Genomic DNA, 144,179 nt, shown 5'->3' on the forward strand with positions numbered 1-144,179 from the left:
CCTAAATCCATAATGTCTGACATCCTTACAATCACAGTAGGGTTAACCTACGATGGAATTCTTAAAAAATATTAATACCAGGTTCACGAATTCGTACCTTTAGCCGGAGCCCTACTTACCAACTCTAAAGCGGAGATCCAAATCAACATCGAAACGCAAGACATGTTCCTTCACCCAATCGAGCGTTATTTCTTAGTAGAAGGAAGACTTCAAAATCACGACGGCACTGCATATGCAGACGTTGATCTCATTCACAATGGTATCATGTTTCTCTTCAAAACTATATGATATCGACTCTCCGGTCAGCAGATTGAACACATTAACGACCCCGGCATCGCCACCACTATGCTGAGAATGTAAACCTTCCTTGAAGACTTCTTCAAAACGCAGGGTCTCAACGGACTGTGGTATAAGGATTCTTCTCCCGTTGCCGAGATTGACAACACTGGATTTACAGCCTGGCATGAATACATTATCACCAATCCCACCAACAAAGGATCGTACTCGTTTGCCATTCCCCTGAAACATATTATGGGATTGTTACTATAAAATAGTGTACGGGTTCAGGCACGAACTTCCACTCTTTCGCTATTCAGATGCCAATGCCATTACGAGGGCGGCCGCCGTCAATAACGTGGCAAAAATAATCCTGTATAAGATTTCTTGGGTCCTCTCTCACAAAGTGTCCATGTCACCCTCAAAGCTGAACGCGACTCAGCCGTCGACTTTAATGCGTGATTTTTACAAAACAAGGTTGCTAGAGTGTTCAAGGAGGCTGTAGACTTCAGAAAGAAATTCTACAACATTGAAAACCTTCTCAGTAACGGTGGTGTCAACCCCTCTGATTTTATTTACCTATAGCCGCTGTTTGTGATCGAGGTAAGTCATTCGCCCGAGTGGACTTCCAGATTCGAGCGAAATTATAGCGTAATGTTCCCAACAACACCGAAGCTTTTTACTTACAATCTCCGAAGGAGTCCTCCAGTTCGAATCGGACGGTCAGAAGATGAACGTCGTTATTTAATGAATACTAGTAAATGGACACCACACTGTTGCAGCAAATCGTCGACCACACAGACTAAAAGCAAGGGTTTTCCATCCTTGTCCCTGGAAACGATAGCCGCATTTTACCTGGTTCACCCCCTACAATTTAAGGAATCGAACACCGTATTGGGATTTAAGCGACAGCTCTACACATTTGATTAGGCAACAAACGGTTACGAAGAGATTGAATACATTGTTAGCATCAGCAGTATCAACAGCATCTTAGTGAACAGTGGCATCATCAATGTAAGCTACGTAAACTCCACCCAACAGTCCAATATCTACAGCTTTTCAATCGCATGCAGACATACCTAACCGACCAAGACGGTGATCCTATCAATCTCCGCAGTAAACATATCACCATCCGCTTTCATCTTCGAGAGGTATGAGAATATAGTCTAACAAAATACGGGTTGAATTTCATAAAAGGTCAAGCTAATAAATTACACGATTACACGGAGCAGCAAAAAAAGGTTGCCCGGTCACCATTCGTTTATCCCACACAAACCTGCATTGTAAACAAACGATGTGCTTACCCCGCAACAGATTGAAAAGCTCACCAAGTTCCTACGAAACGTTTCTAGTGGTACGACTATGGAAATAAGCACTACCCAATTGAAGAAAAACATTCAAAAAGAAAGTTGATTCCTACCCATGTAAGCGGGAAGGGCAATGCAAGTCCTTCCTATGTTGGCGAACACAATTCTGCCAGCATGAGGTATTGAAGCCCCTGGTGGAAATAGACGTCAGCAATGCATTTGGACCTGGAATTTACATCAAAAGGGGTGCTTGAGTGAGCTGTGTGAAGGTGCGTTGTAAAGGTCTGTAAATCTTCCACGTCACCTATGGTGCCTGTTTGTACTTGAAACAAGGTCCTCGATTCTACCAGGGTTATGCTTTGGTCCTAGAAGCAAACAGTCCGTTCAACAGCATTCCCCTTTAAATATAATATTTATATATATAAAATCTATGATTTGGTTGAATTTAATGGACATTGAAAAACTAGGGGGCTCTCCTCATTACCCTGTGCTCTTTGTCGTAAAATTTTGACATTTTTTGACTGAAAAGTGACAATCTTAGCCCTCGTTAGATATTGAAGATGACGTTATTCTCAAAAATCCATCTAACACAACCTTCATATATACAGAGTCAATGATTTGGTTGACTTTTATAGTCATTGAAAGACCAGGGGGTCTCAACCTCATTTAAGCGGTCTCGGGTCGATTTTTGATATAAAATTTCAATATCAAACTGGTACTGTGGGCGAACCGTGAACATAAAAGACAGGACGTGCACCCAAATTCCTTTTAGTCACGTTTGTATCTTCCTATTGACTAAATGTCTGTCAAATATTAGAAAGATTGAGAGATCAGGGGGCTCTCACCATTACCCTGTGCCCTTTGTCCTAAGATTTTGACATTTTTCGACTGAAAAGTGACAATCTTAGCCCTCCGTAGATATAGAAGATGACGTTATTCTGGTAAATCCATCTAATACAACCTTTATATATACAGAGTCAATGATTTGGTTGAATTTTATGTACATTGAAAGACCCGGGGGTCTCAACCTCATTTAAGCGGTCTCGGGTAGGTTTTCGCTATATATTTTGAATATCCAACTGGCACTTTGGGCGCTCCGTAAACACAGAAGACAGGAAATGTACCCAAATTCCTTTTAGTCACGTTTGTATCTACCTATTGACTAAATGTCTGTCAAATATTAGAAAGATTGAGAGATCAGGGGCTCTCACCATTACCATGTGCCCTTTGTCCTAAGATTTTGACATTTTTCGACTGAAAAGTGACAATCTTAGCCCTCCGTAGATATAGAAGATGACGTTATTCTGGTAAATCCATCTAATACAACCTTTATATATACAGAGTCAATGATTTGGTTGAATTTTATGGACATTGAAAGACCCGGGGGGTCTCAACCTCATTTAAGCGGTCTCGGGTAGGTTTTCGCTATATATTTTGAATATCGAACTGGCACTTTGGGCGCTCCGTAAACATAGAAGACAGGAAATGTACCCAAATTCCTTTTAGTCACGTTTGTATCTACCTATTGACTAAATGTCTGTCAAATATTAGAAAGATTGAGAGATCAGGGGGCTCTCACCATTACCCTGTGCCCTTTGTCCTAAGATTTTGACATTTTTCGACTGAAAAGTGACAATCTTAGCCCTACGTAGATATAGAAGATGACGTTATTCTGGTAAATCCATCTAATACAACCTTTATATATACAGAGTCAATGATTTGGTTGAATTTTATGGACATTGAAAGACCAGGGGGGTTTTAACCTCATTTAAGCGGTCTCGGGTAGGTTTTCGCTATATATTTTGAATATCCAACTGGCACTTTGGGCGCTCCGTAAACATAGAAGACAGGAAGTGTACCCAAATTCCATTTAGTCACGTTTGTATCTACCTATTGACTAAATGTCTGTCAAATATTAGAAAGATTGAGAGATCAGGGGGCTCTCACCATTACCCTGTGCCCTTTGTCCTAAGATTTTGACATTTTTCGACTGAAAAGTGACAATCTTAGCCCTCCGTAGATATAGAAGATGACGTTATTCTGGTAAATCCATCTAATACAACCTTTATATATACAGAGTCAATGATTTGGTTGAATTTTATGTACATTGAAAGACCCGGGGGTCTCAACCTCATTTAAGCGGTCTCGGGTAGGTTTTCGCTATATATTTTGAATATCCAACTGGCACTTTGGGCGCTCCGTAAACATAGAAGACAGGAAGTGTACCCAAATTCATTTTAGTCACGTTTGTATCTACCTATTGACTAAATGTCTGTCAAATATTAGAAAGATTGAGAGATCAGGGGGCTCTCACCATTACCATGTGCCCTTTGTCCTAAGATTTTGACATTTTTCGACTGAAAAGTGACAATCTTAGCCCTCCGTAGATATAGAAGATGACGTTATTCTGGTAAATCCATCTAATACAACCTTTATATATACAGAGTCAATGATTTGGTTGAATTTTATGGACATTGAAAGACCCGGGGGGTCTCAACCTCATTTAAGCGGTCTCGGGTAGGTTTTCGCTATATATTTTGAATATCCAACTGGCACTTTGGGCGCTCCGTAAACATAGAAGACAGGAAATGTATCCAAATTCCTTTTAGTCACGTTTGTATCTACCTATTGACTAAATGTCTGTCAAATATTAGAAAGATTGAGAGATCAGGGGGCTCTCACCATTACCCTGTGCCCTTTGTCCTAAGATTTTGACATTTTTCGACTGAAAAGTGACAATCTTAGCCCTCCGTAGATATAGAAGATGACGTTATTCTGGTAAATCCATCTAATACAACCTTTATATATACAGAGTCAATGATTTGGTTGAATTTTATGGACATTGAAAGACCCGGGGGGTCTCAACCTCATTTAAGCGGTCTCGGGTAGGTTTTCGCTATATATTTTGAATATCCAACTGGCACTTTGGGCGCTCCGTAAACATAGAAGACAGGAAGTGTACCCAAATTCCATTTAGTCATGTTTGTATCTACCTATTGACTAAATGTCTGTCAAATATTAGAAAGATTGAGAGATCAGGGGGCTCTCACCATTACCCTGTGCCCTTTGTCCTAAGATTTTGACATTTTTCGACTGAAAAGTGACAATCTTAGCTCTCCGTAGATATAGAAGATGACGTTATTCTGGTAAATCCATCTAATACAACCTTTATATATACAGAGTCAATGATTTGGTTGAATTTTATGTACATTGAAAGACCCGGGGGTCTCAACCTCATTTAAGCGGTCTCGGGTAGGTTTTCGCTATATATTTTGAATATCCAACTGGCACTTTGGGCGCTCCGTAAACATAGAAGACAGGAAGTGTACCCAAATTCATTTTAGTCACGTTTGTATCTACCTATTGACTAAATGTCTGTCAAATATTAGAAAGATTGAGAGATCAGGGGGCTCTCACCATTACCATGTGCCCTTTGTCCTAAGATTTTGACATTTTTCGACTGAAAAGTGACAATCTTAGCCCTCCGTAGATATAGAAGATGACGTTATTCTGGTAAATCCATCTAATACAACCTTTATATATACAGAGTCAATGATTTGGTTGAATTTTATGGACATTGAAAGACCCGGGGGGTCTCAACCTCATTTAAGCGGTCTCGGGTAGGTTTTCGCTATATATTTTGAATATCCAACTGGCACTTTGGGCGCTCCGTAAACATAGAAGACAGGAAATGTATCCAAATTCCTTTTAGTCACGTTTGTATCTACCTATTGACTAAATGTCTGTCAAATATTAGAAAGATTGAGAGATCAGGGGGCTCTCACCATTACCCTGTGCCCTTTGTCCTAAGATTTTGACATTTTTCGACTGAAAAGTGACAATCTTAGCCCTCCGTAGATATAGAAGATGACGTTATTCTGGTAAATCTATCTAATACAACCTTTATATATACAGAGTCAATGATTTGGTTGAATGTTATGGACATTGAAAGACCCGGGGGGTCTCAACCTCATTTAAGCGGTCTCGGGTAGGTTTTCGCTATATATTTTGAATATCCAACTGGCACTTTGGGCGCTCCGTAAACATAGAAGACAGGAAGTGTACCCAAATTCCATTTAGTCACGTTTGTATCTACCTATTGACTAAATGTCTGTCAAATATTAGAAAGATTGAGAGATCAGGGGGCTCTCACCATTACCATGTGCCCTTTGTCCTAAGATTTTGACATTTTTCGACTGAAAAGTGACAATCTTAGCCCTCCGTAGATATAGAAGATGACGTTATTCTGGTAAATCCATCTAATACAACCTTTATATATACAGAGTCAATGATTTGGTTGAATTTTATGGACATTGAAAGACCCGGGGGTCTCAACCTCATTTAAGCGGTCTCGGGTAGGTTTTCGCTATATATTTTGAATATCCAACTGGCACTTTGGGCGCTCCGTAAACATAGAAGACAGGAAATGTATCCAAATTCCTTTTAGTCACGTTTGTATCTACCTATTGACTAAATGTCTGTCAAATATTAGAAAGATTGAGAGGTCAGGGGGCTCTCACCATTACCCTGTGCCCTTTGTCCTAAGATTTTGACATTTTTCGAATGATTTGTTTTGTTTTTTGGCTTTCCATATATATTTTTATTTATAGTTATAAATATTTCTAGAGTAATGGGTTTTCTTTTTGTCTTTAGAAATATTATACACAAAAGTACATCTTTGAAGTCGTTTATTGACAAAACTCTATATTACATAAAGACAAATATGCAACATGGAAAAAGGGTTTATATTCGAGGACAACGAGAAATTACGACGAGAAATTACGACAGCTTGAAAGGGTCATTTAACGATTTCCCACGTATCTTATCAGTTTTTTTAAATATAAAAATCATGCTTTTTATGTTATCAAGTATTTAATTATCTTGTAATTTTTTCACTAAATTTTGAATATCAAACTGGCTGCTAGCAGCCGATTGGATATTGAATATCGAATAACGAATAACGAACCGGCTGCTAACTTCACATACATAAACAATGATGTTTCATTTGCAATCTTATAAAAATATTTCTCCGATGAGTTGGATAACCTCCTATCCACTTCGATATTTGTACATGTAAATTTTAATCAGTAAAAATATAGAAAAATCCGCTATTATATAAAGTAAAGTAATTGGAACTGATTTTTTCTTCTAAATTCTAAAGTGCCCTTTCTACAGTGACGTCATTTATAACTGTTCTTCAGTCCTGACTGATTTGGTCAGTTCTGCTGACAGTTCTGCAGTTAGAACTGATTTGGTCAGTTCTACCCAGAACAGTTTTAGACAGTTCTACCCTAGAACTGATCCTGACAGTTCTACCTAGAACTGATTTAGTCAGTTCTACCTAGAACTGATCCTGACAGTTCTACCTAGAACAGTTAATCAATTTTCTCACATTTATTCTAACAGTTAGATCTACATGTACATATGGCACGCCTGAACCACTTTTATAGATAATCCTAAATTATCTCAGATAAACCAGGATTTTCTCATATAAACTAGGATTATCTCAATTTTTTACATTAAGCTCAGATAAACCGGGATTATCTCGATTTTTTCCAGATAATGCCGGTTTATCTCAGAATTTTCAGATAATCCCGGATTTTCTCAGATAATCCCGGTTTATCTCAGATAAACTAAGATTATCTCAGCTTAATTCAAATTCGAAAAAATCCTAGTTTATCTGAGAAAATATAGAAAATTCATTATCTGGAGAAAATCCCGGTTTATCTGAAAATTCTGAGATAAACCGGCATTATCTGGAAAAAATCGAGATAATCCCGGTTTATCTGAGCTTAATGTAAAAAATTGAGATAATCCTAGTTTATATGAGAAAATCCTGGTTTATCTGAGATAATTTAGGATTATTTATAAAAGTGGTTCAGGCGTGCCATATGTAGATCTAACTGTTAGAATAAACGTCCTTCAAGAATAATATTAACCAAATTATATCTAATGAAGCTTGAACAATTTATTTTTTATGTATCTTCTTGTACACATAATTTTTAATCTTATTATTTAGTTAAACAAGGTTAGTTGATTTAAAAGTAGAACACAAATAACATTGGTCGTACCTGTTAACTCTGTATCGATGTTCCACTGGTCGCCATTTTAGTCAAAGCTTGTGATACTAGAATGCGTTTTAGTATTGCCTTTTATTTAAAAAAAAAATGTATAATACGTGGGACAAGTATATATACTGATTGAATATATATTGTCCCAGATAATACGTACAATAATCCATATATATAACAAGGTTTTCTAAAAATAGAAATTATAGGATTAAATATAATATGTACAATATAAATATTTAAATGCCAAATAAGGACTCTTTAAACTTAACTGCTCATATACGGTAAAGTATGGCTATATTTCTTTTTAGAATAATGCTCTAAATATATTAAATACTATGGCTGCCACTCAATCAATCTTGTGTAATATTTATAAACACGACGTATATGTAACATTGTTAAGATTTGGCTCTATGTATGTGACGATATGCTTCGACTGCAATGTAACAATGATTTTGTATTTCCATGTATACAAATCTTTGGGTGTACAGTGGGGCTACTTAGAAAAAAATCAGTACTATCATTTGACGAGGCTTTCGTCGGGGAAAGTGCAAATGACAGCATTCATTTTTTTCACATTTTCAAACATATGGTAACTAAAAAGATCAGAGATTATATTTATCTGATAATAGTACCAATTTTTGCTGATCCGTACTATTACAATATTTCGTTTTGATGCATGATAAAAATATTGGATTAATTGTCATTTTCATTTATGACTGAATCGTTCGAACTAGTATTTTATGAAGAAGCTTCAATGGTTTTTTTTAATATCGAAGTTTTAATTGTAACACACGTCATTAGATATCACGTGGTACAGGTAGATCAATATAGGGTATCCTATTATTGTTTATTTTACATCGTTACCAAGAGTATTCAGTCTATATTAATATGAATACTCTAATTATTTAAAACTATCAAAAGCATACATTGTATATTTTCAAAGAGATTGCAGAAAAACTTTAAAATTAGCATGAAAGAAATAGTTGTGCAATACCAAAATCGCTGATCCAGGTATTAATATCGTAGCTATTTAAAGACGTAACACAATAAATTCGTATATATTCAGAGAGAAAACATAGAACAGAACAGACCTCTCTATCCTGTACCAAAATGGACAGGTAAAATTATTTAGGAAATTGTATTTGTTCCATCAATAAAAAAAAAGTAAAACAAATATTTCTTGTTTACTTGTATATTGTTTTAAACAAACACAGACCAATACACTGTCACATGAAGTATTTAATGGTTTTATTTAACCAAATATATTTAGAATAACAATTTGATTTGTCAGCAATATTTAATTTATCAGTCACAAAAAATTTAACTTAGAATATTTTTAGAGTTGATTTTAATATCATCGGTCAGTAATTCCAGCATTTTCTAAATAACAGTGCGATTACTGATTATTAAACAGTGGTGGATCCAAGATTTTCAAAAAGGGGGGATGTGCGCACCACAAAATAAAGCTACTGGCAGTCAAAATTCAGTACATTGTTCAGAAAATAATACAATCGGCCGTTAGTCCTGTCACCTAGAATTTAATTTTCTTCTCTCATTTAATTTCATTTTATTTCATAACAAAATTAAATTGAGTTTGTTCTTTTAAGCAAATAACAAACAGCCAAACGCAATACATATCGAACCGGAAACGAATGACGATGCAGCACAAACACAGTCATGAATGTCTCAAGATTAGTGCAATGATACTGCCGAAAGATAGAAATATACAAACAAGATGGAATAAAGTCGAATCTACAAAACTTTCTAGCAATTCTAAATTTTACAATCCTATGTTTTACGTTTCAGCAAAGCTATTCAAAAGGAGCTAAAGGAAAACGGATTCTGCGTAGTTACAGAAGTGGTACCAGAGGACAAGTGTGACGAATATTTGGAAACATTCCAAAAATGGTATGCAAGCGTCAAAGATGATGGACAACGCATGCGTACTTGGAAGTCGATCATTAAGACACATAGGATTGGACACTTTGAAGCAGCATGGAAATGTCGCCTGCATAGCAAACCTGTATTTGAAAAGATATGGGGAACGGAGAAACTACTGACCAGTGTAGATGCCGTAGCACTCACACCACCTGCTGAGAAAGGTAATTAAGATTTGATAAAAGTCAAAATCAAGTAATCCTATGACCTTATATCAAGACCAATTGTAATAGGTGAAGACAGTTGCTATGGGAAACAGAGAGACAAACTACTGAGTAGCTAAGATATAGCACGTAAGCATACTCCACAGAAAGGAAGTTCATGTTTTTTACAAGTAAAAAGGTACTATTAATGACAACCTCTAAAGCAAAACTACGTTGTCGTACAAAATGAATTTAATCCCTCTTCTGTTGCATTTTGAACAAACATAACATACAAAACAAAAATGTAAACCTTTTTTTTAACTCGAAAAGTATGCAACTATATAACTGACTTATTAAAATAACATGATAAAAACATTTTTTTTTTTTTTTAACAAAAGGAGATGGACAGTTCCGAGAACCTGGTGGGTGTTGGTTGCATCTTGACCAAAGCGTAAAAAGATTGGGAAACCATGCTTACCAAGGAGCGGTGTATGTGGAGGAGACAACGAAGAAAGACTACTGTTTTCGTGTCTTGAAAAACTCACATGCTTACCATTCAGAATTCTTCAAAAAGTTCCCAAAAGCTGCTGACAAAACAAGAGATTATGAATTTTTCAAACTGAACAAAACTCACCGCAAATGGTACGAAGACCAAGGATGTCCGTTGACGTATGTTCCTGTTCCGAAAGGAGGCATGGTTCTTTGGGATTCTCGTACGATACATGACACAGATCCATCGGAAGTCGGACGTCCAAATTCAGATAAATGGCGGGGTGTTGTGTTTGTCAGTATGACGCCTGCCTTTTGGGCCGACGAATCTTGTCATGCATTTAAACAAGGCGTTTATAAAAAAATGCAACTAACCACACATTGGTCATCTCAGGGACAGAAAGCATTTATGAATTATAAACCAAAGAAACGCAAAAGTGATGGTGCTTTTATTGACGAACAGTCGATCGAAGAGCTCCCTCCGGTTGCCCAAACAAAGCAAGTTAAATTATTGATGGGCGTTGAAAAGTATGATTTTGATGACGGTAAACCAAATGGACCACCTGCTCCAACTTGGATACCATAGATTATGGACTATATTTTGTGCCATTTCAGCTTGGCTACCATATGTATACTATTTGTCGTGTCATATCCAGCTGAATATTGTTTATAGAATTAATATGTCATTATTAATTCACTTTGTTTAAAACAAGCATAAAATATTTATGTGCTAAAATGATACACTTATTATGTAGTTATGTGTTCACATATATTAATATTTCATCTTTATACTATTCTACATAAATGCAACAAAACAAAACTTGTTTGAGCACTATTTGTTATGTTCATGATGTTACAACATCGCAATTCATTACTAACAAACAAGTATTTTCATCAGCATCAAAGTTCCTAAAATGTAAAAAAAAATCTTTACTTATATAAATTAGTAAAATTATAGAAGCCCATACCCCGATTTTACCACTGTAAAAAAATGTGCAATTGTTTTAGCTCATTTCTTATGCACCGGAATTACATTTTAGTATTTTAGAATATATTAGAAATGTCATGTAACAATTTAGTTATTGATAAATGTATATAACTTTAAATATTATGTTAGACAATCATTGTCTTGGTACTCTGCAAATCATGTATTGAGATTGAGATTATTAAAATTCCTTTATCTGCATTGTGTTTGCATCTTTTATATAAGAAAAACAAGAATGTTTCCATATAGGACAGACACAGTTGATGCCTCGCTAACAAACAACTTTATAAAGAAACATACATGTTTAACCCCTCCACATTATTTATGGATGTGCCTGTCCCAAATCAGGAGCCTGCAATTCAGTGGTTGTTGTTTGTTTATGTGTTAAATATTTGTTTTTCGTTCATTTTTTTTACCTAAATAAGGCCGTTAGTTTTCTCGTTTGAATTGTTTTACATTGTCTTATCGGGGCCTTTTATAAATGACTATGCGGTATTGGCTTTGCTCATTGTTGAAGGTCGTACGGTGAATTATAGTTGTTAATGTCTGTGACATTTTGGTCTTTTGTGGATAGTTGTCTCATTGGCAATCAAAAGATGACGTTTCCGGAAAAAAAGTTTACATTTCCACAAATAAATATCATACTTTTCCGGAAAAAAAGTAACTATTCCGGAAAAAAAATTACTGCTTTTCCGCTAATAATTGAGGAACACCTGTTGGTCGAAAGCAAAGCCATAATATAAAATAAATATTAAATAAGTCAAAGGTCATCATAACATGCAAGTAAAATTCATCATTTAAATCTATAAAACGTACTATGTTCAAAAGTCAGCACTAATCAGAAATATCTTGATATGAGTTAATAAGTCAGTTCAGGCAGAATATTTGTAGCCAACACGCCGTACAAAGTCGACAGTAGTACATTCAACGTTTACAAGTTTTGTATTTTGTTCAAAAAGGAAGTCCATCTTCCTCTTTTCACATTTCCAAACGGGTGCTTTTACAGTTAGAGTTCTCATCTTTATGTAAGATGTTGTTTGAAGTTTCAATATATACAGACCTTCTAAAATTCAAACTGACCACACGCACGATACACGCACGCACGAAACACGCACGGTGAATGCACGATACACACACGGTACACACACGATACACGATACACGCACGATGAGCGATGAGCGTTACACGGAGGATTAACGCAAAATGAATGATGAACGCACGATACACGCACGATGCACGATGAATTAAGAGATAACTGTATTGTATTTGAAGCTTTAAGGACGTCCATCGGTAGTTTTACCAGCATAATAGATAATATGCTATTTCGCCAGCTCAGATTCAAGTAACTAAATTAAAGTCGGCTATTTGATAAGCACCGGAAATATTTCTGAACTTAGACAGAAGCTCCTACCAATCAAAATATAGTGTCTTGATTAAAATTCAGCCTGAGAGTTCAAGTTTATGGCAAACGAAGGCGAGACATTGTGTTCCTCGAAACCCTAAACTAATTTTATTTCATACAGTTAAAAATCTAAATTTTATTTTTCATGCATACAATGTCCGACGCATATATCTATAGACAGTGACTGGTTCTAGAAATTATTTCAACTAGATGTTTGATATAATTGATTGCAATAAATGAATGATCTATGTATTTTTATTTTCATGTTATAAAAGTTTTCACTTTGACGGTTTATATGTATATACTAGTATCTAAAAAAAATAGTAAGCTGTTTTCGTATTCAATTCAAGCATAGCAAAAATTATTTGATTCTTTTATGTTAACATGCACTGCAATTTTTTGTAGTTTTGTACATACATTGTATATACGTATCAACAGGACATATTAGGTTATATCAAGGAAAAACCGACACGTTCTAAATAATGTTCAACTACTCATTTATTGGTGAAATTAACCTAAATATCAATATCTATCTAGATAAGAAATGTGTTTACATTGTACAGCACATCTTTTAGTCCTTAGTACCATATTATAACTCATTAGTGTCCTTAGTCGTGTTTAGACGCACCATTTTATGCTCTTTGGTCGGATTGTTGTCTCTTTGAAACATTCCCCATTTCAATCCTCCATTTTATTCGATTAGTTGTGATTTTCTTTATCTCTCTGTTTGATGTTTTTACAGACAAAAACAATTCGTAGAATTAATCTTAAAAAGTAGACATTAAACTCTTTCTCTAAAAACTTTTTGCACTTAAACCTTATTGCATGACACTGAAATAGTATTTTATTATCAGTCTTATCACATATTATATGACCTTAATAAAAGTTTCCTATATAATGATTTATGACAGAAATTTTCTTACTTTATAATTGAAGAATTCGTTCTTTTTGACACATTTAAAATTGCTGCCGTAAATATTATTTTGCGCGACGTCAAACTGTTAAATATCGGGAAAAGATGCATTTTTTTTTCGAGATTAACCTTAGAAACTCTGCAAAAAAAAAATCAATAAATTGGTATTATGTCCATTCTGTATAAAAATGCTCAAATTAATTGATATTACATTTTATTCTGCTGGACAAGAGATCACCATCGATTTTAAAATTAGAGTATCAATTCTCTGCGTGCCGCCAATTTGACCATCTTTTCCGTTTTTAGCCACGATATGTCTATGAACCACAAAAGACCAAAACAGTAACCTAATGTAGTCGTAATTGCGAGTGGATATCTTGTCAATCGTACGGTCGTATTATGCTACTTACTAATTTGAAAGGGAAAATGTTTTTTTTTTTGTAAGTAACCGAGGTCTGCATGTCGTTGTTTACTGTTTATATGGGAATTGGTTAAAAAGTCATAGTTCAAAGTCATAAATAATCATAAATAAGTGTTCCGTGAAAATTGTTTTCGAAAATCTAATTTGTTCTTAATTCTTTTATGTAATAAACTTATTTTAATAAATTCGGACCTTCCCTTGTCTGATCCGGTGCATTACGTTTGCGCGCATTACCATTACATTTGCGCGCAAAAATCATTACGTTTGCGCGCAGCTTTTGATTACATTTGCGCGCATTTTTTTATAGGTAAACTCAGGTAAAATACAGGTAATAATACTTATTTATATATTAATTTGTTCACTTATTTACAAGTATCAGTATCCCTTCCGTTAGTCTAAGTCTCTCAAGGCACATGTTTTGAAAGAATTCAATCGGTAATTTTTAGGGAAAATACAGGGCATACTACTTATTTATTTATTAATGTGTTCAATTATTTATATGTATCAGTATCCCTTCCGTTAGTATAAGCCTCCATGATAAGCCAGGGGGAAAAGAGATAAAGCCTAATAATTTGTTCCATTTTCAAATACAATTCAACAAGTCAAAGGTGTATTTAAAATTTTAAGACAATCTGTGACATAGCCCATTTATTGTTACTTGACCTTAAGCTATAACGGAGTTTATACTTGATTTTAGAATTCAATATGAACAATATATTATTTGAATTAACAAACTATTTTCAAAATTAATAATTGATGCTCATATCGTTATTAAGATACAAAAAACTATAGTCATGTATAATTTAATATAATTTTAATTTATATTTTTACCTGAGATTACCTGTAAAATAAATGCGCGCAATTGTAATCAAAAGCTGCGCGCAAACGTAAAACATTTTTATCCCCAAATGCGCGCAAACGTAGTGCGCCCGTCTGATCACCTGCATGGCTAAAGGTATTACTCCCAAAGGTATTGTGAGGTGACACGTCCAGGTATTCAAGAGATTTCCTGTCGGGTGTATAATATACATCTCTGTCTTGCATGTCCGATAGTGATATATACTAGTCAATATTACTAAAAATCATACGCTTGTTTATAAATAACATAACTAATTATTAAAGATCAAACGACCTAATCAACATGATAATTGGTTTTCAATAAAATCATCGGTCATGCCTGACATATTTCATAAAAACGGCGCGTGCCGATGAAAAATCAAATAACTTCTGAAATATAAAATTGATTATATCGAAACCAAAACTATGAGATGACGAATTAAATTATCTATCAAATGCATACCTTCACCACCCACTAAAACATAGATTTCATGTCCTGAGTGCACTTTGTATGTGCTGAGTGCACTCAGGAGGTCCTGAGCGGTGTTTAGACGTACCGTTACCCCACGGCCTTCAACAGTGAGTAATGAACATACCACAGTCATTATTTCATAAATTATCTCATACAATATGTTAAACAGACAATTTGTTAAAAAAAAAATACGTAAGGAGTCCGCGGAACCCAGTGTCTCGCCTATTCTTTCTGTTAATCGCAGGCTCGACAAAAATTAGGAAATAAATCAATAAAATATTCCTGTTGATAATATCTTTTCATTGGAAGAAACTTATTACCAGGTGCACTAAGGACTTCTTAGCAATGTTTAAACGTACTGAAAAACCATCCGTCATTCTTAATAATCATAGAAGGTTAACAACTCCATGTAGTCTGTTTCCCGGCCGTTATTGAAATTCTTGACAATACCTTAATATTTGTATATTCCGAAGGCATACTGAATGTTTCACGGAGGGGACCAACCTAGTTAAAAACATACTATTGTGAATTATTTTTTTCGGAAAATAATCTTTTAGACACACATTAAAAACGGTATCATTGATAGGCAACCATGAACACAATGAAAAATGAATCATTGAAAGTGTTCCATGTTTATTCCATTCAAATAAAGACTTGTTATGATAATACCATATTTTAAACTATTTTATAAAAAAAAACAAGATTATATCTTTACTTGTAAATTCAATTTCAAGTTTTAAAAGTTCCTAAATTTAACATCCTTCTTAAGGAATGATGATGATACATGATATATTTGCTTGATCTTTTATTTGTTTAATTAAAAATCAAATAATGCCTTCATTTATGTTTATTTCTATTCAATTTTCCACAAAACATATTTAGCTAAGTTTAAATAAAATTGAGAACAGAGATTTCAAACACTTTTGAAGAGGATATACATATTCGTGTTAATTCACCTCAGTTTAATTTGTTAATTCAAGTTTGACATTTAACATTTTAATCCGCAATCCACATCTACCCGACAATCTTGTATATTGTATTTTCTCAATGGAATAACATTACGTGCATGTGACCATCAGAAACTAAGACAAAATATCAAGTTATAATGGTATTTATAAAATTAAAACTTAAAATATTTGAAAATCTCTTAGTAGCATATGAATTGTCCAAATAAGCGAAGAATTATAATCAAGCATAGTTCAACCAAGGATTTGTATAGTTTCTTTAAATAAAATATTGTTGGTGTTTTGGCGACAAAACCAGCAACATTGCGGTAATTAAATAAAAATATAAAACCTTCGCCATCAATAAATCTTTATTGCAAAATTACACCCATGAGGGTCAAACAATACAATCAAACAATGAAATACAATGTAATGCAATGAAATACAAAATAATACAATACAATATATAGAATAATAGAACATTAGAGTTAATTTATAAATGTATGTAAAAAACACCATCTTATTAACCTGGCCTGACACGGGTCTGACTCCCTCAGTTCTAAAGACTGTTTAATGAAGACTCCAATATGACAAACAAGTTCAGGAATGGGGTCTAGAATGTGTTTAAGTTTATTGAATGCATCAAGATGTTGAAATAATGGTACATAATCTTTTATATAAGCCAAAAGATTAGAACGCAAAGATATGTTAATGTCACAATACAAAAAGAAATGAAATTCATCATCTAGGACTTCACATTTTTTACATAATCTTTGTGCTCTTGGAATATTTCTGTACCTTCCTAATTCATGATAGGTTAAAATGTTCATTAAAATGTATAATATTTGTCTTAAAACTACATATGGGCATTTTAGAATGACATGAAGTTCATCTTCAATAGTAGAGCTACAACACATGTCATCTCGTGGACTTCTTTTCTTTCATACTTTCCAGTTTCTTTTTTTTAGTGGAGCTATCCCGCATCTAAATTTTGCAAAAGCACTTTTGTTTTTAATTGACAGAATATTTTTAAGTCCATTTCGGTCATTGGAATAGAAATTACAATTTCAACTCTTCTGTCGTAGAAATGTCAATATCATGTTATTATTTGTACGTACATGTATCATTATATCAAAATGTGAAGTCCCAGCCAAGATTCACTGAATAACCTCGAAATATTTACAGATGATAAAAAAATTACACAAAAAGTCATGAATCTGTATGAACGTTATGTACGATGATGTTAATAAGTGTTCACAAGAAAGAAAGTATAATTAAATTGAGAATGGAAATGGGGAATGTGTCAAAGAGACACCAACCCGATCAAATAAAAAAACACAACAGCAGAAGGTCACCAACAGGTCTTCAATGTAGCGAGAAATTCCCGCACCCGGAGGCGTCCTTCAGCTGGCCCCTAAACAAATATATACTAGTTCAGTGATAATGAACGCCATACTAATTTCCAAATTGTACACAAGAAACTAAAATTAAAATAATACAAGAAAGTAAGTATGACTGTTAGTTTTATTAAAAGTCGGAACAAATATATATAATTTAACCGTGAGAAAAAATCTAAGCTTTGGTGAGCTCTATTACCGACTATCATATAAAAACCACAATGTATGGACGTTACACAATTAGAGATGAACGTTTGACAAATGCACTTTATCTGATTATACACGATTGACGAACGCACGATACACGGTTAAGAATGAATGATTGACGAACGCACGATACACGCACGATACACGGTTAAGAATGAATTATCATGATTGATGAGCGCACGATACACGATTAAGAATACACGATGCAAGCACGTGCACGTTACACGGAAAATACACGGAACGATGAATGATGAACGCACGATTGATACACGCACGATGCACGCACGCAACACGCACGATACACGATGAACGCACGGAATAATGGTCAGCTTAAATTTTAGAAGGTCTGTAACACATCGATAAAGACATAAATGTTAGGATGGCTAGCGTAAAACTGCTCGTTCAAGTGGACATGAAAAGACTCGGCACTATTCGTGTTTTCGTAACAGCAGTATGCAATACACATTCAAAGTCATTATGAACTACGGAAACCTCGCTGGAGAGTTATTCTTCGGGTACTGCACTCACCAATAAGCCGATCCAACAGTTTCGTGTAACATTCCTCGGATTTAAGTGGAAGTAACGCAAATACAAGACGAATTTAGTTACCATTTTTACATCCATGTATCGAAAAAACTAAGTTGGAAGAAGAATTTCGTACCGTGGATTTAAATGTGCTATCTATGAAAGTATCAGTCATTTCATTACATAGACACACCAATTGGTGAAACATGAAAGTATAACGATTCCCGAATCAAAATCATTGACTATTTAAAAGTTAAAATAAGTTTTAGTTTTGTTAGTGATTGAATCTATGACATCTATTTGTCTTAATGTCTCGTGAATTTCCAATCTATATTTAGGTAATTTTGGAAACTGCTTTCGCCTTTCCCTGTATAAGGACATAGCAACATTTTTCAAGTCAATATCTATTCAAATATTTATAGTTTACCAGGTAAATTTCCGGAAAAGTAATAAATACAAATTGCGGAAACGTATACTTTAAATTTGCGGAAACGTAGCATTGGGACTTTGAAAAGTTAGCGGAAATGCACTACGCCCAGAAAAGTAAAAGTGACACCACCAAAATTTGAATTTGGTCTATGAGTTTTGTGGTAATACGCATTGTGCTTACGTGTCATAACATGTGATTGCGGCAAACTTATTAGTTAAAGAACCCAAACAAAACATTCAGCATTTTTTCCTTTTCTTAAGGGCATACCTCTAGAATGTTAAAAAAAAAGAAATGTTACTAAAATCTAAACTTGATCTTTGTTTTGTATTAATAAGCATTATGTGTAAGTTTCACAATGAGCAACTTATGTCGGAGAACGGAAACCAATTTTTGACAGACGGACAATCGAACGGACGTATAGACGGACATGGCTAAAACTTAAAGCTCCTTCCTCTACGGAAGGGGCATCATAAACGAATAACAACCAAAAGACGGACAACAGTACACCAAAAACGTTTCATTACTTTATGAGATAAAAACTTCCAATCTTTGTGAAGAATGATTACATATATACAATGTATGAGTAGTATGTGAATGAACTAGCCAAGGGAATACAACCTATAACACAGAGTAATGTTTGCCGTTTCAACGAAATTAAATCATCTATCGCCATTTTATTATATCGATTAATCGATATCTCTATAGATATTCGTTCCCCAATATCCCGGCCCATTCATACATTACGATATTCCTTATACAATCATTTCATAGTTTTATTTCTAGATTTGGCGGACCGTTAGAAGTACCGTCTTCAAAATCATATGACTCTAATATTCCCATTAACAATTTTGCCTCTTTTGTTTTGGCTATTTCTGGTAGCTCTGTTATTGTAGTAGTCGTTTGTGATGGTGAACAGGGGAATAGTCCTACACCAACGGATGGCCAATTGGATGTCATTAATAAAGTTTAATAAGATTCATGCTTCTTAGCTATATCTCCTGGTGTTTCCTATGCAGCTGGGGTCATACAAACAAACACGTATCAAACATAAACTAAAAGAACTAGCCAAGGAATTTGTTGTTGTCCCGGCCGATAAAGCTGCTAATAATATTATTATTGTTTGACGTAAGTGTTACATTGAGGTTCTGAAAAAAGAAATTACCAATTCACCAACATTCCAACTGACTCCATTTTCAGAAAACGACATCTGCTACACAAAACCCCTTACAAATATAGATTTATTTCGTCTTCAAGCCATTGTTCAACTACTAAATTGTCTATTCTTCTTACCAGCACACTTGGTACAATTAAAAACCTGATGATAAATTGTTCAAATAAGGCCTTCGAAAAAAGTGGAATAAATTACTTTTGGAGTGTCAAGGACTCGTTGGAAGTACTTGATAAATTGCATGCTTATATTGGTGATTTTGAATCTGTTCAAAGTTTTGATTTTTCTACCCTGTATACCACATAGCCTCACATTCTCATTAAGAAAAAAATCAAACACCTAGTAATTAAATGGGCATTCAAAAAATCAGAATGTGAATATATATATGTTCAAACTCTTTTAGGTCATTTTTTAGTAGCAATAAACAAAAAAACTATGTGATATCTATATCACTAATGAAAAGCTTAATACTAAAATTTATGATAAAAGAGATGATTTTTCATTTCCTATCGTCAATTATCCGTTTTTAGATGGTGACGTTCCCTTGTCACCATCTTACGGTGTTTATATATCTCAACTTGTACGATTGGCTCGTGTTTGTAACAATGTTTTAGATTTTAACGAGAGAAATTTACGTATTACTGAACAATTATTACACCAGGGTTTTCGATATCACAAACTAGTCAAAACATTTACTAAATTTTATCATCGGTATAAGGATATCATTCGTAAATATAACTCAACATGCAAACTTCTTATACGTTTAGGTATTTCACATCCATTTTTTTATGGAAATATTCTTTATAAAGCACAAAAATGTCAGTATTCACCGCAGAAACTAACACAACATTTAAATAGACTCATTAAGAAGGGCTATAGTTACGATACTGTTGTCAGGTCATTAAAGATTGCATATTTTGGTGTTAATATTGATTCACTTATAGGGTCTTTGCATCGGAACTAAACACATTTATTAAAAAAAAACAGTTGTTGGCATGACACGGGTTATGTTCTTCTCATATATGTTATGATGGTATGGTACTCAACCCATAACGGGAAGGATTGTGCCTGATATTCATATGATGAAATCACAATCTTTCAATCAGTTTAATTGAAGTCTGGAGTTGGCATGTCAGTTAACTGCTAGTAGTCTGTTGTTATTTATGTTTAATTGTCATTTGTTTATTTTCTTTGGTTACATCTTCTGATATCAGACTCGGACTTCTCTTGAATTGAATTTTAAATGTACGTATTGTTATGCGTTTACTTTTCTACATTGGCCAGAGGTATAGAGAGAGGGTTGAGATCTCATAAACATGTTTAACCCCGCCGCATTTTTGCGCCTGTCCCAAATCAGGAACCTCTGGTTTTTGTTAGTCTTGTACTATTTGAATTTTAGTTTCTTGTGTACAATTTGGAAATTAGTATGGCGTTCATTATCACTGAACTAGTATATACATGTATTTGTTTAGGGGCCAGCTGAAGGACACCTCCGGGTGCGGTAATTTCTCTTTATATTGAAGACCTGTTGGTGACCTTCCGCTGTTGTTTTTTCTATGGTCGGTTTGTTGTCTCTTTGATGCATTCCCCATTTCCATTCTCAATTTTACGATATGTCGTCACCGGTCATTGTTCGGACATCCAAACTCTGGCTTGGAATTATCATGAACTGTCCGGGAATCCCACAAGATTATCCCTCCTTTGGGCGCGGGAACCTTTGTTGATGTACATCCTCGCTCCTCAATATACCCTTTTATTTCTTTTTCGTCTAATTTGTAAAACTCGAATTCTTTAGTTTCAGGACCTACATGAGGACACTTTTTCATGAAATTTTCATGTTCTTTATGTGATTTTGTCAATACACGAAAACAGTGGTCAGTTTCACAAGCTTCTTCTAAATAAACTGCTCCTTGAAAAGCGTGTAGTCCTATTCTGTGTCCACTTTGGTCAATGTGAAGACAAAATAGGAAAATTTCATGAAGAGTCCTTCAGAAAATGCACTGTTTTAGAGTTACCTCCCCTTAAATTGCAAATTTGAAAATATTAAAAAAGCAACTAACAATAATCTACACTTGTAAAAATATTAATATTTATAAGTTATATTCTTATAAATTGATTCTTTTAAATGAAAGTTTACATTAAAAATTTGCATTCCAACATCAAATTTTGCTAACTTGATTGAAAATATGGACCTTAGATTCTCTGTTTTTTACAATCCAAGATGGCGAAAGACACCCATACCACCTTAAAGTAGACAGAGATGGAAATAACATTATTGTTGAAGACTGTATTTGACCTTAATAAGTCCTAGTAAGTTTTCAAGACAGAACTATCACACTGATGTATACCTTGCATCTCCTTTGATATCCAATATTGTGATAAGTAAATGGGGAAATCCTATCTATGACTAAAACTGAGTTAATCCTTTATATAAACATCAATTATCCAAATAATTGTTAAAATGAAAAATTGTTTCCAAACGATATTATATTATGTGAAGCATCACTGAAGAGACATGCATTGTCGAGGTGCTAGTGTGGTGAAAAAAAATAATCGTACTATATCTTATACTTTTGTCACGATATGACAGAGCCACAGCATCTATATGAGTTGTCTCCCCTCAGTAAACAAGTGGAGTTGACTACATTACCACTTTTTGTTATGTTGCATATCTAGTAAGGAGAACAAGTAATTTAGAATAGTGTTCATGGCCTAATAATCAAGGAGTGCATAACTGGATGTTAAGGTATAACATACTTTTTCAAAGTATATAAGTCTTACCTTTAGAATTATAAAGTTTTATACTAATTGTTTACAGCAGTGCCACATGTTCACCCCTATGCCACAAATTCTGTGGCACACCTTGAAGATTTTTATATATCAATATATTTTCTCACTTAACCAAGTTGAACATCGGAATTCTACCTACTTACCACTTATGTCAAACCTTTAATATCAAGGAACAGTAAATGGGCTATTTGCATACAACCTTGTCTCGTTGAACTACAAATGAAAATGGAAAAAAAAATTAAAGCATTTAGAGCAAGTCTGATGTGAGGTAAAAGTGTTCATTAATTCAAGTTCTATCAGATATGAAATTTCAGAAGAATCTAATGACCCATTGTTTGGTTGTTGCCAGTAAATTGGTAATTTTAAGGTATTTTTACAATATTATTTAGGATAAAGATAAACTGAAAACAACAAAAATGTCCAGCAAAGCAAAATCTACAAATACGTTTATCATGTTTATAGAAAAAAAACCTGTAAACTGACCACTTGAGAAGTTATTACACTTTTTTCCCAAATATTCATCTAGTTTGCCTACTTTAAACAATCTTCTCCTTTGAAACTGCTAAATCAAAAATGACACAAGATCTACAAAAACAATAAATTTTATTAATATCTTAACATTTGAGTTAATATACTGAAATGATAATTTAGATAATTTTTTTTTTTTTTTAGTATTTTGGGCTAAAAATAAAGAAAATGAAAACCTAGTTGAGGTTACCAGTTGAAAAAAAAAGTGTTTGAAAAATCAACTTCATATTCGTATAACCCTGGATTATTATAGCAAATGAGCAAACAGTCAAATTTATATTGAATAATATCAGATTATTATATGGCATTTTTCATATCGCATGTATTATTAGCCCTAGGTTCAATACCAGCCCATGATCCGCATGGCTCGAGGGCTGATATTGACCGAGGGCTGATAATACATGCAATATGAAAAATGACATGTTATGATCTTTTTATCATATGCTTCAACGATGCAGAAAAATCACAGATTCATATATTGATCCTTTTACGTGGTTCCCAAATAGAAGTTCAAAGAGTGAAAAGTTCACGGACGTCGGAGCCCAAATTTAGTACATTCGATATGAAATCTTTCTATCATATGCCTCAACAGAGAAGAAAACATTTAAATTTTGACGAAACGAACAAAAAATAATTCAAAAATATACATAATGAACACTGTTTAGAAAAGTCAACTTTTTTGTGAAGTAACTTTTTTAATTATGTTTGAAACTTTTGAAAAATGCATTTATTGAATAATTTGATTGCGTTTTTTTGTTTTTGTTTTAATCATTATTTTACAAAATATACTTTCCAGTATCCAAATAATTGTTTTGTACACTACTTTGTAATGTTTTTCATCAAAAACGTAGCATTGAGGTGTATTTTCTGGAGTTTGCCTAGTTTCACCGGAATGCCATGCGATAACGTTACGGAAAGGCATGTGATAACACTCGAAGCATGTGATAAACTTTTCATATCAGCCCGCTAAGCACTAATTCGAAAAATATGGAATTTACGTTTAATGCTACTATCATACAGTAAAAATCATATGATATTTAGTCTAAGTATATGATAAGTATCGATATTATGCTCAAATATTGATACCCTATTAAATATATCGTCTCCCCTTAACAGAGTTCAAAGCGGAGACGCATGTCAGCTATTTCCGGTATTGACAGCTTCAACAATTTGTTTATTTGATTAAAAATATTGGCATACAATGTATTCAAATATATGGAACGGATATAGAATTTTTAGTGAATCTCTTCCTTATTGGCTATATAGATATCATTAAAAATTTAAATAGTTGTGGTAGACAACATGAGGCTATGTGTAAAGAAACGAAATCCCTGTGTGTTATGTTAAATAGAACATAATAAGATTAATAACATCAATATTACAATTTTGCAGCAATGGGTAGAATCTTTTTTTCTCTCACTAAGTTCTTATTTAAATTGAGTATGACATTTTGGATTTATCAATTTTAGGTTTATCTCGAACAGAAAAATGATTGGAATGAGCCTATCTGGTCCCCATCCTGGAATACCTTACTCGGAGCTTATGATATTGAATTAGAAGATAAACCACAGCTTAATGTTCAGGAACCAGATTTCGGGACTTTGAATATCATAGACAATACAACAGATATACCAACCATTCTAAATCCATGTCCAAATGTAACTAGAAGAACTGTAAGTTGGTTTTAGTTTAGATTGAAAAAAAATAATAATCAAATCAGTTATACCGGATTTTGATTTTTTTTAAGCTGCATTGAACTGTTCAGTACTAATGAAAATATGATATTTGAAGGTTTTTGTGTGATCAAAAAGTTAATTGAAAGATAAACATTACATAAAAAAGTCTTTTAAGCTTTAGAAATTTTATAAAATGTGATAAATGCTATGTTGCAAAGCACCTGTCCTTCCTGCATGAGAACAGTATATTGACCTTAAAGCATATAAGAACCTCCAAACAAATGTAAATCACATTATATAAACTGCTTGATAAATTGATAAGATATTAACATTTCAATTGGAAGCACAACATATAACCAAAGGATACTAAATAAGGGGGAAATTCCTTGTGATCATTGCTTTGTCATATGATTCCTGGGATTTTCAACCAAAGATGAAGGACTGGATTTTCCTTCATTGTATTGGATACATAAACTCCATTAGTGTCCTTACAAACAAGGTTATATTGCTGGGTCTTTTAATTGCTGCACAAAACCTCTTTCTTAGTTATTAACATCAAATTTATCAGCAGTCAAAGGCGGGCTTAAAAGTTATTGTGAAAACACATTCGGTATGCCTATTTGAACCATCTATGCTCCTGAATCTTTTTTTGCGGACTTCACTTGAGGCTGATTTCATACAGGAACTTCATAGGAAGACTGAAAAAAAGTGAACAGTATCTTTTAGCTTTATTTCCCTTTTAAAGATGATGTTCTCACATTAGATAATTCAAAATTTGGTGACTTACATTGAATGCATCTAGCCCATTGAACAGTCAATATAATAAAGAAGATGTGGTAAGATTACCAATGAGACAACTGTCCACAAGAGGATCTGCTTCATATCAGGACTTGCATCTGGAAAATTAATAATTAGGGTCGGTTGCAAAATTTCGACCAATGTGATGATTTAAGCTACCAATTGTAATCTTTCCATTTCTATGTAGCATCATTATATCAGTGCCTGCATACAAAGTATGTATATCGCAATTGATATGATATTTCGGGGCTTTTCTTTCATATAATGATTTTCGTTATAGAGGGTTGTTGCTCACAAGAAAGCTATTAAACAAGGGTTCCAAGTAGTGAAGTTGAAATCATCCTTTCGTAAGTTTAACGGACCCCATCACAACTTGGTTGACCGTTTTGGAATATCTATTTCACAGATGACAACGGATATGTACAAATAATCGTTACTACTATTCCTTCTACTTCTCCGAATGTGACCGACCGAATTAGACTTAACACTTGGTTTGTACTTACATGACCAACATGTGGAGCAGGATCTGCCTATCTTTCTAGAGCACCTGAGAACACTCTCAAATCATTTTGGTGTTTCAATGTGTTGCTTTAAGTCTTCAGTTCTATGTTTTATTGTCTTTTTTAGCCATGGCTTTGTAGGTTATTTTTAGTATGACCCTGTAACTCAAAGTTTTGGGGCATATTGTTTTACCCCTGTCCGTCTGTCCGTCCTTCCAATTATAGGTAGATAGTTATTCCGCATAGCTCCTCCTACATTTTGATTCCTATAAAGTTTTCACTTTGCTGTCTGTTAGTTAATATATTGAAAGTGTGCATGTGGTCAGGATTTTGATTTTCATAGATATTTGCTCTATTTTGAGAAAGTTATACTTTGTCATTTTTCGCGTAGTTACGTAGGGACAGTCAAACTCATAAATCGAAAATAAACTGATAACGCTATGGCTAAAAATGAAAAGGACAAACAGACAAACGATAGTACACATCCAGATTTGTTTTCTTTTATGTGGTTTACTACACAGAGATTTAAATAAATGCAGGATTTAAAGTTAAGAAGGTTTTCCGAAAAAAATTCAAAATATCTGAAAAATCTGCGTACAAACCTATAGAAAATTTGTCACCTGTACCCACGAAAATTGAATCTAACGAATAATAATGAATCTACTGTATCTGTATTCATATATTTCAATAACTTACCATATTCAAAATCACTGAGTGTTCTGTTGTACCTGGCTCTCTCTATACGGATCTCAAGTCTGTTTGAACAGGGATCCAGTAAAAGGGAGAATTCAATTGACCTCTGAATCAGATCATTCTCTATACAACCTTGAACCCCTGTACACATGGTAGTTATGTGGCCATTAACTTTGTCTGATAAAGTTGGCAATGTAAGGTTAGCAGCTCAATCTGAAAAAATAAAGGAATAGTTTATATTCTAAATAACTATTTTGATATCTCCAGAACTTGAAACAAGATTTTACAACACTTACATATAGCTATTGACTTCATTCAGTAAAAAGTTTTGCTAATTGTCATCAATGGTTTTTCTTAAGACATAGGAACATCTGGAATATTCAGTATAATACCGAATGGTAGATAAGCAATAAGTTGCAGGTGATAATGTGCTCAGCATTACCCCATTTGCAATTCGTAGTATTGAATGGAAGGAAACAATTGCTGTAAAAAAACATTTGCAATATATAGTAATATTTTGGGATTTTTGCCATAACTCATCAATGATAACATTGCTGAACAGTTTTGTTGAAATTTTACATATTCAATAAGAACTCCTACGCAAACAGTGTAATGACAACTAAAGTAAACTAGTATAAATCTGGCCCTGCAAACTGATGTTCATTTAACAGCAAATTAATATTTACAGAAATCGTTTTTGTTGGGTCCAAAATAAATTATTCTTGAAAGTTAAAAATTACCAATCATGTTCATTAATTACTGATTTACACTAATATGAATGAGTAACCATGCAAAGCAGTTATCATCATTTTTTTGTTTGTTTAAATTTATTAATTATTTGTGTTGAACATTTCCTGTTGTCCCTAAAATCACTAGAGTTCTCCCCCTTTCCAATCTCTTTTCATCTGTTTAATCATCAATCAAATCAAACGAGGAATACTCAAGTTATACTCACAAACCTTTAGTTTTTGACACAGGCAGGGAGGACCATATCTAAAAACTTTTCATATCTACATTTGGGATTTTAAGGGTTGGAGGACCTATTAATGCTTCTCTTATGTTGGTATAAGTGTTGTCATTCTAAACCAATATTGTTGGAATGAGTATGAATATGTTTAAATACATTTTTAACTCATTTTAATGTGTTTTTTTAGGTGTTCAGTGTATGTAAGTGAGAATTTCAAAATTCACATCAACACTTCTCATGGGATAAATTCCCAACAAATCTTGCACGTTTGCATGGAGCATAAAATAAAGAATCTTTACGTCTTGCAATGGAAAATTAGGAAAAATATCTTTAGGTAATTTTTCTTCAGCTTTTTTTGACATGCATAATAATTAAAGATGATTTAAATTTGGTGATTTAAACACAAATGACAATTCCAGGAATTAGTATTATTTCATCATCACAAAAATGCTCTTAAAAAATATGCAGTCTCTGTAAATTTGTTTTTTTAAGAAAGCATTTAAAAATCTTAAAACAAGTACAAATTCATCCTTTTTTTAAACGTGATATGAAACTCAATACTTTGTTACTGGTGTAATGAATAGCTAACATATGTTCAAGTGTTAAACATGCAATATCATCATTTTGAAACAGTTTAACAAGAATTCTGAAAGTATAATATTGCTAAACTGCATAGTTCACATCAAAGTTCCAAAAAGCTCAACATGATGTATTTCCAAATGTTTGTGTTTAGTACCTGTCTATTGTTGATTTCAATTCTTGCCAAAGAAGTGGAAAGTGGATCATGCCCAAAACTTGGTAAGTTTCCATGTTTAAATTAAAAAAAATAAAGCTGCATATGTTAACAAATTATTTTGGTTAGTATTCGTTCAATTTCAAGAGAAACTAACTATTTAAACTGTTATGATTGAAACGGAAAGTAGGATAATCAAAGGTGAACACAGCAATCAAATCCAAACTAATAGACATTAATTTCTCGCTACATTGAAGACCTGTTGGTGACCTTCTGCTGTTGTTTTTTTCTCTGGTCGAGGTGTTGTCTCTTTGACACATTCCCCATTTCCATTCTCAATTTTATCAGTAGATAAAATAAACATACAGTCTCAAAAAATAAAAATAAATATCTTTACAATTTTTCAAATTTTAACCCATGCCGAGTCAAGAAGGGCAGAAGGTTCGATTTGGGAATGAGGATTTGTGATGTCTAATTGTGATGACACTGGGCATGTCAGTTAAATCTTCAGTAATTCAGATTTTATCTTATCATGATGCAGGATCAGACACATTAGTGTATTGTAAGTTCAGGATTTGCCATTTAATTCATTGTGAATCCAAAATCAGTCACCATATATTCTACCCCACTATAGTCTCTAAATAATTCAAATTTTAATTTGAACCTTCATTTTCCATGTTTTCAGAAAACAAGATATTTGACAACTTAGTGGATATGATATTTGCCATTAAATCTGGATCTCAAATATCAGGTAAATAGCTAATTCCAATATAATTTAGATTTAGTTATTAGTCAACATTTCTAAGGTTGATGGGGGTGGGTTTGAGGAAAACTAATTAACATACTCGTGGATATTTAATTTCCTGGTTTTGGCAAAGTCTTCATTCATTCCTTTAGAAAATTTGTAATTCGTTGAACATTTGAATTGGTGGTTCTCCTGTACCCACAAAATCCACGAAAATTGGTATCCAACAAATATAATAAATCCACAGTATATATATTATCATGCTGATATTTTTGAAAAATAAAATAAAAAAGTCTCTAAATAGATCAAACTTTAATTTGAACTTTCACTTTCAGAAAACAAGATACTTGACAACTTAGTGGCTATGATGGTTGCCATTAAATCTGGATCACAAATGTCAGGTAAATATTTAATTCAATATAATTTAAGTTTTTTTATTAGTCAACATATCTATGTATACTTAAGGTAGATAGCTAAATTAAAATCCATAGATTTTTTAAATCATTTGTCAAAATATAGTTTATAAAGTATGATTTTTTTTTAAATGTAATAAAAAGTATGGATTACCAAGCTTTTTTTCATGCTATGGAGTGTGCAAAATTGTCAGATTTTGTAAAAGATTATACATGGAAAAGCAATTATGTGGGATAAAAAGAGAAATACACCATAAAATGTAAAGATAAAATGTGAGAAGATAGCACTTAAATTATGCTTTCAGATCAGAAAAAAAAAAATTTTGTCATCAGATTCCTTTACTTGCTTTACAATAAGATGGGGAAATCGAAACCCATTCTATTATTAAAATTACTTTATTTGAGAAATCTGCTCTTATAGTGTTTTTTTTTGCAAAATACAGCAGTAAGTATGACAAAATACATTATTTTCTATATCAACCCGAAAAAGTATTATATTCTACTCATGAAATTTGCACATTTCATTTAAGATTTATACCGATTGTTATTTGCTTTTTTTAAAATCCAAGATGGAAGAAGACTCCCCAGTCATCAAACCGTACAAGGGCTGTATAGCCAGTCAAGGTCGTTAAAAACTTCATTTGTTGTAGCCATCTTAATAAGGCGATCGTGCAAGGACTGTAAAGACAGTCAAGGTCATTTAAAACTTCCATTTGTTGAGATATTTTAAACAAAATACTGTAATGTTCTATAACAAATATAGAAATTGATTCCAGGCTAAATCCACTGATTTAAAATGTTTAAAAAGAGTTCACTAAGTAAGAATTGGTTTGTAAGACCTTCAAAACAACATAATTTTCCTAATTAACAACCGTTTCATTTTTTTAGGGAGAAGAAATGAAAAGGACAGACCAGCTTTTACAGCAACACTGACAGCCACTGCATCTCTTAAAAAAGATAATACAATTAAATTTGACACAGTTATTTTGAACCAAGGAGGAGGATATAGTCCAAAGACAGGAATATTTACAGCAACGCAGACAGGACTATATCTTATTTCTGCAACAGTCATGTCTAATGGTGGTGCTCACTTAGGAGCTTACATCAGTAAAAATGGAGCAAACCTCATGAACCTGTATGGTCCACAGATCCATGGAGGAACTGAAACTGCCAATCCTGTGCTAAACCTTGAGAAAGGAGGTAAAATTTCAGTGAGAAGCAGTGGTTTATTCAGTGTTTATGGTGGCAACTATTCCTATTTCTCAGCTGTTTATTTTGCTTAGTTGGTAAAATGAGAAATGAAATAAATAAAAGTGACAATTCCTGGTTGTTGTTTTAACATTCTATTAGCACTTTCCACTTTTCATGGGAAGACCTTTTATATTTGTTCTTACTATTCATTTATCCTTGTCTGAGATGCGCTTTGTTCAAGACACATTTTAATAAAAAAGATTTTGGGCCTATGACATATGACATTATCAAAATTGATGCCTACCCAAACACTAACTTTTAAAGGATTTATCTCCAAACACTCCTTTTTCTTGTTATCTTTATTCTCTTGTAACCTTCAGAACGAATATAGTTCCCTTTAATTATAGTCTATTTATTCTTTATATTTTGTCATTCCCTTTCTCATACATTTAGCTTTTCTGGGGTAGAAATGAAAGAAGACAGCTAAAAAAACTTTTGGATGTTTTATTTTAACTGACTTATGGAAGGAGTGATTAGGCCAGGTGCAAAAAGGTGATATTTACAGTTTACGGAACATCTTTTGACTTGTCCATAGGGGTTTGGATGTGTATTGGCTGAATTGCTGAGGAGCAATATTTCTGTATTTTGGATATAGTTTTGTACTAGAACTGTACTTTACACACACACAAAATTTGACAAGAAGATTAGGTGCAATTTTCTTAATGAAACAAAACGTTAAAAAGAACTAATAGAGAATTTAATTGTGGTCTGTGACCACTATAAAAAAGGGCTGGTTTGGACAGTGAGCCGGTTTATTCAGGTTTCCGTTTTGACCGGAAGTAAATGATATGTGAAGTCCGATATTGTGCATGCAAAAGTTCTTTCTGATTGTTAATTATATCTGATAAATCAAAATACTTTCACTTCTTTTTTTATTGTTTGCATTTACATTATACTGATCCATAATACTCGCGTTGTTTGGATTGTGAGACGAGTATTATGATTCACTTCCATGATAGTTAATTTGAAACATTGGAATGCCAATTAAAAGCCAGAATATTCTCAAACGTAATTTCATCACTATCGAAGCATTGTCGTACAGTGTACAATACCCATTGATTGCTGTCATACGGGTGCTTCTTTATCAGGTTCATTGGTTTAGGGGTTCACAACAGGGAATGCAGGATTTCGAAATCACGATGTAAATTTCTTACTCCGCGATTTAAATTTGTTTATCCAATTTACAACGTAAGTTCAATCCGAGATATATTCGGTGTGACTTTTCATTTGATTGACACGTTTATAATATTTTGATAAATAATACAGCTCACTACTGTACGATTGTAAGTTAGCAGTTTAACACCTAACTAATTGATTATCCTGAAAAGCCATATTGTATAAACAAGTATGTTTTGATTGCATATTATCGACCATTGAAATTAATTAGACAAACCGGTTTTGACAGGTAATAGTTAATGTAGTTTTAAGAGTATTGGGTCTGTAACATGAGACCAAAATTCGGAATACACAGGGTCAGTTTGCACAGATTTTTTTTTAACAAAGACTTTGATGCGAAAAAATGGGACTTCAATTTTCGGCCGGAATGAACAGGAAACTGGTTTATTCATGGTCCGGTTTACCCAGGTTTGACTGTATATACGGAAACTTAAACTTACCACAGACATAGGTCAGGAAATCCAAATCTATGACAAGCGTGATGCGTTGTGTCCCTTTGGTGTGGCTAGCGATAATGAAGTCAGTGCTGTTAGATAACCTAATCCTCCAATACATTCTGAAATAAAGAAAACGTTGTTAAAAAGTTGGACTGTCAGATAATGGCTCACTAATTATTCAGTAAAATCGAAGTTAATGAGGAAAGGATTTGAAAACAGAACAAGGTATTGCATGGTTTGATCCAAATTTCAGAAAGTGTTGGATTTATAGCTCCTGAGAAAATTGCAACAACATTCCGACAATGCCTTTGTATTAAGAATATTCAGGTCCACCTACTTGGTAAAGAGAAAGCTGATGACTGATGAATTGGAAAATATATAGCATTGTTTTGAAAGCTCAAACGAAGCTCTGTTTGTTTGTTGGTTTACTTTTTACACCAATTTCCGCAAGCTAAGATTTGTAGTTCCAAAGAAAAGTTAACCAAACTATTCTGTGATGAACAGAGAGCTATGTTAAATAAATAATCCTGTATGTAATCTAATCATGTCCAATTGACAGGTCAAAGGTTCTATAATTACATAACTGGCAATAACTGTACTGTCCCATTTCTACTTATCTTGAAATTGGTAAATCGGGCAACTATATGGCTAAGAATAATAAAGGCATCAATCATTTATGGATTTCTATTCAAACTCTTATCAATATTCATGACCGATGTGACATCATTTTGTGACTTGAATATCTGAGCATTTATTTACATTGATAAATCGGTGGAAATGTTCATAGGTAAAATGAATAGAATGTGATGATCAATGCACTATATTTTGAGTATCAAAAAGGTAATGATAAGCCTTGGGAAATTTAGATAAAGTCAGTAACATAAGGTTTTGATTACATTTCACGCAATCTTTACCCAAAAATACATTTTTTATTTATTATGAAACTAAATTGTTCTGACATTAAGCTATCATCAAATTCACACCGTAAAGAAACTGCCGCAATGGTAAATAAAACAAACTTTAGATGGTTTTGTCATAAATTAGATCATTAGTTTTCTCTATAAAATTGATTCACGTTTTCATATCAGGGCCTTTTATAGCTGATTATACAGTATAGGTTTTTCTCATTGCTAAATGCCTACAATTGCTGATAATTCATTTCTTTTGAACTTTGGTTGATAGTTGTCTTATTGACAATTAGTCCACATTTCCTTCTTCTTATAACAATACATTATGATTAATACTGCAATATCCATGTGTCGGTCATTATCAATAAAAGATATATAGTTTTTTTAATCAGATCAGTAATTCATATTAACTTAATCTACAATATTCACTCTAAAAACATCATCTTGTGCCCAACTTAACATTTTTTCGCAGAACTAAAATTGTAAATTACATGATTCAAAGACTTTCTTTAAAATTTGCTTGAAACTCTTCTTTCATATGCATATTCAATGAAGCTAAAGTAACATGAGCAAGTTCTCTAACAAAACAAAATGTATCAGAAAAAGGGTTTTGCTGATGCAAGGTTAAGCTAACAGGAAACTTTACGTGTCGTATGTGACATCTTTCATCAAAAAGTAAAAACACAAAAATACTGAACTCCGAGGAAAATTCAAAAAGGAAAGTCCAAATTCAAAAGGCAAAAATCAAAAGTCCAAACGAATGGATAACAACTGTAATATTCCTGACTTGGTACAGGCATTTTCTAATGTAGAAAATGGTGGATTGAACCTGGTTTGATAGCTAGCTAAACCCTTCACTTGTATGACAGTTGTATCAAATTCCATTACATTGTTAACGATGCATGAACAAAACAAACATACTCAAAGAGTAAAAATGTCAAAAATAGGGGTACAGCAGTCAATTTTGTGTTATCATCTTAATCACTGTAAAAACAACAAATGTAACGAAGAAGCACAAAAAGGCATTCATCAAAATTAACATACTCATTTTGCTTATCTAATACGACTTCTTTTATTTATGTAAAGTCTACCCGTAAAGGATGGAAGGTTTTCAGTACTGGTATAAACTTGCACGTTTGAAATTCGCACAGGTAGACAGAAAATAATTATGTCGTCCAAAGTATGACGGCATACATATATGCAGAGTCACGTAAAGTAGATATAACAAAAATAGACTTAACAGTAAAAGTAATAATAATAAATAAAATAATTGTGTGGTTCAAAGTATGACGGGATACTTAAGTACAGTTTCACGTCAAATGTATATCTTAAAAAACAGACAACAGAAAAAGAAGTATTAACAAATAAAACAGTTTTGTCATTCAAAGTATGTCAAGATCCATAAGTAAAATTAATATTAATAAATGAAATAATTTTGTCGTTCAAAGTATGATGTTTTACATAAACATGCACAGAGTCACGTCAAATGAATATCTCAAAAATCTGACTGAACAGTAAAAGTAATATTAATAAAGACAAATAAAAGAATACTATAACACGTTATTAAGATGATAACCAACGTCAGTACGCAAAATCTATACTTCAAAACCATCTTGTATTATTTGTGAAGTTGATACGGAATACTTATCAACAAGTTCATGGTATCTTCCGATGATTTTTTTTAGAAAAAAGGACGAGACGTTCTTTGACATACCCCTGGTTCATCAACTTTCTGCTCAGACACTGGTGACGTTTTACAAAGTCTGAATAGGAGCTACAAGCTCTTGAATACCTGATAAGTTGGGAAATGTACATTCCATATGCAGGTGAAGTTGGTATATTACTACTAAGGTGGGGAAATTGATAATTTCAAAATTTAAATCGTCTCGTTTGTCATAGATTCTGGTACTGAGATGGCTGTGTATGTCAAATTCGAGGTATAAGTCTAAAAATGAAGTGGAGGAAGCCGTGTTTGTAGTCTATTAATTTCTAGTTCTGGTGGGTATATTAATGGAATCCAATCAGAAAAGTTCGGATTGTTAATGGAAAGAACATTATCAATATTTCTGAAAGTGAAATTAAATAACCTGGCTTCTTTGATCCTCTTATTCTTGACAAGTGTCTGAAGGAACTCCGATTCATATGAAAATAAGAAATTGTCGGCAAGGAGAGGCGCACAGTTCGTTCCCATAGGAATGCCGACGATTTGTTGAAAAAGTCTACCGCCAAATTCAACAAATATGTTGTCAATAAAAAACTCCAGCATACTGATCACTTGTTCCTCTGTGTAGTATGTTTTACCCTTTTGTTCTTTATTAACAAAATGTGCCTTATGGTATCCCAAAGTGATAAATTTATAGCGTATGCTACCATTTTTATGATGAAAAGCATTGTGGATTATTTCTTTTAGACGGTTTTCAATTTCACATGTGGAATGGTTGTATACAAGGTTGAAAGTTTTAATAGAACTAATTTCAGAAAAAGACCGAGATTTATCAAGTTAGTGCCAGTTTAGTCCTGGTATCCATGATGAGTTTATACACATTGTATATATGACGTAGATGTTTAGAAGAACGATGTGTATTAGGCTTTCAATACCCTCCTATGTTGTATGAAAGTAATCGAACTCACTTAAAAGGGTTTGTTGTGCACATTTCTATATAATAAGGGGTAGCTGAGTATACATTCATAAAATATATTGTACCCGTCTTAAAATTTCGTATGCCACACAAGCATTTCGTCTGCATAACGTTAACGTAAAGGCTCACACGTGGCGCTCGATTCAAACAAGATAGATGGTTAAATCGAATACGATGTTGCAGAGCATTAAAAACCAAAAATTCAATTGAGTCAAATCTTGCCACTGTAATTTATTGCCAGGAGTTTCTAGTAGACAAACATTAGTGTTTTGAATAAATTTAACATTTTTTCGTGAAATAACAGAAACTGATATTTCATGATAACGCTGTTAAACAGTAAACATACTGATCATACATTTATTGAACTCAATAGCTGTTTAGTTTTGGTGAAGTTTGTTTTTCCTCAAGTGTCATGATAATTTAGAAATTAACAATATTAACACGTGTGGTGCCTAATCCCTACCTATTATACAATTCCACTGTGCGTATTGTTATGCGTTTACTTTTCTACATTAGCTTGGGGTATAGGGGGAGGGTTGAGATCTCACAAACATGTTAAACCCTGGCAAGATTTTGAGCCTTTCCAAAATCAGGAGTATCTGGCCTTTGACAGTCTTGTATTACTTTTAATTTTAGTTTCTTTTGTATGGTATGGCGTCCATTATTACTGAACTAGTACATGTATATATTTGTTAAGGGGTCAGCTAAGGGACGCCTCCAGATGCGGGAATTTCTCGCTGCATTGAAGACATATTGGTGCACTTTTGCTGTTATCAGTTCTTTACGGAAGCCGATAGGCATGATAAGGGCCATTACAAAAAAAATATGTCATAAAATGTCATTATTACAACATCGCTTTGTCGTAATTTCGACAAAACATGTCGTTATAACAACATCGCTATGTCGTTATTTCGACATGACATGACATGACATGTGGAAAAAGCGATATCGCAATATCATTATAACAACCTTAGCCTCATTAATTTACGGAAGCCGATAAGGGCCATTCAAAAAAATATTTTATGTCGTAATTACGACAAAGCATGTCGTAATTTCGACACAACATGTCGTTATAACAACATCGCTATGTCGTAATTTCGACATAACATGTCGTTATTACGACATCGCTATGTCGTCATTTCGACATAATATAACGACATTGCTATGTCGTAATTTCGACATATCATGTCGTAATAACGACATCACTATGTCGTTACAACGACACGCTATGTCGTAATAACGACATCGCTATATATAAAAGAGTATGTTTTATGATTGCCAAGAGACTAAATGACACAGAAATTAATAACTATACGTCATCATAATGCCCCCCCCCCCCCCAATAATTAGAAAAGCACCCGCATAGTCAGCTATCAAAGAGGGAGGGAAATACCAGAGGGAGAGTCCCCGAAATGCTGTGTTGCAGACAGTGTTATTATTTAATTATTAGCTCCCTTGGCAAAACTCCAAATTTCATATTTAATGCATTTTATTGTTAAATAATTTACATGAAGCTTAAAATAAGTATGTATTTGTTAATTGCATATTAGCTTTTGCTATTTGAATTCATTGGTTAAAGATATTTATTTATATTGTAAAGTTTAATATAAGCATCGTCGCAAAATCTTTGGATACCTTCAGTGAGAAACTTATATATTTTATAAAACAACAATTGAGGTTAGAAAATTAACGTCTGTCGAATGGCTGTACAGATAGAAAATGAAATTATTTGCCAGCTAAGCATCCCATCTCCCTGAAAATTAGCGCATTCTACATGGCTTCTCAAAATAAGGGTGAATTAACGTATCAAACGCTCTAATTTTACTCTCAAACGTTGGGCACGATGTTCCTACAACACGTTACACTTAAAATTCGGCATCGAAAAGGGTCTTTGACTTCGATTAATTTTTGCAAGTTTTATTCGGTTTTTTATATTGTTGGTTGATTCTGGTTCTGTTCTTTTTTTGATGTCATTTTATCAAAAATTACCTCGAGTTGTGGAAATCGATATAATAATGTTTACCCTTTAAGTTATTTCAACTAAAAATGCAGTACTGTCGCAAGTAACGTAGGAAGGAAAGATGGGACGGAAGTACATGTATACGGTTTTCATATTTTTTTTTTATCATAGGATGTTTAACTTTCAAGTTGCATATCATCTGTCATTGTAAAATTTCTATATCTTAATTCATCCCCAATACAAATATATCTGATACTCTGCAAGTAAATCGAACATTTTGACCCTTGGTTAAATTTGAATAGAATTGTATTTTCCCTCGCACATAAGTTGTCGAAATACACCCCTTCAATTACTTGAACCTTGGCTTGAGAATTATTTTCCAAGTCATCTTCAGATATATACATTTTAAAATATAGTAATCTACTCCTGGATCGTCCGCGAAATCGGCAAATAAAAATATAATCCCGTGTTTTTTTTTAATTCGATGAAACAGCTTTCGTCGCGGTTTGGGATTTGTCTTTCAATTACCTCCATTTCATGCACAAGTTTATATTGACGAAAAGTTCCGGCTTCACTAGTACAGGAATTACTTTCATCACGAAATCGCAGAACAAATCGCGAAGTAAAAAATTCCGTAAACTGGTATTAAGTGTTTTGATATTGGTGATTGCACCTAACTGAAGTGACGACTTTAAATGATCTATTTCGGAGTACTTCCGTAACATAAATTTCAATTTATTTTATATAATGGGATTCCCCCCCCCCCCCCCCCCCCCCCCCATTTCCAAATTCTTTTAAATAAATCGTTAAAAGCTATACAATTAATAAAAATTGCAAAATTTAACCTGTGTCGAACCTATTTCCCCGGGCGGAGTCTATAGCAACATGCACTATTCTTTTTTTTCGGCAGCAATCATCAACATCTTTTTCCAAATTTCATAACACGATTTGTTATAATTATTATAAACATTTAATTGAAACTTTAGCACATTTAACGTCGGAAATTAGCGTCTTTATGATTTTAGACGTTTTCAGACGTTTGTAAAAATTGGCTACCGTTTTGTAATGTATGGAAGCATTTTATTCCTTTAAGAACCAAATATATAGTTAATAAGGAAAGAATCTTGGCATTTTTTACTCTTCGTATATCTAACTTTTGTTTTGATCAATTATAAAAAAAATACGTGTTAACTGCTTTGAAAAATGAAATATCAACTTGGAAAAATGGCTACCGTTTGAAAAACGACTGTGTAGAGAAGATTTTATTGAATCAGCAATATTTGAACTCACAAGAGGCAAATATTTGTACTTTTGTTAGATATTATTATTGTTTTACTATTTTTATTCATTTTCTGCTATAATATGCAGTCGAGTCAAATGAAATTTGGTAAAATAACGGCTTTAACGCCACAAAGAACCGACACATGTCGTCGTTCCTGTCAAGAATCAAGAAGATCAGAGAATAAGAACAGGATCACTATACATAAGAGTTAAAACAGTTTTTCATAAATGTAACGTTGGACGGGGACATCCGGTTTTTTTTTCACATCGCTTTCTTATTTTAATCCTCAAATATACTAGATATTACCTAGTATATGATCAAGAGCTTTAAAAACATAATTCAAAACATATATTGAATTTGTCTTAATATTGGTTCGTTTTTTCTAAATCCTAGGGGTTGTAGGAACATCGCGCGTGCCCAACGTTTGAAAGTAGACATAGACCAATTAATACTTCAATACACCCTTATACCAAGAAGCCATGTAGTTTGCGATTATTTAAAGGGAGATGGAAAGCTTGGCTTGACTTGGTTGAACACATTCAGTCCTCTAATACTTCCACATTTCATTCTGCCAACACGAGTGCCTGCATAGCTATTCTATAGCTTTTCTACGACCGGTAACTTGTTAATTGCATAGCTAAATATAGATTCTTACATTGATACCAGTGGATTATCGGATTTATCCAATCTCGATAGTTAAGTTATCAATTTTAAAGTCCGAGCCGCCTCGGCGAGGACTTTAAAATTTATAATTTAACTATCGAGATTGGATAAATCCGATAATCCACGAGTAACTATGTAAGAATCTGTTTCTCTAATGATTAAATAGACATTTTCTTTATTTGTTTACCGAAAATCCCCTTCGAGTGCCTTTCACATTGCACGAAGTTGTCAATTTCATTAACATCTGTTATCATATTTTGATTCATCTAGTTAGCTAAAAAGGTCATGACCCTTAAAATCATCCAATCATCTTTTGAGATCACCATCAACCACACGTTGATTAAATTTTTTTATACAATGGGTTCGGAAAGGGATAAATTTCCATAGAATTAGAGAAACGATATTATCTGGCTGTACAGCCCTAGTACGATGGGTAAAGGTAATCTAAATTGGTTTCTATAACATATATAAGTTTCTTGCTGAAGGTATCCAAGGAAGGTAACCAAAGATTTGGCGACGATGCAAATATTAAACTTTACAATATAAATAAATATCTTTAATCAATGAATTCAAATAGCAAAAGCTATGCAATTAACAAATATATAGTTATTTTAAGCTTCATGTAAATTATTTAACAATATAATACATTAAATATGAAATTTGGAGTTTTACCAAGGGAGCTACTAATTGAATAATAACACTGTCTGCCACACAGCATTTCGGGGACTCTCCCTCTGGTATTTTTCCTCCCTCTTTTATAGCTGACTATGCGGGGCTTTTATAATTATCGGGGACGTTATGATGACGTATAGTTATTAATTTCTGTGTCATTTATATAATTAGTGTCTTGGCAATCATGATACATATTCTTTAAATTATAGCGATGTCGTTATTACGACATAGCTATGTCGTTAAAACGACATAGTGATGTCGTTATTACGACTTGATATGGCGAAATTACGACATAGCGATGTCGTTATAACGACATGTTATGTCAAAATTACGACATAGCGATGTCGTAATAACAACATGTTATGTCGAAATTACGACATGCTATGTTGTAATAACGACATAAAATATTTTTTTTGAATGGCCCTTATCGGCTTCCGTATTTATTTGTAAGCATTGATCAAAAACAATATGGGAGTTTGTTCTATGGTCGGGTTGTTGTCTCTTTGACACATTCCCCATTTCATTCTCAATTCTATTTGTCATATCTATGTAACGTTGTTGTCAATGAATCAATTATTTTAATATTTAGTTTCAATTCCATTTTAAAACAGTTGTAACGAAATAAAAATTGCCATCTATGGAGAATAATCATACCAAATGCGAGATAACTCGAAAGAAACAACTATTTCCAAAATGAATGGAATATGTCTGGAAAATCGTCTAACCTAAATGAATACTCTTGCATGTTACATGTCCATGTAATTCTAGTTATCGTATATATATATATATATTCAAATATTCCAATCACACGACAATTAGATATAGATATAAACCTACACACAAAAACGTCAACTAAAATTGATAGGTTTAAGGATGTATGTCTTGAACCTGAAAATGTAAGGTTTCAATGATATGTTATATTGAACAAGCGTTAGCCTTTCAAAAAGGGCTATAGGTCGACTCTTAGCTGATGAAAATAGAAAGTGCTCTCGCTTTATAGATTAATTCATTTTCTAGAATAGCCACGTCCATCAATTAACAAATTTTACAACACACTTGAGATCACACGTTATGAAGTAGTATATATCGTTTAACGTTGTTGTTTACGAAACTGCAGAAGATTCGACTATTTATAGATAACATGTGTACCAATACCATAAATATTCATGATTAATGACCAGGGAAAATCTTATTGCTAAAATAGAGAGGACAAATCCGATGCTTTTCGGGATTGAAGGATATTTACTAGGTTTGGATTGTCCTAACCAACCAGTAAACTTTGATTATTCACGTCTCGTAATATCTTCCAATCAGGTGGTCCGAGACCACCATTGTCGTAAATATAGTCCCTAGCAGTAGGACAACCGGAAGCGCCTGAGTAAGGATTTCGCCGCTCAGTGATACGGTTCACTAGACGACGTTGTCAACACGTAATGGCGGCCATTATTAGACGTTGGATTTGGCATTCCATGCTGAAAAGTTGCATTAATGACATTCTTGGATGTTTAATCTTTATGCTAAACAACACAAAAGGTAAAGGTTTATTCCAGATATTTCAGTTAATTACTATCAAATAAGTCGGCTCCAAAGAAATGATTTAAACAGCAAAAATAAAATAAAATTATATCAAACATGAAAATTGAAATCCAATATATCATCATTTCCTTATAATGATACTGGTATTGAATCAACTATTTACTGGTGAATTACATTCGGATTTCGGACTAAGGTATCCGCACTTGTCTCCGGAAATATGATACCCACACAAGTTGTCAACATCCGTTTTCAAACTGGTCAAGGTGTTCTTCACGATCTCCATGGAAAATATTCACGCAATCACTTCTTGCTCAGATAATAGAACATTGTAAACCTCTAACTGTAAATACGGACCAAAATGAATAAAATTCGGAAGCACGTATGATCACGTTTCATGCCGATTGTAAGTTCTCTAAAAAGGGGGTGGGGGTAATTTCAAGGCCCCAAATTATAGTCCACTGAGGCTACACGAATTCTGCTGAACGTATCGGGTTCAACTCTAAAAGTCCATGAACTAAATCATTGGAATGTATTTAAAGACACCTACTTTCACTGTTGGCTATTTTATACCTGGTATGATATTTCATTTGGAAAAACCTTTTGTGTCCCTGATTTCATATACACCAAATGTTATATTCATAAAAATTAAATCTTTCATAAACAAAAATTACAAAGGGAAAGGGATCACAGTGACAGATTTCTCTTTCACATACAAATGTATAAAAAAAAAATAAAAAAATAGATAGCCATTCTCTAAATTTATATCTCATATTTTAAAAGAAATTTACTCATTGAAATTAACCACTGAATCACCCACCCATTTGAGAGCTTACACATGCATTAACATGTAACCCCCATGACCAGGAACGGCAGGATATGTTACAAATTTAATATGCCTGTACAATTTCTTGATATCCATCAAGGTATATATTAATCCTATAGGCTATAGTCATATATATATATATATATATACAAACTAATTAGAAATGATAATCCATTGACAATACATTGAAGTAATTACTTTAAAAAAATGTACCCCAATTTCATTAATATCATAATATTATCCAATTAATGGTGTTATGACAGTGGTGGTTCATGAATTTAAATTAAAACTAGGTTGTGAGTGCCCCCAAAATGTATAAAATTTCACCTTGCATTGTACAATGGACATGTTAGACATGTTAGATATTCATGTACACTATTATAATAGAAATGTACATGTATGTTTTAAATTTGCCTGTAACTTTTATGTTTTGAGCAGAATTGCTAGAGGCATAACAATTTCTAATACATAATAAATATATAAAATTGAGAATGGAAATGGATAATATGTCAAAGAACCAGCAACCCAAACAAAGAGCAGACAACAGTCAACGGCCACCAATGGGTCTTCATTGGAGCAAGAAAATATGTTTTTTTTCTTGGTAATTTATTTGACAAATTTGTATTCATGTGTTGATTATAACAACGCAAAGTTTAATTTTGCTTTGAATAATTTAGTATATATTCATCTTATTTAGTAATTGTATGTACATTTGCTTTTTATATAGGATGGAGAAAGATGTTCACTATGAATCAAAAATTCAAAACAGAGGACTTTTATATATATATATATCAACAAAACCACTTGCAGTAAATGCACATGTATGATTGATATACATACAGCTGAGGAAAACAGTAATCAAATAGAGAGTCAACAACGAGTAATGTCGAAAGCAAAATTATTTTGTTAATACAAAACAATATGACTAGAATATATTAAGGGTAAGTAATTCAAATGTGTCTGTTCAGGGTAACAACAGTGGGTTATTTACAATGCGCTATGATTTCAATCCCTCAAATATGAAACAAAAACATGATAGACATTATCATGATTATGTATTAACTATTGATAAGGAAATAGACTGAATATATCTTACATTTAACAGTCAGACAAGATAATTGCCAATGGAATAAATTGGGAATGGAAGTTAAAATTTATAGTTTATATTTATTTATGAAATGCACATTTATACACAGACTTTAAGACCAAATGGTATACTTTTAACATGTTTAATAGTTTAAAGATTTTATACTATTATCTATGCTGTATAATTTCAATATAGTTTCATTTGGATGTAAAACCAAATTTCAAGAATGAAGGGTACTGTAATTTAAAATTAATTTATAAAGATAAAAAAAACAATATAAGGGAATTAACTCTTACTTTATGTGCATCATATCCATGAGAATGAAGTGGTTTAATAAAATTGACCATTTTCTTCAGATAGGAGAATGACTTAAGCAGACCATATTTTGGTCAAAGATGCAAATAACAATAAAATATAATATATTATAATTATCATTCATCATTACTTTTCAATTGAATCAACAAACTTAATTTAACAATTTTTATTTTTTTATTTTCAGTACACAACACATACTGGAGGATGAAAATTTTGATACCTGGAATCAGCAAAATTTATATGAAATTTGTTATGAGAGATATGTTCATGTACAGAATGGTAACCGAGGTGGTTCAAGTGTTTATTAGCAGACATTTTTGTTGAACTTGTGCAGGATTTGAATAAATGAAACTTAACTCAGTCTTAAGCTGACTATGGGCTCAATGTGTAGTAAAAAGAGGATTTTGAAATATGCAAAGACTCATCAACATTCAAATGTGCATAAGTGACAGTGAAATGTCACTATATTTAGTAAAAAAATCAGATTATTGTCTCAGTTGTTTTCATGAAAAAAAAATTTCGAAGGAATATCACTGTTGTATAATTTATAAGATTCCTCATTTTTGTCGAGCCTGTGATTTTGTTGCAGAAAGCTAGACAAAGGGACAGTGAGCCGGCTGATTAGGCGGCGATGTTAGATAGTTACTTAAAAGCTCTATATTTTAGAAGGTTGAAAGACCTGGATGCTTCATTCTTGGTATATAGTGCCTCATGTTAATAAGTTTCTGCAGTCACATGTCCAATGTCCTAGACCTCATTTTCATGGTTCAGTGACTTCTTGAAAAAAAGGTTAAGATGTTTTGTAATATTAAATTTTCTCTCATTATAAGTAATAGGATAACTATATTTGGTATGTCATATGCCCCTCGGGCAGTTTTCAATTGACCTCGACCTCATTTCATGGATCAGTGAACAAGGTTAAGTTTTGGTGGTCAAGTCCATATCTCAAATACTATAAGCAATAGGTCTAGGATATTTAGTGTATGGAAGAACTGTAAGGTGTACATGTCCAACTGGCAGGTGTCATCTGACCTGACCTCATTTTCTTGGTTCAGTGGTTATAGTTAAGAATTGTGTTTTGGTCTGTTTTTCTCTTATTCTGTATGCAACAGGTCTACTGTATATGGTGTATGGAATGATTGTAAGATGAACATGTCTAGCTGGCAGGTGTCATCTAACCTTGACCTCATTTTTATGGTTCAGTAGTCAAAGTTAAGTTTTTGAGTTTTGGTCTTTTTTCTAATACTATATGCAATTGGTCAACTATATTTGGTGTATGGAATTATTTTATGATCAGCCTTCAACATTTATTTTAGCAGAACCAATAACCTATAGAAAGCTACATATACAAGAGACCCCTAAATAACATTACACAAGATGACCTGAAAAGGAATATATTCTGTGTCTTTATGCAAAAGTGAAATGTATTAAAAAATAAAATCATATGATGCAATGGATGCAAATTAATAAATAGTAAATCTATAAAAAAAATCCTATAGATCCCCAATGTTATGGTTTATGCTGTTTAATAAAAAAGTTGGCAACAAACTTTTACATACTTCATTCAAATAATTTACAGTAAACAAAATAACAAAAAAAAATGAACAGGTACATTTGATTGGATATAAAGGTAAAGTACCTAGAACAGACAAGCAATTGCTTGAAAAACTCATTGTTGAAGGCTGTATGGTAACTTATAGTTGTTTATGTTTGTGTCATTTTGGTCTTTTGTGGATAGTTGTCTCATTGGCAATCATACCACATCTTCTTTTTTTTTTATATAAGCACTAATACAAACACACCAGGATTCTCTTCGAATTCCCCCAAAAAAAGCAAATGGCCACCCCCTCCCCCTATGCAAAATATATTACTATATATTTGTAGTACTAATATAGTAATTGTAAATAATCATTGATCTAAGAAACTGCAGATTTGAAATAATTAAAGTCAAGTAGATATTGAACCTTAACAGCAAACCAGAAATTGAGAACCATAAGCCCCTAAAAATCACGCATGCCTTTGATAAAATTAAAAGAGCACCCCACCCCAACCCCCTTTTTGCCGAAAAAAAGGAAACACTGAAAACAAAACACATAACGATAATTGTATTAACGAACGAAAGGAAAATTATGAAAGAAATCGATATGACAAAACAGATAAGTTGTTCATTTTAAAAAATCAGCGACCGGTAACCTGGTAACAACATGCACGAAATGAATCTTGATCAACTACAAGTACGATGTCAACAAGTCAATCTCATGATGATGATGTAGGCCTCAAACTGTTAGTTTACCAAGTAAGGCCTGTTTTGGTATAACGTTGATATGGATTCAACATATTGCATGACTTTCTTGACATTAAGATAAACAAAATTGATACAAAGAAGAAAAGATTCCGGCCAACTTTTTTAAAATGACATTTTACGTTGACATTTTCGGCGCCGGAAATTGACAACGTTGATCTATGTATTGACACAACATCGGATCGGGTCGATTCCGGCATATTCTGTTAAAAAAATCAGTAGAGTTAAAAGATTTGTTGATGTCTTAAAATATATTCATTTTGTTTCAATGATATTTATTTGATAATTAATTTCGAGAGATGAATGGCTATCGTGTACTTTAGAATCAAGGTGAAAGGATGACCACGCCCCCATAGTGGGGACATACAAAATAAAGATGACCGTTCTCCATTTCTACTCGATAGAAGTGCCTAATTTTTTCATAACATCTGCATTATGTACCAAAGATTATAAAATGAAAGTATAAAAAAAATCGAGGCGGAGATTTTTTAGAATCATCTAATAATTATAGCAGACCAATAGACGTAATAGAGGAATAGGCGAAAATGGCGTCTTCTTCAATTTCGAAAAAAATAGATAATTTTACAATTTATTGACACATATTGATATTTTTATAGGGGTTACATATATAAGGATTCAGCTATTCTTGATAGTTGAATGAATATTTACTTTTAAAACAGAATCTTTTCCAATTTCTAATTCTACCGGCCATGCAAAGGAAAACCTTCAAAAAAATTAGACCCCTACTTTAAAATGGGTACAATTTTTTGCCCTACTGTGGACACCCCTTTTCTTTACGGATTTCGAATTGAAAAACTAGCGAAATTACGATGTAAAAAATTTAAGGTAATTGAAGGATAGGCTTTTTTTTGTACCCCTTTTTAATATCGCTATTAAATTCTACAGTTTAGAAAATCGAAATCCGAAATTCGATGTTCAGATGTGAAAAAATAAGATTTTCTTTTATTTTTTTGTTCAAACATGTAAATAATAAGTAAACTCATATATTTTTCTCTTATAAATGATCTTACAATCAACAGCATTTACCGCCGGTATTTTGCTTTAAACGAATGAAATGTTTTTACAAAAGCGCGCCATTTTTCAGCTGACGTCGGCCGACGCAAAATAGTCCAATTTTCGGCGTAGGACTACTGAGCGCCGCCGAATCACATTTTGGCCAAAAAGGCACATCCGGTTGTCCTACTGTAGTGTTGACAGAGGGTTACTTGCCATTAATTCTTATACCCCTTCCAAATTTATTTCTCCATTTTCAATGCCTCAAATTGCAAGTAGGGGGCTGAAATTACACTGTAAAAAAATTGGGTCCAGAATTTTAAAGGAAAGTAGTGATTTGGTCCAGCTGAAAAAGGATGAAAATTAGCACTTCGGAAGCTGTCAAAAGATTTCAAGACGCCCTAAACATAAAATTGTCCATATTTTGAGTTAGAGGCGATGAAATTTTCTATAAATTTGATATAATTTGTCCCAAAAGTAGTACAACACACTGTAAAAGTTTCTTTGAGAAAGCGCAGGTGGGATTTTTTTTATTTTCATTTATGTTCTAAAAGAAATGCACTACGAATTAATTGTGTTCTCGGACCAGGTAGCAAGAAAAATTCACGCACTGACTGTCCATTCAAATCTTCTACATGCAGGAGTCGATAATAACCAAATCAGCAGATTCTTCTTCGTATGACTAGTCTCTTGAAATTTCATAAAGACATTATTTTGTACTATTGAAAGTGAAAAACTAGGTAAAATATAGTTTCTTTCGGTTTGTTCAAGGTGACAGACGACACGTTTAACTGATGCTGCGTATAGCAAACAACAAAGGAACCTGTATTTGTCGTATATGAAAACTTTCATCAAACAGTTATAAATAGGTTGGTTCCGTTACGTACGCCCCAATATGGCAAACAACCGCACCGGTTATATTTTATTTTCCCTAAATACGTTTGATCAAAATCATTGTTGGTAGAGAACATTGGAACATATCTGTTTAATATGTAGTACAACACGAATATCAATCGTTCTTGAGATAGAAAAACGAAATAAAGGTTTTAAACGACGGTAAAAAATGCAAGAAGTCGTACGTGATTTTGAAGGTAGTTGTTCGTAATGTAAATTATTTATTTAGAACGGCTGTTCCTAACGTTAAAAGGATAAAACCAAGCACATCACGTATATGACTATGACATGGTTTTTTTTTCATCAAAATAAACTAGAAACTGTATCGTTACTTCATAAAAGAAATGTACGCAGCGAGATGTTTAAATTCCAGGCTTTTGACTTGGGACACCCACATACATACATGCTTTGTCTATATGACTTTTCATGTTTCTTTGGTACAAAAATGACGTGGCTCTGTACTTCTACATCCCGTCATTGTTTATTGTACTATGGTAAATGTGTGACAGAAATATGAAAGTTGTTATCTATTCGTTTGCTGTGTATGAGCTTTTTATTTTGTCATTTGATTACGGACTTTCCTTTTTTTTTATTTTCCACGGAGTTAATTTTTTTGTGAATTTACTTTTTTTCACATTTTTGAGGGATCCCAACCCCGTCCATAAGCTGGGACAGTGTTGTAAGTTGTAACAGTATAACATAAGAACGAATGATAAACCTCATGCAGTTGAAAAAGGCTTAACGCAGCAGATGCATACAAATAGAAATAAATCTAACAAAAAACACAATGTAGACGTGGTCGGGTACTTGTACATCATCAACAACAAAAAGACACTAAAAAAAACATGCATCTAAGACTAAACTGACATTCCCCTAATGAGTAAACTCAGGTCAATGTCAGATTCAGATTTTATATTTTATTAGATTATTTTTATATGAATAAGTTATGCTGGGTATCATGGATACTATTATTGCTGTAAAATTGCAAACTCCGAAACGGTGGTGACGTTGCTTCGCTAAACTATCAACGTAGCGTAGTAAAGAGGACGTAACCGCTGTTTCGGAGTTTGGTAAAATTGATGGAAAAATGAATGATTTTATTATCAAGGCTTAAAGGAGCCCATTGGAAATAAGCTTTTTTGCTTTCGTGGGTCATCCCTGGGTTAAGGCATTAGTGGTACCTATGTTACAACCATTGATATATTTTAAGGTTGTCTTATATGTTACAGTAATTATATAATTATATGGCTTTTTTCTGAATAATTATCATATTGACAAATCAATTAAATTGTATGTAAGTTACGCACGACCGTGTCATCCGTTACGACCTTTTTTTTTAATTTATTTTCACTCTTAAAGTTACGTACAGCTTCTGTTTTTTTAATCGTCGTACAAAACAATTATTTCGGTAATCTATCTCCATTCGTTATTCAAAACATAAAACTAAAAACTGAGCAACAGAAACTACTTCGAAAACTGAAGTTGATCTCAGGTGTTCGGAAAGAGTGAGCAGAAACTTCTCCACATGTGGCACCAATGAAAAATTCATTTTCTTATATGTTCAACTTGAAAAGTTATGTTATTCACGGATATATTAGCTTTCATCAACAACTTTTCATTGTCACGAACAGACAGTATAAAATGTAAGAGTAACATGATTTACTATATAGACAAGGAACGTGTACAGTAGTAGGAGTGCCAATCAGACAACTCTCCATCCACATAATATACGAGTACACCATTATAGGTCAAGGTACGGTCTACAACACGGAGCCTTGGCTGAATAAAACAAGATGCCAGTTATAAATTACGTATTAGACAGGAACCCAACAAAATAAATAAGAATATGTGAACCAATAATGTAATCTATTTTTTTGTATGAATAAAAGTTTTGTATAAAATGTAAACAATGTAATTAAGGACCATTGACAATCATACCACATCTCTTTTGTTTTATTTCAAAACAAAAGACGAAAATACCGAACTCCCTGATAAATTGACATACATGTAGGAGAAATCCATTAAAACTGACAAAACCACACGCTTGACTACTGTAAATTTAGATATGTTAAAATATGTATAATTTTGTATGTACTGTTTGGAATCACGGACTACTTATTAATCTTATTAATGCGATTGCAAACATTTCGAGTCTGTAAATTAAAACTTAAATTAGATATAGTAAAACTCAAACATTATGTGACCACACCTGACACACTGTCGCAGAAGTTAAATGTTGAAAGTGAAAGTTGTGCTTTGGACAAAGTGGAAGACAGATAGAAAAGAGGGACAAAAGATAGCAAAGGGACAGTCAAACTCATAAATCGAATATAAACTGACAACGCCATGGCAGAAGTTACATTAGCCTTCACCATTTATTCCAAACTAAACTCATACTCTTTGAATAAATATATGCAGGACCCTTAAGTGAGAGAACAGTCATGAGTTTTCTGGCACATGCATTTATATTAGAATAATTATGGTCTATAAGCAATACAATTTATTTCATTTTTCAACCGATTATGTACAATGTAGCTGAATTTAATGTAAAAGAACAAGCATGGTATTACTTTTTTTTTAACTTATTTTAATTTGATAACATATGTCATTTTGATTTTCAAATCACATTTAATTTAGAAATTTCTGCATTATGACTTTGGATAAATATAACATGGTTTCATAAATTGCAATCAATGAAACGCAAAGCACGCGAATACACATTTATTTCTTCTTAAAAAAAACCTGACGAAGCACAGTGAAGCGGGAGCCAAAACTATCTGATTTATGAATCGAGTACTTCTTTCTGTAATTTTATTTGGATGTTAAAGCCTTGATAGAAGTACATTTTATATGAATCGCAGAGACACTCCATAGTAAACATTTGCGCACTATTAACGCTTTCAGTTTGGTAAACAGATACTCCAATAACTCTTCATTTAACGTAGTCTAGTAACAAGACAGGCACACACACTTTTCTCTTTGAAATTCTGAAATTATTTGTGCAGTTTATCGGTTGTCTATCAATTTATTTTGTTATAATATGTTACATCACGATCACTACAGTAAAAATAATTTATAGAAAAACAAAAAGTATTCAATAATAAAGACGAAATTACTGCTGTTGGTGAATTCAAGATCCGCTCGAAAAAAACTACGCGGAAAGGGGTTTCCTACAATCATTTTCAGCTTTTCAGAAACATAATCATGCAACTTACGGAACTGATCTATTGGTTTGTAAAATACTATTGTAACAGTCATATCTATAACACAAATACAAACAAAATAAAATTGATAAAAGCTTAGCTAACAATGCATTTCAATAAATTTGAATCATTCATTGATTATTGTATTCAGCAGTGTCATTGTTATCGAATTAGAAACATTCTTAAAGATCGTTTGTTCTGTAGTAATAATCATCACCAGGAGCCTCGGTGAACATGCTGTTCATTTGTTCTTTCAGCTGTTCAAAACCGGAACGTTTCCGAGGATCGTAGTGCCAACATTTCAGCATTACTTTATAGAATCTGAAAAAAAAACCATTTAGTTTTAAGTACTGTATAATGTATAATGCGGTGTACGTGTATTTTAAAGATTGTGCATCGTCTACCTGTGTGTGCAGATTCATTACTTACCAAAAGATACCCCAAAAATATGTACGGAATAGTGCACCGCAACAAACTTTTCGATAAATCATAAGTTTAAATTTGATATGAAAATGAAAAAAAAGATGTACATGTACACATATTGATATAACATTTTGAGACAATTCTGTTCAATTCCTTTATACACTATAGAAATGTTGCTTGACGCGCATAGCAAAAAGTAAAATAAAAAAAATAATGAACTCCGAGGAAAATTCAAAACGAAAAGTTTCTAATCAAATGGCAAGATCAAATGATAAAACACATCAAACGTGTGAACAACAACTGTCATATTCCTTACTAGGTACATGAATTTTCAGATATAAAACATGGTGGATTGGACCCGGTTTTATAGCACTTAAACTCTCACTTGTATGACAGTACTTAAATAAAGGCAACATTTATATACCGCTGTTCAATAGTCATAAATCGACTGAGAGAGAAAAAAATCCGGTTTACAAACTAAAACCGAGGGAAACACATCAACAAAAGAAGGAAAACAACGAAACTGTAGTGTTACTAAACATGTAGTATTCATATCTGCATTTGTAAAATTATCCAATAAAAACAACACCTGGAGATAAGGGAACGCTCATTTAACTTTAAAGGTTTTTTTTTATGGTTTTTTTAGTCCTAAAATATATTGTGAACCCGATTTGATGGGGAAAAACACTAGTCAGGCAGATTACAATTCTTTATGTGAATCCAGATTTTCCTAATATCTTAAGAAAAGTTCACGGTTTGAACGACAAAATACCGGACTCAGAAAAGAAAACACGACCCTCCCCACCCAACGACGTTGTAATTAAATGATTTCTTCTTAAAGGAATTCATTTTTATAGATTAAAAAAAAATGAGCTTATTATTTGCATATGAAACCTGTGTTGTACATTTCTTGTTACCAAATTATCATTTAAAATAATCTAATATATACTCAGCATATAATGAATACATGATGTAAAGCATGATATATGTTTTAATATAAACATACGTATCATCACAGTATTCCGGTTTCTTCATCTTATAGCCTTGTTTGATTTTTCCAGGAACTTCTCTGCTCTGTAATCCGGGATACGGTGTTTCACCTGATTATTATTGATAAAATAATAATAATCATATATAAATGATTATTAACTAATTTTCAATATTTTTAAATTTATTTATTGAATCCATATGCTGCTGTCTTTATCTTGTAAAGCGTCTTTCTTCCAAGTGAAAGTAAAGATTTCAGATTTTATTCATCAGGTTGGTCTCCTTTACAGAGCGTAACTATTGCATTTTTGTTTGTCTTTTTAAATATGCCTGTAGTATATACCATTGGACGTTATGCAAGCAACTATCAATCTGTATTTGGTTTTTACATAACTAATACATCTCTACTAAACTAGCTTTCAAAATCATTATATAGTCATTTTCAAATATGTATCATTTACAAAATATATTTTGGGGTTTGAGTTTATAAATATTTTGGATATGAAGGTCACTGATGAGTCTTATGAAGACGAAACGCGCGTCTGGCGTACTAAATTATAATCCTGGTACCTTTGATAACTATTAAAACTCGTACGTCTCCGTTGATCAATTTTTTATGTAAATATCCGATAAAATTTCTGGTTGATGCTTAAACCTTTTTGAAGCGTATGTATCGGAAAAAATATTTTTTTTTGCATTTTCTTTATAGTGCTTTTGCTGTTTGGAGATTATCTTTAACAACGGTTAGTTAGTTTATATGAATTTTGGTTACATATATACAGTATCATGTTTTCCTTATATTGTTCTCTGTATAGTCAAACACATTTTGTTCAATGAAATGATACTCATAGTTTAGATGAACTCGACGAAAATTTATTAATTAGAGTCCTAAACTGTAGACTAACTACCTTTTTTATATTCAAGTCATTCATTATCACTGAACTTGTAACATATTTGCTTAGGGGCCAGCTGAAGTACTCCTCCAGGTGAGGGAATTTCTCACTGTATTGAAGACCCATTGGTGACCTTCGGCTGTTGTCTGCTCTATGGTCGGATTGCTGTATCTAAGACACATTCCCCATTTCCATTCTCAGTTTATTATATGCTTAACGTATTTAAATGTGTACTTGTATATAGTTTGTTTATGAAATCTGTTTTCATAACTCAAATAATTCTATTTTGTATAGTTTTCAAAGATTTGTTTCATACATTTTGCATTGAATGCACAAACACCCTAGAAAAATATTATCCTACCTAGTGAGAATATTTCCCACATGACTATCCCAAAAGACCAGACGTCGCTCAGCTCATTGGCATTTTGTGTGGATTTCATGCATTCTGGAGCCACCCACTTGATAGGAATTCTTTCATTTCCCTACAAATTTCAAACATTCTTGGTTATTTTAAAGTTATTTTGGGATTGCGGTTATTTCAGATCTCATTTTTTCAAATTGATAAATTTAAACTAATTAAGTTTCGTTTATTCTTACATTGAAATTAAATCACTCGCGTTTATATCAAGCAATATTCAAGTCAGTTTAGTTATGAAAAATAAATATGTAATGAGGGCTATCATGATAAATAAAGACACCAGAAGTAAACCGATATGTAATGAACGTGCATATTGTATCATTCCATACTATGGCCATAAAGGCATTGTTTACGTTTTCCTTAATACAAAAAAAGACATTTTAATATAAATTATGTCGAATGCAAGAAACAGATATTCCTATCTGAATTGCATTTAAATACCTACAGATTTGTCATCTCCTTCGTCAGAACTAGGATCTGGACCGAAACCTGTGATCTTTGGTTCGTACATGTCATTCAGTAATATATTCCGTGCAGCCAAACGTCTGTGAACAACCTAAGCATAAAATATTAGATTAGAATATATTGATTTAAGGGGTACCCAAAACTTTCACAAATTTAGACTAAAAGTTTACTCTTCTCATAAAGTTTTGACAAAAATATTTACTTAAACCGGATGACAAAAAAAATTAAAATATCCAGACATTTGAACCGCACAATGTACAGGAATAATTTGGTTGAATATCGTATATTCATTTCAGAAGATTGGCACACACCAATTGTGATCATTGAAAAACATAATTTCTCTGAACTTATAGTTTGTGTCTAAACTAGCTGCTGATTTTTGTAAAGAGTTCAGATCATTAGGTGTTCCGTACCTTCTTAAGTGCACAATCTGTTGATATTTTTTTATCTCAAGCAGCAAGAAATTGACACTCTATTCGAATGTGATGCATAATGAAGCAGTTGTATACGTATTCTATCTTCATTTGACCAAGAGAAACAAAGTATCATGAGTTGAGGTGTTCAAAACTGATACACTACCGTAAGTGTTACGTTTAAATAAAGCCGAAGAGATCGGATATGAAAAATATAATACCAAATTTCGAAAGAATCTGACTTGTAGTTCTTGCCCAGTTGGGGAGGCAGGTGGGTGGGGTTTGATACAATTTACCGTATCGGACGGGCGAATTTAAGAAAAGGTAGACTTTTGTGGATAGATTTATCTATGACATCCTTTTACGACTAGATTTTTTACGTAAATGCATTTTCCAGACTTACCTGCTTTGAAGCCAGAAAGTCCATTCCGAGGCAGATTCCAAACACCATTCTAGAGAGTCTTTCGTCTATGTCAACGGGTATGTTTGACTTTATTGCTTCTAGAAATTGTTTCAGAACTCCCTTCGAACAGTACTCCAGTATCATCATAGGCCCACCTACATGAAATAAATCGTCATTTTATAGCTTTATCACTCATGTTTCAACGTTTTCATACATTACTGTATTTCAAATGAGGAAATATCTGATCCAAGTTAGGAATATCACAGCTGTTTTCCATTCACGATCGTTTGACGTGTTTGAACTTTTGATTGTCGCTTTTTGATTTTATATGGAGGGATTGCAAAAATGTATATTTAATTCATGTAAAATGTGTATAATTTGCCTACTGAAATACTATGAAAAATTACTTCTGCTCCTGTGGTTGTGACAATTTTCGACAATTTTAACAAAAACGGAGAAAGGAACCTAGAATGAAAAAATCAAAATTCAATGTTTAGTCGAATTTAACGGTGAACTACACGCTTAAAAAAAAACCCGATACGGTATATACTTACGAACTTCATCCTCAACACTGCCAATAAACTCTAATACATTTTTGTGACGACCAACTTTCTTAGTATAGAAATTTATTTTTGCTTTCATTTTCATAATTGCTTCTTCGTTCTGGTCATCTGAAGATAAAAAAAAAAATATTTGCCTGTTTTGTTCCAAACGTTGTTTTCTTTTTCTTTTATTTTTTGGTAAATATATGTAGCAAGTAAGGTATTGGACTAGTCGTTATGTTGTTTAAACTAGTTGATAATTTGGTTTTGTCTGTCTTAAAGGACTTTCTCTTTATAAATCTTTTTTTGGAATCATTATTTGTGTTACTACATTTTTGTGTACACATGTTTTAGAGTTCATGATAAAACAGCATTTGTTTCTAATTTAACTCATCATAAATACCAGAATAACATTTCGTAATTACGCTAGACACGCGTTTCGTCTACAAAAGACTCATCAGTGACGGTTGATTCCAAAAGTTTTAAAAGGCCAAATAAAGTACGACGCTGAAGAGCATTGAGGACCAAAATTCCAAAAAATTGCCAAATATAGCTAAGGTAATATTTTTTGGAGGTAGACATGCCTGAGTATTTCAAAAATTCAATAGTTTTGTACACAGTTATCATCGTGTAATGTGTTTTCGTACTAATAACAATTTTCACTGCTTACAGTTTTCACTGTTGAGTTTTTATTCCGGTGTTTACTCAAATTTAAAAAGCATGTCCTGTAGATTGATTTAAGGTATCTAGATTTTTTTTCAATGCTTACTACGATTTTTTACTGTTTCCGATTACTTTGCGATTTTTGTATGTCAAAAAAACGGCGTCATATGTTTTCGTATGAAATATAAATTGGATCAGTACACGGACAGGAAATGACTACAAAATTCGGAAATTAATATTTTCTAAAGTCGTGGTTCTAATGATCGCTTGAATCATAAAAAAAGTAAATAAATACTTTTCAGTACTAAAAATTACTAGTAAATAGTTTAAGGTTGGTAAATTGTGTGCTGAAATTTTAAGATTTTGATTAATTTCAGATTGGCACCTGGTTTGTACAAAATACATTATTTTTTCTAAAATAAAATGCAGTTTTCAAAATTTAGGATTAAATATAAAAAGTCAAGACTGTTTCATCTTCATGAATCAAGGATGTATACAAAAAAATTATAAATGAAATATTGAATAATTAGATTTTGAACAACCATTTTATATAAGAACCCTACTAATTTTAACTCGCTGGTTTGTAATTAAAACGTCCAAAAACACATGACAGTCATATGTCTTGAAGATCCGGTATCTGACTTGCAAAAAACATATCTGGACTTTATTTTAACCCTTCAGAATTGTTTTCTATAGCTATTCTAGTGATGCATATTTTTGACATTAAATAAAAATGGCTAAATAGGTCAGTTTTATTTAATTTGTTCTAACGTCTTTAAAAAGCGACGTTGAATATGTTTTAAATATGTCAAGTTGTAGTGGTGTTGTTGTTCTAAATATAGAAACCGAAAAACACGCCACAATGTACGCGTATGCAGCCGAAACCGACGAAATGTGGTTGATACGAAAACATATGACATACGAAAACATATGACACGACGATAACTTATAACTATGACCATATCAATGATAATTCATGTCAGCACACTAAATTACACAATATTTCCATCCTCTGAGTTATCAATTAAAATATGCGTTCCCATTTTGAATGGGTAATGAATAAGATAAATAATTAAAAAGATATACTAGTAGTTATTTGACAGTAATAACCTCAAATGAGTTATGTATGAGCTATGAAAGGAACAATACCCAATGTTTCAGAGATAGCATACTCGATTCGGACAATTGGTTTGAAATAAACGCTTTGTGAAAAAAGGTCTTAAATGAAAAACATTATATCGACTAAATGTTTCGTCAATTGTTCCCTTATGAAGACACTATCAATTGCAAAATAAAGTACAGCATTTATATATCATACATGTTGATTTGATGCCGTCATAAATACCACGGCATCAATTGCACGATTGATTATTCATAAATATGTCCGGAGACGTCATGTGATTTGTTTTAAAATTGCGTTGTTTTTGTCAGATTCATTCAAATGGAGAGAACAGTACTGTATTCAAGGATTTACAGGAACTAATTTTAATTTGATAATTTGCAAATACACAATAAGAGCATCGCTAGTATTTCTATTTTACAATCATCACAAATGGAGTCCAGATTTCTCGAAATAAAATACAATCATTCCTAAATATAACTCAGCTTGGATAACACGAATTAAACTTTAAATTTTACATATTTACTTTGTATGGTTTTGCTAGAATTTTCTTTTCTTAACATGACAAAACGAGAAAAAAACACTATCCCAAATGAAAAGGATGTCAGATATATTTTGATTGCTATTAAAGGACCAGTTTAGTCAGACATGTCTTAGTATTTGTGTACTTGCGTACGATATCATATTATAAGTATACTGTTTCACCTTAATAATTTGTTAGAAGAAGTCGTTTTAGAATTTTTATACCTTTAATGGTCTTTGCAACAACATCATGACATTCGGTTTTAGTGTAATACTTCGCCAGGAAAATCACAGCAAATCTTCCGCGAGCCAATTCAGATTCAAGTGATATATTTTTACGAGATATTTTCATTGTATCCTCTTTCATATCCATTCCACCATAGAAGTAGATGTCGTCGTCCTCCTTCGATATGTAGGCCCGATTCTGGAAATACCCAATTTTTGTCTTAAAGTATGATCAATTGCATCGTTAAAGATGAACTCATATTTTTCGGATATGTAAGTTAAGCCTTCATGATTTGTACTCTTAATCATCAATCAATACTATAGAAACATAAGATAGTAGTATTACCTAACTTCCAAAAAAATTGAAAGTGTTCTTTTAAAAAAAAAATAAAAAAAAATGTCAACATTTCCTACCACAGTCGTATGTCATTAAATGAAAACGCAAAAATACGGTTGCCCTCTCCAGTAAAACATGTTATGTCGTAAATCTAAAATGATTGTTCTACACAATGGTGTATACAATGCATACCTTTGTTGTCGGAATCATCAGCAGGGTTACCCAAGTATGTCAATCGTAATTAGTAGTAGTTTAAGAACCCGGTCGATGTTTGGAAGCGATTTTTTATGCAATGATTTACATAATATCGTTTCTCTGTGTGTCTGGTGTTTTCAGGGTTATGGTGTTAATTTTATCTTTCACCTTGTCAACTGCATTTTCAACATGTCATTTTAATCGGTTCTTAAATGTACCTTTTTCTTCATCCCCTCTTCAGGTGGTAAAAACAAGCGATTGTATATCAAAGTGCTAACATGGTACTGACAATTCAAAACGACAGTGGGAAGTTGAACTTTACTGATATGACCCGAATAGCCTTAGTTTCTAGCTCTTTGCTTTTTTTAATTCCCTATTTTTATTTATACATTGAAGTTGTTTTAATACGTGCGCATTTGAAAATACATTTGACTAAATATTTTAATGCTTCGGTGTATTGACGATGATTTTTTTTGTATGCTATATTTTAATCATTTTTAATGTCATGCTCACATTATATGCATTTGACGTTGCTCGAACTCGAATTGTATTTCTGACTGTACGTATGCCGGCTGTTATGCGTTGTTTTGCTGGTTGTAACCGTCCAGTCCTTCCAAGAAATACCAAGACAATGATAACAACTATAAGCACCACCATAAATCCTTTTGTAAATAGACATTGTAATAGTTAATCAGACTCAAAGCTATATATCAGTATAAAAAAATGATGTTAATCAAACTAACAAATGACAATCATATTATTTATTTAGACAAATATTATAAAATTTACGGATAAATCGAAACTCTTTGAAATAAAATTATGCATACACAATTTTGTCTTGCTGTAGAGTATCAAACCAGTTTCAACATGTTGAAAAGATAAGATTTACATGTTTGCACTATGCATGGAATATGCGTGCTATACACCAAACCTATTAAATTAGACCTCGAATAATTAGTGAAACTTTTATTAATTTAGCCTTCTACTATTTTAATATATAATACACTATAATAAAGAATATTGAATAGACTAAAATTGACATTTAAAATCAATGACGCAGTTTGTATTTCGCTTTCGAAACTGTGTCTATAAAACAATCGATTAGCATAATAAGACTGCCACAACTCCTGAAAAAAAAATCATTTCAAAACTCGGATAGGAGTCAAAATTAGAACTAATATCAGGGTATATTTCATTGTATCAACTTTGTTATATAAAGTTTTGGCCTAGAAGAAAATGCTGTCATACAGTAATGTGAAGTTTTATATATAAAATTAGTCTGTAGTGTGCCAGTACATGAAATATATATGATCTAATTCTGTTCGTCAGGCAATTACTATTCTATTGAGCAAACTGTAGCTCTTTCAGTTTTGTTTTATCCAAGATGTTAGGCGATGGTTTTGGTTTTGGTGACCTAGAGCGAACATTATTAAGTTGTTTTGGACTGTGATGTACGCGCATAAATAAATAAACTATTTTTTTTTACCATGAATTTATAAAGGGGAAACTAAACTATATCGTGTTGCAATTACACAACGCCTAATATTGTTAATATCTATCCATATATCAATGTTATCATTTGAAAATTGTCTAATAATAATTTATAACACAAACGAGCGAAAGAAAGGGTTTCTTTATAGACATTTATAACAACAAACCTATTATTATTCCTGCAACACCAGATGTAGGAAAACCTTCAACTGCAAATGATACATATGTTTTGCAATTAAATCAATTTATATTTACTATCAGTGTAGTGGGTTAAAAATATCAATTCAATAAGAAATTGAAAGCAAATAGCATTCATATCATGTCAGTATAACACCTAGTTTGAAAAAAAAAATATTATGTATAATGCTAACGATATTGTACAATCTATGTCGATATTAATTTCAAATAATTTTGATTTGTACTTAATTAAATTGCATATTATTATTTAAGCAACCTGATTTTTCAACGAGGTTTTTTATTTAATAATATTTTTTTTTTATCGAATTTTATAAATACTGCAGTCCCACTAGGCCACGATCGCACTACGATTTGTGAATAAATGCAAATTTTGATAATCGTATTACGATCGTGTAGATTGTAGTAAGGTCGTACCACGGTCGTGGTGTGGTCTTCAAGATCGTGACGAGGGTGGCCAACTTTGAACATGTTCAAAGCAATTGTGGTGAGCTCGTGGCGAAATCAGGTCGTACATGTATTAGAAGCGTAGTGAAGCGCACTAAGGTCGTAGTAAGATCGGAAAGGTCGCTGTACCATCGTATTGAGAGCGTAGCGAACGTGTGATTCTATTCGAAGAGAATGTGCTACGATCTTACAACGATGTTTTGACGACCTCACTACGACCATCGCGTTCTCATCGTGACCCAACTACGCTGCCACTACGACTATACCACGTTTAGACTACGCTGTTCAAAACCATAGTACAATTATAGCACGCCCTTGCCGTCCTCATCACGGTCATCTTTCGACCTGACTACGTTCATACTTCGACCATCATTCTCATTGTCATTTTTACATAAAATATATTAAATCTCTCCAGGTTTTGTTTTTCAGTTTGTAATTAGGACTTCCTGTTCATTTTCTCTAACGGCTCAATCATGCTTCTCATTTTTATATAGTTCATACCGTTTGTTTTCCCCTTTGAATAGTTTTATACTAGTAATTTGGGGCCCTTTATACCTTGGCCTACAATGGTTCACTTTTATAAATTGTTACTTGGATGGAGAGTTGACTTATTGGCACTCATACCATATATTCTTATATCTATTGCCACATCTGTGTCATCTCTGGTATCGTTCACTATAACACCGTCATTTGAGCTGTACGGACCAGCAATAGGTTGTAATTTAGGTAAGATTGGTCGGTCCGACATTTCTGCTGTATCAGGATTCGTTACTATTAGAGCTTCCTCTGCCTCTACATCAACTCCATACCCCACGCCTACGTATTATAGTAGATTTTGGTGTTTCCGCAAAATCTACGTATTAATCAGAAATAGAAGGAATGGAACTGTATTGATATGGAACACGATGTTGACGTTATTTCTGAGAACGTAGTTAGATTGCGGTATGAGCATAGTATAGTCGTGGTAAGAACGTGCTATAACCGCAGTAGACATGGTAGAAGCGTGGTACGATCGTGTTGTAATCGAATAACTCGTGGAATGATCGTAGTGAGAACGTGATGCGCGTAGAAAGAACTTGATTAGTGTAGTGTGGTCGCAGAATAAGCGCGGTGAGAACGTGGTATAATCTTAGCGGTATCGTTGTAGAAGCGTAATGAGGACATGAAAACAACGTAAATTGAGATTTTCATGCAGCTCATACCGCGACCTCACCACGATCTGAATTTATTTTAGATCGCGGTGAGTGTGGTGCGATGGTAGTCTAGTGGGACAGGGGCTTTAGAAAAAGTTATTAAATGCAATTTCCATCTCTAAATACAATTGGATTTATCATTTTATATATATAACTTATATTGCCATTTTCATTGGCTTAAAACAGCACCCGTAGACATACATAATATAAATACACATACAGTGGTTTTTTATATCACAAAACATATTTAACCCTGTCGCATGTTTACGCCTGTTCCGTATCAGGAACCTCTGGTATTTGATAGTGTTTTTTTTATTTTTCATTTTAGTTAATTTTTATGTTTTGAAAGTTTAGGGTGACATTCTTTTTCACTGAACTAGTTCACATTCTGTTTAAGGACCAGGTGAAGCCCGCCTCCTGGGGAAGGGATTTCCCCGCTCCGATGTAGACCCATGGTTGTTTTCTACATTTTGGTAGGTTTGTTATTTCTTTGACATGTTCCCATGTTTATTTTTCAAATTTGAATGTGTTTTTGTGTATGTATGGTAACATATATGCGGTTTAATTTTTTCTTTCTTAAATTCTTCTTCGAAAACTCTAAAAAAATATATTAATACACATATTAAACATTGTAAGTATTGAGCAAAAGCTCTCACCTTTTTTCAATGTTGCAAATGAAAACATGGCAGGACTTGTACTGTTGACAACATGGGTGCCGTTTCCATACTTTGTATACATAAGAAACCAATACGATGTCAAAGGTGATAATCCACCAAGGTCAATTGTTGTAGCATCTTTGTCGACTGGATGCGTACTATTTGTCTTATTGTTAGCTGTGAATAAGATGATGACTATTCCGGATCGTTCATAACAAGTTTTAGCCTGGATCCACGTAATGCTTATACTTGAGGCTGTTCTTCTAACCATAGTGATGTTTGACGGGCTGTAGTCTGCACAGACAAATGAATAAATGCAAATAAGTGGAATTAGTGTTATTAATAACATTTTAATCGTAAAAAGATATGTTTTAGTATGGGTTTCTTCTAATAACAAACACAATATGTTTCGTTTGTCATTCGATCAATAACGGATTCATAAGATTCTATACTAGTTTTTATAAATGCAATATCAATTGTTATACACATTTGGTATTAATGCAATTTGAGAGGAAAATCACTATAGTAAACACTATTAAAAGTACACAAACACAGGTACTAGACCTACTAAATTCTAATGTATAGGTATATAAAAAACGTCTATACTTATATTTGTCGATCTTTTCTGGACGTTCTTAGTTAAAGCACATGGAATATACAGTTGTTGGACATCAACGATTAATAAATAAGTATTTAATCAAACAAAATGATAACTATAAAATTGAGAATGGAAATGGGGAATGTGTCAAAGAGACAACAATAGATAAAACAACAGCAGAAGGTCACCAACAGGTCTTCAACGTAGCGAGAAATTCCCGCACCCGGAGGCGTCCTTCAGCTGGCCCCTAAAAATATATACTAGTTCAGTGATAATGAACGCCATACTAATTTCAAAATTGTACACAAGAAACTAAAATGATAACTATGTATGGTTATACATATGGATTTATACAACGGAAATCCATAAATACCTTACATAAAAATGTGACAGCTTTTTAAACAGCCAATCAACAAGGAAGTTATGTGCAGTTGGCTCATGGATGAATGAGGATATTGTAGGAACTTGTCGATTTATTTCAATTTTCATTAAAAAGAAAATTTCACCTTAAGGTTCAATAATTTATCAATATTTGTACGGGGTCTTGATTATATGCAAGTAATTAAACATTTGATCTCGGCTGATTTATCAGTACCATTTGCACTCCCGGTTAGACAGTAGGCTATCTAATTTTACTAATCAGCTATTGTGTTGCTTGATAATTTGTGGAACACATGCATTGTTTTCTGAGGAGAAACTTTTTGTTTCGGGCTGTAAATATCACTGCAGTGCTATTTTCGGTCTTAATGCTCTTCAACTTCGTACTTTATTTTGCTTTTTAACCTTTTTATTTCGAGCCTCAATAATGAGCATCTTCAATTGGTACACGAACGCGCATCAGCCAAACATTCAAATTTATTTTCCTGGTATCTATGATAAGATTATTTCTAGTTACTGTTTGATTTTGTTGTGGTGTCAGGGAACATGATATCAGAGGCTTCGAATTAATACATTTTGTAGTGAGATGACCGTTATTAGCATGTTGATTTTTGAAGACAGTAAGTACTTGGATAGATTTATCCCGATGTCGATTATTGTTTGTTATTTTGTATTAGCACTGCACTAAACATTTTGTGAAACCTCGATACAGTTATCACATCTAAATTGTGGATTTATTGCGCTTCACTAACAAAATTAAAGCAACCACTGATATTGTTAAAGTTTCTGACTCCTACACTTACTTATCAAATATATTCATGGCGACATTTGGCAAAGAGGCACATAATAAAAATAAAACAATGAAAATTAAATGTGAATTAATACAAGAACTGTAAAACTTTTAACTTGTTTATCATGTCTTACTTGCTAGCAATCAAAATTTAACATGTACATGCGATTTATTACAATTGATGTTTCCGTCGTTCTTCAACTTACATTGCTGTATCCCGTGTAGATGGTTAACCCTTCCAATCTACAGAATGAAAAATATACATGTGCACATATTTTTAATTATTAATTTCATTTAAAAAAAAACGGTATGGATTTTTGTCATTGTAGAAGGCCGAGCAGAGAGCAGAGAGTAGTCTCATTGACAATTATACTATATCTTTTTTGTATATCTTCTAGTATATGTAGAATTACCTGAAAGCCTAATAAGGCAGTCAAAGAATAGACAATCGAAAAGATTTTGAGACATTGTTAGACTATTTTAGTTATCTAAATGTTTTATTTTATAAGCAATACTTACAAAAAGTCAGAAAAAGCGTTATCCTATCAGATTAGGACTAAAAAGTTCAACCAATACTGTTCAATTAAGAATCTACTTACCAGTGATAATTTATTTGTCTGATATTTGACAGCAGAATGGTTTAAAAATTCAAAAAATATTTATAAATTGATTGATTAAAAGCCAGGGTCAAGAACTTCTGAAGAGCAAAGTCTATTGTTTTTTTGTTTTTTGATGTACTTACAGTTTCGTGTCGTTTAGACGATAACATTGCTGAATTGTACACTGTTACTTCCAACAGAAGTACAAAATTGGCTACTTGTTCAATTGGAACTTTTAACCAGCAGTTGTTTATATCTAAAACTGTGTCTTTCATGAAGCATTCGCCCATTTTAACACACTTGCAGTCGAATGGTATGAGGTCGCATTCTTCTTTAGACTGAAAATTGAAATCTCGTTATGCCAATTTATATTCATTGTTGGCTGTCATTATTATGCAATTAAAATTGACATTGCTACATTGTTTTCATTATATCTGTTTGACCGAACATACTATGGAACGTGAATAAGATGTAACAACATTTGGCAATATATTTTATTACATGTTTTAACAGAAGTACCCATAATGAATGTCACTAAATCGAAGCATGGAGATAATACAAAAAGTAGTTATCAGCATACTTTATGTATGATAGTGACAACTGGCCAAAATTGTATGTGACCTTGCAATTATTTTGTTACTGTACAGTACGCACATGAAGATATTTCTTTGCAATATTTTTTTAACAAAGTAACGTAATGAATACTAAACCATACAACACTACTTATGAAATGAAATTATCTACGAATATATATTCTAACAAGAAACATGAAATTGTAAAGGATAGAACATGTTACGCTAGGTCATAAAAATAAGTACCTTTGACTCAATCAAGAAATCTTTCTTTGCCTTTTCTTCAAGAGTTCCATTTACAATAAATCTGAAGGATATTTTCTTGACCCCGCTGTGTTCATCTTCTGCTGCTACACGAACTCTTTAAAATAACACATTAAATGCATGTAATTCTTAACAACGAATGGTTCATAATTTCAAGATACGATTTTAAAGTATTCAAATCATTGCTGTTAAAAAGAAACCGGTTAGTGTCAGGATGGCGTTTTATCTTTAAGTCGTTATAGCTAATTGAACTCGTTATAACGCCTTAGCTTAGTTGTTTAAACGAGCTTGGTCGTTAAAAAAGTTAGCTAAGTTCTTATAATAAGTTAGATAAGTTAAGTCGTTATATCATGTTAGCTTAGACATTATAACGGCTTAAAAATAACACTCCACCCTGATGCATAGGGTATGACCATGTATGCCATTCAATTGTTCTAAAAATAACGAACAGGAATTTACATGGTTAGAAGGTGGGAAACTCGACTGCAAATAATTTCTCATAAGGGACCCGCCGTTTATTTCATTTGATTTGTTAATTTTTGTCCCATACAATAATATGAATGGTTAATTGTGGGGATCTCTACCGTAACATGATCTCACCCCATATTTCATTTGATTTGTTTTATTGTCAAATACAATATTACATATGTTTAGGGGTGGGGATCTGGACCGTTTACAATTTTCAAAACAGAATTTGTTGGTGGTGACCCCACAGTACTCCCCCTATATTTCAATATTATTTTTATTGTCCAATACAGGAGTATTAATAGTTTGTGTGGGGATCGAGACCGTTTACAAGTTTTCGAAATGAAGTGGGAGTTGGGGCGACCCCCTTGGTTTTCCTCTAGGTTTCATTTAATTTGATTTATAGTCCCATAATAGAATATCAACCTATATTGTATGTGATCTGTGATACTTACTGAACACTATGTGCGTCTATAACTTACCGTTTTCAAGTTATAGTCCTTTGAAAATGTTAAAACAATTACCATAGGGTTCATAGTTTACCTCCTTCTTCTTTGGGTCCCTTAAATTACCCCTTGATAGATCCCAATGAACACACAACTGATGGCTTCCCTCGACATGTTAGTTTCTAAATTTTATGTACATTCTATGAAATCATAATTAAATATGACAAAAGAAATAGGAGAAATTATGGTATTCATATTGCAAATTCTAAATTCCAATGTATATATTTCTCTTTAATTCTTCATACCTGCTTGAAAATGGATATTTTCCGTCACCAATGTTATACTCGACTTTTAAAGGGAGAACAGTGGGTGGGCTCCTGTCGAAATGCACTACAGCAGAATCAACTTTACTATTACCCATTATATCATGTGCACGAATCCAAAGTTGATACGAATCTCCATCACGGATATCTGTGAGTGGAAAACTTTTATTGTCACTTAAAGGTACAACATCTTTCCAACCAGTCTTTGGGAATGTCATATGAGAAATAACGTGTCTTCCAAGGGTTTCAAAACGAATAATGGATTTTATATTTGGTATTGACGATTTGTTTCTTACACCGTCAATATCATCAAACCTTGTCAGTATTTTCTTGTAGTCATGGCGCCTGCCTTGCTTTCCGTCGCTCAAACGTGGCTCGTAGTCAAGTAATTTTGACAGAAAATGTCCTTTTTCGTGTACTTCATTCGTAAAATGACCAGACCATGAAACATCAATTTTCGAAAACTGACTTGTTTGCCATGCAAAATTTGTCGCTTTGGAAGCGGTGGTGACAATTATCAGATGGTCAGCGCTAGTTGATATATTAGACGTTCTGTCATATATCGCTACTTGTCGTGCATATTTAGAATTATTCGCTTTGTCATTTACTTCTAGAATGGTAGAGTACACACCAGGCTCATTGGGTTCATAGGTTGGAAAGGAGAACATGTCGCTAGCAATAACTTCTTGAATAAACAAAGGTACTGGATTAAATATACTATTGATGAGAGGTTCCCTTAATCCTTTATGGTCGTAACTATATTCCATTTTCCAAACTTCAAATACATATCTCATGATTCCTGATAATTCATCTTTCCAACCTCTCCATTGAGGTTTAAGGGCAACCTAATATAAAATAGTACCATATTAAATCTATGATGTTCATTTTATAGTTTATTTCCTGTAAATGTGGCGCAAAGCAACAAAATTGAAAACGATTATACATCGAATTTGAAACATTAAAGGGCCAATATTTGAATGATAGAATGATAACTTCATGATAATGTTCATTACAAAATACTGAGGAATTATATATTGCGATAATAATCTTCGGGCATAACAATATCTAAATAGTTTTGGCAACCTTGTATTTCAAATCGATCTTTGGGCATGCAATGGTTTCAATAAAGTAGCACTGAGTACAATTACAAAGTATCAAGCCAATGTAAGTAATACATTATGGAGATTAGTTTGAATTTCATTGCCGCTGAACTAGTATTCATTTTAGGGGACAGATGAACCCGGCCCCGCGTGATGTATTTTATCGCTGTTTTGAAGACTTGAGGTGTTTATTGTCCTTGGTCGGCTTGTTGTCGACACCTTATTCAACCTCAATTTGATGCATTAATTAAAATATAATATCAATGTTTCAGAATATAACCTTCTTCGAACTATGAACATCAACATTATTTTATTTCTCTCTTGTACAGAAAGTTTTATTTAGCTCTAATAGCATAGTGTTATTGTTGATATTCACCCCGAAGGTGCCAAGTGTTGGATTGGTTTTGATGATATACAAGAAATATCTTTATTTTCCTAAACAGAACAATAAGTACAATTAACAACAAGTATATTTGCATTTCCGTGTGTACATGTATAATATGACGTAGGTTTTTCAAAAGTGATGGTTTTCTAAATTTTCTGTAAATCAGCAGTTTCATAATTTAACTTTAAAAAGTGTGTTAACCATTCTAAGTCAGGTTGTCCTCTGTTTATAAAGTTCATACGTGTTTCTCGTTACTCAAATTTATATAAATTAGACCGTTGTTTCCCCATTTGAATGGTTTTACACTAGTACTTTTTTGAGGGCCTTATTAGCTTGCAATTGCTGTTCGATGTGAGAAAAGGCTCCATGGTGAAGGTCGTACCTTGGCCTATGATGATTTACTTTTTATAAATTGTAACATGGATTGTGAAATGTCTCATTGGCACTAATACTACATCTTCCTCTATCTATTATAACGCGAGTTGATTCATTAAAAAATTATATAAGATTTGAGAATTGAAATAACTAATTTCTCGCAGTGATATAATGTGTATACTTATAACGTTTTACTTTTGTAACATCGTGACGTAAACTGAAAGGAACTTCTCCCGAATTGCAGCTAGAATTTTCAGAACAATGTTTTGGTTCATCGTAATCGAAATGAAGTTGCATCGAATTTCCAGTCTTAATTGCAATATAACTATTTTTTGCATATGGAATTTGACCATTTTGAAGATTCCTGTATCCACCAGTGCTAACTGAAAAATGAACCATGTACCTAAATGGAAAAAAACAAACATAAACTGATATTAAAATGAACATATATCAATTCCAGTGGTGATTGGTTTACCAGTAGAAACTCTTTTTTTTCAATTTTGATAGACACATTTTAAGAATTTATAAAGACGTTGTATTAAATATTTACAAAACAGACATCAGACTTGGTATGGATGTTGTCTAGAACATTTCAGCAAATCTCACTTTTATTCATAGGATACTCCAACTATTGATATACAATGCGAGCATTATGTGTATCTTAAATATTTAATTTGAAGACCACAATTATACCGCAGTCCCACTAGGCCACGATCGCACTACGATCTGTGAAAAAAATGGAAAGTTTTATGTTCGTAGTACGATTACAGTAAGGTCGTATCACGTTCGTGGTGAAGTTTTCAAGATCATTGAACTTTGAACATGTTTAAAACAATCGTGGGGTGGTCGTGGCGAAATCATATCGTAGTAGAAGCGTACGTAGTGATAGCGCATTTAGATCGTAGTAAGATCGCAAAGGTCGCTGTACCATTGTGGTGAGAGTGTAGCGAAAGCGTAATTCTTTTCGGCAAAATTGCGCTACGATCTCATTGCGACGTTATTACGACTTAACTACGATCATCACGTTCTCACCGCGACCCAACTTAGCTTCCAATATGTCTATACCACGCTGTTAACGACCATAGTACGATTCTAGCACGCCCTTGCCGTCCTTATTATGCTCTTCTTACGACCTGACTACGTCGTTCTACGACCATTATTCTCGTGGTCATTTTCACATAAAATATATTAATTCTCTTTAGGTTTTGTGTGTTTGTGTGTAATTGGGATTTCTTGTCCATGCTTCTTGTTTTCATATAGATTAGACCGTTGGTTTTCCCGTTTGAATGGTTTTACACTTAGTCTAGTAATTTTGGGGTCCTTTTATATCTTGGTGTTCGGTGTAAGCCAATGCTTCGTATCGTGGCCTATAACTTTAAAAATTGTTACTTGGATTGAGAGTATTTTTCGAGAAATCTATGTATTAATCAGAAATAGAACTGAAGGAAAGATTCTGTATTGTTATGGAACACGATGTTGACATTTTACGAGAGCTGTAAGATCGCGGTATGAACGTAGTACAATCGTGGTAAGAACGTGCTATAATCCAAGTAGAAGCATAGTAAGGTGATGTTGCAATCGGATAACTCGTGGTATGGTTGTAGTGAGAACTTGATGAGCGTAGAAATATCTTGATAAGCGTAGTGAGATCGCAGAATAAGCGCGGTGAGAACGTTGTATAATCGTAGTGGGATCGTTGGAGAAGAGTAATGAGGACGTATGAACATCGTGAAAGCAACGACAATTTACATTTTCATGCCGCTCATACCGCGACCTTCTTATGATATGAATTTAATTTAGATCGCGGTGAGCGTGGTGCAATCGTGGTCTAGTGGGACTGGGGCCTACACAGTTTGTTTAAAAAAAATAAAAATGAAGAGAATTAAAGGACTTTATGGGCATTTTGAAATTTATATTCTACTAATTAAATTCTTAGTATATATATATATATATATATTCATTAAATAAAATAGTAAAATAAGTAAAAAGTTAACAGTTCCATTCTATCGATTGCATCCTTCCATTGGGACTCTTCAGGATAACTGATGTAGTGTCGCTATAGGCGACGTCGTAAAGGAGGTTTATATATATATATAACTCGTCTAAACATCAACCAAACAATGTTAGATCTGTAAATTTGCTTTTGCAATTTTTTTTGTTCTTCCCTCGTCGGGATTCGAACCCATGCTACTGTGATATTGTGACACAAAATCGCATACACTGCAGCCGTCCCGCTAAACCACAAGACCACCTGGGCACAACATATATATATATATGTTGTAGGGTTGTCACTGACTCAGACGTACTTATGTATATATATATATATATATATACGAGTTTAAATTGAAAACTACGATCAAACCTATGATTGCGATTGCCAAATAAAATTGATCACAAGATGTAACAAAATGGATCTTAATATTAATTTAATACTAAGCAGAAAACAATTTAACTTGTGGCCACGATGTTATGCTACAAACATACGGTGTCAATATTTTTTTAGAACACCCGATCCGTATTTCGACAATAAATGTCTCTTCAGTGATGTTAGGAATCAAAACGGTATTTGGAAGGCCATATAAAAAGTACCCTTATTTTTAGATAGACTCTTGAATTTTAAGAGTCAATTTAAAATGAACGGATCATATAAACCGGAGGGAAAATATGATACAAGCCCAGACGAAAAAATATAAACGAGTCTAAATTGAAAACTACGTTCAAACCTATGATTGCGTTGTATAAAAACCGCAATTTTTATACGTGTGCATGTTGGACAAATTTCGTTATAGAAGGGTCGAAAAACAGCACAAACAACATTTTCCAGAAGACCAAAAAAGTGACAAAAGTATATTTAAACTATACGCATTTGAACAGGTCGAACAACTGATGGTCTTTAACCATACTGACTGCCATTGGCGATTGACAAATAAAATGGATCACAAGATGTTACAAAATGGATCTTAATATAAATTTAATACTAAACAGAAAAACAATTTAACTTGTGACCACGATGTAATGCCACAAACAATATTCTTTTTAGTACACCAGATCCGGATTTCGACAATACATGTCTATTCAGTGATGCAATTTATATAGTTTCCAAAGATTTTAAAAGTTGATTTAATCATTGTCAATCCAGAACAGTAATCAAAATATTTATTTTACTCTGTTTTCATAGATATAGGGAGATGGGGTATGAGTGCCAATAAAACAACTCTCCATCCAAATAACAATATATGAAAGTTAAAAAAGAGTTATATAAACCATTGTATAATTTACTATAATGTGACGATTAATGAAGCTATGAATCTGATTCTCTTTTAATCTCAAGTATTTTGCATTTCCAATTATTCTGGTATCTGTAACCTTTAAACGTATCGTATGTATACACGAGTGTAAAATTCAAACATTATTTCGAAAAAAAATCCATATCAGAAATTAGAAATCAGAAACGATGATTTTGACTTCCTTTCTATATACCATACTCATTCTGCAATTAAAGATATTTAATGTATAAGAAATTGACAATCAATTTTTAATGTTGTTATCAATTTGTTCATCTCAATCATTGCTTGATTTGTGAACTTATTGTGATTGATGGGGATCCCCGTTACATCTGGCTATGCATTTAGGGTTTCGGTGTATCGATGAAGGCCGTAAAGTGACTTATAGTTGAAAGTTTCTGTATCACTTGGTCTCATTTGCAATCACACCACATCTTTTATAAAGATATATCTCATGGTTCAGGCTATACTTCAATCCTCGAAGAGGAGGATTAATCTGCATTGTATATTATTGCTATTTGATACTTGTTTTAGAGGCCATTACTTTCAATCAGAAATAGTTAAAAATCAATCCAATTTATAAATTAATTTAAAATATACCCAATGCAAATTGAAATCTTATTTATAGACACATAGGAAAAAAGCAAATATACGGGAAATAAAAAAAAACGAAACGTATTTTAAGAAACACATGTTTTGCATATCTTTTTTTGTAACTTGTCGTAGTAAGAGTCTACAAAGTAATGACTATTTAAAAAGAACGAACAAAAAACAACACGAAAAGTTATGTTGAACACATATGAGATGCTGTACGTTTAAATCATGAAACCCGTTCTTTTACCTGTCACCGGAGTCAAACTGTATTATATAGCTGTTGTTCAAAAAACATGATAGTTCGGTACTCGGACTTGAATCAGAAAGATTAGGACATTTTAGTTCTTTTTTTTCTGCTTCATAATAACCTGTAAATAAAACATAATCCTAAATAAATAAACATAGACCAGTGATCTCCCATTATACATCCCTACTGATATGGTGTAGATTTCTCTTTGAAATAATCACAGGTATAAAAAAAACAGTTTCAAAAACATTTCGCGTCGCTGATTCGCATGGAACACGTCCTTAAAGTAACACAGTACTGTAAAATTCATATATAAATGCTTTTTAAATTCCCCCTTTGTTAATGTTTTCCGGAAATATACTATATTGAGACGGAATGTAAAGAATAAAATAATTGTATCTCCGGCACACATTAATTTATAATTTGATCTCCTGAAATGACTGGTCGAAATGAATATAATTATTTTTTTTTTTAATGTATATATATGAAAACATCAAAGATATCGGTTTCAAAAATGCATTATTACACAGTATACAAGAATGCGTGGATCTTGTCGAATAGAAGTAGAAGTTGGTGCTGTTTTACCTTACGCTTAGCAATTAGAGCATGTTCCAGACGAATTACCTTTATTTTTAAGTTTCATGTGGCTAATTGATACAGTGGCAGAAACAATCCCAAACTGGACCTCACTGATGTAGCTTGGAAGAGGACTTGGATTTCGAGAAAATACATAAGTCTCGTCTAGTGAGGCTTTCAGATTAAATTCAAGCCTATTGAACTTCCCTTGGTTTGTCCATGTTATGTCAGCCTCCGTCATGTGAGTTGCATCACTCTTATAACTGTATTGATCTCTGTTTATCGATGCTTGATGATAAGTGAAGGTGGCATTGATTTTTTCTAAAGTTGGCAAGAACTGCTGGCCTTTCACTGTTAAAATACATTGTAATTCTAGTAATGGAATATAAAGCAAATAGTGTATACATACTGTTCGATCATAACTAAATAATGCGTATCATAATTATATATCATATCCTATATTTAGATGAAATTCACAATAATGTAGGTCTATACCAGTTCATGATATAAAGTAGATGACGTTAAATATACACAAATATCTTAGAAATCAAAACTACGTACAAAACGTGCTTAGTTTTAGTGAACTGATAAAAATAAATAAACAAAAATGGGCAGGTTAAACAACAATTTCTCAGACGACGTACTGGAAACGTTAATATGCATGTATATAAATGCATTTTAAATAAAAAATGTTCATAAGAATTTAATCTATTTACAATTTAAGCAGCTTTGTCCATTAAATCCATTTGAGCAGACACATGTTTGGCCGTAGCACTTCCCAGGATAGCAAGGTCGGAGATGAGAACATGCTGATACTGTAGAAAAACAAGATTGTTCATGCAACCATCACAAAAATAAATGAAAAAGTACCAAATACTATATCGTACAGTCTAAACAATGTTTCAAAATCTATTATATTTAGATGTGGAAGTGTAAAGTATTTACATCATTTGTATTCAACCGAAGCATATAGTACAATACAATATGCAGTGTTTGTTGTCATTTTAAAGGCCAATGTTGTCTGGTATGAAATATAAGAACTACAAATAAAGTCAAAAGTCAATCATGCATATGCACACTTATATCCCGTCAATCGGACGGTTTTTATTACGTTCGTGATGCGATTGTTTTTTTTTCGACACGTCTTAAAGTTTCGCTTCGAACACAAAAACGCAAAGAGTCAACAATTATTCAATCATAATCAAACCAGTTTTCTATGTTATGCTGACTGCGCCTTTGAAGCGCCAATACCGATAAATATAGGATACATATAACATTTGTATACAAATAAAATCTCAGTAAAATTTAAATAACTTTAAAAGGCAAATGATACAAGTTAATCACCCCCTTCGCAAATATCTCCCTGATATCCATTTCGACACCTGCATGGTCGATTTGGATGATAACATGTTCCGCCATTCCTGCACTCTGGATCACATATAGCTGAAAAGAAAATGCATTGTCAACATTCTTATTTGCTGGCGCATACACATATAAAACTTATAGCGGGTAATTATAGTGTTGTCACATTTTGAGTTTAAGTGATCTTACTGGGTTTAAGCATTTACAAATATAAAAAAGTGCTTTTGGTAATGAAAAGATTGAACTTTATTTGCTATAGTACAGAACTTTTGAATACGGAAGACAATCTGCAGAAATATATTTTAATATGCAATCTATATAATACTATAATTTGTATTGCGATTAAACTCAATTTGACATTCCTTATAGTGTGTTGATCAATTAAATTCGCCTAATACTTGTTGCTTGTTCAAATGCCGAGTGTTACATAATATGTTAGAGCATTGATGTGTTTTATTAAAAGTGAACACGAAATTTTTTTTAAAACATCAGATACATGTAAGACTATAAAAACTATACGATGTAGTCATTAGACTTTTTATGGGAAAAGACCCTAAATGCAATTAAAAAGTGTAGTTTTCCAATTGCAAATTGTAACACTTACCTATATTACAGTTGTTATCGCCGTTATGCCTCCATCCACTGCTACATAATGTTTGATAACCGTAAACTGGATAATGTTCAGTTCTTCTACTCCAGCAGCTTAATTCATAAATGATAATCCAAGTTACGTAAAACATTTATCACGTTGACTACAATTTACCAGAAAATTGTTTTAAGCACAAGTGTTGTTCGTATCAAATATTTATTTTATAAAACAGGTCATATTTTCAAAAGATTTTTTTTTCACTTATTATTTTATATCTAACATCTGGTTGATACCATTGTTCATTGATTGTCAGTGTATTATAAACTGTTTGTTGACTGACACGATTATGATATAAATCCTTAATATTAATTTGTGTTTAGTCATAAATTTAAAGTAATTCCAAAACTAAGGCTCGACGCGCTCTATCAAAGTTTAGTTTGGTTGTATGTGTTTGTTTTATATCCCTTTTTTCATCTATTTCAACAAGTAAGTACGTATTTTTATTTAATACGAATGATGAAAAAATATAAATTTTGACAGTATGATCAAAGCATTTGAATTTGCGTTAAATTCCAGATCAAGACGTTGTTTGTACGCCCGGATCAAAGTAATTAAGTGGGCTCGCGGTCTCAAATCATATTTTTTGTATATAATATAGGATTTCGCTATATTCTATTAATGTACTTTACCTTATACCTTATAGAAAAATGAAATAAAAAATGGGGTCTGACCGTTCATTAACACTTACTATCTGCCAACAAAAAAAAACACTCATTTTTTTTAATGTCCTTTTTTCTGTTGAACTTATAGGAGAAATAGTGGTAATATCGAAGAAAAAAAACCAAAGAACTTAATTACAGAAATCGCTTAAATTTTACTTTTTTTAGTTTATGTACAGTTTATTCGAATAAAAAAAAAATAATAGGTAACCGATTAGTTAAAAAAGATATTTCAATTTTAATGCCACATTTATAATGCCACATTTATAATGCCACAAAATGGTAAATAAATAAAATTTGTAATGAAAAATAAATGTTTATTTTTTTTCTGAACATTTTATACCCACGAGCTTCCTTGAGGCCGGGTCAACGTTTTTGGCATCATGAAGCGTATTATGCACTTTTTTTAAAATATGAGCAGAATGATACAGACAGATCTACTTTTTTTTTGTAGTAACTGCTTTCGTATTTAACCCGCCGCATTTTTATTGAAAATGACAAAAATTAAACATCCTAGACAAAAGTCAACCATTGACACCAAGTAGACGAAAAGGGAAAAATGCACAACAAATTATACAATAAACCATTTTTAGAATTTTTGAAACTTTAGTATGGACAATGTACTGCAAAATTTGACCTGAACGGCTTAACTAATTAAGGTATGTCTAAAGCGTTTTCGATTTCCTGATGAAGATTATAGATACACGCTCTTCAACACAATGACTATTGGCTTTTTTTATATGATTTAGAGTCTTAAGCTTATTACTCAGTTCATTGGTAGTCCTATGTTATAAGGTCACTAGCGCACTATATAACGATTTTTACATGTATCTTAGCCTGTGGTATTTATACTACAAAATCAAATGCCAACAATAATACACTGTTTGCTTTAAATGTTTATTTATTAATTTATTCTATTCGTTCACCAACAATGCTTCTGGTGAAACCTTTAAGATTTTACATCACCACTGTGTGTTTTTTCAAGTGAATAACACTACTACTAACTGTGTAAAGAAATAATCCCCGACTAATTACACAATGCTGAATTTAAACGGTCTCCACTAGGTTGCTTTTAATTAATCATATTCCTAGAAATGTATAGATCAAATAGAAAGTTATCTTGGACATGCTTCAGAGTTATATGGGTAATACGGAGGACTATATGTTGTTGACTTTAATGATGTTATAATGATATGATGATATAATGATATGAAAAAAAAATACGAGGGCAGATATCATGAAAAGGGCCGATAAAGAGTGTCGGGTTGTTTTCTATTTGACACATTCCGCATTTCTATTCTCAATTTTATCTGATATGAAAAATGAAATGTATTGATCTTTTTATTATTACTTAGAAACTGACAAGAACTATTAAAATTTTGTCTTTCTTTGTACTTTTATAAAATAATTTACAGACAACCAAACACATAATGTTATGTCTATACTTTATATATCATTATGAAATGAAAAAAAGCATCCCTTTTTCGTCAATAAAATGATACAATACATTACTTACTTGTGTCTTGCTTTGTGCAATATTATTTACAGTTACTGTAGTATTTCTATTCAAACCAGACAATGATTTTTAACGTTCATATATCTATTTGATTAGTGAGTTTTATATCACATGATATAATTGAGCCGTGGTACACGGTAGGTATAGGGTCCGGCTAGGATCGTGGTTTCCGAGTGTTTTGGTCCATTTTTGTCGAGTGTAGTTCGGGCATTTTCGAGTGATGAAACATGCAATTAGTTCAATAAACTGCTATTTCTTTATTATAATAGTGTTAACAATACTACCCATCTTATATTGAATACTATACTTTTTTTTATCAACAAAGAGGCAGAATAGGTAGGCTATTTGGCAATACCGTGATTAAACCTGTTATTAGAGATTCCTTTTTTGTTGTCTCCCTTTATGAGGGACATTATTTTTTAATTATAATGGAGAGCTAGCAGAAAGAGCAAATTACCTGTGCGTTATGTAAGTAATCTAGAATTAAATTACATTAATTTGTTGTTTAGCTAAATACTTTTGACATCATAAATAATTTTTCATGAAAAATTAGTTAAACCGCAGACACTTTCAATTCATCATGCTTTGCATTGGCAAAAGCCATTTTTTCCGGTATGGAACCAGTCTACGATTAACAAAAGGGAGTAATTTGTTTTAAAGGTGTGTAACACCAGAATCAAATCGGTAATTGACAAATGGACTATTTCCTTGTATTTAACCAATGAATTATGTGTTTGTTATTGCCCGAGTGTTTTCGAGAGGAACTGTTGAATCGTCCTGGTTTTTAAACAAATAGTCCGGTTTTTTTTTACAGAAAATTTGAATAAGAAAAAAGGTATTCTAGACTTTAAAAGAAATACTTTTTCTATTTTATAACTGTTTATAAATGCGTTGATCAAAACGATTTCATTTCAATTTAATGCAAATTTTCTGTTCGGAGAGTGTTCTACAACTATTTGTCAGTGTTCATTTAGAAACTACTTGATCTTAAATAACAATACGGTGTTTACAAAATGTAGAACAAAGTGTAGGGAACTCATAGTCATTTTAACTTCATGTCATGCTACTTTTGATTTTACAGTTAATAGTATTTCTTGTGGTGAACCCCAGAGAATAAAAAGCAAGGAGTAATAAACCTAATAGACAGCAGTGAAGAATCAGAAAAATGCTATGTAATCAAAGATAGTCTATGAAAAGAGCCCTGCCCCATCCCTATAAAACAAATCTATTAATAAATTTAAAAAAACCACACTTAATCCATCCCATTTTTATTGCCAGTGAAAATAAAATTTGAATAAAATTTCATATATGATCAATAACGAAATGAATAGTTCATTAGCCTAAATATGATCCTTGAGAAATGATAGGAGAATATCAAATGTGTATATTATATCACCAGCTAGATGGTCCAGTGCTTCGAATGACACCAGGAACAACATTGTAATGTCTTAATAGATATCCATATTTTCAAATTTTCAGGTACTTTTCTTTTATTGAAAGTAAGTTAAGTATCATTGTGTTTAGTTGCTGTATGACCAATTATTACAAATGCAGAATCAGACCCCTCCTCACAGTAGAAGCATTTAAACATTTTCGGTTTCCATTTCTTAAACAATTAAATAAATTATACAAGATACAAAACAAATTATAGTGAATGACATATTTTGAATGTATACTCTTTTAAAAAACAAACATATATCTCACATTATACAATATATGTATGTACGTCTTAATCCAAATTTTCTATGCTTTAAGTTACATTTATTTAGATTGTTTACATCCTGAGTATATAATGTACATGCAATTTATAAGATGTGAGAAAAGAATATCTACAAATGAACTATACTTGTTTATAAAATGCGAGTGTTGATACACCATGTGCCTCGAAAGTACTTGCATTTATTTTTGAAAAAGCCTAGCATGCTCTCGAAAAAGGCCGGACATGAAGAAATTGATTTAGTTTAAAAATGTAGTTTTAAATGCAATAACATTTGTAAAGTGCCTGTATATCTATTAATATATAGATTCCGTCGACATTTGCATTGCTATGTGTTTGAACATGGCTTTATTCTGTATTTTCGACTAAAAGCATTCAAAGGCTAAATTTAACTTTTTTCACGAAAAACAATGTCAGAATGATAATACATCTATAATACTAAAATTACGAGGTCCAATTTGTCAGCCGTCATTACGTAAAAACGATCAATCAAATAATTCAACTTTATTAATATAGTACAATGCTGTTGATTAAAAATTACACCACTCCAGACCCTTTTGTTTTCCACATAATTAATATTGCCAATAATAAAGAAGTTCCGGGTCGAATCCGATACCGATACCAATTATAGTATATTCACCTGTTACCTATTACCTCATCTGTACGTTTAGCATCTGACAGGCGCACCACCAATCGCTGTATTTCGGATTTTGCTATATACACGGGTAGTTCTTACAGGGTTGACACTACTAAATTCAATCATTGAAGTATTTGAATCAGCATGACTTTCTAAGTTGACAATACGAATAATAAAAATCTGGACTTAAAATAAGGCGTATAGGTACAGCATGTATAGTTTTCAAATTGTTAGCCCGAATGACGTAAAACAGCGAATCAAAGAATTCAACTTTATTTAAAACTCATAAAGGACAATGCTGTTGATTAAAAAATACTCCTTTTCAGGCCCTTTTGTTTCAAAATTAAATTAATAATACCAATAATTGATAAGTTCCAGGTCGACGGGTTCAAACAGAAAGATGTTGAAAGCAGAGAAACCTGTGCATCTTATAATCGGCATGACTTTATCAGATGATAATACCAATACTAAAATAAGGCTAACGCATAGTTTTATTCTTTAATTCAGTCACAGACCCGCGATATCACGGGTGTGTTCTAATGTACTAGTATATATATTTTTTTTTTTATCTCAAATACAAACATACCTTGTTTAATCTTGAATAACAAACTGAAGCTTCTATGTCACTGCTTGTTAGAAATAAAGTATGTTTGTTTACATTGTTTATCTTATTCACTCGAAAAAAGGAATCACACTCGAAAGGGTCTGATCAAATCACTCGAAAAACCACGATCCTAGCCGGACACTATACCTACCGTACAAAGGGCATATTTTAACCTGAACACATCAGATAGAAATATCCCACTTTCATATGTGTTCGGTAAAATAGAATGTAAATAATGCAATCTTTACAGAAAATATTTGTTTTTGACAGTATATAAGTCAGAAAATGCACATTTAAAGTTTTTTCCTATCGTATAACACACCTCGGGTGTATGGATTTCACAAATTAAAACCTCTCTACAGTCGGTCTTTCATTTGATCAATCCTGACACCCCGCGGTGTGTTATACTTTAAGAAAAACCTTTAAATATGCATTATCTATAATAACTTAATGGTTTTAACAGGAATTTCTTCCGCTTATCTTTATTCGTTATTGCTCTTCAATCATTTTGTGAAAAATCACTTGCGGTTTTCCGGACTGTTTTGTCGTTTTTCAAAGAATCGACAAACGCAGTCGTGTAGTCCGCCATGATTACAATCAAATGTCCGGAAATGCACGAAGTTGCATGTTATAAACACCACGGAAAATAACGGAAAGGCAAGTGATAACATTTTGGCAGCAGTTTTGTCATAGCCTTTTTATATCTTTAAATGTAATTAAACAGTATATTTAAAGCAATATGTTCAAATGATTCATAAGTTTATGATAACAATGTATATTGACAAAACCTTTTAACAGATAAAAGCAAATACGAATTCATAAATATTTATCTACAAATCCAAGTAAGATAGTCATACGGAAATATTTAAGGTTATTTATTATTTTTTAAGATAATCAAAGATTGGGATAACGATTTTTTCAAGTGTTCTTTGTGTGGGTATGGTTTTATTTAGTAATTTATTATTGATATTCTCAAAACAGTCTACACCAATCACCAACAACTTTGAAAAAATTGTTAACTTCGTCTACGGTCGCCCAAGGAGAATGTATTGCTTGCATTAGAGAAAGAAAATTAAAACATTCCATTGTTTTGTATTATCCTTTATGTATCAATAAGGGAGGCACGCAACTACCGTCTTTGTATACCGAAGGGAAAGCATGTATATATGCGTTATGGTTATGGCAAACATTGTCTTAAAAGCTGGATGTTTATTAGAGATAGCAGGACCAATACTGTACTGGAGCCAATCGCATGTTATCTAATAATATCTTAATATAACATTATATCATACATTCCAGGCCAGGTTTCCTTGTTGCATGGATGTCTTGTTCCCCAGTAACTTATATACCTCCTGGTGTAGTAATGTCTAAAATTTGAAAAAAACAAATCTCTAGAAGTAAAATTAAGACCGAACATCATACCGCAGCACCACCCTACACACAAAGAAAACAAAATAAAGGTTGTGGATGCATTATTACCTGCCATGACTGGTTTTTGTTTATGTTTTATGTTGTTTTTCTAGTAATGATTTGAATTAAAAGGCCATTTTTAACTGATTTGTATAGTTTGTTCTTATTCTGTACTGCTACACAGTAGTTGAGAGAAGATCGCTCACATACACATTTAACTCCGCCACATTCTTCATGTAGTTCAGTGGTTATTATTCAATTTGGTTGATATCAGTTATAATTGTTATTCTTAGATTGTTTTGTTATATACTAAACCGTTAAGTGTTTTTAATTGAATTCTTTCATATTTTTCATGTCGGGGCTTTTTTTAGCCGACTTTGATGTATGGAATTTTCACATTGTTGAGGACATATGGTTGTATATTATAGATCAAATCCACTTTATTTGAATTTTGGTGGATAGTAATGTCATTGTCAATCATCTACTACTTTTTGTAAATTAAAAACTTGGATATGATCCCAGGTGGATGAAAATACTAGATACAATGTATAAACTTGTTGACGAATAATGGAACACATTTATATAAAGAGTGATCAATATCACCTTTCGAAACTTTTTTTAAGTATACACAATTGCCTTTCCAAAATTAACAGATTGCACTATATCAGACTATAAATATTTCTAATATAGGATAAATGTTTATTTACAACTTTTCGGTGTTGACAAGTCAACGTAAATGTCATATCTCTCTTGCAACATATGCATATTCTTTTCCGATACCACCTCTTTACTAATTCATTTTCATTGTTAAAGTCATAAGAAACCTCAAATAAAAAAAAACAATGCATATGTTTTTTTTTATAACTCAATGGATAGTTTTAATTATAAAAACACTTTTTTCTGAAGAAAATACTTTACTTTATTCATTTTTAGAAGAAGTTTGCTTTATTCGAATTGCTTCCTTCCAGGAAGCAATTCCCCCGACATATTTTCCGTATGCAAAGTGACCTCAATGTGACCCATCTCGTAAAATGCCGGCGATCACAATACGCATGGATGTCCTTAAAATAAACTATTATCTGAATTTACATGTTAAATACGTGCTCAATTTCCATGATTTGTTGCTGATTGTTTATCGATTGTTGACAAACAGATGACAATCGTTAAACTTCAAAACACGAACTTAAATTACCTGCCATATTTTCACAACAATACTGAACGATTGAAAAAAAAATTGACGATTACACGAAATTTACACGAAAAAAATGATAAATTCGTGCACAGAATACTAAGATTATGATGTTTTTATGCATTTTTTTAAAGAATTGGAGCAGCATTATTTTTCACCGGTCACTCGTTTCTTATGACTTTAAACAATGTGAAATATAGTTAACCTTTATTTTGAAATTCGTTATCGTCATTGAATATTTTTTATATGATTTTTTTTATTTTAAATTTTTGCACTCTGTGTTAAACGTTTGTCATAGAAAAACTTTTAAACATCCAATTATTGTTACAAAATATTTAAACATCCAATTATTGTTACAAAATATTTAAAAAAGAAACAAATATTTTAGCTTTTGTAAGTTAAAACATATATAAAAGCAAAACTTAATCACATGAATACAAAACAATGTAAGTATTTGCTTACCCCCTCCATTGAGAGTATGCTGTATTAAAGAACAGAATAGCAAGAAAAGTCAAAACACAGCTGCACTTCCAGGACATATTGATCCAAATGTTTCAATGATCCAGTAGACATGTGATTTTTAACAGGAAGCTTCTTCTATTTGTAGTGTTTTCGATACCTGACCTTAAAAATGCAGATAACTTAGTTCATCTTGACATTCGAAATACCATATGGTAAATTGATATAGGATAATGTGGTAAAAAAATATATAAATAAAACAAAAACTGTGGATTCGGTTATTTTCATGGGTATCAATTTTCGTGGGTTGAGGAAAACTTGTATTTTCGAGGATATTTGATTTCGTGGTTTTGCAAATATGTGCACACAAAGCCGTAGCAAATTTTTGATTCGTTGAACATTTGAATTCGTGGTTTACTTGTACCCACGAAACCCACGAAAATTGGTATCCAACGAATAATAATGAATCCACAGTAGTGAACTTAAACAAAATTGATTTCTTATACAAATATAATTGATATGGAAATGGAGTATGTGTTACATGTAAACGACCATACCAACAAGAAAAACATCCAAGGACTAATGAGTCTTCAACTCAGCAAGAAATTCAACACCCTACTGGCACCTAAGCGAAAAACCGGTTATAATTTAGTTTATTTGGAACTCACACTAAACACCTGAACATGTAAATGAAATAAACCTTAAAAAAAAACCCGCATAAGACTCATGCCAAAGGCTTCTTTATGACAGGCTCACAACTGCGGCGAAATTAAACATGTTTAACATGTTTTGTGAGATAAACATCTAGCCAATGTAGAATAAAAAAAAACACACTGCAATACGCACAGTAAAACTCAGTTTAAAAGAAGTCAGAATTCAATATAGTTATTAGCAGAAACTAAGCAAAATGACAATGGTACGCAAATAATTAAGGACTACTAGCAGTTACGGACATACCTGCTTCAGACCTCATTAAACTAATAGAAAGATTGTGTCAAGATTATATGACATTTAAGCACAATCAATCCCATTAGACTTGACCCAAATTGTTCAAAATTATGTTTGTATGTTTGGAAGAAATATTAATTTCAGATGCGGTCACCGGAGAGGCTACATTTAAAACGATGAATAATGTCGTACTCCAATGAAATATTATGTAGTAGATGTTTCGTTATGTATAGGTAATCTTTCAATATATCGTTATCCCTGTTATTTCTAAAAAGAAAAAAAAGAATCTTTTGAAATCCTATAGAAGTCACTCACACACAGAACATGAAATCGTACTCTCTAACGAAGGTCTGATAGAACATCAATATCAAGAAAATAAAAATTCAAAAACAATCGGGAAAGTAACGTTGTCTCATCTATATTCATATAAATTATTTTTTAATAGTTGAAGATGACCATTTAAAATTCGCTAACGATCTATAAAAGACATTGATTACTTTTAACGTTGGAATTCATAGACCTACGTTAAACAATTTTTGAATGGAAACCTTGAATATGTGAAATAGCAGAAAACAGCACAAGGCCGCCAATGGATCTTCAACATAGCGATGAAATAGAATAAACAACAATTTTAAGCAGTTTTAACACACAAAGAAGGATCGAAATTGATTTAAGTTGCACTGATAAACATTTGTACACAATTTTAAAAGAATATCGGTCATTTAATAAAAATATATTCATCAAACTAGTTGTACTTCTTAGAATAGCTTATATCCGTAAATAACGATAAAAACGTGAAGTCATAGATGGTAGAAACTTACTTAAGCACATAAAAGCGATGAAAGTCGTATTACCACTACAGCTATATCCGTTTTTTTTTTAACTGTTTTTGATTTATTTTCCAGAATCTATTAAGACACTTTATGTTTTTTGTGTAATATCAATCACAAAATTCGAGCTTATCTTGTACATAATAAATTTGCTGGAATATATTAAAGGTCTAGATAACAGTCATTTATGTTTTCTCCGAGGGCTTTCGGGCTTATGTATGACAACTTTACTATACGCGTAAAAGATATATTAAATATTTGCTTAAGAGATTTACAAAGTTCACAAAATAACACCTGAATTATATATCAGGGAATGGTAAATACTAGTTTCAATAGATATTTCGGATAACCGCTATCATTTATACTTGTGATATATTTCAACCTTACCCATCTAATACAATTTTCCGAAAACAGTCTTTAACGTAATAGAAATAAAAAAAGAGTTAGTATTCGCTACGATACTCTAACAATTTTTGTCGAAACTAATTGATGTAAAGGAATATGCTGAAAAAAGTAAAAGAAAGTACGAATACACGAACGAATCAAACTTCTATCAACCTGTTGAGAAAAATATAGGCGTAGCACGTGTTAATTGCAATTTGCAAGTATAAGTGGTAAAATAAAGAATGGCAATCAATGTGTCAAACATTGTCAAAGAGACAACAACTCAACCAAAGAGCAGAAAACATCACATGGTCACACATGGGTCTTCAACACAGCTAGAAAATCCTGAACCCGGAGGCAGTCGTCAGCTGCCCCATTACCAAAACGGTATACTTGTTCAATGAAAATGAATACTCCAAAACATATATATGAACTTAAAACTAAAAAAACAACACAAGACAAGCAAAGGCCATAGGCTCTTGACTTGGGACAGGCGCAAAAATGCGGCGGGATTAAACACGTTTTGTGAAATATGAACCTTCCCGTTTACCTCTTGTCCGTGTAGAATAATCAAACACACATCACTACGTACAATAAAACCCAGTTTAAAAGAAGGCCTAGTCCGATTATAGATAGGTAACAAATTTTAAAAACGTAGTTCACAGATTATTAATAGTTGCTATCAAAAATGTAGTGACAAAGACAAAAACTAACGCGACAGACATTTAAGGAGAAGTTACGATCATTTAATACATAATATTATTTTATATCCCCATATTTGTATTTTTATCAACAATGATATTAAAGAAACATGGGTTTCCTAAACATCGATTGCTGTGAGAACACAGATCAATATTTGAACATGAATGTTTTTTAAGGTTTAAATAATACAAAACAAAAAAAATACAGATTTGCATTGCTTTGTAAGGTATCATCACTATAATCAAAGTTATAGTATTTATGTATATATATATATGAATGCAGAAGATTTTTTCTCGGCTTCATTAGATTAAAACAAAAGGAATGTCAGTTTTAAAAATGATTTTTACGGCACCAATCTTAAATTTTTAGAAACATTGTACGTCTTTGACAATTATTTTATCTTCTGTTAGATAAGCAGACTTATACAAAATTGCCATGCAATTCTACAGCACAGCTGATGAATTTCATATTAAAAACATCACAAGAACAGAAATTTTGCTCATAGCTTATAAATTGCATACCCATACATTGAAATCAAGTTTCCAATATTTGCGAACATAGAAGAAGTGTCTAAGACGATAGTTTATGAATGTCCCAATTGATTAACACGTTTTGTAAAGGTTTTTCATTAATTATATCTCATTAAAAATCGATAAAGAAGGTAGTTGGAATTTCCATTGATATCAGTCAATTCCGATTTTTTTTTAAATTGTGCAGGTTGTTTTTTTTTACACAATATAAGTATCCACTTAGCGGCAATATACAATTGACTGACCTTTCTAAATTACTTATAGTGTCTTTATAGAGGATGTGTGTACTACATGTATGTTGTAACTAGGAACCAACCAACTTAAATGCAATCCCATTTTTCCTTAAATTATGGCATATATTTTTAAGCATGGTACTTTGATAACCTTAGAGCATAAAAAAGGACGATTTACTTGGCTATGCATACTGTACTCTGTAACCTACAGTACTTGACATCTGCGATAAATTTATCAATTCTGGCTTGCGGAAAAAGAAACTGAAATAAGATAAGAAATAAAGAAATATGCGTTCTTAATATGAATACATGATGTATATCTAACCTAAATTTAAAAAAAATTATCTGGCCTTTTTAACTTATTCAAGTGTCACATGAGTCTTGTGTCGTCGAAACGCGCGTCTGGTGTAAACACAAAATTTTAATCCTGGTATTTATGATTTATTTATTCACAATTAACTTCAACATTTTCGTATTTTTTTGCAACAACAAAGATTGCTAAAGTTGACAAAAGTAGATTTTAGCTGAATTGCGAAATTCTTTTATTTGTTCGAATATAGATTGGACAGTCTGTTGTTTAAGTTTATTTTTTAGGCCTAATATATCTAAATTAAAATTGACATTTCTTGCTGCAATGTTGACTTTTCTCATTTCAAAGTTGACATTTCTCATTTTCAATTTGACAATTTTAAGTTCAAATACACCAATTTCTTATTTTCATTTCCAGTAAACAATTATCAGTTTCATGCTAAAATTTCACTCTTTCAACTTCACACGTCTCAATTTTTTTAGTGGACGTCTTTGTTAAATTTGTTTGTATGGATTTTTGATTTTTTAGTCAGTTGTATCGTCTGTATATATGTCGTCTTTGTTTCTCGAGTTTTGGCTGCATGATCCAAACTATTGCCACACTAACCAATGTTGTCAATAAAACAAAAACTATAAACAACTGTCATACAAATTTGAGGGTTAGATTGCTGTAAAACAAGGTTTAATCCACAATGTATCTTCGAAAAAAAGCCTAAACCAAGCCAGGATTTTAACATTTATTTGTCATTAGGGGCCAGCTGAAGGACGCCTCCGGGTGCGGAATTTCTCGCTACATTGAAGACCTGTTGGTGACCTTCTGCTGTTGTGTTTTTTTTATTTTGGTCGGGTTGTTGTCTCTTTGACACATTCCCCGTTTCCATTCTCAATTTTATTGATGATAAAGTCTAATACTTGAATTTGTTAGTTTGTATGAACTTTTTGAATTTACCATTTAGTTCGGTATCTTATTATACTGTTAATGTCAAGGTGAGAAGGAAAATGTAAACTTAGAATTTGCAACATATCTTTGTTGGGTTTTGCTTGTTTTGTAGTTTATCTATAATTGGTTCAATATACCAAAATTTATCAACAGTTTGTATTCAGACATAACTCATTTTATACTTCGTATGACAGTATGAAGTGACGTTAGGATTGAAATGACTCTGATGTAAAATCATATCTTTGTAAATAAGTGATATCTTATTCAAAATGATGATCCAGTTTGCTACCAAGACCACTAAAAGATATTGGGAAAATAATTGTGTTAATCAACTCTGGCAAAGGATTTCAGAAAAGGCTTATTAACCAAGTTAATTATGGAAACTTTTCCATTGATTTTCCTTTAAGTTTGGTATTTTAGTTAATTATTTTTTTAAAACGGCATATCGAGACAAAATCAATTACATGTATATGGTAATATTTATAAATTCCCTGTTAATTAAACTTTGAATTTTGATAATAACTAAGGATTTCCTTATTCCAGGCATATATTTCATTAACCGTACTTGGCACATTGTTCCCCGAATATTGGGTCCTCAATCCTCTTCAACTTTGATTATTTTTGGGCTGTCTAACTATTTTGATCTTTGCGTCAATGATGAGTTTTATGAGGACAAAACGTGCGTCTGGCGTTTTAATCCTTTGTACCTTTAAAAAAAACACTGGATCGATGCAACTGCTGCTGGACGTGTGGTCCCCGAGGGTATCTCCAGCCCAGTAGTCAGCACTTCAGTGTTGACCTGAATAACATTTGTATGGTCTTTTTTATAAATTTTATGGTTACTAAACTTTGAATTTTTCAAAAAAAAGTAACGATTGTATTAGCCCATGAACAGATTACCTTACCCGAATGTGGCACATTTCTTTTGAATGTTGGGTCCTCAAATGTCTTTTACTTTGTACTTGTTTGGCTTTATTACTGATGAGTCTTATGTGGTTATAGTCTTATGTGGTTATAGTTTAATACGTTTGACGTATTAAACTATAACCCTGGTACCTTTGAATAACTATTTACATCACTGGGTTGTATTGACTGCTAGTAGAGTTTCGTGCCGCCAAGGAATTACCAGCCCAGTAGTCAGCACTTTTGTGTCGACCTGAACATCAATTATATGCTCATTTTTACAAATTTCCTGTTTACTTAAACTTGTTTTTTTGAGAAAAAAATAAGGATTTTCCTATCCCAAGCATAGATTGCCATGTTATTTTGTGTGTGTTTTTTTCTTGTCTTTGTTAAGATATCTGGTTGATCTTGACCCAATATCTGAATTAATAGATACTCTACTTAACAACAGAAATATTGATTAGGCGACGTACAGACAATGATATTCATCCAAAGGAAAAGGTCCGCTAAGGACCGATTTTGGCCTCAAATTTCATGTTCATCTGACGAAAGATTTTGACCATTTTTAAACACTTAAGTGTCTATTTTATTTGAATCCATTAGTTTATGCGAAAGATTTTAACTGATGAAGTCATAAAAAACGCACCGACTCAAGCTGAAATATGAAAATTCGACCAAATATGCCGAAACATGTCATTTTTCAGAAAAAACGTCTAAAATTTAACAAAAATGCTAGAATTGTGAAGATTTCAGTAATTTAGCATGACTTAATCATGTTAATGGTGATAGTACTCAATATATGTGCATTGTATTGTCAACATCAGCCTAAATTTATGAAGCAGAAGCATTCCACTGTCCAATGAATAGCTAAAAGTTTACATTTTAACAATTTTGTAAAACTGCTATATTTTGGGGTCAAAAACTGGGCTTACTCCTTTTTGAACAAGGACTACTGATGAAGAAAAGATAATTGCCACCGGGGGTATGTTACTTTGCGAAATTGGGTCTAATAGTATAAATAAAGGAACCAGTAGTATAAAGTAAAATAACAAAAATATCGAACTCTGATGAAGTTCAATTAGAAAGTCCACAAGCAAATGGCAAAAACATAAAAAAAACCACACCGATCAAGTTGATAACAACTACATAAATCACTTTTCAAAAATCTAACATGTTCCTTCTTCCTTATCTACTTAAATAAAACAGATATTTCTTAATCTTTAGAAAATCCTGTAAACGTGACATTTGGAGTCGCCAAAGATCATGAATTGTCTATTGATCGTGAGATGTACATCATAGGGACAGAAATATTTCCGTATGTTATTATGAAATACATATGTATAACTTTGGGTTTTTTTTTTCATTTCATATTTTAATTAAGGAAGATATATACATATATATAACAATTGAATTTAGATAAAAAGATATCGAGAGTTTAACAAATATTTACCCATACTTGATTTATCATCAATATTATATGCAGAGATTTGAGATATACTTCAATGGTATAAGAACCCAATGACATGTTGAATAAAGATATATAGAAGTTATAACGTATGTCTTCACCTCTAAAGATATATAGAAGTTATAACGTATGTCTTCACCTCTAAAGATATATAGAAGTTATAACGTATGTCTTCACCTTTAAAGATATATAGAAGATATAACGTATGTTTTCACCTCTAAAGATATATAGAAGTTATAACGTATGTCTCCACCTCTAAAGATATATAGATATTATAACGTATTTATATTCTCCCTCACTACGTTCGTCCGAATATAAAGTAATTAATATTCTATGGCCTGCAAAGAACAAACGACATAAAGTAGGTGTGCTACTCGCTATAACCTTTAATTCAATATATTACAACAATGTATGTATCACATACAAACATAATAACAATAATATCATAATTCCAATTACAAATTCACATTAAATCAACCGTGAATACACGTGTCTACTTTAGGCTATAGCGAGAGTCGATGGTCAGAAAGGTGACCGCACGGATTTTAAGTGTGGACAAATGGTCACATGTCATGAATATTCATGAACTACTTACGTACGACGAACTAAATTTTATGTCTTCACCTCTAACGTCGTATTCTTAATCATTTGGAATGTCGAAAAATAATCAATGATTTACACAGTAATTACCAAGTTATGTCATCAACACTTAATATACCTTCAATGAAAAAAAATGAATAATTACAAGACAAATGATATTCACTGACATGAATCATAGCTCTTGGCAGAAATGTGTACATGCTGTGATTTTAAACTACAATATTTTGAAACATTGTTTGGGGTCTAAAACTTATAGATATCGTAGGAAAAATAACATGTACTTAACATAACGGGTACAAATACAACAAGCACATGACATTACGGTATAGAATAAACCATATACGGGTCATGGATAAACTAATTACTAAAGATTGGGAGCCATTAGATATTCACCGAACAACACATCCCCGAGGGTATCACCAGCCCAGTAGCCAGTACCGAACAGTACTTCGGTACTGGCATGAAAATACGGATTTTTTGTGTTATTTAAATTTGCTGTTCCAAAATGATAGAAATTATTATAAATTAAGGAATGTATCTCCCTCGTGCAAAGCTCTGATTTCTTACACGGATTTGGCTATACTTTTTGGACCTTTTGGATTATAGCTCTTCATCTTTTATATAAGCTTTGGATTTCAAAAATTTTGGCCACGAGCATCACTGAAGAGACATGTATTGTCGAAATGCGCATCTGGTGCAAGAAAATTAGTACCGTTAATTTTATTTACTACCACTGGGTCGATGCCTCTGCTGGTGGACTATTAGTCCCCGAGGGTATCACCAGCCCAGTAGCCAGTACTTCGGTACTGGCATGAAAATACGGATTTTTTGTGTTATTAAAATTTGCTGTTACAAAATGATAGAAATTATTATAAATTAAGGAATGTAACTCCCTCGTGCAAAGCTCTGGTTTCTTTCACGGATTTGGCTATACTTTTTGGACCTTTTGGATTATAGCTCTTCATCTTTTATATAAGCCTTGGATTTCAAATATTTTGGCCACGAGCATCACTGAAGAGACATGTATTGTCGAAATGCGCATCTGGTGCATGAAAATTAGTACCGTTAATTTTATTATAATATAGACGAAATAAAATAATCGAAATGTACTAAATTTCAACGATTCGAAACAGTATGTTACATCAAACATTCAAACCAGTACACCAATTGCACACCTTAATATCAATTATCGGTTTCCAAAGTGACCTAGTCATGTTGGCTCCTGCGACTATAAGAAATCCGGAATTTGGAAGCAATGATTGTTACCAATACGTTCACCGTGTAATGTTATGTTAGCAGAATACAGGAAAACATTAACGCATTTTATCTGTTAAACAACCCAATCGTGTGTTCAATTCCAACTTTGTTCGCAGTTATCATTTTATCAAAATTATTTTCAAATACAAATCGAGACAAAATTACGTTTCGGTAAAATTATAAAAAAATAGGGGACTAAACACACAAATAAAAGAGAGAAAAAATATAGATAAGACTTCGCAGAAAAAAAAACACGGAAAAGAAGGCTGGATGTGTGTGTGCGGGGGGAGGGTGTCTTCAGGTGGTACCATTTGGGTAAACAATAACCATCTCTTTAAAATTTCAACAAAAGAATGCAACTAAATGCATGTTGTTATCTAATCGTTTGTTCAAATAAATGGTAATTATGTTTTTGAAATCGACTGCAGTGCACTCGATATGGTTCAACAAAATCCTGTCTTCATATGCTTTCTTTTTTTCTCATTACCCCTGTAAAAACATGAGAAGAAACAAGAAACTAATAGGATAGGGCAACATTTTGAAACATAATACTAGTATATATAAAACTTGCCATTAGTAGCTGGTTTGACCATATCGTTTTTGTTATACACACTGAAATAATGTATCTGAATAGACTTTGAATACACATTTGATTTTAATCCAAAGTTTGAAACAACAAAATCACTAATAACGACATCTATTTCTTCGTTTTTCATATTTTGCATAACAATTTTTTTTCATCCATTTTGAAACATAAAACGCATTTAAAGGTATTCATGGAAACTATGAGTAGTCCTTGCGCACGCAAAAATCATGATACGTATATCCTGTGTTTCATTCTACGTGTAGCAATACATGTTTTTAACCTTTATCTACACTTTCTTTTTGTCTATATTGTTAAGTTGAGCTTCTGTTTAAAGGGGCCATCATGTAGGACATATTTTAATGTAAAAAAGTTTATACTTAATGACAATAAATGTTAGCATGCTTTTTCTTTTTTTCTCTTACCTTTTTCAATGTTTTAAGAAAGATATAAGCCTTTAACTATCCAATATTTTACAGAATGTACTGTTTTCGGCTTATATCACTTACATAATAATCATGTGTTCACAAATACTGGTTAATCTGTCAGATCGTGGAGATGTATTACTGAAATTGTTTTTAAAAAGTTTATGATTTAAAAGATTTTACATCTAAAGATACGTGCACTTTCACGATTTAATCAACAAATATTGAATATCTGTATAACTGATCACTACGAACTTATACCACTTGTCGCAATTCGTTCTTTTTTTTTTAGATTGATTGTGATATTACCAAATATACATGCAGCATTTCGACATATACTCAAATGAGTAAAACGACGGGTGTAACGAATGGAGCTTTAATTGCTAACATTTTTAAAGCACCAGTATTAACCTATGTTTTAGGTGTGATTCTTGCTTCTCAAAATTAAGTTATTATGTAAAACGTTTTAATAGTACTTTTGATGTTTATTGTAATTTTTCGTTTCGGAAATTTTTATTCTGATAACTGTGTAATGACCCTTTCAGGCTTCTTTTTCTTTTTATAAAGTTGTCATATTTTATTTAAGCTTTATACACATTGTAAGTTGAACGGAGAATTCTTTAATTTGCGCTCAAACAACATATAAAAAGGAAGATGTGGTATGATAGCCAATTAGACAACTCTCTACAGGAAACTAAATTGACACAGATATTTACAAATATAGGTCACCGTACTGCATTCAACAATGAGCAAAGCCCATACCGCATAGTCAGCTAGTAAGGTCCCGAAATGACAACGTAAAACAATTCAAACGAGAAAACTAACGGCCTTATTCATATATCAAAATGAACGAAGAACAAATATGTAACACATAAATAAACGACAACCACGCAATTACAGGCTCCCGATATCTATTTTAGACAGTTTCGCAATATTCGAAACTCCCCCATGACTCATGTTTAACCAGGGTTGTCATCAACCTTTTTATTATAAGTTCAGTCTATTGTCAGCAGCTGTAGACTTGACCTTGAGCCTTTTGACCTTAAAGGTGATGAGCTTCTTTTTTCTCTTCTACACTCGTGTCATCTCATATTCGAAAACAAAATATTCAATACAAATATACTTAAGTTATAGTGACCTTTTATCAGTTTAATACTCTGTTAACGATTTGGAAACATTTCCCCAAACAGATATTTATTTTTTTAGTAACAGCAACCTCGATATGTTGATCCTTACATCAATTAGTATATAGTTGTATAGTTGTGTTGTGATTTAAGAAGAGAAAGTTGGTTGACCATTATTGAATAACCATTTTACAGATGATATTGTATCTGTTCCTTATGTCGTACAATACCCTTCCTTTTTAACGAATGTTACTATTTGCCGGATTTGTAATAACATAAGCAACACGACAAGTGCCATATGTGATCCACTTACTCTTCATGAGCACCATGGATCACTCCCAGTCTTTTGTTGGGTTCATGTTGCTTAGTACTTAGTTTTGTATGTTTTGTCTTCTGAACTATTATTTGTCTGTTTTTCTTTTATTTTTAGCCATGGCATGTCAGTTTAGTTTTTATCTGTAAGTTTTACGGTCCCTCTCTGGTATCTTTCGTCCATCTTTTTCAAAGTATCCTCTTGAAATAATAAGACAAATGGACGGCAGGAAGGGCATACGAATAAGAATTTTACAATGTTGCTAGCTATAAAACTATGATTTAATTGTTTTGAAGGAAAAAACTTGGACAAGTCAGAATGACGGTTATTTTCCTTTTGTGTTACTGCTTAATAAATGCTCCCGTTTGATTTTGTCTGTTTAAAAGGACTTTTTGAATTGACCAGTTGGTTCTTTTTTTTTATAATGGTTCGTTTACGAAGCTGGAAACGAAAACTCTTACCTTGAATTTTCAACATAAATTTTGTTTTTGTTAATTGTGTCTTTTTTATATATTTTCATGATTTTTTAATGCAATCTGCCAAAATATGTCAATTTTGCAGTTTTGGAACGTTCTTCAGGCTGTATTTATATTCATAAATAATCATGTATGTAGTAAGAACAAATTGTATTGACAAAGATTGAAGTACTGTCCAAAATGATCCTAATGTAAAAGAAAATCTGTAGAAATCAGCGATACCACTTCCAAACTTTTTCTTTAAGTTTTTGTCTAAGACCCAGCTGGACATTGTATTAAAAATAGCAATCATGTGTATCAAGTTTATCAAGGGAGAAAAATGGTTCATAAAAAGTTGGACTAAGTAAAAATCGATTGAAGTTAAGGAAGTAGGAAGGGAACTTTTCAAAAGTGATATATCTAGACAAGATTTAATTTATTACTGAATATATATCTTGTTGAAAATTAATCAAAGAAAAATTTGGCCTAAGCTGTAATATGTCGATTTTTTCTTATTTAGTAATGATGTCGTATTGTTGTCTTTTACCACAGATCTAATTGGTTTCACATTTTACATAAAACAAACGTTATTATCAGATTATACCGCGTTAAACATGCATTTATATTCATGTTAAATCTCAGTAAATTAAGGCTATTGACCAATAAAAGAAACCTGCTAGTGGCTTTGAATTAGCTGTCGGATTACTGCGAGTACTCTCAGATTATTCCTAGTGTCTTTTTGTTGTCGGTATGTACAAGAACCTGCCAACGTCCGCTTGTATTTTTAATATCAATTTGATAATTTAAGCTTTTTTCAACTGATTTTTATAGTTCGTTCTTATGTTGTACTGTTATAAACATGTCCAATGTTAGGAGAGGGTTGGTATCCCGCTTACATTTTGAACCCCGCCACATTATTAATGTATTTGTCTGTCCCAAGTAAGGAGCCTGTAATTCAGTGGTTGTCTTTTGATTTTGTGTTACATATTTGTTTTTCGTTCATTTCTTTTTTATATAAATAAGGCCCTTAGTTTTCTCGTTTGAATTGTTTTAAATTGTCATGTCTGGGCCTTTTATAGCTGACTATGCGGTATGGGTTTTGCTCATTGTTGAATGCCGTAGGGTGAACTATATTTGTTAATTTCTGTGTCATTTTGGTCTATTGTGGAGAGTTGTCTCATTGACAATTTACCACATCTTCTTTTTTATATATCGTATAATTGAATCATATGCCCTTCATATTCAGAAGATGTGCATTCCAGATATATGCCAAGTTAAGACCCCAATTTAAGGTGGTACCCAACACTTTCACTTAAATTAATTTGGCTCGTTTAATTTTCATAAAATTTTGACAAAGTATTTACTTTGACCCTAAAACAAGTATATAAACATTTCAAAAATTTTGAACCAACCGTTTTGTCATAAAAATTACACTGGTTATATAGCAGTTTGACAAACAACAATTTTGATCATTGAGAAGCTAAATAATCTCTTTACAACACAACGTAATTAAAACGTTTAGCTGATTTAACAGTGTTATCTCCCTGTAGTGTACCTTAATGGTGCAATGAACATGAAACATAGATTACTCACTTGTTTGTTCATTATGAGCCAGCGTTTATTTTTTACAAAAAGTCATATGCAACCTTACATTGATAAAAATAACTCGTGCTGGGTTACTCAAGTCAATCGCAGAAAGTGTACCTGAATTGGTCCATATTTATAGTGTTTTAACCAAATACTTACTTTTTAACTTGTTGTAAAGAAATAATTGCTAGCATTATGTGCACTTAACGCGCGTCTGGCGTATATACTAAATTTAGTCCTGGTATTTATGATGAGTTTATTTACAACCACTTGATCGATGCAACTGCTGGTGGAGATGTATTTCCCCGAGGGTATCACAAGCCCAGTAGTTACCACTTGTTGGGCTGACATGAATTGTCATTGATGTGGTTATATTTATAAATTTACTGTTTACAAATTTATTATTTTTTTGAAAAGCAAAGGCTTTTCTACCTCAGGCATAGATTACCTTAGCTGTATCTGACAAAACTTTTATGAATTTTGATCATCAATGCTCTTCGATCAACTTCGTACTCTTTTTGGCCTTTATAATTTTTTTGGATTCGAGCGTCACTGATGAGTCTTTTGTAGACGAAAAGCGCGTCTGGCGTATATACTATATTTAGTCCTTGTACATATGATAAGTTTATTTATCATACATCTATCTAGCACTGAATTGTCAAATTTCTATAAAATTTCCATTTAAGCATTTAGTCAACACAAAGATAAATAATTTATAAAATAGCTAGAATTTTCCAAATTAATATCCATTCAAAAATCTATTAAAAAAACATTGAATCTAAGAAAAAATCATGATAAACAATATGTTCTGTTCTGTTTACATAAATTAAGTGGTATCAAACATTTTGTAAGTCTTCTCTTGTCTTGGTTAACCTGCATGAGAACCTCTTGTCTTGGTTAACCTGCATGAGAACTTTCTTCAATGGAGTATGTTGTGCTTCCTGGAATATCTGAAATAACATGAGTTATGTATATATCAGGTACATGTATATGATTGAATCTTTCGAATACCAGTCTCTGCAATAAATGCGATTTGGATCTTTATAGCAAAATAACATGCAAGTCAAAATTTCTATCTATATATACATAATGTAAAGTATACCAAAAATAATTTCTACAATAGGTTCTGACATTGTAGTAGAGTATATATTCATATAAAAACAAGTCTTGATTTAAAATAATATTCAAACCTATGTTTTCGTGGGATAAAACCCGGATTTTTTTTATACGTGTGCATGCAAATTAAATGTTCTGGTGGAAGGGTCTAAATGCAGCACAAACACCGTTTTTCAAAAGACCAATAACGTTAAAAAGTATATTTTAACAACACATCATTTGACAACCGATGTTTGTAAACCATGACGACTGTCAGTGGCGATTGCCAAATAAACTACCAAATGTTAAAAAAAATGGTCTTATTATCAATTTATTACCAAAAAGAAAAAAAGAAACTTGCTGAAAATATGGTACATGAGGTGCAAACATTTGTACACCATATCCGGATTTCGACAGTCTCTTCAGTGATGTAAGAAATCGACTTTGCCTCAATTGAAAATAGACTCTTGAAATTTGAATGAGTCGAAATAGGGTGAACGGATCACAAAAACAAGAAGGCAAATATCAAACAAGCCCAAACGAAAAAATGTTAACAAGTGTATATTGAAAACAACGTTCAAACCTATATGATAGCATTAGTTAAAAACCGCTGTTGTTATACATGTGCATACAAAACATTCTTTTGGTAGAGGGGTCTAATTACACCACAAACATTATTTTCAAAAAAAAACAACGTAAAAGTGAAAAAGTATATTTTAACAAAACGCATTTGACTATATATCATCAAACATTCACTCTTTTCAATTAGTTATGACCCTAATAGGAGATCCATTAATGCTACATGTATATCAAATGAGTATTATATAACAGATGTCAGAGAAAACAACATTTCGTTTGTGACATTATCCGTACTAACTGGTTGGAAATTTGCAACTGATTGGAAAAACAGTTTTTTTAACTCAAATATAGTACTTATTAAAACGTCAAGGTTGCCATTGGCCCATCTGGATGTTCGTCCTGCATTTGTTTTTTAATTTGCAACTAGCAATCAGAAAGAGATGGATGTTTGGAAAACTGTTTTGACCCATGTGATATAAACACAACAATAGTAATGCCAATTTACTAGTTGTGCATCAGCTGTTGACATAATTAAACCCCCTTTAAAGTTCTCTTCCAAATCTTTATATAAAAATTAAGATGAAAGAATTTTCATGACTATTATCTGCTTTTATAGCATCATATAGAGTCTTTGGTATGGAAAGCAGAACATTGCGTAGAAGAGAACATTATTGAGATTAATATGCCCTTCCTATGAATTGTTTCAAACAATATACCATAATCAGAACTGCCGAAAATGAAAAAAATATAATTTCTAAATGTTTAAAAAAAATATATTCTTATCGCACCCTTAAGAATAAGAAGTATGCAAACATCATTAAAGTTTGTAAACCATTTCAATGCATCCTTCTTTCTATTTTAATTGCCTGGGTGCACACATAATTTTTTTCATAATTGAACTAATGTGTCCATGTCAATGAATATTTTTAAACGTATATTATATTTCTTTCAATATAAATTGGTTTGTTAATATTGTTTAGTACTGATACTATTAATCAGTGTATGTAAAGTGCGGATCCTAAAATATCATTTTTACTGTATATGCCATAAATGTCTACTGTAGAATGATAAATAAACAGACGAACTTTTTTTTAATTTTTGAAGAAAATCAAGAAAATTAGTTAAAATGTATATGTTCAGAAATACATAATACTAAAAAAACAAAGTAAGAGATGCGAGCGGGGTTTTATCGCGCCTAAAGCCATCCAGTTGTGAAATATATACCAAAATAGGTGAATATTTAGGACATTTCACGAACAGATCGTGCAGGTGCTTTATAACTAACAGGTTAGATGTTGTTGCAGTAAAAAATATTCATTTTAATACAATTATTAAAGTTGTATAACGTAGAATATGTTTTGTCATTCAGTTTCTTCATATTTAACTAAATTCCACTATGATGATTTCGTAATGCTAGTCATGTTTACTGTCGAATAATGATACTTTTCTTTCATTTTCACTGTGGAGCGAATCATTATTATTGTATATGCGGTGCATTTTCACTGTATAATTTTATTTTATTTTATCTATTACAGCTCATTTCTTTAAGCATGTAGAGCAAGACTTTAGTTGATTTGCTTGCTTTTTTTTTATTTGATAATCATTATGATAACACCCAATTTAATTCAAATATTAAAAATACAGGTTAAACTATGCCTATTCATATTGTTTAAAAATGTCAATCTTATTTACAAAGTTTGTATAAACAATTATACAAACAAAGCAAGCCAACCAAAGTTTTGCTTTACATGCATTAGGAAATTAGCTGTAAAGCCTTAATTTAGCCGACTTGCCAAAAAAAATAGATAAAGTAAGAGAAAGATTTGATAAAAATTAACTTACGGAGGAAAGTTTGGTTTTAAAACACTCTAATAAATTCAATAGAAATAACATTAATTTCAAATGTATTCCATTTAGTTTCTTATAAAGCGTATAGGGATCTTTATCCTTATTTTCTTATCCATTTCCATGACACTTCACTACTAATTACGTACATCTTGATATAGATTGCACCTTTGTTTTCCCGTTTAAAAGGTTTTACACTGGAGCCCTTTATAACTTGCTGTTCGGTGTGAGCCAAGATTTCATGTTGAAGAACGTATTTTGACGTATAATGGTCTACTTTTATAAATTGTGACTCGGATGGAGAGTTGTCTCATTGTCACATACGACATCTATATATGGCTCAAAAACGAAAGGAGACGAGATAAAAAGGGATAAAAAAATCTACGCTACTTTTTTAATATATTTATAATGGGCTTAATATGAGTCAAAATATAGTAAAATAGTGGGTCGCATTTGGGTATAAGCGTCACGCCGGATTGCCGATTTTTTGCAAGCGTGACAGGTGAAAGTCAAATGATTGTGTAGTGAAAAACGGGAAATGAAGTCTAGCGGGACTCGGATAAAAATTAGAACTGCATAGTATAAGCGGGATATGGGAATCTGACAAAACAATAAGCTGAATACGGGAATCTGACAAAACAGTAAGTGGGATCCGGGATCAGAACCCCCCAATGAGACCCAAGAATAAGATATTTTTGTATATTCATCCTATTGTTGCAGTCATGCCTTCAAGAACAAATGTATCCGATGCATGCATTTTTTTATATATTTTTGGTCCCTTTTTCAATTTTGTGGGGTCCAAATTTATAGACAAAAGTCCTTTAATATAGATATTTGGAATTCGTTGACATGCTGAATCTAACCGTGTATCTAGTTTGGGGATTGTTTTGCCTAGTTGCTGAAATAGCCCACATAGAGTTCCAAAGGGTGTAAAATCACGAAAATGAATTGTAGCATGCATTTCGCGTACAATAACCCAAATGTGCATGGTTTTACCTCTGCGGTAGTATCCATTCGCGGATCTAGAATTTTTCATAAGTAGGGGCCCACTGACTGCCTAAGAGGGCCCGCTGCTGTCACCTTCCAGTGATTCCCTATATAAGTTAAAATCAAGGAGAAACGTAATCTGAAGAATACAATATGACATTTTGAGAATCGCTTTTGTTACAAGTTTGAAAAGCTATATATTTGATGAAGAATGAATGAGGAGTTTGTATTTCAATTTGAAAATACATGTTTCATAAATCCTAAAGTCATCAACTAAGTTTTTTTTCATTTGTTGCAAGTGCATTCATCACATAATTCTACAATAAAAATTCCTCGCATCTTTGAAAATTCTACATTAATAATGACTGCACTAACAGTGATAATTCATCGCATCTATAGTTAAAATGGATCGCTTTCAATAATCGATATGCTATATTATGATGCTTTTATAACACTTATTTGAACTTTAATGCTATGTTTGTTTATTATAAAGACATATCACAATGAAAATATGTTAAAACTTAAATTAAAATCCTTTAACTTGATATTTTCAAAACGTAAACAAATACAGTTTTCCCATGATCCTTTATTCTACAATAGACATACCCGCATATAACAGTAAAAATGAACTAGCTGGATTCGCACTTTATATACACTGATTAATTGGAATGTTAATATTGTTCAGTAGTGATATCATTAATTGGTATGTTATTATTCACCCCGTATAACCCCGATACAAATGAATCCGGACGTTGACGCGTTCGAAGCGATAATCAGGACAACATTTGGGATGACAATAACTTTGAATGCCTCTCTAGAACTTATTTGAGTATGTATAAATATGTCAATGAGCATGTTAGTATTTTTATTCAATTATACAGTTGTTGTAAGTTTTAGATATTGTATAAAACGTTTGATTAAACTGCTAGATGCAAAACGCACAGACATGGTGCAATTTCATACGGTTTACGATGTAAACAATGCTGAATATCTTTTCGTGCATACACCTTTGAGTATTAATACCTTAGGCAATACTAAATAACTATACATTGAATTACTACGTGCCTTCAAATGTGCCCTAGAACTTAGAATAAACGCAATATCATACAAAATAAATTTTCTCTGACTGTATTGTTCGTTCCACCAAATATGTCGCGTTCGTTGTGCGTTTTGAAATAATCACTGTACAGTTCGTTGACAAAAACCGTGGCAAACACTTTCTTGTCAAGGTTTTCGAGATGGTGTCGGCGACCCTTTTTCTGTATTTTATTGTAAATGTTTATCTGTTAACTTAGTCAAAGTAGTTGAACTTAAAATATCTGTCATACAAAGCCAAAATTAAAATATGTAACCCGCGTACATCTGCTTAGAATGTTTCCTTTGAAAATTGAGACTTTCAATGTTTTTCCAGATGAAATGAACAGTTAATAAATATATTCCAGAGGAAAAAAAGTTTCAAAAAGTATAGTACAGTCATTAAAACTTTAATAACTTCCTTTTCACAATTTGAGGCTCTTCCAAATGCCGATGTTGGTCAAAATTCGCCTAGACGAAAGCAGACATACATAAAGGAGCTCGTTGAACTTAATTTGCCGAATGCCATAGATGGCATTCCAACTGCTTTAATTTTTTTATTACTTTTTTTTACATGTGGAGCTTTGTAGATGTGGTGTGATGGCCAGTGAGACAACTGTCCATCAAAGTTTAAATGAAGCTGGCGTATAAACTGTTATAGTCCAATGTACAACATTTAACAATGAGAAAAACCTATACCATACAGTCGCCTAAAAAAGGCCCCGATATGAAAAAAAAACTGAAAAAAAAACGATAAAACTAACGGTTAATAATTTATAACTTATGAATTATGTAAAGAAGAAAAAAAAATGACAAATCTATATAACCAATGTACTACAGGATTCTGACGTCGGACCGACAAAACAAAGTGCGGCAGGTTTAGACATGTGAGCCCCAACCCTCTCCTTAACCTAGAACACTGGTGTAACAGCACAACATGATAAAAAAAGTTCAGTTGCAATTGACTAAACTCAAAATGTCGGTACAAGGCACAAAAACCATATACATAAAATATCGACAAAGGAGTAATTGTAGTAACTGATAGTTATTTCAAAGCGAATTACAACTAAGAAGTAAATTGTGTATCCAAAGTGTTTTAATCAGTATATCCTACGCTTTTAGGTAAAGACGTAATAAAACGCACGAACTTGTGCAATGCCAAATATGAACAGTATCGAGAGGATGTACGGTATTATGAGTTCTCATAAGTGTGCATAAATTGTAATAATGTTAAGTGATGTTTTGATTTAACAGGTAGAGCAAAACTTTCTATATTGTGGCCAATTGTTTTTTTTTTTATTTATGAAAGAATTTGGTGAAGGGTGACTGGGAGATATACTATAAGTTATGATCACTTTGGTCTTTTTCCGATCGGCAGTAAAAACTGACTGAAGTTGGCCACCCATTTAGTTGTGTGGGATGTAACAGTACACAGTCACGTCCTGTCCGAATGGAAATATAAAATCCAATGTCTCGTGTAAAGAGAGTACCACGCTAACTACACAGTACGAACCCCTGCAAAAACTTCAAGAGAGATCTATAAATAGCCTGTTGAAAGGCACTATTTGTGTCCTTATAAAATATACATCATTTTATCCAGTGGCAATCCAAACGTCCCTGACGTAATTCCGGAGGGTCTCCTCACAGGACTTACATGTATGTGTTGCTACTTTGTGCCTATCCTTAACATGCATGGCATATCTGCAAGTGATCGTTAAGCAGTCAACAATCAGCCATTAGTACGCGTGTCATAAACAAATAAAAGGTTCCATATATTGTTTGTACTGTAGTACCAACAGTAAAGAAGAAACACAGCAAATGTCTAAGGTTAGGTTGGTGATTGATGCTTTGCTAACCTATAATTTACCAATGACGCCAAGGGTAACTGGGGAATATAAATATGGTCCCTGTGGTCTTCTGTGAAATAAATCAAAATTTGAATGAAATGCATATGGGTGAATATAGACTTTAAAGGTGTTTATAATAACCAGAATGACCTGACCAATTATTTAGATTTTTGCACCACAGTAGAAAGACTGTAATGTTCGAGGAATTTAAGCATAATCTTTATACCTTAAAAATTAAACAAACACAAAAACATAATTGAAGAAAGCAAATCAGTTAATATTGAGTGTTGTCTCTTCATCTTTATATCTTCACATTAAAGTAACTGTATTACTATTGATGGCTATCAGTTACATGTTCCTTGCATACACCTATTCTTGAGCCTTAATGTAACTCTATGGTAATATATGACCCCCTTGGACCCGCCTCTGAGATTCAGGCCAAAAGGCTTAACCTATAATCCATTGATTATTTTTGATTGCTTTCTATATCAAATAGAAGATGCGGTATTGAAACAGCTCTTCGCAAGAGACCAAACGAAACAAAAATGAACAACTATAATTCACCGTACGGCCTTTAACAATGAACAAAACCCACACCGCTATTAAGCACACCGAAATAACAAATGTAGTCAGTGCATACGAAAAAACTAACGGCTCAATTTTTGCACAAAAGTGTGAACAAAAAAATATATACAACCACTGAATCACATGCTCCTGGCTTTGGACAGGCACATACATAATATGGCGGGATTAAACATGTTAGCGGGCACCCAACCCACCACCTAACCGTACATTGACTGTTGTATGGTAAACACTTTCAAATATGCTATGAAATTAGAAATCGAACGTGTGTATCTACGGGGCGCCGAATGGGACTCTTGTGGTTTTGTACAAAATTCAATTCTGTCATAACAAAATCATTTTTGTCTTACAAAACTATGTGCTACAGACTTGTTTTGTGAGAACTTCAATTTTGTGATGACAAAATTCATTTGTGTAGACAAAATTCATTTTTGTAATGACAAAATTCATTTTTGTCATGACAAAATTCATTTTTGTAGACAAAATTCATATTTGTCATGACAAAAGTCAATTTTGTCTTAAAAGAATGCAAATATAAACATATTTGCATACAAAATTGACTTTTGTTACCTGATATAGAAATTAAATCACAAAAGTCAATTGTGTACGGTAAGATTCAATTTTGTGAGACAAAATTGACTTTTGTGAGACAAAATTGACTTTTGTGAGACAAACTTGACTTTTGTGAGACAAAATTCAATTTTGTCATTTTTGTTGAGACAAAATTCAATTTTGTCATTTTTGTTGAGACAAAATTCAATTTTGTCATTTTTGTTGAGACAAAATTCAATTTTGTCATGTCATTTTTGTTGAGACAAAAGTCAATTTTGTTAATTTTGTTGAGACAAAAGTCAATTTTGTTAATTTTGTTGAGACAAAAGTCAATTTTGTCAATTTTGTTGAGACAAAAGTCAATTTTGTCAATTTTGTTGAGACAAAAGTCAATTTTGTGACGACAAAATTCATTTTTGTGATGACAAAATTCAATTTTGTAACAACAAAATTGACTTTTATGAGACAAAATTGACTTTCGTGAGACAAAATTGACTTTCGTGAGACAAAAATCAATTTTGTTCAGACAAAATTCAATTTTGTTAATTTTGTTGAAACAAAATTGACAATTTTGTTAATTTTGTTGAGACAAAATTCAATTTTGTTAATTTTGTTGAGACAAAATTCAATTTTGTCAATTTTGTTGAGACAAAATTCAATTTTGTCAATTTTGTTGAGACAAAAGTCAATTTTGTCAATTTTGTCTCACAAAAGTCAATTTTGTGTAACAAAAGTCAATTTTGTGTAACAAAAGAAATTTTTGTGTAACAAAAGTCAATTTTGTGTAACAAAAGAAATTTTTGTGTAACAAAAGTCAATTTTGTGTAACAAAAGTCGATTTTGTATGCAAATTAGTTCACAGAAACCAAACTAAACTAATTTAAATACAAAATTGACTTTTGTCGCTCAATTTTCAAATTAGGTAACAAAAGTCAAGTCTGTGTAACAAAAATGAATTTTGTCATGACAAAAGTGACTTTTGTCCGCTGATAGATAACTTTGTATGACAAAATTTCAAATTTGTAGTATGATACAAATTTTGTTAAACTGAACTCATTTTTGTTGAACAAAAGTCACTTTTGTCCGTACAAAATTGAATTTTGAGTACAAAACCACAAGAGTCCCATTCGGCGCCCCGTAGTATCTGTGTGCTTTGTCATAGTTGCATCTGTTGAGTTATTGTATTTTCCTACCAATTCACACTTTTGTATACATGAGGATTTTTTTAAATGTAAAAATTTACTCCAAGTGTTTTTCGACAATACAATTTACATTATGGGTTGCTGTCTGCATATTATGGTGGTAAATTATTATTTTCAAACATGCATATTGGTTATAATCATATCAAAACATAATCTAATACATGCAAAATTCATTGACAAACGCAATATTTTGTCAACGAAGCGTACAGTATAAAAAGGTGTAATGACAACGAAGCGTACACAACATGAAAATAGAGACATTTTAAAACGTGTATTTGTTTGTTTCTAGATACAACATAAACAAACGATCTTTATAAGTTTGTTAATTTATACTATGAAGTTTTCAAAAATGTATGTTTTAAAAACTATGAGGTACGAGAAACATTAAGTTTTGAATGTTTAAAAATACCAAGCACGTTTTATCATTGATATCGTCGTGCGTTTTTTTATGTTTGTATAAAAAAATGTCACATTTTTTAAAAACCTTTTAGTAACTCATGAGTATTATTGCAAAGAATATATTGGCGCCAAATATACGAAGAAAAGATATTGGATTGTCTTTAAAAGTATGATTTCCATACTGTCTGACCCCAGTGCTATACGGTGTGCTCGACTCGAACGCGTCAACGTCCGGTTTCATCTGTATCGGGGTTATACAGGGTGTTATTGTTTAGTAGTGATACCAATAATTGGTATGTTAATATTGTTTAGTAGCGATACCATTAATTGGTAAGTTAATATTGTTTAGTAGTGGTACCATGAATTGGTTTGTTAATATTTTTCAGTAGTGGTAAAGGTGTAATATCACCATTGTACATGTGTTTCAAAAGTAGTCTTTGTAAAATTGGAACTTATAGTTGTTTCAAATATAAAAGTATATTGCACGAGTGTCTTATTACTACATAAAAAATCACTGTATAAAAGACAATAACCACGACAAGAGCTTTTTGTTTTCCGTTATTGCAAGCATTTCTCTGTTGTATTGTCAGGTTGTTGTCTCTATGACACATTCCCATTTCCATTCTCAATTTTATAACTGATAAGTTGGTGAGGCATTTAGTAAAATGTAAGACGACATCTACTATGATAAGGTATCATAAACTCATTATAGATACCAGGATTGGAATTTGGTATTTGCGCCAGACTCGTATTTCGTGTACAAAAGACTCACCAGTGACACCCGATTAAAAAAAGTTCAAGAGGCCAATTTAAGTACGAAGTTGAAGAGCATATAGGACCAAAACTTCATAAAAAGTTGTCCAAACACAGCTAAGGTAATATAATCCTCATGTAGAAAAGTCTTAGTAATTTAAGGATTCAAAGTTTTGTAAACAGTTAATTGATTAATATGACCACATCAACGATAACTCATGTCAACATAGATATGCTGACTACTGGACTGGTGATACGAACGGGGGGAGGGGGGATCCAAAAGCAGTGGCATCGACCCAGTTAGTGTAAATAAACACAACATAGATATCAGGATTTAGAATTGGCGCAAAATTTAAGTTTACGCCACGTTCCAGAGAGTTACATATTATGGTTTCCTTTTAATTAAATAATTTTCTGTTTCTCCATCAAAAAATATTTCATTTACTTATAACTAGATACTTCTTCAAGATAACTCAACAGTTTTCTTTCATTGACCAATATTGGACAAAAGAAGGAAAAATTTGAAAAAAACGCTCCACAATCCATATTGTATGACGTGCTATTCCTTCTTATTTTCACGATAAAGCCCCTTTTCAAGGTTATTTTCCCTCAAGTATGTTTGAGAGACTAAAATCACTCAGAATATTTGCAATATGTCTGTGAAGTAGCAAGAAATAAAAAGAGAATATGAGTGTATACAAGGTCACATTCTGTGAATCCTGAACATTCAGTTTACTTTTATGGTAAGTAGGAACTGGTCGAAATATATGGGCTGTCTGAAACTAATTATGTTGGGAAAACATATTTAAAACAAATATGATGATTGTGTGTTTCAATCGCCGTATACCTGTAAAAGACATGTCTGTACATCCAGTTTTCTTTTGTTGCCTACTTCTTATCTTTAAAACTCAAATGATGTGTAATTACATGTATGATGATAAGATGAAAACTGAAACCTTTTCTGGCTAAAGGTAGAACTTTTCATTCTACGAGCCTTTATGATGCATATTTGTAAGTTATTTTTTATTTTATTATGGGGGGGGGATGTTTTTATGTCAAAAACGCGTGTTGAAAGCTACGTACTTAACATGAAGAGTTATATTAATAAATTGTTACATTCTGTGATTTATTAAAACATTGTATGCATCTAATTGGTTTATATTGTTATAGAAGACTCACACTTACACGGTTGCTGCTGAGTGCTCACAAGAAAACTATAAAAGGGTTACAAATTGTGAAGCTGAAATAATCCCTTCGTAAATTTTACGTACGCCATCACCAGTTGGTTGACCTTTATGGAATATCCATTTCACAGTTGATAGCGGATATGTTCCTTATATCGTATACGTACATGTAACTACAATCCTGTTCCCCTTTCACGAAAGGGACATACTGACATGATTTCTAACCCAGTATGTACTAACAGAAGTAACACGACGAGTGCCACGTATTTTGCAGAATATGCTTGCTTTCTGGTAGCACCTGATATCACCCAATGTTTTGTTGGGGTTCGTGTCTTCGCGTCGTATTAAACTTTATATGTTGTGTGTTGTGTGCTAGTGTTTGTCTGTTTGTCTTTATTCTTTTCAAGCCACGGCATTGTCAGTGTTATTTCGATTATGAGATTTAATGTCCGTCTGGTATCTTTTCCATAACATAAACAAAACCACAATAGCCTAAGATGTACGTACAATATGTATTAAAAATGTCATAAAAATTTAAAAACCAATAGGCAACTGATAAATAAGTGGGACGCGTACGATCTGGCAATTTAATAAAAAATCTTAGAGTACAAAGAACTCACCTATAATTATATTGCAGTTATGATCGCCGTTATGCCTCCATCCACTGCTACATAACGTTTGATATCCATATACTGGATAATGTTGAGTTCCGTAGCTCCAGCAACTAAATACAAATAATTATTAATAAAAGTTATATTAAAATTTAGCGGAAGATAGTTTATAGCATAAGTGATAGCGCTGTTTCTAGCGTATATTTAGTATATTATTAATATTATTTTAAAAAAAAGTTTCTTATTTTCTAACACCTCAATAATACCGTTGTCAGATTGCTATTATACGAGCACACCATTTAATCGTTCACAATTTGAATGACATAAAAAAATATTGCATGTGTGTCAAATCTTTTTTAGTTGAATTTAAAAACTATACCAAACTAGTGTTCCGACGCTCACAGATTAAGATTTGCGTATTATATCCCTCAGATAATATAGCTGAATATGTATTTTAAAAGATAGTTACGCTTGCTTTAAGAATTGTATGTGTTTTAGCTTTTCTGATGAAAAATTAAGAAAAGCGGTTTTCTTTCAACCCATTAATATGTTTTATCGTAATTCCCTCAGACTCTTATTCGATTAATAGGTTTCTCAGTCCAGTGCTCGTTGTATGCATTAGGTAATATAAGATTGATTTAAAAAATATATAAGCTGGGGTCATTTATTCACGATTTTTACTGCCGTCCTTTTTTAGGAGCATTTCCGATAAATATTTGTTAAAAGAATGATCAAGATATTGTAAATTGTGGCTGAAAATTCAAACTTTTATTACAATTTGTAAAAACATTTATTTAATCACAACAAAAATGAGATATTGTTCAGGAAGCGTCCAAGTACAGACGTTTCTATCCGAACTGTTCTGAATCTGGTTCTAATCCGATTTGCATATTTCCCATGATTTTAAAGGACCGCATTTATCCCGACTGTGTGCCGATTCTGCTGAATGTGATCCGACAGACATCAGACAGGGACCAGACAGTGTCCAGACCGTGAACCAACGCCGACGGCAGACATCCGTTAGAAAACTGACACCATATTTGGGATGGTCAGGTACTGTCGGAACGCAATCCTATTACAGTCTCCTGTAACACATTTGTCTGCACTCAGCCGTATCGTGGTCTGTAATTGTCGGGATTCAGACGAGGGTATTATTGCCGACTTTCGTATTAATAACGGGACTGTTCTGGAACGCTTTCGTCAAACACGGTTAGCCTTCGGGATACAATCTGAACAAATCCGGCTGAAAACACAGAACATTGTCACGATGTTGATCCGATACCGCAGAATCTGTCACGACATAATCACAATTATGATCCGACTAGACAAAATCGGATGATATTTCCTGAATGTTACGAAACGCAGCTTACTGTCGGGGATGTTTTGTTAACCTCTCAGATCTGCAGGAATCTGTTCCGAACGTAAACTACAGCGTTCAGGCAATACTACATTTACTAGGACATTCCGGATCATTGAGGATAGTAATCCGACTTTTTTTATTTTTCGCTTTTTAGTGCTGTCTGATCTCAAACGGGAGCAGTAATCAGCACTATGCGAACCCAGCATTACCGTCTGAGTAATGTAGGAAACACATAAAGGAGTTATTACAAGCTAATATTTCTTTCAATTTAAAATGAAAGAATAACGTCACGTCGTTGGTTACATTTCTATTTAAACGGGACTTTCGGCAAAAACAACAGGTTGAAGTCATTTGTTTAGTACACCCCACAATGCTTTTGATTATTTATCGGCCAATGTTCAATTAACTAAATCAAAATAAAGCCATTACAATTGGGTATTATTTACAAAAAATAAAAAAACATTACATCAGCAAGGAATAGATATTTGCCTCGCATCCTCTGCCTCTGTTAGTTGTTTACAATATGTACGTCGGTGGGATATATTACTAAAGCACGCGTCACATTGTCCCGAAAGAGGCACCAGATGACCATACGAATATGGAATTTTAAAATCATTAGCCGAAGCAATAATAAGCCAACAGAAGTTCACACTTTGACACCGAACCACATAAGAAGGCAACACAAACATGTGAATTTGTATTACGATGTTTACTCGCAAGACGAACGAATGCAACACAATGACTATATATACGATCGTGATGTCGTAGTATTAGTACGATGCGTTCAACCTCGACCACGAAGGCGTCAAGAGACCGTGATATGGTATTAACACCTTACCGACTTTTGGCATTTATTGTAATCGTCTAACATGTTGATCCGTAACCCGTATTCAGTGATTCAAGTTGTGTTAATTTGTTTATCTAAGATATTTTGATAACAACTTCAGAAACTAAATTTTTTATTCCATGCGCATTTTGCATCATCTATAGATGTGTATACAATTTTTTCAACATCGCAATGTTAGTGTATATATATATGTATTAATATTACTGTTACTGCATTGTGGGATTTATTAATGAATTATCCTGTCTTGCAATTGCACGACCAAGCCTTTGAGGTAAAAAAAAAGTGACCCAGGCCTAGGTATATTATGATGTGTCTCCCATCCTGGGTAACTGTGTTCCTTATCCTGTTATAGTTAACATCCAGAATTACTTTGTTATTTCCTCATTTACCTCGAATAACATTCTGGTATTGGTCTGCCAAGTCCATCAGATTTATTTCGCGGGCTGAATATTTCAGTTTGATGTGATTGTGTAGGATCACACAAGGGTTCATCAGGCGATTGAAATTCCAAAAAAGCTTTCTTTTTCTCTGCGTAATATTGGAGAGGAGTGCCATCACCAAGTAGAGAATTATTTATAGAGAGGTTGAAACTGTTGTTCGAAATTTCGAAACCTCCCTTCCGTTCTTTGTAATTACTGGCATCGTTACTTAAACCATCAGATCTTATATCAATTAAATCTTTTTCAATGGCATTGAGAACAGTGGAGAAGAAACCTTTGTAGTTATCATACACAGAGCCAGTATTGAAAAGACAGGTGACCAAACCATGCCTATACCACAGCATGATGGAAATGTACAGCTCGATAGTACCTATCATCATACGAAGTAAAGATGAAGATAACACTATATGACAAATCTGCCTTGTAAACTAGTTCATTATTCTTCTTATTCACTATTCACATTAGTTTCTGTTTTTGATTTTAAGTGACAAATCCTAATGCAAAATCCGATGTACTAGTAATCACTGTTCACTGTCAGTTTACAAAGTGGTGAACAATATATAACAGTCTGATATTTCTTTATTTATTCAATAAAACGTGGTAAAAAATAGAAATGCAAAAAAAAAAAAAACCCGCATAACGTGAGGTTATTTCTTTTGCATCAAACAATTCAATTCAGTTCTAGAGAGTGTAAACTTTTAAAAATACTATTCTATCTGAACAGTCCAATAACCAAGATAACATTTTACGTCTAATTAAAAGGGTTATTTTGGTTTTTGGTGTTGTTTTATTGTGTCCAAATATTTTGCCTTTTCACATTTAACCACCAATTGTGACTCGAAAATAGATGGCACTTATCTTTGCATTACTAGCCTGTTATATTTCACTTTGTGTCTAGTAACTTACAAAATAGTTTTCTCAACCTGAGTAAACGTTTTTAACAATGAAAAATAAACAAAATTGGTAAATTCTCATCTTGACCTGAAAGCAATTAACAAACATGGAAAATAAAAGCTGTTGTAATTCATGGCAATCCGGAGGACATTTTGAGAAAGTCTTAATTAGGTATCTTTTTCATATTGGATGCAAAACACAACTGATTCTTTCTATGCTTACACAATAAGTATGTATAACAGCAGACCACAACGGTAAAGATTTACGAAGATTATAATTCAAGTCTAATTGTCAACCGAAAATTTTTAGTCTGTGATTAATACTTCAAATAACTGGTTTGGGGTATACGTTTTCAATCAAACTTGGAAAGACCTATTAATTGCATATTTGGGTCATTCATGAGGTATTTCGGTTGCTAAGGAATATTACGCAACTGTTGTCTTTTCATTGTTTCGTTTAAAAGCATTTTTAAAACTGGTTTTCAGGCGAAATAAAAATATGGTTACTTATACAATAATTTCTTCCTGACAACGGCACATCTCATAATATAATTATGATTATCTAAATATTGTTGTATGTCTTACACTCCTGGCCAGGTTCGCTTAATGCACGGATGTCTTGTTCCCCAGTAACTGACATACTTCCTGGTGTAGAAATTTCTGCAATATATACATTGTATAATATAGGCGTCATTAGAAGTAAGATGCTACTAATAAAACGGTTGACTCATTGAGGTATATAAACATAAAGTTAAATAATACATAAGGAATATCGAGAGAAAAAGAATCTAACAAAGCATAAAAAACATCAAATCCCAACATCGGTCACAACTGAGTAACAAACAGTAATGAGCTAACATGCACATACATGGATTATTAACAACCTCTGACTAGCCTGTCACTTGTCTTACTTTATACCTATTAAGGTGTGCATCACTGATGAGTATTATGTAAACGAAACTCGAGTATGTTGTACAACTGTTTTAGACCTGCATATGGTCAGTTTATTGAAAAATCATTTCAATTTTTTTTTTTATACTAGTCTATTACAAATCATGCACCAAGTAAAATGCCTGTCTCAAATGTATATCATACCCTACATTTTATGTTATTTAAGATTTTTAAGTACAACATAAATATTTTAAATTTAATGGTATAAAATAAACCATAGCTGAAAGTACGTTTTGTTTTTATATTTTTATTTTTGTCTTTCGCTATTGTTCTTATATCCAGCGCAAATGTTTTCCAGTGCTTGCAAATGTATTTCAACGCATATATGCTTCGATATATTAAGTTATTATTAGTTTTATAATTAAAACAATTTTAAATGTACTTTTATTACTCTCGACAACAAATGTGCGAATAGCTTTTCACATTTCATAAACAAGTATAGAAAACAACATGGCCAATACATTATCTAAATGTTATCTTACCCTCTCCATTCAGAGTATGCTGGATCAAAGAACGATATAGCAAGACACATAAAAACAAAACTGAATTTCCAGTACATTTCGATCTGAATACTTCAATGATTTAGAATGAATCTGATATCTTACAGGGAGCTTCTTTTATCTAACGCGTTTTGTTTAAATCCTGACCTAAAACAATGAGATAACCAAGTTCATCTAGACATTGCAAAAGAGTGTAGAAAATCTATGAATCATTAGGGCACACATATCGGTACAAATAGATTTGACACTTTTAAAATAGTTTTTTAAGACTTTATCAAATACATTGTACATAGATAGTTTATACAATATATTTAAATGTAAAAATTGTAAAATGGTATTGATTAAAGAAATGTTGTATTGTTAAAGAAATTTGGATACTTAAAGAGGTCTTTCTCTGGTAATAAAACAAAATGGCAACACTTGTCAACCCCTGTGGTGTCCATACTGGCATGCAATAAAGATCAACATTTAAGTAGGCAGTGGCCTCGATCACTTATGGTTTCTGCTCTTACCCTAGCAAACATAAACAATTGTTTCACCCGGTAATTGATTAAACCTCTAATCTACGTCATTAAAACAAGCCTGTCAACTCGAGACCATATATGATCTATACATTGAATACAATATAAATGTGTCTATCATCCATAAATATCTCCCGACTATTAATCATGTTTGTTAAATATAACCAAAAAGGATATCTTGCAAAATAATTTGAAGGTAAATTGATTAACAGTTTTATAAATGATAGTTTATACGAACAGGGTGCAGAATGTCCCTTTAAACATATTTGCAGATGAAACTGAAACTCTCTAGATAAATCTATGAAGTTGACACAATATGTAGTATGAGCATGGTTCTTTACTTAATGAATACTGTGGATTCATTTTTTTTCGTAGGTACTAATTTTCGTGGATTATGGAAAACTTGCAAGTTCGTGGATATTTAATTTCGTGGTTCTGCTGAAGTCTACATACAAGCCTATAGAAAATTTGTTATTCTTTGAACATTTAATTTCGTGTTTCACCAGTACCCACGAAAGCTACGAAAATTGGTATCCCACGAAAAATAATGAATCCGCAGTACTATTAATATTTTCCGAAACACGAGTAAAAAAAAGGAAAAGTTACTTGGCAAGTAAAACTGTCCTGGACGTTAAATCAAATTTATTATATTGCAAATTCACGAATTGACGTACACGTACATCCTATAACAACAATTATAGTTATTACAAACAATGTGTTATCAAAGACTATCGATCCGTGCCGCCGACGATATGTAACTTCGTGGAATTCGGTCCAACATACAATTAAAGGCAACAGTAGTATTCCGCTGTTCAAAACTGGTAAATCTATGGACAAAAAAATATTGTTTCCAAATGATATTAAACATCGTAAACATCAAGAGTGATCATTCACAGCTAAACATTTATTTTAGATGAAAGACATTCTCTAATGAGACTACAACCCAATGGCATTGAAGTTTTTTTAAGCCAGGAATAGATAACCTTTGGCGTATTTGGCACAACTTTTTGGAATTTCGAGTTCTCAATGCTCTTTAATTTTGTACTTGTTTGGCTTAATAACTCTTTTGATCTGAGCGTCACTGATGAGTGGCATGTAGACGAAACGCAATTATAATTCTTGTGCATTTGATAACTATTAACATAACTGGGTCAATGCCACTGCTGGTGGATGTTTCGTCCCCCAAGTTATCACCATCCCAGTAGTCAGCACTTGTGAGTTCACATGGATATCAATTATATGGTCATTTCAATAAAGGACAAGGTATGATAAGAGGCGTTTTTGGCCCCCTTCCGAAATAAGTTTATATATACATCATTGATAGCCTTAGTATAGAAACTCTTCAAAACTGTGATTTTTTTATGTTCCGGTGAAAGGAAGGTTGCCTAGCAACGGATTTAATGAATAGCCAAATTATCACATTATGCATTGCTTTCTCATTACACATTAGCATAATTCAAAATAGTATTGTTTGTTTAACAATAACTTGAGTTTGCAAAGGAAAAGTCACTTCAATTTCAGTTTAATAACTACTTAGCAACAACCTAGCAACAAAAATTTTGCCTAGCAACGGTTCAAAAATCTGAAATTTCGGCCAGTTGAGGTATAAATATAGCAATATTCAAAGATTTAGCTACCGTAAATGATTTTTCTTTCGTAAATATGATGTCCGAGTCATCATTATTTTTTAAAGAAAATGAAATTGACCATACCAACCTAAAAGATGCTTAGCAACAGCCGAAAAGATTGAAATCAAGTTGAACTACAGAAATTAATTGTACAAATTAAAATAAAACCAGGTTTATAGAAAGGTTAAACATGCAAGAATAACTAGAAGTAAGAAATGAAATTAAGTCAATTGTATATCATGCTGATAAAAAGATTAGCAACCAAAACAGTGCTTAGCAACGATTAAATATGTTGTTTTTTTGTATACCGAAGTAGGGTTTTTGGTATCATATTTATATTTTGATGAAGTAAATATTAAATCATATGCTGTTACCAAAAACAGGGTTGAGAAGTCAAAAAAAAAGTTTATCCCCGCTGCATTTAAGTAAGAAGCCAAATACCTTTGTGAGTGTTTTAAGATTTTTAATTTTAGTTTCTTGTATATAATTCGGAGCTTAGTATGACCCAAAATATTACTGAACTAGTATACATATTTGATGAGGGCCAAGCTGAAAGATGCCTCAGGGTGTTGAAGTTTCTTGCGGCATTTAAGACCCATTGGAGGCCTTCAGTTGTTGTCTGCTCTATGGTCGGGTTGTTGTCTCTTTTACATATTCCCCATTTCATTCTCAATTTTAGTATTAAATAAAAGATAGATATCAAGGAATTGGTCTGTTTAACAAAAAAAAAAGCATAAATACAAATTATATAAGAATGTGCTCCCAGTATATATAGTATACCATTAAAATTGGACAGCATAACTAATTTGACATTAAAGTTAGAAAGATCATAGCATACGGATCATGTGCACTCAGTGTCAAGTTGATTGGACTTCAACTTCATCAAAAAATACCTCGACCAAAAACTTTAACATGAAGCGCGACAGATGGACAGACGAACGGACGGGCGGACGGACGGATTAGAGGACGAACGAACAGACGGACACACAGACCGGAAAACATAATGTCTATTAATGGGGCATACAAAAACTTCATGTTATACAAGAAGTGGCACACTAATAATTCATAAATAATAGTGGAAGTTATGAGTATAGCATTTCACGTTAACATGATGATTACCGGTACATGAACATTGAAAAACTCGGATGGATTAAAACTACTATAATTGAAGATTCAGTATCAGATTTATACAGTATGAATAGCAAATATGCATAGCCTGCAGTACAATGCCATTGTTTGTCAAGAATCATACGCTGTGAACTTTTTAGCACTTACCACAATATTTTAAAGAAGGAAATGCTAAAAACAAAGATCAAAGTTTTCGATGAGGTCAGGGTTTAAGACGATAAAAACTCACGAAGATATGTAGACGAAAGAGGCATGAACATCTTCATGCTTCTCTACAAATATATTATTTCTACGATATATATTCTGAAATTAGCACCTTGATCGCCGGTGTATAGAATCATGTCCAATCATACCACATCTCCTTATCTTATCCAAAATGTTATGCTTTTTTTTAATGAAACAGTTATTGGTAAGTAGTATTTCATGAAACCCAAAAACATTTGAATTTGATTAGAAACGTAGACATACTTCATTAAAGGGTCTCTGTGACCGAGTTGTCTAAGAAGTTACTTCTGTAATCACTAGCTAGTCAAATCTGAAGTTGTGAGTTCGACCCCGCTCGTGCAGGTGCACTCGTTTTCAACCTTAATTTCTCCTTTCAATGTTGATCTATTTATTATTTTCATTCCGAATACAAGGTTTCAATTTTCAAGATTTACAGTCGATTCCATTGAGTGTGTAGCCAAATGTATAGTCTTTGGTAAGCATGCTTGTTAGCTGAACCGTGAATTCATTATTATGTCAGGTTTACTACGCTCTTCTCGAAGTAGCATACCCCATCAGATAGAAAAATTGGTAATATTCTTAGGAGGGTAGTTAACCTGACCTAACAATGGCTCTGGTTCAACTAACAAGCAAACTAACTAAAGATATTACCTTTGACTCCACACTTAATGATATCGTCTGTAGAAGTCACCAAGTTCAACCTTTCTGGTATTGAAAAAAAAAATGAAATTACTAAAAAAAATGCTTATTTATTGCATTAGGGACATTAAACTGGAGTTCTAGTAGTGCATTTTGTGCCTTCAATAATATATATATAGCATGTGAGAGGGAAAACAAGTGAAACTACCGTTTTGGGTGAATATTCAACAACTACCCTAATTGTTATTTGAGAAGCAAGAAATATTGACTACGTCGAAAAGCCTGACATTTAAAGAATATTTGAAGAATAACAAAAAATCCGGTGGCAATGCCTACTCCAATTATGTGTACAATAAAGGTATTAAAGCTGTATCTCAAAAACTGTAGGATAACCCAGTCAGAAATTTTCATAATTGAAGGCCCGCTGGCTTCTAAGAGGGGGTCCGATTTTGTCACGCTTCAGTGATTCCCTATAACAGCAATCATTTTATTTCTCAAAAGGGGGCCCGGGCCCCCTGTCCCTCCCCCTAAATCTGGCTCTGTAACCGCCTCTTTATATATATAGCTTGTACAAAAAAGTTAATGTGTCAATATACCTGACATTTAAAGAAAATTTTATTAAAAATAAAACCCAATTAAAACCCATTAATTTACAGTAAAGTATAAGTGTAGTTAACGTAATTTCATTGTTCTTTACATGGAATTATATTTATAGATTATCGTTGATCATCTCAACGAGATTAATTTTCTCGCTTGAGCTGGTACAGCGAAAGTGAGAAAAGCAATCGAGTTGAGATGACCAATGATAATCTATTTATCGCTATTTTACCTATGACGACGTTGTCAATTTCATCATGTTCATGTCAATTTCGTTAGCAACGCCACGTGGCCTCCTTAGTTTCTAGTGATAATTATTCCATCTCAAGCGAGGAGCATGATATGAAAATTATCACAAAAAAAGATCAAACGAAAAATGCACAAAATAGCGATAACTATAATTACATTTCATACTCTAGATCCAAATCTGACTGCTCTGATGCAATTACGTATTAGTTTAGAACTGAACATAGATTTTTAACAATCAACAAGTTATAGCTATATTCTTAATTCTGTATTCTGTATTCAACAAACTACTAATTTATGGACAATGCACTTTTTTTTTATCTTTATTCTTTTAATGCACTTGATCTTTTAATATGACAACGCCAATTAAAGTTTTCACATGGTATTTGCACCACTTTAATAAATAAATCTATTTTTCTGTAGATGGTTAAATAGAAAATTTCAAAATGCAAAATAAATAATTAAGATGGAATGATTTTCTCCCGAACTACAAAAAGAGTTTGAATATATTGTGAATTAATTATAAAATTCATTTGTAAGATTTCGTTGAGTATTTGAAAATAATAATGAATAACAATTAATTCACCATATTTCAAGGGACACAACTCTGTATTTGGCTGCACAGTGTTAGACTATTTTGATTTATAATATGGGTCTAATTTCTCGTACAACATATTTCTTTAAAGGACCGACATGTCTTGATGACTGGATGCGGCGTAATATAATACTATCCGTACGCGATATTATAATCGATTATGCATCCCGGAATAATTTCTTTCCCGTGCCGTTCCCTATGACGTATTACAATGATTTGTCAAAATAATGTAAACAATCGGATTATTTTTCAAATTTTTAGACATGAGCGCCAACGTAGACCACCATGATATTTTATTTTTGGAAAGATACAGAAGAGTACCGTTGATGGTTAAAAATTTCAAGATGGTCTACGTTGGCGCTGATGTCAAATTTCGTCTCCGAACATGACAAAATTGTAGATTTCTTACACTTTTCGTCGTTTAAGCCTTTTCAAGGTCTAAGTTTGCACATATTTGAGAACATAACACCTAAAAATAAGATTCTACAGGGACGAACAGATACTGAAGTTCATTACACAAGTTTGATGGGTTTCAACTTTAAAGTTTAAAAATTCTGGAAAAAGGGGGGCCAAAAACGGCCCTTATCATACCTTGTCCTTTCTTGTTAACAAATCTTTAAATTTTTGAAAAAAACTATGGATTTTCTTATCCTAGGAATAGATAACCGTAGCCGTATTTGGCACAATTGTAAAGAACTTCGGGTACGCAATGCTCTTCAAATTTGTACTTGTTTGGCTTCATAACTATTTTGATCTGAGCGTCACGAATGAGTCTGGCGTATTAAAATTATAATCCTGGTACCTTTGATAACTATTGATATCAAAGTTATAATAACCCCCTCAACAAAAACGTGAAATTCTTAATGTTTCGAGTATCTTAAAATTATCAAATATTTACACAGTGATTATCAAGTTCAGCCATATATAAGATATTCCCTCAAGTAAACAAACTTAATACAAGACAATTGATACTTAATGGCATGAATCATAGCTCTTGACAAAACTTGTATATACGGTTGTTATAACTGCATTGTTTGGTTACGGGTTTTTATGATTTAAAACTTAACACCCGTTGTGATCATAATCTGTGTAATCATCACAGGTGTTTAGAATAACTGATAATTTTCAATAAATAACGGTATAAAATTACCTATCAACTGTATAATGCCACTTAAACAGATATCGTAAAAAGAGTGCCGATAGATGATCTGAATATCTGCATAATAGATGCCTACGATTCTTGATTTAGTCAAAACCGTCAGAAGTAAAGGAATTGGTTAGAGGATTTCAAATATACTATATATAGACAAAATGGCATGTATTACGCAATGCCATACTGAGGAATATTTTATTTAGTTAGGATGTCGTCCTGTTGACCTTTATCTAAATCTGAAATATGTCATATTCTACATAACAATAAAAATAATTACAACACGATAAACAGGCAACGGCATTCATATTTATTCTGGTTATATTAAGACTATTGATCAATAAAAGAACCTGCCTATGGTGGTTCATCCTTCATTAAAAATTGTATCCTGAAATTTTTGCACAAAACAATAATATATTTTGTAGTTTACAGTGACATCACAATCAATCACTTTAGCAGTGCCCTTTTTTTTTAAGTGTGTGTCAATTGGACATTAAAAAGTCAAAGTATCCTCTGGAAACAAAAGGAAAAATTAACGAACGGAAGGAGTCGACAATAATATAATCTAGAAAACAGTTTCCTTGCTATAAACCCTGTACACGCGAACAATCATTAACAACTGTTTTATGGAATGCTATTACGCACTGAAACAGTAAATGCACTTGTGACACAGTTCTTTGAAATCACGATGCCTTATAATCCAATATGATTACATGTACACTGCTTACGATTTCTTTTATGCAACAACGTCAGAGCAACGAAGAACAAATATCACCAACTTTAATGCATATCATAAATGTCAAGGTCTAATTAACCGACTTTGTAAAACAATTTTATGAATGTTTTGTTTTTCTTATTAACATAGGCGATGCATCATTAAGAATAAAAGATGTTTGCGAATAAGGATTTGCATTTCGTCAAGAAATCATTATTTTCGAAAAATATTAATATAGAAGGCGAGAAAACATCTTTCCTTTTCAAATCGTGTTTCAGAATTTAAAGATGGGGCATGGTTCAGATTGAATTATCTCCCTTTTGACATGCATACTATGTATGTCCAAATATACGATACTTGACTAAAGTGGGCTTATTCGGTCGTATGTGTAACGTGTGTAATACTAGTTTCTTTCTACATTTGTGTGTTTTGGACGATTTACTCTTTGAATCAAGCATGCTCATAAAATACATTTTTTTAACAAACGGGCGTTTTAACAATCCTTATAATACTTTTAGTCTCGAAAAAGTAAAAAACAGACACCTTTAACGTATACACAGTGCTTGTAAACATAATGAATAGTTATTACTTATTCGTTACATTTGTTTTTTACAAAAAACTAAAACACTAAAAAGTTGTGTACATCGCATGCCTCCACTCCTACATGTATTTCAATGTATCAATAAATAGGGAAAATATGTCTAGGGATTCGAATATTGTTAACAAGCTCCAATTAATAACTATCAAGCTTTTGACCATAATACAATGCAACCTATATGTTTATAGGAAAATAAAACAAGTGTTTAGAAATATTTGTCTAGAAAAAATGAATGGAATGACGAACAGAGGAAAGAACGATCGAACAATTTACAATTTCAGAGGTTTATTGAAACTTGATAGAGTCTGTTAAATAAATAAACTATGTTTGTTCGTTAACAAAATTGATATGATGAAACCTGATTTGATTTCCTGGTCAAGATAGTGTATCTTGTGTTTGTACCTGTACTTTGTAAGCTGCTCGCCAATTTTGGTATGCATGTATGTGAAGTTTTTGTCAATGTAAAACTGTTTTAAACAAACTGCATTTGTACATGCATTTCTTTACATGTTTGAGGTAACATCAGTAATTTCTATCATATTAGTAAAACATTGTTTAGTTGTCTAAAAGTTATGACGGGTTGCTTCTTTAGTAAATCACTTCATTTTACAACACTAGAATACACAATAAACCTTGTACAATGACACAATTATTTGTGGTAAAACATGATTTCATAAATTTCCTACAATAAATCATAAAGTCAATGACAAATTAGGTTTCATCTTATTTTTAAACAATGTTAATATAGGGGACAGACGATGAAATACTTAACGTTATTAAAACATTCTTATAACGATTTGAATATGTATATGTTTGGACGCATACAATTGCAGAAAGACATTAATAACACGTAAACAATAAAGAAAGGCACGAACACATAGCACGCATAACTTAAAATAAATGATAAAAAACAAAGTTAAAAAGTTACATCGAACTATGATATTTTCATAGTTGCGTTAAATATTCTAAATTGATAATGACTGTTTTCGGAGTGTCCGTTTCATCATTTAAGACCTATTACAGATCGTTTGTTCTGAAATAATAATCATCCCCAGGAGCCTTGGTGAACATGCTATTCATCTCGTCCTTCAGTTGTTTAAACCCTGAACGGTGTCGAGTATCTAAGTGCCAACATGTTAACAATACTTTATAAATCTTTAAAAAAAAAAAGGTTTATATGATTCAAACAATATAATGTAATTGTACAATATATAATTGCCTAGCCTACTTGCGAGATGTAAAGGAAAGCATGTTTTCAAAACATTGTATACGTGGATATTCGTTTTATGATTGAGATGTGCAGGCAGAAATGTATGTATTGTGATAAATAAACTGAAAACAAATGTATGATAACAGTTTTCAGTATGATTCATTTCATTTTAAAAATGTGTATTGTCTTCTATGCTTATTTTAATTATTTTATGAACAAGATAAATAACATGTGTGCCTCACATTTAACTAACAAAATATATTAACTGGAATAAGCAATATAACATCTGTCTACTGATCTGAAATCTCAATTTTTGTAGACATTTGGAGTTAATGCAATTAACCGAAATTATTTCTTATCACAAAACGCAAGGCACCTTCATGACAATAAAACAAGAAATTACTCTATATCCTTTTCTCTGTGTAGTAGGTTGAGACATATATTGAGAAATGTGTGTTTTCATAATGATCCATGATTATGGCTCTGTTATGTGTCCTCGATCAGCTACAATGGTACGAGAGGCTGCAATATCCCGTAGAATTGCCTCGTGCCATTACCAGACATCCTCGACAGACCTTTAACAGAGCCATTATGAAAAAGCTACCTACTAAATACCGAATTCCGAGACAGAACAGAAAGTCTGAAATCAAATTACAAAATCAAAATGTCATACACATCAAATGAATGGATGACAGCTTTTATATTCTTACGTGGTGCCACATTTTTTTATGTAAAAAATGGTGGATTAAACCTGGTTTTAAAGCTAGGTAGAACACTCGCTTGTATGTCAGTCACATGACATTTTATTACATTGACAACGGTGTGTGACCAAAACAACGAAAATGTCAAAAATGAGGTACATCAGTCAACATTGTGTTATAATCATCATCATAATAAAAACAAACAAATATGTCACAAAGAAACACACAACGGCATACAGACAAAGCACATTGTCAAAATAAAGACAAGAATACGAAAATTCACCATAGCCCCAAAAACACAATGACGGGATGTTTATAAGTACACAGCCATGTCATATGTAAGAAAGAAACACAAAAAACAATATAAACAAAGCACATTAGCAAAAATTACGGACAAGAATACAAAAATATTACCACAGCCCATTACCTTTTACACCTATAAATCAATACTATATCAATATACCAGATACATATGTGTCATCAAGCCACCTTCTTTTATTCGTAATAGTTATTTGAAATAATACGCAATGGTAATATTAAAATAATCCAAACATTTCGGGTAAGATTCCAGATTGTCTAAACAACTGAAGCATCCAAACATACCATAGCCATGATTGTTTCGCAAATAATTCGATTGATTAATTTATGATTTTTATTATGGAATGTAGTACATCTGATGTGCTTTGACTTTAAGACTTCTTTATATCGTATTGAATGCATATGTACATGCTGGATAAAAAAAAATTCAAAGGTGCCAGAAAATTAAACCAGATGGAAAAGATTCAGAGTTTAATGACTTGAAGATCACGTGGGATGATGTCATGAATGGACTTGATTCCCGGTTGTTTTGGTTATTTATATCAGTTGTTGTTACCCTAACCACGTCATGTTTTCTTACCTTGTTTTTGTCATCACAAAATACCTTTAAATATTTCTAATATATACCCTTTCAGTATTTAGTATAACCACAACTGTTGATTTTTATCGGATAACTGATATCTAAAGTTTCTTGTTATTTCTCTAACTGTATGAATGAAATTATAATAAATTAAATGTTTAGATACATGTATGATATTTTGTTAATCAGTTAACATGTTTTACAGATTTTACAATCCTTTTTAGCGAAATAGTGGTCATCATTGATATCCTTTAGTTACACGTAGCCTTTTTACAATAGAATGCTTTCATTCTAGTAAATATAAAAGGACACCTGTCCTCGGGTATAAATCAGTGGAACGGTACATACATGTACCTACAAAAAGCGACATTTAGAGGTGCACATTCAATGTGATCTTTAACATGTTTCTATTAGTGTTGTCAACGGTTAACCGGTTAACCTGTTAATCGGTCGAACGACCGAATACCGAATACCAAAAACGCTAACCGGTTTATCGGACTTTTTTTCAATTTCGATAGATTTGATAAAAATTTGTGTTGAAAATCAAATCATCAAATAGTTATGTTTTATTTAAAAATTGTCGTCGTGGTTATTAGTTTGACAGATCAATTGTCCAGTATATTGATTGCTATTGTTAATCCTAAAAACATAAAACTAATTAGAGTAAGGGGCATGATCTTTAAGAAACATAATTAGTTAACATGTTTTTTCAACAGTAACTTTAAATCAGTAATGAGATTTAATTTTACTAATTACTTCATTATTTCGTTTTCGATCTAATATTGTGTAAACCTACATTTAAAAGTGCAACCTTCGTAGAGCAAGGGTTAGTCTTACTTTAAATTCAAAAATTGTGAAATGCAAACCAATGTGAATGTACTCAATGTATACGTGAAAGTACGAGTAACATGCTTAAAGAAAAAAAGTAAAAACAGGAAAGAAACAGATCGTATAGCATGAACAATGATCTATTATAGTTGTTATTTCTGTGTCATTTTGGTCTCTTGTGAAGAATTGTCTCATTGGCAATCATACCACATGTACAATACGACAAGCTGTAAATCATCAGGAGTCTTGACGGGTTGTGAATATGATTTATTTAAAAGACATAAAGCATTATTATAATGCTGTAACTTAAGACAGCTGCTGGTGAGGTTCCTGGTTTGGTACATGTACATTTACGTTTTTTGCGGTTAAACGTTAACCTTTTTTGAATACTCATCCGTTTAAAAATAACTTAGTGGAATAACATGGAGTAAATTATGAACAAAAATAAGTTCATCTGGTGAACAGTCACTATTTACTCGATTATCCAAAATATGATCGAAAAATGATTATTAATTAGATTATCTATATTACCGCTAAAAGACCCCTGCAGAATTATTAGAAGGAACTTGAATTTGTTTTCTTACGTTCTGTATCAAATATTTAGCAATTAGTCGTTCAACTCATCTTCGCTACTGGCCTCTCTGGAGTAGAGGGCTGGATTGTAATCCTTGGCTAGTGAAGTGTGGGTAAAGCCAAACATTGTTCTTGCAACAAGAACCTAACAGGTGGATGTGAAGTTCTTTTAACTGTTAAAAAGTGCGTGGCACTCCCCGATTGAATGTATGCCATCCGATCAGATGTTACTGTCTGTACTGTCTATAAAAGATACGCAACCAGTGGCGGATCCAGAATTTTTCATAAAGGGGGAGGGGGCGCTCCAGTCATGCTTCAGTGATTTCCTATATAATCAATCATATGTATCCATCGAAAAGGGAGAGGGGCGTAACCCAGTTCCCCCTGGATCCGCCTATGGCAGCAGATGTTGTTTTCCCCCGGTTCAGAATTTGAAAAATCCAGAAGGCCTTATTTCAATACTTAAGTCACTTTTACGGAATAGGTCTCCAGATAAATACCGCATGATTTACCTAATAATTTCCTGGTATAAGAATTGAAATGTCATAGTCATGATCAGAATTGCATATCTTGTATAAATTACACAGTTCTATAAAAAAAAATCCAACAATATATGGCTTCCATGAATTATTTCTTAAATTTACCTCATAATTTCCTGGTATAAGCATTGAAATGTCATAGTCATGATCAGAATTGCATATGATCTTTTGTAAATTATACAGTTCTATAAATAAAACGTTGACCTTGCCGATATTTCATGTCTCAATTTATATCAATCATTAATGCGGTATTTATTTTATGCGTATTCAGGACGAGCAAACTTTAACAATTAATGCAATAGATTAGTTCCGCAAAGGAGGCCGAAAAATGGATGGGAAAATGCCAGTTGTGGTATGAGCGCCAATGAGACAACTCTACATCGGAGCTTTTACTCAAACTGAACAGCAAGAGCCCCAACATTTGTTCTATCATATACAGGTAAATAAACATCATATAATGAAAAATAGTCATAACAAGACAGTTTTGGCGTTCCAAGACTTTCAATTCCAAGTTCACTATCAATAGTGGTCACAGACGTTCATATAGCTCTCTATACATAAACAGTCTTACCTCACATTTTAAAGGACCACTTAGGGGCCGGGAGAGCACAAAAGTGGTCTCTTAAGACAGGTGGTCTTTTAATGCAGGTTCAATGTACATGTATATGAAATGTTCTACAGAGGGATCTTAAATTGGTGATCTTTTAATGCAGGTGATTTCTTCATACTAGGCAGATTTGACTATTTGATACACCAACGATCGCAGTCGATTTACGTAAAAATGTTGCAGTGTAGATAACAAAACCGGTGAGATTGTCGAATAAGTTTAACCAACTTCCAATAAACAATCCCAAAGAAAACAAAGCTAAACACAGGACTGGTTTTGTGTGGTAAATATGTAACGAAAGTTTTAGAACATGAGACAAGGTTGATAAAAAAAGGCCGTTAGTTTTTTCGTTTGAATTGTTTTACATTGTCATTTCGGGGCCTGTTATATCTGAACATGCAGTATGGGCTTTGCTCATGGTTAAAGGCCGTACGGTGAACTTTAGTTGTAAATGTCTGTGTCATTTTGGTCCCTTGTGGAGAGTTTTCTCATTGGCATTCAGACCAGTCCGTTTATATCTGCGTCCAATCGTTTTTCGTTTAGAAATATCAAAAACAAATCATTTTTCGTTTTTGATTTCTTAAAAACCAAAATGAAAAACAAAAGTGTTTTCGTTTTTCGTTTTTGATTTCACAAAACAAAAAACGAAAAACAAAAGTATTTTCATTATTCATTTTTGATTTCACAAAAACAAAAAAAACGAAAAACGAAAGGGTGTTTATTTTATCTTTCGAACACTGTTTAATTGACATTCAAAAAATGACAATGTTGTCATTTGTCATTCATCTAAAGGTTGTTAAAGTATACATGCATAGCGGTTGTCAGACCAATACCAGCAATATCCGATCAGCTTGATCGGTAAGACATGCGCAATTTTTAGATTTGACTGATAAGGTGATGTAGGAGGTACAAGATGTATATAAACAGCAGCTGATCAATGTATACAAAACAATTAATGCACATGCTTGGGGAATTTATAGCAGACGATTTAATTTTCTTATCCACTGTGGTCAACATAGTTATGGTTTGTAGTAGATATAATTACAAAAATAAAAGAAAACAAATATTTACTTACAATCATGTTTTAATTATTTGGCTAAAAAAATATGAGATTAAATATCATAAATCCAAGTAAATTTGAACTTACTAACTGATCCCAGACTTCAGACCACATATTATAAGATTTCCTTTTCAAAATTTTTACTTTTACTTGTCTTCGAGGGTTTTTTGCATCTTGAACAGTTTTTAATGATGTGGTTTGCCTATTTACATGTTCATTCCAATCCAATACAGCTAGATTTGTCCGAAGAATATAAACTTGTTTGGAGAAGTTAATTCTCTTGTCGTGATATTGAAGATATGAAGAATGACATTATTGAAACTTTCCACATAATCACTGTCCATACAATGAACATAATCAGTTGGCGATTTATATACCTGGGTGTTCCTTAGAGCCCGACCTAATAACATCTCTGCTTTGGGATCCTTTATTAAAAATATTTAGTTGGTTCATAATTCGAATCAGTTTAAGTTTGCATACTCCAACATGACCCTTAATATCAGTTGAGTAAAGATGCAACTGACTTTTACAAACTTTTCCATGGTTTATCACTCTTTTAATAAGGTTCTCGATTGATGTTTCGGCAGTGACAAAAAGTTTCTGAGTTGATGTTTCCTCATTACATGATGTAAAAGAAAAGTCCAAAAATGGAATATTGTATTCCTCAGCCATATGTTGATCTTCATCTAGTTGTGTTATATTGTTTTTAATGTAGAATGTCATTACTTCAAATAACATGTCCTGTTTGGGTTCCCACCACCAATTGCCTTTTTAATGTCATTGGTCATTTCATATATCAAGTTTTTCTCATCAATAGATCCAGAAGAAAAAAAATATTTTTCCTTCAATAGGTTTTGGTTTTTCTTTCCTCGTGTCATTCCTTATTTTAACACTCTCAACTTCATCTTTTACATTTTCCCCATTATTCTGTATTCTTTAATGTCTTGAATCATTTGCAAAGAGTCATGCTTTTTTTCTTGCATGTTCAAAACTGCAGTAGACGGGGAAGAAAAGTTTTATATATGAAGGGAAGAGCTGTGAATGGTGTTTTCTGAATTGTATGGGTAATCACTACAGTATTTCTTACTTTGATACATTAAAAGGGACAACTTTATAAAGTTTTCAATAACACAAGTTGACAACTGAAAACAGATGATATTCCCCAAAGGCACTGTCAGTGATTCACCTGAGTTTCAGAAAACATCATTCTTGGTTTATACACAAGTTGTTATACCTCAACACTCTTGATTGTAGTTCTGACTTTCCTCCTTCCCATTGTATATAAACAAATCTTCAAGTCTTCAATATAAGTCGATATGGTAAACAGAAGTTCGTCTGCTATTTATAAACGTCTTTTCTTTTATCGTCTTAACCGAGACGACTCCCGAGAATTTCGAAAAGATAATATTTACATACGTCATCGTACTCCCAGGCAACACTTCCGGTAAAAACAATGGCCGACTTCCAATGGTGAGATAACCTATCGGAAGCAATTTTGCAAACGGTACCAGATATGTGAGGAACAAGGGGGAAATAATTATTGGATTAAGGCAATACCAAAAATTATGCGTTAGGAAAACATAATTTTGAATAGACGCGGTAAGTCATTTTTACGTACGAAGCGTTTTAGCCCAACCAGAATAACCTGAAATCGACTGTAAATATTTTCTTTCTTTTCTGCAGGTTGAATATTCTCATTCATATTTACGGCAAGTTCTTCCATGATTATGAAACATTCTTTTTTCTAAATTTTCCTCCAAATTTGATAGCTACTGATGTTGGACATTCCAATTTTCACTCAAAGCAGGGGTGAATGAAAATTAAGTTTTATTCTAAAAACAGATATATGTATCTATTCTTTTTCGCAAGGGTTTTTGGATTTAATTCAATATTTTTGAGATTTTACTTGTATTTGTAATGCAATAATTGAAATCTTTCCCTCAAAAATAAATTATATGTTGGTTTCTCCCCACTGTCAAAATGCTGGACTTCACTGTTTATCTGGGGTAAACATGGGGAAACAAGAGCAGAAAATAGAAATTTGATAAAATGTTGTGTCAATTCAGCAGCTTTTACATTTATCTTGGGTATATAAATCACAGTACATAACACTAATGTGTTTCGTGGAAAAATAAAAAAAACAGACTTAATTGGACATTGAAAAATTTACATCCCCAAACCCCCATCAAAAGTGTGCAAAGTGATACTGGCACACCTAAACTGTTACACATGACATTTTTGAAATCTGCAGTAAAATGGAAAACCCAAATGATCAAAATGTTCTTTCTTTGACTGTAACTGAGGAATAAAAACTTGCATTTCAGACATATTTTAGCCACAATGATTGGGATTTTAATGAGGCAGCAACATCAAGTACATCTAACCTTAATTTAGAAGAAAACAATATTGTTAATGAAATTGAGCACCCTGGTCAGATCAACAAAGTGCTGGAAATGATACCACCAATGATGAAGATATGTGTCAGAATTGTTTTTGTAGTCCTTGTGTAACACAAAATAGACAAAGTTGGTTAGGTGTAGGACAAAGAGCACATACCAGAAATAGTGGAATAAGAAAACTAAAATATGAGTTATTCTGGAGAATGATGCAGGATAGAGGAGCATGGAGCAGTCCTCAATATCTCGCGAAGAAATGCAGGCTTTTAGATAGGGATAGGGTTGATGAAACTGTCGTTATCGTCAGGAGAGAGGTTACTCCTGATTGTGTGTTAAATCTGGTGAGAGAATTGTACCCAAACCCTAAATCTAAACCCTACATGGGACATAGATTGTACTAATTCGTCATATACTTTTTTTTTCAACCGTAATGACTAAAATAATTAAACCTTTTTGACCTTGTTTTATTACTTTGCACTCAATGTTTATATACAATTTAACTTATTGGATTAATTAACAAAATGAGTTTTACGGAAGGAAAGTTTGTGTAATGTTTCAAAAGGATTTAAACATTAGATATTTCTGTAAATTAGGTACATGTAGGTGCTGTCTTTATGATGCATGAACATTATTTACCATGTGCATTTGTTTACAAACAGAATCAGCTGTTGTCAGCTAGGCTCCGCCTTCAAAATTCAAATTTGAACTAAAAATCTGTTCACTTCAGATTTTTAATACATGTAATATTTAAAAGATAGAAAGATATTTAATTTTTTTTTCACATAATATGTAGAAAATTCTTGAAAGAACACTTGTAACAAAAATCATAATAAATTACAAGTGATAATAAAAGTTATTCAATAACATTGTCTCTGATTTGAACCCTCTCAATTATTTACAGATTTTCAGAATTTAAGGGATGCAACCCTTTTATACTCAGGTTGCTGGTTTAAGAAGATAATGCCGACGGATGCAAAAGTCTTTATCAATCTAAACAATAAGGGTGCGTGATCTTTACTTTTAAGTTTGGAGAGGTTAATCTTAGATGATAATACTGAAGCGTAACTAGCCTCTTTTACAAATAAAGCAAACTATATATTGTTGGCGAGGGAAGGGCTCAAGGACCCCAGAAGAACTGGAAAAATGATACAATATCTTTCGGACCCTTTCTTAGTCTAAAGCGCAAGTTTTAATTTATCTATTTTATTATGTTTTGGTCTCGGAGCAAAATATATAGATACAGTGTCAGACTTTTAGTATTTACATGTATGAACAATATCAAAAGGCATATGTAGGATGATAAAAAAATAATGTAATTCACAAAGTCAAGTGTGTGGCTATTGTTAGTTTAAACATATTTCTTAATAGTGGAATGGAAATTTTCTCCCCGAAACGGTGACCGAACCAGGAACTTATGTTTTTGTATAGTCCGATGCACTTACCAATGTTACTTTTGTATAATGAGGATCAATGGTCTAGTTCCTCGTTGAAGACTCTCCAGCTCCTTTCAAGATGTAGAACAGGAATAAAAGCCCTGTTCATTAATAATTTGTATTTTATCTGAATATTGTGTGTTATTTTGTCCCGTGTACATCTACTCCATATCTCTTTATTTTCTATTTCGGACCTGGACACGGCTCAATGCTAGTTTAGCCCTCCAATGTTAAAGGTCATATGTTTTTTTAAATTATTTAATGTCGTGGGATTGGAATTTTTAGCTTTAATGTAAACCATGTCCGGTTTTTCACTGTATTAACAGCAAAGATAGCCAGTTTTGTGTTCTGTAATATACTGTAACAGTTTATCTCAGATGGTGCCATTAAAACAAAATACATATATAGTTTGGCGATATCTGGCCACAGCTTTTATTCATAATATGATAGATTCATATAATAAAATGAGGGTACTTTCTCTAAAAAATGAGGGTACTTTGTATATGGCCTTCCAAATACCGTTTCGATCCCTAACATCACTGAAGAGACATTTATTGTCGAAATCCGGATATGGTGTTCTAAAGAAATATTGACACCGAATGTTTGTGGCACAACATCCTGTCCACAAGTTAACAATTTTTTTTTTCTGTGACGTATTAAATTATATTAGGATCCATTTTGTTACATCTTGTGATCAATTTTATTTGGCAATCGCCAATGGCAGTCAGCAGGGTTAAAGAACATCAGTTGTTCGACCTGTTAGTCAAATGCGTTTTGTTTAAATATACTTTTTCACTCTTTTGGTCTTTTGGAAAATGTTTTTTGTGCTGTTTTTAGACCCTTCTACAACGAAATTTGTTTGACATGCACACGTATAAAAACTGCGGTTTTTATCCAACGCAGTCATAGGTTTGAACGTAGTTTTCAATTTAGACTCGTTTATATTTTTTGTTTGGACATGTATCATATTTTCCCTCCGGTTTATGTGATCCGTTCATCCTATATATTGACTCTTAAAATTCTAGAGTTAATCTAAAAATGAGGGTACTTTCTCTAAAAAATGACGGTACTTTGTATATGGCCTTCCAAATACCGTTTCGATCCCTAACATCACTGAAGAGACATTTATTGTCGAAATCCGGATATGGTGTACTAAAGAAATATTGACACCGAATGTTTGTGGCACAACATCCTGTCCACAAGTTAACAATTTTTTTTTTCTGTGACGTATTAAATTTATATTAGGATCCATTTTGTTACATCTTGTGATCAATTTTATTTGGCAATCGCCAATGGTAGTCAGCAGGGTTAAAGAACATCAGTTGTTCGACCTGTTAGTCAAATGCGTTTTGTTTAAATATACTTTTTCACTCTTTTGGTCTTTTGGAAAATGTTGTTTGTGCTGTTTTTAGACCCTTCTACAACGAAATTTGTTTGACATGCACACGTATAAAAACTGCGGTTTTTATCCAACGCAGTCATAGGTTTGAACGTAGTTTTCAATTTAGACTCGTTTATATATATATATATATATATATATAGGTAGATAGATGTATTGTAGATTCATAAATCCATGGACAAAAAACAAAATCGGGGTAACAAACCAAAACCGAGCGAAACGCATTAAATATAAGAGGAGAACAACGACACAACACCGAAACGGACCAAGCATCAGACAAAACACCACGAGAATAACAAATATAACATGAAAACCAAATACATGAATTTGGGATAGACAAGTACCGTGCCACGTCTTATCTCAATATCTCAAAAATAAGAGAAAACACAAACGACTCAACGTTAAAATGCAACACACAGAGAAACGAACAATACCTGGTTTTATGGCATGCCAAACCTCGCACTTTAATGGCCGAAAGTTAAATATAACATTGAAATGACAACATAATATTACAGGACTACAATACAAATAAATAGGAGAACATATTAGACAAAGAAAAACATGATTAATAGATAACAAAAAGCATCAGGTTTAAAATTCAATACGCCAAAAACGCGACTTGTCCACACAAGACTCACCAGTGACGCCCAGATATAAAAGATCGAAAGTGAAAAAAAGTACAAAGTTGTACAGCACTGAAGATCAAAAGTTGAAAAGGTTTCGCCAAATACGGCATTGTTTTTATGCCCTGGATAAGAACATTCTTATTATATAGAACAATTCATGCCATTGCAAACAGTAAATTTTATCAAATGAATATGAAAGAGATATACACAAAAAAATGTCCATACTGTGTTTATTTTGAAAACGTCACCATGCGACGTCATCAAAACGTCATCTTTTTAAAATTAGCAAATACAATATATTATAAGTATCCATTTCGTAAAATATGAAGAATAAGCATAGACAAATATCCAATTGTTCAAAATACTTGAAGAAAGTAAACAAAAGCCCGGTTATTAGACTTTTGACGATGTGAATCTAAGCATGGATGCCATTTGGGTACTCCTCATTACAGAATCATGGATAGTTTGGAGGTTGATTCAAACCCATTTTTCAATGACTCAATATGGATTAAAATTTAAATTGGTGTACCTATACAATCAAGAAGGATAGGGCTACAGTATGGACATTTTTTTCATGATCATAAAAAAACGTAGGTGAAAAAACTGTCAAAATAGGTGCAATTTGGGTACCGTCACGTTAGATATATTAAAATGTAAAGGTGCACTGTGGGATACACGGGTGCTTCAAATTTAGAAAACACCGTGCGATACACAAGTGTGGTCTGTATTATCCAAAAACCTAACTTGAATTTCATAGTTAACATTAAGATTCTATGCAGCGAATTCTGCCATTTACGGGAATATATTTATGATTCTCAAAGTTCAAATAAAAGTCATTTTTCTCAACAGCAAACGAGTTAACATCAACAGTCAAATCTGTATCACCACTATCACCGACACAAACCTGAAAAATAAATACAAAAGAGCAGTATCTTGTTCAATAAAAAGGAGTGGGAGGGCGGGTTTTCAAGTTTACCGCTTACAAAATTTAAACAGCTTGCTTGCTGCGATGAAATTCTAAAAAGGAATAAATGACATGACAGAATATAACATCACTCATGTCAGGTAAATCTAAAACATGAAACACAAACCGTGAGTGGCCCCGGCGATAACTGAAATTAAGTCTATTAACTTAAATTCCATTATCTCAGATGGTGCCATTAAAACAAAATACATATATGGTTTGGCGATATCTGGCCACAGCTTTTATTCATAATATGATAGATTCATATAAAAATATTTTTATATATATAGGTAGATAGATGTATTGTAGATAGATAAATGATTGGGTACCCGAAGATAATATGGCAACCTTGTAGATAGATAGATAGATATATTAAAATGTAAAGGTGCACCGTGGGATACACGGGTGCTTCAAATTTAGAAAACACCGTGGGATACACAAGTGTAGTCTGTATTATCCAAAAACCTAAAATTTCATAGTTAACATTAAGATTCTATGCAGCGAATTCTGCCACATTGACGGAGGAAAACAGAGACTCTGTCAACCGCCATAAAAAGGGCGGTTCGCTGCAAAGCTGTGAATTAGATATGAGATAACTTCAGATAGGTAGATATTTTTATTTAACGTACAACTTGGTACATATATATATTAAATAATCTAGATAGATAGATAGATATTATTTAACGTACAACTTAGTACATACAATGTATACACCTGGAAAAAAGTAATGCAACACCAAATTAAAATTTAATTTAAAAAAAAAAATTATTTTTTTGTTAAATAATTTGTTGAAATAGAACTAGTTAAACATTATTTAAATATCACCTGAGTTCAATCAATAAGTACCGACTCTATAAGTTCTTATCTGCACATGCAGCTACTGTACTCGTAAACACTAAAACAGATGTTTTAATCCTCATTGTTTTCAACACTTAAAATAATCAAGTTTATAAATTTATGTTATTGACACCTTGTTATTGGTCATCCACAACTCATAACTGCAACAAGATGGCAGATATCCAGCATGAGGGAAGCAGGAATGTCGCTGTGATAATTGCACGTATTGTTGGTCATCTCCATTCCACTATAAGTCGTTTTGAGAATAAAAATCAGGCAAGCGACGATGTTAAAGACCTTCCGAGGTCAAGAAGACCCCCTATAACATCTGATAGGGAAAATTAAGCATAATGAAGGTTGGTCAGAAGGAAACCCATTGCAAATAATACAATCCTAAAAAGAGAATAATGACCATACAGGAGCCTTTAAACAAGAAGATTGGCTCATCGCTACTGGTTATCGTGCGATAATACCATTTCGGGGACCTTTGTCTACGAACAAACACACAGATGCCTGTATCCAATATAGTGCAGAGCTCGCCAAAGTTTGAAATTAACGTCGTGGAGGAAGATCAATTGTTCTAATTGAATTCGGTTTATCTTCCTTGTCCCTATCGTAGCCCGAATTTGAACCATATCGAGCATATATGGGACACTATTGGGCGTAAAGTGCACGAATGGAAACCCCAGTTCAAACAGGTCATGAAATAAACAATACCCTTCGTCAAGAATGGTTGCTGCTAGCTTAGCAACAAATGAGTCGACTTATGGCAGGAATCAGAAGACGTTAAGATGCTGTTATCCGTTTGAATGGAAGCTGCGCACAAAGTACTAATTCTTTGGCGTATAACGATCAACCATGATGTGAACAATCATCTTAAGATTAATTTTAAAATGTCTGACATTGTAAAGTTCGACTACAGTAAAACTTGTAAAATGCATTTTTTTTGTACAAAAAACACTTCATTTTGTTATAAAAATTTTGGTTCGATTAAATCGTCTTTTTCATACATTTTTTGTTCTTTATAAGGCCAATGTTATCATTAACTACGTTTCAATATTATTTTACAAATATTTTATCATATTCCATCCAAAATAAGACACTGATTTTTCAAGTTTTAAAAAATCAAGGTGTTGCAATACTTTTTTCCATGTTTATATATATTAAATTATCTATGTAGATAGATAAATATTTCATTGAACGTACAACTTGGTCCATATATATGATAATTAAATGTCTAGATAGATAAATAGATATTTTTTATTTAAAGTACAACTGGTACATAATATATGTTAAATAATCTAGATGAAGTTTTGTGAACAACTGTTCGAAACATATTTACCTACACAGATAAAAAATACTTACCAAAACTACAGCAAACCATAAAATAGTTGATTGTATTTGTATATCATAAAATATAGTATATTATAGTATATCAACAAATAATATAAATATGTTAAAGAATTCATTTCATAATCAGGTTAAGAGTGACAAGTGAAAAACATCCAGTTGAAAAAGTTCTGGTCTGATCGAAAATCATAATATTTTATGTAGCAACCCGACAGCTTATTATAAAGGCAATAAATAGTTGTAAATTCTATAGCGGCACCAGTCCAGTTTGCATTGGTCTAAATTGAGACCATCCTTACTTAAGAATGATGAATCTCACACTCCATCTGATCATGTTCTTCGTCTCATTGGCAAAGACCCACTCTATAACTAACTGTGGCAATACCACTACAAGTTTATGAACAAGAGTGCACACACTGAAATGTCTCGCCTTCTTACTAATCCTTGATACTATCTTGATAGACCTAAATATAAAGCTTTATTACAACTGTCAAATAAACGCAACATTAACCATGAAAAGGAAACATTTATCAATCAACCATGAAAATGAGGTCAAGCTCAGATGAACCATTCCAGGCAGACATGAACAGCTAACAATTCTTCAATTATACAACAAATATAGTTGAATTATTGCTTATAAATAAAGAAAAACAGACCAATACACACAAACACTTAAAACTTAGCAATGGACCGTGAAAAAGAGGTCAAAGTCAAATAAAACCAGCGTAACCGACATAAAGATCATAAAATATGTCCATACACCAAATATAGTTGACCTAATGCATAAAGTATTAGAAAAATAGACCAAAACTAAAAAACTTAACTTTGACCACTGAACCATAAAAAATGAGGTCAGAGTCAGATGACACCTGTCAGCTAGACATGTACACCTTACAATCATTCCATACACCAATTATAGTAGACCTATTGCATCTAGTATAGGAAAAACAGACCAAAACACAAAAACTGAACTATAACCACTGAACCATAAAAATGAGGTCAAGGTCAGATGACACCTGTCAGCTAGACATGTACACCTTACAATCATTCCATACACCAATTATAGTAGACCTATTGCATCTAGTATAAGAAAAGCAGACCAAAACACAAAAACTTAACTATAACCACTGAACCATGAAAATGAGATCAAGGTCAGATGACACCTGCCAGTTAGAAATGCACACCTTACAGTCCTTCCATACACCGAATATACTAGACCTATTGCTTATAGTATCTGAGATATGGACTTGACCACTAAAACTTAACCTTGTTCACTGATCCATGAAATGAGGTCGAGGTCAAGTGAAAACTGTCTGACAGGCATGAGGACCTTTCAAGGTACGCACATACCAAATATAGTTATCCAATTACTTATAATAAGAGAGAATTTAACATTACAAAAAATCTGAACTTTTTTTTTTTTTTTTTTCAAGTAGTCACATGAAAATGAGGTCAAGGACATGTGACATGTGACTGACGGGAAGATCGTAACATGAGGCATCTATATACAAAGTATGAAGCATCCAGGACTTCTACTTTCTAAAATATAAAGCTTTTAAGAATTGAGCTTACACCGCCGCCGCCGCCGCCGGATCACTATCCCTATGTCGAGCTTTCTGCAACAAAAGTTGCAGACTCGACAAAAATATGTTGGATCCTTACAGTTTCATTATAGTGTAGCTTTGATATATAAAAATGTTATTATCTGAAGTGAGATCATATATAAAAAAACTCTTGCTTTGTACGATTTAAAGACAAAATATACACCTCAAACACGCCCTAACTTAAAAAAATGCTCCCAATTTTCTCTTTTTGATACAAATGTTACCCATTTTTGGGATTTTTTTTTCTTGAGTCACATAATTGAAGGGCAGACACGAAGATTACTAAACTATGTTCTCCGTTCGTGGTAAAATAAAATCGGAGGTTATTCATTTTCTACGTCAAACTTGATAGATACCCATGTCGTCGACTTGATATCTAATTGTTCTGCATTACTAGGGAAAAAAAAGTTTGTACAGAAAAAAATCCATTAACTTTTAAAATGTGTGTAACTATAGTAAACTTTACAGCAGGCGTTTATCGCCTTCTCATACACAAGTCGGCACCACTACCTTATATGGAAATGCATAAATTAGCATACTTATGTTCTTGCACATGTAATTGTTTATTTACACGTGACGCAATTTATTTTTACCTAGGTTTTTGACAAATCCACTAAATGAGTCACAATGCATGATAGACTACTACGTGTGTACAATCAACCAAGGACACGTGTTTTTTACTGAAATACAACATATTTTTTCGTGCAATGCGGGATTCACAATTTCGCTTAGTTTTTCATTTTGTTTATCCACATTTATAGTTCGTGATATGAAGTATTACTTCCATGCGCAGGTTAACGAAGATTTGTTTCTATGCGAAGAAAAAGGATTTGAATTACCCGATATATGGTCATTAACATGTTTGTTGATGGCACAGAGATTTCATGTATTTGTCCACCAGACAGCAACGAAACAACAGCGAAAAAACACAATTACCAATGAGACAAACTTACTAGTGTAAAGTAAGCCGTCGATAACAGCCGGTGCTGATATTCATGAGTACAGCAATGTTCGTATAGATAATTAAAGGCAAATGTGAGATCCTTGAATTTTGTGTTCATAAAAAAGACGAAGAAATATTTACATACATGGCAGTGTTAACAAAATCTATAAGTATTTTTTTGTCAAATTTCAGTATATGGAACTTCCAAACTGTTCCCTTTGTTTTGAAGGAAGGGAAGTCAGCAACTGTAGTTTCAGTTTGTTCGTTTTTTAACGTGCTCGGACATTTGCCAAACTGAATAAAATCATTACATTTCTTATACCAGCAAAGTAAAACTTTGGTTGCCATGCTTGCTTTGTTTGTATAATTGTTTATATAAGCTTTGAAAATAAAATAGAAATCTTTAAACAATACATATATAGGCATAGTTTAACTTGGATATTTTATATTTTGTACAATATATAAACTAAGCAAACAAGCTAACCAAAGATTGCTCTACATGCATAAGGAAATAAGCTGTAGTGATTTTATCAATATGTATGTGCGACAAGGTGGAACATTTGATATGTTTTGTGAAAATTGCAGCGTTGGGTTTATAATAAAAAAAGAAGATGTGGTATGATTGCCAATGAGACAGCTGTCCACAAGAGACCAAAATGACACAGAAATTAACATTTATAGATCACCGTACGGCCTTCAACAATGAACAAAGCCCATACCGCATAGTCAGCTATAAAAGGCCCCGATATGACAATGTAAAACAATTCAAACGAGAAAACTAACGGCATTGATTATATATATATATAAAAGAGAATGAACGAAAAACAAATATGTAACACAAAAACAAACGACAACCACTGAAATACAGGCCCCTATACAATATATTTTCTTTAGGGGATAGATTTCTTGTCCTTTTATATATTTGATTGGGCCGGGTTTTTTTTTTTTTTTTTTTATTGTTTTACACAAGTAATTTTTGGGCCATGAAAAGCTAGCTTACTTTTCAGTATTTTGAACCTATGACTGCTTACTTTACTAAATTCTGTCTTTGTTGGAAAGATGTTGCATTTGGCACTCATACCTTCTCTTCTTATTTGTATATACAAAGCACGTTTTAGAAAGATAAAAATAGGTAATATGACACCCACTATGATCCAGAGACTTTTAATTTTATTTTACATTTGTCAACAGGACAGCAGCCGAACGATAAAAAAACCTCTCAGGTATATTTTGTGATGAAATTAGCAACGAACGGATTGTATCGATGGATGAAACTATAAAAAATGTATTGAGCTATATACCGTACCCACTCAGTGGCGGATCCAGGGGACGGGGGTTCTGGGGATTTTTTGGACAATCAGTGCATTTGGATGGGGACATGTAGTTGGAACCCCCTCCCCTCTTGTCCAGGTTTATGACCCCCTTTTTAAAATGGCTGGATCCGCCCATGCCGCTTTCATAACACTTATTTTTAGCATACTGTTCTTACTATTAGTTCAGGTCCTGATTTGGAAAGTACTACGCAAATATATCCTGACGTCAGAAAATCTAGAAGTCTAGACCTTTTACAAAGAGCTTCGATTCTTTCGGTGTATTTCAACTGGGTTTCCATGCAGTCGGAAACGGTTACACGCCATTATTCCGACAGCCCATTAGTCCGACAGCCCATTGGTCCGACAACCCATTTAATAGTCCGACAACCCATTGCTCCGACAGCTCAATACTCCGACAACCCATAAGTCCGACACTTATCAATCCAAGTATTAGGGTATCAGGGTAAAATAAAACTTGTCTGTCTGTATTATTACGTTTAGATATGTAATAATATATTTTAAGAAATAACTTCGTATATACATAAGGCTGAGGTAGTTCGAATACTTTCTATACACGTGCACTCAATTCGAAATCTGTATGTAGAATAGCACAGAAAATATTATCTCACTTTCCAAATTAAAGGGTGTATAAACAGTATATAAATCAAGAACAACCAGTGATGGTGCGTGCTACTGATGATGCTCTCGCACAAATACTTTGCTGTTGAGTTGTGAATCTGAAAAAGCCTCACACCGTATAGGTGACTTATATAAACCTTGAAAAATCATTGTATTGTAAGTTCCTGCGAAAAATGTGACGAAAATTTTAAACTTGGCTGTCATGTGAAAAG

The 144,179-nt window shown here is 32.6% G+C and overlaps 4 protein-coding genes and 1 long non-coding RNA gene across 6 annotated transcripts; 3 read left to right on the forward strand and 2 right to left on the reverse strand.

The window, feature by feature from the left end:
* Positions 1–8,619: 8,619 nt before the first annotated feature.
* Positions 8,620–11,380, forward strand: LOC134693223 (uncharacterized). 2 transcript variants are annotated; one of them, XM_063553965.1, is made up of 3 exons: positions 8,620–8,772; positions 9,461–9,756; positions 10,137–11,380. In XM_063553965.1, exons 1-3 carry the CDS (start codon positions 8,765–8,767, stop codon positions 10,808–10,810), a joined length of 978 nt encoding a protein of 325 aa, XP_063410035.1. In that variant the 5' UTR covers positions 8,620–8,764; the 3' UTR covers positions 10,811–11,380. The 2 variants fall into 2 exon arrangements, with proteins under 2 accessions (XP_063410035.1, XP_063410034.1); XM_063553964.1 differs by having other exon boundaries at positions 8,632–8,772; positions 10,134–11,378.
* Positions 11,381–28,545: 17,165 nt separating this feature from the next.
* On the forward strand, positions 28,546–31,075 carry LOC134693532 (complement C1q subcomponent subunit B-like). Its single transcript, XM_063554370.1, has 4 exons — positions 28,546–28,675; positions 29,296–29,361; positions 29,691–29,756; positions 30,657–31,075. The coding sequence occupies exons 1-4, from the start codon at positions 28,582–28,584 to the stop codon at positions 31,049–31,051; spliced, it is 621 nt and encodes a 206-aa protein (XP_063410440.1). The 5' UTR covers positions 28,546–28,581; the 3' UTR covers positions 31,052–31,075.
* Positions 31,076–42,467: 11,392 nt separating this feature from the next.
* Positions 42,468–45,008, forward strand: LOC134693224 (uncharacterized). Its single transcript, XR_010102369.1, has 3 exons — positions 42,468–42,695; positions 43,843–44,056; positions 44,702–45,008. It is a non-coding gene; the product is annotated as an uncharacterized LOC134693224 (long non-coding RNA).
* A 7,104-nt stretch (positions 45,009–52,112) lies between these two features.
* LOC134692303 (uncharacterized) lies at positions 52,113–84,829 on the reverse strand. Its single transcript, XM_063552753.1, has 22 exons — positions 84,720–84,829; positions 82,951–83,025; positions 76,481–76,578; positions 75,859–75,957; positions 75,231–75,329; positions 74,563–74,865; positions 73,939–74,059; positions 70,009–70,216; positions 67,936–68,798; positions 66,702–66,816; positions 66,027–66,221; positions 65,491–65,527; positions 63,519–63,812; positions 61,195–61,236; positions 60,050–60,198; positions 59,005–59,203; positions 56,487–56,603; positions 55,933–56,087; positions 55,097–55,207; positions 54,595–54,715; positions 53,360–53,453; positions 52,113–52,251 (listed from the first exon to the last, which is right to left on the reverse strand). Exons 1-22 carry the CDS (start codon positions 84,794–84,796, stop codon positions 52,113–52,115), a joined length of 3,711 nt encoding a protein of 1,236 aa, XP_063408823.1. The 5' UTR covers positions 84,797–84,829.
* Positions 84,830–98,912: 14,083 nt separating this feature from the next.
* On the reverse strand, positions 98,913–116,169 carry LOC134693558 (uncharacterized). Its single transcript, XM_063554399.1, has 4 exons — positions 115,988–116,169; positions 115,140–115,214; positions 111,024–111,127; positions 98,913–99,254 (listed from the first exon to the last, which is right to left on the reverse strand). Exons 1-4 carry the CDS (start codon positions 116,062–116,064, stop codon positions 99,202–99,204), a joined length of 309 nt encoding a protein of 102 aa, XP_063410469.1. The 5' UTR covers positions 116,065–116,169; the 3' UTR covers positions 98,913–99,201.
* Positions 116,170–144,179: the final 28,010 nt, after the last annotated feature.

Source organism: Mytilus trossulus, chromosome 12 (genome assembly GCF_036588685.1).
Source record: "Mytilus trossulus isolate FHL-02 chromosome 12, PNRI_Mtr1.1.1.hap1, whole genome shotgun sequence".
Taxonomy (NCBI): Eukaryota; Metazoa; Mollusca; class Bivalvia; order Mytilida; family Mytilidae; genus Mytilus; species Mytilus trossulus.

What these genes read in the sequence shown, in the direction of transcription:
- LOC134693223 (XM_063553964.1), top strand. An exon ending in CACACCACCTGCTGAGAAAG is followed by an intron (nt 9,757 to 10,133) that starts GTAATTAAGATT and finishes TTTTAACAAAAG; the next exon opens with GAGATGGACAGTTCCGAGAA.
- LOC134693532 (XM_063554370.1), top strand. Translation starts at nt 28,582, where the DNA reads ATGATGTATTTCCAAATGTTTGTGTTTAGTACCTGTCTATTGTTGATT. An exon ending in ATCTGGATCTCAAATATCAG is followed by an intron (nt 29,362 to 29,690) that starts GTAAATAGCTAA and finishes TTTCACTTTCAG; the next exon opens with AAAACAAGATACTTGACAAC. An exon ending in ATCTGGATCACAAATGTCAG is followed by an intron (nt 29,757 to 30,656) that starts GTAAATATTTAA and finishes TCATTTTTTTAG; the next exon opens with GGAGAAGAAATGAAAAGGAC.
- LOC134692303 (XM_063552753.1), bottom strand. Translation starts at nt 84,796, where the DNA reads ATGTCCTGGAAGTGCAGCTGTGTTTTGACTTTTCTTGCTATTCTGTTC. An exon ending in AAGGAAACCTGGCCTGGAAT is followed by an intron (nt 76,579 to 82,950) that starts GTATGATATAAT and finishes TTATGAATTAAG; the next exon opens with CTGCTGGAGTAGAAGAACTG. An exon ending in ATTTCTTGATTGAGTCAAAG is followed by an intron (nt 66,222 to 66,701) that starts GTACTTATTTTT and finishes TTCAATTTTCAG; the next exon opens with TCTAAAGAAGAATGCGACCT.
- LOC134693558 (XM_063554399.1), bottom strand. Translation starts at nt 116,064, where the DNA reads ATGTACTGGAAATTCAGTTTTGTTTTTATGTGTCTTGCTATATCGTTC. An exon ending in GCATACTCTGAATGGAGAGG is followed by an intron (nt 115,215 to 115,987) that starts GTAAGATAACAT and finishes TATATATTGCAG; the next exon opens with AAATTTCTACACCAGGAAGT. An exon ending in AAGCGAACCTGGCCAGGAGT is followed by an intron (nt 111,128 to 115,139) that starts GTAAGACATACA and finishes ATTTGTATTTAG; the next exon opens with TTGCTGGAGCTACGGAACTC.